Below are 144179 nucleotides of genomic sequence, written 5' to 3'. Positions count from 1 at the left end.
ATGATAAATACTACAAAGCAGTGTAAGTTGTATAACAAAATTAGAATTATTAAGAAAAGAAAAAAAAACTATATATACTTATGCTTCCTACGTCGTTACTGCTCTAGATAAATAAAAGTTAATGTGTATATATAGAAAGGTATGAAGTCAAAAACAAATTTCATTAATGTTAATATTAATCAATGTTAATGTTTCAAAAAGGAACATGAGAAACACACTGGTGATTGTACCTATAACATACATGTAATACATAAGGTATACCGTTTGTCAACTTGATATTAGAGGGCTTCAACTCTGATAAATGTGCTACACACACTTCGTGTTACTATTGCTTCCCCCGAAGAATTATATTATATTCTCCCACACCTGACAGATTTATCTCCCGTTTTGCCGGTGGTAGATTTATCTGTCTCCGCCCTAGGGTTGAGACGGGGGGATTCCCCTATTCATAACAATGGCATGACGTCACTTCAACAATACAATGACGTCACGTCAACAATCCATCAACAAATTGCCTGTATGTGTTTTGGGTCCATGTTTACCTTTATTTCACATTAAAATACTGTTAGATATGGACAAAAAATCTTAGTCCGAGGGTTGAGATTTCTCTATCTTACACAACCAGTAGCGATAGATTTTATTAGTAACATAATTCTTCGGTTGTAATTTTAAGTTGCGCCATGTCTATCTACCTAAAACACCAGATATAGAGAGAAGATTCGGGACCTGAACTTCACAGACAAATTTCAATCTAGGTTACCGTTCACTTGACTTTAAACTTTAGGCGATAGATAGATCAATTAACGTGTTACAACTATCAATCCTAGCATGGAAGAGGATTACCTGTGTGGATGGTCTAGTAATAGTATTTCTATTTCTACTTCAGGTGATGTAGACTATCCAGCTGTGCAGTTTAATACTCAGTCTGTTGCTATGTGCAATATATGTGGTGTAATATTAATATTATACTGACCTTCAACCTTAAGTGTCCCCAAACCATAACCTCCATCCCTCAATTCCAGATTGAGGGCGACTTCAATTCCACAAGTCCAGATTGAGGACGACCTCAATCCCACAAGTCCAGATTGAGGACGACCTCAATCCCCACAATGCCTCATAATACTTACTCTCGTATAAGCATGTGGAAAACGTCTTGTAAACATATATGGCTACGCTTTAGAATATTGAGCAAAAAACATGAAGAAATTGATTTGAATCGCTAGTATAGCCACTCACTAACGTACTCTCCCCTAAGCATATATGTAAATTAATAAACGGACTTTACTGAATGCTTGTAGGATGACGTGACTTACCTGTTAATGACATCATTAATAACTGGTGCTGTGACGTTGACTAATGTAATGTTCACACACTGGTCAGTAGGGGCGAACTGCAGGGCTGGATGGTACTTCACGTTGAAGGCACTGCCCATGTTTATCCAAAACATCAAACACCCGCTCACTACTCCTCCAAGCATCACACTCTGGAATTCCATATTTTGGATGTTTGAAAATAAGCACCAGACAGCCAGATATAAAGCACCCATCAGATTGGTATGACGCAGTATTATTAAAGTTATGACACTATAAACATCGTGCTGAAATTATTATGCAAGTTGCCCCGAGATATGTTTCCGTTAAAAATATTCTGAATCTTTGTAATGTTTTAACATTTTTGTACTATTATTTGTAACTTTTGTTGTTAGTTTGTCATGGATCCACGAGATCATTCATTACTGTTTACGAAATCACAACATGAAAATGAAAGTAATGAAGCAATTCATCTCGGATCGTGGACAACATACAAACAGCCAAGCAATGGGCAACACATTACAATTTAACCGCCCAGAGAACGAACCTGAGCAGAAGTTTGATTCTGCGCGAAATGTCCGAGGAGAGGATGATTTTATTACAGCAGAATTTTATATATCGGATATATAATAATTTAAAAATACTTTTCCTGGTATTAGATAGTGAACTAGACAAAGATATTCAGTATTTCTGTATGACCCATGTAATTTGCACATACATATTACGTTTTACAGTCGATCTAACCACGACTAAAAATTATCTGACCGTATACAAAATATCAGAGACTTGTGCTTGTTATGTACAAAGCGTGCCTTGTCACAAAAATAAATAAATAAATGAATGTCTAACAACATGTATGATAAATTCAACGAATTAAAGGCTTGCAAGCCAATCAATCCGAAAAAGAAACTGATTTTATTACGAAAACAATATTAACTGGGAAAATAGTATGTCACAATGTGCAGTGTTCAACGTGAGTTCTGTTTAGTGTTTACTTTGGCATGGTATTTTTGATTGACATACATAATGTCCTGAGATAATTGTATGGAGGTTTGTCAAGGGGATATAACTAGATTGTATAAAATGGAGTATGGTCACGGGATGATACCTTGATTGTATGGAATGGAGCATGATCAAGGGAAGACAACTTGATTGTATGAAATGGAGCATGGTCAAAGGGAGATAACTTGATTGTATGGAACGGAGTGTGGTCAAAGGGAGATAACTTGATTGCACCTATGGAATGGAGTGTGGTCAAGGGGAGATAACATAAACATTCTTTGACATATGTATATAGTAAGGTAACATGAATCTGATATTACTTACGAGTTGGGTCGCCGATGGGAAAAATATGGAAAACAGAAAAATGCCAGTAACGGGAACGCCGAAAACGGACATCAAACTGTTCGCTATCTGTTAAAGAATCAGAACTTATTGATTACAGGTGTTAAATACATTCGTGCTGGCAAATTTCCATTGATTCATTCACAATGCGATAGTGGTTGAATATTAGTTGTAACAATTTTGGTATATTTAGGGACGAGGTTACGATAGTTTATATTTTCAGTTTGATTGCGATGCTCTAAACAAACTGTTGATAGCCAATACCTGAATGGGGTTTTTTTCAATCAGAAACTGTTCGTTTGTAGAATACTCACCTTGTTCCCACAAAAAGGTTGATTCACACATTTGGTACAACAGTTTTGTTTAAGATGAGTCGTGGTTTAAAAACCACTCACAGAAAATAAAGCAGATAATTTTTAACCTAAATAAAAGGACTGGAAAGCAGTTCATAACATTTATGCACCACATACTCTCTAAGATTCACTGCTGCATATCCTGGAACATGTTTGTGAATCACTGGAAATCATAAAAAACTTTTTACATACAACAAGTATTAAAACGCTACTCGTCTTTATAAATATACTTCATGTATTTTTTTGTGTATTTTTTGCAAATCAATTTATAGTACTTATTAAACAACTTCATCAAAATTAGATCTTCGCATCGCTCCCGTTTACTGGCATGTGTGCCCACGCGATATATCAGTTAACAGGGTAGACGAAGACCTAATTATAACTAGATTGGTACTTATGTACATTATTTTCAATGTATATATATAAGTTCAATCCTGGGGAAAACGTGTGTATCGCTTAGTTATGGCCGACTAAAATTTAAAAAGGCTAACACAGTTAATTTTCATTAACGTTTTAAAACATTGTAACCAACAAAATATGACGTAGCGTAAACAATAATATAAGGTGAGGTAATAACGTTATCAAAATGTATTATTATTATATTATTGGTTAAATCACGTCATAAACAGTATATTTATAACTGTAAGTTTAACTGGAACATGATGAAAATGTATACACACATAACAACGGCAGTACACAAAATATCAATTGATATGCACTATATGTACATGTACATAAGCCATATACTTGCATACTTGAAGATTACGTGTAAATCAGAAGCATGCCGCGTTTAGTATATATATCCGTAAAGGAATTTGTTATTCTCATATAATACTTATAATATCAACAGTATCGTTCATGATTATTATTAATTTAATCACATATTTATGCCTGAATTTCAAATAATAAATAATGTTTGTAAAATGTATGTCAATGCCCGAAAATGCCCAGCATCATTTTCCCTGGTCATTATTTATTTAATTATATATATCTTATAACACCACGTACCGCAGACAGTGTAACGAACAACAGCATACAACTGACATAAAATATTGGTATTGTGTATAACATGATTATATAATTTAATCAGTAAAGTATGATATTACTGTATGGGAAATTATTTTGAATACCGTACCGGAGCTTAGCTTAAATACTCTATAGGAAGTCACATTGAATACTGTATAGGAACGTACCTTGAATACTGTATAGGAACTTACATTAAATACCATACAGAAACTTACCTTGAATACTGTATAGGAAGTCACATTAAATACCATACAGAAACTTACCTTGAATACTGTATAGGAAGTCACATTAAATACCATACAGAAACTTACCTTGAATACTGTATAGGAAGTCACATTAAATACCATACAGAAACTTACCTTGAATACTGTATAGGAAGTCACATTAAATACCATACAGAAACTTACCTTGAATACTGTATAGGAAGTCACATTAAATACCATACAGAAACTTACCTTGAATACTGTATAGGAAGTCACATTAAATACCATACAGAAACTTACCTTGAATACTGTATAGGAAGTCACATTAAATACCATACAGAAACTTACCTTGAATACTGTATAGGAAGTCACATTAAATACCATACAGAAACTTACCTTGAATACTGTATAGGAAGTCACATTAAATACCATACAGAAACTTACCTTGAATACTGTATAGGAAGTCACATTAAATACCATACAGAAACTTACCTTGAATACTGTATAGGAAGTCACATTAAATACCATACAGAAACTTACCTTGAATACTGTATAGGAAGTCACATTAAATACCATACAGAAACTTACCTTGAATACTGTATAGGAAGTCACATTAAATACCATACAGAAACTTACCTTGAATACTGTATAGGAAGTCACATTAAATACCATACAGAAACTTACCTTGAATACTGTATAGGAAGTCACATTAAATACCATACAGAAACTTACCTTGAATACTGTATAGGAAGTCACATTAAATACCATACAGAAACTTACCTTGAATACTGTATAGGAAGTCACATTAAATACCATACAGAAACTTACCTTGAATACTGTATAGGAAGTCACATTAAATACCATACAGAAACTTACCTTGAATACTGTATAGGAAGTCACATTAAATACCATACAGAAACTTACCTTGAATACTGTATAGGAAGTCACATTAAATACCATACAGAAACTTACCTTGAATACTGTATAGGAAGTCACATTAAATACCATACAGAAACTTACCTTGAATACTGTATAGGAAGTCACATTAAATACCATACAGAAACTTACCTTGAATACTGTATAGGAAGTCACATTAAATACCATACAGAAACTTACCTTGAATACTGTATAGGAAGTCACATTAAATACCATACAGAAACTTACCTTGAATACTGTATAGGAAGTCACATTAAATACCATACAGAAACTTACCTTGAATACTGTATAGGAAGTCACATTAAATACCATACAGAAACTTACCTTGAATACTGTATAGGAAGTCACATTAAATACCATACAGAAACTTACCTTGAATACTGTATAGGAAGTCACATTAAATACCATACAGAAACTTACCTTGAATACTGTATAGGAAGTCACATTAAATACCATACAGAAACTTACCTTGAATACTGTATAGGAAGTCACATTAAATACCATACAGAAACTTACCTTGAATACTGTATAGGAAGTCACATTAAATACCATACAGAAACTTACCTTGAATACTGTATAGGAAGTCACATTAAATACCATACAGAAACTTACCTTGAATACTGTATAGGAAGTCACATTAAATACCATACAGAAACTTACCTTGAATACTGTATAGGAAGTCACATTAAATACCATACAGAAACTTACCTTGAATACTGTATAGGAAGTCACATTAAATACCATACAGAAACTTACCTTGAATACTGTATAGGAAGTCACATTAAATACCATACAGAAACTTACCTTGAATACTGTATAGGAAGTCACATTAAATACCATACAGAAACTTACCTTGAATACTGTATAGGAAGTCACATTAAATACCATACAGAAACTTACCTTGAATACTGTATAGGAAGTCACATTAAATACCATACAGAAACTTACCTTGAATACTGTATAGGAAGTCACATTAAATACCATACAGAAACTTACCTTGAATACTGTACCGGAACTTAGCATAAATACAATACAGAAACTTACATTGAATAGTGTATAGAAACTTACCCTGTGAATATTGTATAGGGGCTTAGCTTAAATACTTGGTTTGTTAGTGTTTTACGTCCCATTAATAGCTAAGGGACATTTCAGGACGTGCCAGGTTTTGTTGGTGGAGAAAAACCAGAATTCCCGGATGAAAACCACCGACCTACGGACAGTACCTGGCGACTGCCCCACGTAGGCCTCAAACCCGCGACCCAGTGGTGGAGGGCTAATGGTAGCAGAATGTGAGACGCCTTAACCACTTGTCCACCGCGGCCCCAGCTTCAATTCTCTATAGGAACTTGCATTAAATACTGTATAGGAAGGTGCATGTCCATTGATTAACTAGAGGAACTTACATTATATACTGTATTGAAACTTACCTTGAAAACTGACCCTGGCAACTCTGCTGCCAGGAATGAAATTAGTATCCCAACTACGCCGTACAGTACAACTGTAGAGAAAATTGCAATATATTAAATTGTAAGTGTGAATGTTATTACTAAGAGTGATAGAAATAACTCAATGAAATCGGTTGGATTATGACATCGTCTGTATGACATCTAGCAACTGGTAACCGTAATAAAGATTAAACTGGATAATATCACAAACGCATGACAAGGTTAACCCCAATAGCTATAACATACGTGTGGTGTTAAACTTACGCCATTTTTTGTATTTGTTCAGGGTTTTATGTCTACCATGATGACACTCGGGTATTTTTTGGGATTCAACATTATTTTAGTTAGTTGTATATATCTTCGAAAGTTGATTTTGGTGTAATAAATAATAACTGTTTACAAACTCTGGGAATTGAGTGTAAACTTTTTCAATAGCAGTTTTATACAGTTCCTTATTTGAAAAGAGGGTTAACTTCTAGGTTATTTACTCTGACGTTGACGAGGGGATTTCTGAAGAACACCAGTCATATATGTACAGTAAGAACGTTAAATCCTGAAATGTTTCCCTCCCGTTTATACCCTCGATATCAATCAGAACCTTTATTAAACTGCTCCACTGCTTCAGCATTCTTACCTGAAATTCTTGACAGGCGGGTGACGGCTGCGTCCGACAAACGAGGGAAGTGAGGTTTGATGAAGTCCCCGTGCGTTGTGGAAGACATACTTGCTAAACTTGAGGAAACACTACTGCAAAACAAAACTCGATTAGTGAAAAACAAATGACAACGGTACAGAGAGACTAATCGCCATGAAAACAATAGGAACACTAAATGATCAGATACAACACAGCACCTGATTGACATAGAAACATCAGTTAATGTCATACAAGAGAAAAAGTCTTAGAACGCAGGTCAAGGGATCAAAACCAATATAGATTTATAATAATATAAAATGTAGCGACGTGATAAGCAGCCTGATCAACATACAAGCAAGGCAAATGCACTTGCAGCCTGACAGACACAGAAACATCACTATAAGACATACAGTTTGAATTTAATGGAATATAAGGGAATTTAGGATTTGGGACGAATTGAACGCATGTAAAAGTATTTTTCGTATATTTCGCCCGAGTCGATTAAAATCTATATAACTATTACCCGAGTCTAGTTTTGAAAACCTCAACGGTTAAGGTTGCCTTATTGTACTGGCATGTGGATTGGTTTATATAAAAAGCAGATTTAAGGTGAAAAGCAAAACAGATTTGGGTTGTAAAAATGATAAGTGTTTCCTTAATATATACACATGAAACTTTGTCCATTACGTAAATTTAGTGTTATTGACATGTACCATCCTGCAGGTTTTTTTAAGTTGTTTGATGCGTAAAGAAGATGTAAATTACTACCAATGTAAGAACTATAACGTTCATTTTATTTCAGCTATTTAAGGTAATGTAATGTTTATTTTCATTTTATGTACATGTATATTGATATATATGTGTATCACTATGTACGATACTTTAGCACTAACGACTGGTTGTATATAAATGTTGATGTAAGTAATAAATAGGATTCAGTATTTTGTATGATCAATAATTCAACACATATTCTGTGTCAGCTTGTATCTATCGTAAACAGATCTGTATACACTCTCCTACCAATACGGACTTTTGTTGGTTGACAACAGTGCTATTGGAGGATATACTATTAGTATATCTTATTTGCAATTACTATTATAATTACTATCACAACATAATATAATTACTATCACAACATAATGTAATTAGCATTACAAGCTAGTATAAACACTGTATTAAACTTAGTGTAACCACATTTTCACCCCAATATAATTATCATATAACAACAGAATATGTCATGGCACGAAAATTATATGATTATCTGAAGAGAGAAATAATGCACCAAATATAACAATTGTTTAATTGCTTTTGTCCAGTAGGCTTACCCGCACTGAGGTAACACATTTTGTTATAGATTCTCTCTTTGATTCATGATGAAAAACAGTTGTTGTAGGTCTGGTGGTATATATGCAGATCAACGTCCCAATACCTGGTTTGGAACGGGAGAGATGAAACGACAGTAATGAATACAAAATGGCGATATAACACTCCACATTAGCTACAAACCTTAAAGTGGCGGCTGTGACGGCGGCCAGAAACATCCCAGACATACCCGGATAATCTTTAAATATCTCCACCACCATGTAGGGTAGTAACTATAACGAAACAATAGGTTACACAATAACTGGGACCGCTAATAGTATCTATATTACTTACCGGAACATGTACATTTGTTAAACTATTATATTTCTCGTCCGTATAGTCTCTCGCGCTAATTTAATTAATGATAAACGCCGTTTAAGTAATTTAGCAACAACTTTATATCCTTTACATTTATAAATCACTTCTAGAATTCGAAATTGTAATTTTAGTTTTTCATACATTTGGCGTATTACATCGGTTATGTGAACGATATCATGTTCATGGTTTTCACTTTATGTGTGCTTTATGTAGCAATGAAACATGCGCGTGCAGTTATTCGTTTAGAAGTAATTACATGTGTGAGTGTACTATGCTGTACTATACTAAGAAGATGAAAAATGTTGGAGAAATGATCAACTACGGTCGCTTTGGCCTAAATGATTTTTTCTCGATATTTTTCGAGTCATAATATCACTACAATATACAAACATGAGTTGATTACATTTATTCTGCAAACCAGTGCCTATTTGACATAGATGATCCAGTAATTAGAATTAAGTTGGCCTGTGACGCATGCAAATATTTTTCACGTTAAACTTCATTTTCGTGTTACCAACAAGCAGCGCAAAACTGATATACTAATGGCTGAACACTGCAGCCTTCTGATGTATTAATGGCTGGACACTGCTGCAGCCGTCTGATATACTAATGGCTGGACACTGCAGCCTTCTGATATACTAATGGCTGAACACTGCTGCAGCCTTCTGATATACTAATGGCTGGACACTGCAGCCTTCTGATATACTAATGGCTGGACACTGCAGCCTTCTGATATACTAATGGCAAGACACTGCAGCCTTCTTTATAAGGGCGGGAACGATTAGATAATCACGTAAGCACATGCTCTAACTTGCGATATAGGAAAGAAGTGTGATGGAGCAGACAGGGTTTGATTGAAATTAAACATATCCAAGTCTACGAATTAATGTTCAATAATACATTGTTACCAACCAATGAAAATTGACGTTACATCGCCTACGTGGTGAGTTGTTCAATGAATCTTTGCGGCATTTCTAACTATTATCGGCTTACCTGGTTGGGGTTGGACAGCTGTTTGGACTGGAGTGGATCACAGCCCTTTGCTGTGAAGTAGGCGTACGCCACCAACCCTACGCCACATGCGAGACTAACCGACAGCAGGAAGCCGGGACCAGACACCAGGTACACGCTTGGAATACATGAGAAATGATGTTGAGGAAATCCAGTCAAATAATAATATAATTCAAATGAAATACATATTAAGGACATAAATGAAATAAGTAATTACTACAAATTAACCAACAACACATACTAAATATTTCTAGTCTATTCACAATTTAAAAATATGATAAATTCATTTTAATTTTTGATAAAGTCAAACCAAACGCTGATAGTTTGGCTGTAATGCGATAGCAGTAGGTATAACAACTTACATTGTCGCTTCTCGTTGTGTCTGACAGGAATTCATACGCTGAACTGCACTTTGCTTTATCGCATTGAAAAAGAATTTAAATGTTCCACCAATGACGAAGCTCCACAGGGTGTACTGGACAAGAGGGTCAGGGTCAAAGCTTTAATATAAAACATAAAGGTCAAGGTCGTGAAAAACAGGTCTTTCTGAAGTGTATAATGTCTAATAATGATGTACACAAGAGATATACTCACAACATCAGATAAACAATAATAGAATTATTACAAAATGTTACTTGACTGTTAAGTGGAGATACCTCCGACACAATTATATAGTTGTCAATAAGAAAGACGTAGATTCGGTTACGCCAAACGCGTATGCATTCTAAGTTACTATAAATGACCGAAACGACGATTAAATCGACAACTTGATTCGTATACACTTTGGGTAATACCTGGGCCTAAATGCGTGAGATTATATGAGCCCCCTCATCTCGATTAAGAGCTAGCACGCCGGGGCGTATCCAGATGGCTTCTTTTTATTTGCTGATTGAACATGCTCCCTGTCCAACACTGTGGCGATATCCCAGTCAATAATATGGTTTTGTTTTGTTGTGGTTGTTTTTGTGATTGCCGATTTATTGATTTGGGACTAGTACTCATTGCTTTTCCCCTTTGGTTCCCGTATCTTTCTGGTGTTTATCAACTCGTATCCCAAATCTCCTACCAGTTTCTCCGATATACGATGCGTCGCAGTTAATCGCATCCAATTTTGTTCACGCATTCTGCAACGTTTACATTCTTCAGGTACTTTATCCTGTAAGTGTGCAAGGATATTACGGAGCGTCTTGCTGGATTTCATTGCTGTTGCTGTACCATGGCCGCGATATATTCTCTGGATGATTTCAGATAAACCCTTCATGTAGGAGATGATCCCATTGCCTTTCATTTTGTTTTCCTTGCCAAATTGATGTGATTTTGCTCTTGTATATTGTTCTGCTTTTTCTGTAACATTTGGTGCATTTGATGTTCAGATATTGGTGTTAAACTAGGGCATCGTGGCGTTGAGTTCTTCTCCACATATGGATTTGATGCTGTATGTGGAATATACGTTGCTGGTATGAGTGGTCAAATGCTTCTATTATCCTTTCTTCATTGTCTCTAATATGTCGTCAACAAGACTCTAGAACTTCTAGGACCAGGTATTAAACGAAGCGTAGCCGAATCAATTTAATCAGTAAGATCGTAATTATATACCCACTGGGTGTACATGCGTTGTACCGGTCACTTGCCTGACAAAGGTGACACAGCACATTATTTCTAGTCAATCGAAAATTCACAAATAAGCATTTCCTGGTTGTGCTAGGCGATGAACCTTTGCACAATTGTTATTTTCCCAACCTGACGACAATGTTTAGAACCAATCTGTTTTTAGCTACTTATGACGGACGTTGTACTTACTTTAAGTTGTGCAGTTCGGATGAAGGACGTAATAGTTTTTATTTTGGAGATGTCCAGTCTGTAACTATATGTAACAGACGGTGTACTTACTTGAAGGTGTCCAGTCTTTGTGACGGACGTTGTACTTACTTGAAGATGTCCAGTCTGTGTGACGGTCGTTGTACTTACTTGAAGATGTCCAGTCTGTCTGAAGTTGTGTTGACCTCCCACACATAGGCTGACCCTCCAGCGTCTATCGTACCCTGTAAACGAAAAGGAAATACAAACTCTTATAACAATGACGAGAGTTCTAATGAATACTTTTCTTATACCAGCTCATTTTCAGATATTTTGCAATTTGTTTCATTTGGAATAATAAATACGTCTTGTCCTCAACTTTCTACAAATACATATTTTTCAGTCTACTTAAAGATGTACTTCTAAACCATTTTTATGGGTTTTTTTTACTGATGACTCAAAACTGTTTCCGAATTCACATTCGTTAGGAATTGCCTAAACAGCAGTATACAGTTTACCTGAACTCAAAGATCATACCGGACAGTCAGTAATGTGGTAACTGATTCGAAGTGTAGTCTCTGAATACAGGACCAGTTTAGACTGGGCCTGTATGTGAAACGTCTATCACGAGAAATATTACATTAAAGGAATATGGTATAAAATGATGGATTCCTATTTACTGCAAGTTAAGAAATAGGTAATATCTGATGATGAATACCTTTATTAAGACAGATATTAATCCGGCCACCATGATAACACTCTGGAACACGTCTGTCCATATCACCGCCTTAATTCCTCCCTGTAAAAGAAACGTGTTTTCTCGTAATCTGACAAATATTAACACCGCCTTCTATCCGAAATGAATCAAGACTGCACATTTCTTTATCAATCTCAGTATAAGTTGTTGCTCGCGTCAACACACGAGTCAATGTTGTCAACATCAACCATAACTAGTTAACACGTAAAATTCAACCATGATAAAAGTTAACACGGTATAATTCAACCATGATAAAAGTTAACACGGTAAAAATCAACCATGTTTAAAGTTAACACGGTAAAAATCAACCATGATCAAAGTAAACACGGTAAAAATCAACCATGATCAAAGTTAACACGGTAAAAATTAACCAAGATCAAAGTTAACACGGTAAAAATCAACCATGAGCAAAGTTAAAACGGTAAAAATCAACCATGATCAAAGTTAACACAGTAAAAATCAACCATGATCAAAGTAAACACGGTAAAAATCAACCATGATCAAAGTTAACACGGTAAAAATTAACCATGATCAAAGTAAACACGATCAAAATCAACCATGATCCAAGTTAACACGGTAAAAATCAACCATGATCAAAGTTAAAACGGAAAAAATCAACCATGTTTAAAAGACCTTGGTAAAATCAACCAAGATCAAAGTTAGCACGGTAAAAATCAACCATGATCAAAGTTGACACGGTAAAAACCAACCATGATCAAAGTCAACACGGTTAGAATCAACAATGATCAAAGTTAAAACGGTAAAATTCAACAATGTTTAAGTTAACATGGTGAAAATTACCCTTGATCAAAGTTTTAACACGGTTAAAATCACCCATGATCAAAGTAAGCACGGTAAAAATCAGCCATGATCAAAGTTAACACGGTTAAAATCAACAATGATCAAAGTTAAAACGGTAAAAATCAACCATGTTTTAAGTTAACATGGTAAAAATCAATCATGATCAACGTTAACACGTTAAAAAAAACATGATCAAAGTTAACACGGTAAAAATCAACCATTATGAAAGTTAACACGGTAAAAATCAATCATGACCGATGTTAACACGGTAAAAATCAACCATAATCAATGTTAACACGGTAAAAATCAACCATGATCAAAGTTAACATGGTAAAAATCAACCATTATGAAAGTTAACACAGTAAAAATCAATCATGATCAAAGTTTACAAGGTTAAAATCAACTATGATCAAAGTTAAAACGGTAAAAATCAACCATGATCAAAGTTAACACTGTTATTATTAACTATGACCGAAGTTAACACGGTAAAAATCAACCATGATCAAAGTTAACACGGTTAAAATCAACCATGTTTAAAGTTAACATGGAAAAATCAACCAAGATCAAAGTTAACACGGTAAAAATCAACCATGATAAAAGTTAACACGGTAAAAATCAACCATGATAAAAGTTAAAACGGTAAAAATCAACCATGTTTAAAGTTAACATGGAAAAATCAAACATGATCAAAGTTAACACGGTAAAAATCATCCATGATAAAAGTTAACACAGTTATTATTAACCATGATCAAAGTTAACACGGTAAAAATCAACCATGTTTAAAGTTAACATGGTAAAAATCAACCATGATAAAAGTTAAAACGGTAAAAATCAACCATGATAAAAGTTAAAACGGTAAAAATCATCCATGATAAAAGTTAACACAGTTATTATTAACCATTATCAAAGTTAACACGGTAAAAATCAGCCATGACAAAAGTTAAAACGGTAAAAATCAACCATGTTTAAAGTTAACACGGTAAAAAGCAACAAAGATCAAAGTTAACACGGTAAAAATCATCCATGATAAAAGTTAAAACGGTAAAAATCATCCATGATTAAAGTTAACACAGTTATTATTAACCATTATCAAAGTTAACACGGTAAAAATCAGCCATGACAAAAGTTAAAACGGTAAAAATCAACCATGATAAAAGTTAACACGGTAAAAATCAACCATGATCAAAGTTAACACGGTAAAAATCAACCATGACAAAAGTTAAAACGGTAAAAATCATCCATGATTAAAGTTAACACAGTTATTATTAACCATGTTTAAAGTTAACACGGTAAAAATCAACAAAGATCAAAGTTAACACGGTAAAAATCAACCATGACCGAAGTTAACACGGTTAAAGTCATCCATGATCAAAGTTAACACGGTAACAAGAGTCCCAGAGGGTCTGTATCGCTCACCTGTTTCTTTTGTTACATAAACTGACATATAGGTAACTTAAGACCAAATTTGGTGACTAGAACACAAGACATTTAACATCTCTTAAACGGTTTGGAAGAGACTGTTGTTTGAAATTTGAAATATTAAAGCTTTTAACCCAAATTGAAATTGACTTCAGACTTGCACTTAAAGTTGACCTTTGACCTCATTACTGTTTTGAGAAAAATATTCGCACTGCTGGTCTACATAACATACCAAAGTACCATGACTCTAGTCCAAATGGTTCTTAGGATATTGTTGTTTGAAATTTTTAACATATTTGACCCCTGTGACCTTGAAAGGCTGTCAAGGTCGTTTTAATGAGAACACTTTATAGCACTCCATCCCAGGTATCTACTGGCTAAATATCATGACCCTAGGTCTTCCAGTTCTTCAGAAGAGGTCGTTCAAAAGAAAATGTTGACGGACGGACGACGCGCGACGGACGCCGCAGTTCGGCATAAGCTCACATGACCCTTCAAGCCTCCAAAATTGCTTCCATGCAGCATTTTTTTTTTATTTATTTATGTGCATTTTCATTAAAAGTGTAAAAGTAAAGAAAGCATCTGTCTTTTTAGTCAAATGATAACACAAAAATATGTTATATAACTAGATTTGTGCTATGTATTTAATATAGATGCCTTGTAAACTGATTATATAACTTCAGGTGGTCATCTTGAATTAAGGATTTCTTTTTCGCATCTCGCATATCTTAACATGACCAGTGTACATCATGGATAATGTTCACGCAAATGGTAACACAAAAATATACCATCTAATTATTCAACTTCTGTCTAAATATTCAATATATAACCTCATATTTAGATTTTTTTAACTAATGGCGGCCATCTTGGATTTTACCGGAAGTAAGTATTTTTTCTGATGCCTCCATATCTTAAAATGACAAGTGTAAAATTAGGAAACCTATGTACGAAATTTCATGCTTTTATCATAAAGTGCAGTATTCTTCTAATTTTGGCTCTTATCCGCTGTACTATTCGGGCCAGGGTGAGCTAAAATCCAACCATGACCGAAGTTAACACTGTAAAAATCAACTATGATCAAAGTTGACAGAGTAAATATCACTAAAGTTCAAAGACGCGACCGTTTCACATGTGTGTCTCCCGTTCTGTTTTCTCGACTGATTGACATACTGCGTAGGAATTTATGCAAGATGAAGAGTTCTGTTATTTTATACGAAATTCGAACAGATATGTTATAAGTTAAACCCTTATTATATTTCTACATGGTCTCAAAATAATTCGACCCTGTTCTAATTTCGTGAAGCTAACGACTCGTAGAATTTGAACTGTAGGTAGTACTTTGCTTCACCATACTAATGTAGAAACACAAAGTGAGTGGGAACCAATCTTCAAACTTCAACAGGTCCCTAGTTCAGGACTTTTAACAACCAAAACGAGGGAATGTCTTGATCAACAAATCAATACCACTGTTTAACCAACATCTCTACTTTTTAAAGGGCATTCATAAAAACCCATGGTAAAATTATAGCTCTATAACGGTAGCATACTTACAATAGAAGTGTACAGGACGGCGGATGACGATACAGCTAGTATAGACGCCCACCTAGGGATACGGGTCACTGCAAAAACAACGTACGTACATAAATATCACCTTAAAATTACTGGACCTAAACATTGCCAATGGGTACCGTTATCGAGAGCACCAACAAACCGAATCACAAAAGCACCGAAATACACTGTTCACATTTGAAACCATCCGGACACCAACATCCGGGTTTGGATCGATGAATGTGGACTTACCTCCTTCCATGGCAACGGCTTGTGCCATCACGATTAAACCAATGTATATTTCCTGTAAAAAAGGGGAAAAGTCAATGACAATGACAAAAAATACCTTTGCTTATAAAGTGCAGAGCTACGTTATTATTTATTATTAATTTGTTGTTTTCTTTCTTTGTAGTTCATGTTACATATGTGGTTTGTGAAAAAATATATTCAGAGCCAATTCAACGGTTTGCGTGTTATTATTTAATTAAAAGCAGAAAGTTGAAACATGTTACACAAAAAGTATCTAGTGAAGCGTCTTACTTACGTTCAGAAGTATCATACACGTTGCTATAAATAACCTCACGGCCTTGCCCTTGTACCGCAACTGGTAATACTGACATAAAAAGTCAAGAAAAATATCAGTGAAATTCCAAAGAAAACAGAAACAGCATGTTTATTTGACACTAGGTAAACATTATGTACTATGTATAACTTTGACGCCTATAATGAAGAATGTAGAATTCAGCTATGACAACCCTTATGCCGAATTAAACTTTGGCAGCCATTATGTATAATTTAGCTTTGACATCCCTTATGTATAATTTAGCGTTGATGTGCATTATCTAAATTGAGATTTGACGCCCATTGTATAGAAATGAGCTCTGACATCAATTCTGAAGAATAAATATTTGACGTCAATTGTGTAGAAACTAGCTTTGATGCCCATTATTTAGAGGCTAGTTGTGACGCCCATTATGTAGAGTTTTACTTTGGCGCCAATTCTGTAGAATTAAGCTTTGACGCCAAGTTTGTAAAAAAAATCTTTGGTGTTCATTATGTAGAAATCAGCTTTGGCGCCCATTGTGTGCAATTTTAGCTTTGACGACCATTATCTAAATTGAGCTTCGATGCCCTTTGGATAGAATTTAGCTCTGACACCAATTCTGTAGAAATTAGCTTTGACGTCCATTATGTAGAATTTGACTTTGATGCCCCTTATGTAGAAGACTGTCCGCACACACTTACCTCGCTAACTGTGGTCAGTTTAAGCGGATAAAGCATTGGAACAACGATTCTTGCCCCGATCAGGTACGACAGACACAGTCCAAAGGACGAGAATAACATAACACCGCCATAGAGATAGGTCTCGGCGGGAATACCGAGCATCAAAATGGACGACTGGGTGGTGACCAGCATGGAGAGGATGAGAGGGAACGTCTTCATCTGTCGTTTCCCCAGATGGTACTCCAGGCCGGTATTCTCTTTTCTTCCGGCACATGCATGGAATACTCCGATCCCTATTGAAATAACGATAACACAGACAAACACTATGTAGTCCATAGCGACGAATCTGGCTGGAGCAGGCGACATGTTTGTTCACTTCTAGAGAGGAACGTCTCGTGCGGAAACATTTATTGTTTGGTTTGGTTTAGTATTTTTAACGTCCTATCAACAGCTGTGGTCCATTAGGGAGGGTCATTTATTGTATTTGGTATGTAAATATATGGGCGTTTACAGCAGAACGATTTCATACATTACATTGACGTAGCATTGACAAATTCCTATTTGAGAGAAGATCATGGAGGGATTTTATGAAAGGTATGAAGACACCGTGCATAGGTCTCAAATAGAGGTTGGGTTTTGAGCATTCATCCGGGTCGCTCTACTTGAAACAAATGGAAATGCTACATACCATCACACAACTTTCTGTCTGCTCCTAGTACACATAGCTCTCTCACTCTCACTGCTTTGGAGGATAAAAAGGGATTGGAAGGGGTTAGAAAATCCTCCCGAAAAGGCGTGGGCGAGCACAACTTCACCCATTTCAAGAGTATTTTCTGACATCAGGGTAAATCCTCTCAAAGGATGAGTACACACTCATCCATCCCTAGAGTATTATTTTTCTATCTATCCCCAGGGAGTTACCAGTCATGGTCACTAGACAACACCTACAAACGGATGTATAAGCAAACCACAGCCTATAACAAATTCGTTTTCGCCAGGCCTCGATGTCCTGAGAGTATATTTTATTTCTCCCACAACCACTGTTGGTTTCCTTACTCCCGATTCATTAAAGAGTTGGTAAACATTTGTGGTTACCCACTAGAATGTGTTGGGTAACACCCTGGACGTGATTTCATTGGTCATTTTTTTTTTAACTTATGACGTCACGTTACAGTGCTCTGCGACTTTCTTTATCTTTCATTGTGACGTGTGATTCACGTTATCAGGGACGTGTACTATTACGTTCGTCGGACTATGCATAACTCCCATAGGGCTTTATCCGTTGTACATTTTACCATCATTTCTTTTTTACATGCAGTATATACTCTGATCAAAGATTTCAAATGTTTAGAAATCTTCATAAATACTTACCTCTAAGCTTAGAGAAATTATTATATGGCCATGAAGATTATTCGAGTGACGAATCTTTTTTTTTTTTTTTTTTTTAAATGTCCAACACTATGTATCGAGTACTCGCAGGTTTTAATATGGTCACGTTCTTGTATCTCCTCTCCAGCAGTCCTCATTATCTTTCATATTCATTCCTTAGCTTGTGTCCGTATTACATGGCAAAAAGCGTGCACTTGTGTGTTCCATATTATTTTAGTAATCCTCTTACTGTTTAACTTTCTTTTAAGTGCACGAGAGTGTGAATGCAAGAAGTGTGCGTGTGCTTGAATGTATGCGAGTGAGTGTGGATATGTGCGTTACGTTCTTTCTGTAAATAGTTCCACTTACCGTTGTATATCATGTATGTAATATAGGCATGTGATGGGCCATTCTGTTACAGTCAGTGCGGTGGAAACACATTTTCGAGAAAGGGTGGAATGAAAAGGAGAAAGACACTAAGCACGGGACATGACGAACTGTTGAATAGCTGAAACAATGGAATAGTGCCAGGATATTACTGCGCTGGATGGTTCCATTTTCATGACAAATTTTAAAATCTACTTTAATTTGTACATAAAAGTAAGAGTGAATGTGTGTATTATATGTTGAATATTGAGGATGTACATATATAAACTGCAATGAATAAGTAATAGTCTCTCTCTCTCTCTCTCTCTCTCTCTCTCTCTCTCTCTCTCTCTCTCTCTCTCTCATAGATAAATGTAGTAATTCAAACTATGGAAGCCATCTTATGATGGGTATATACAATTATTTGTCTTATAAGGAAAGGGCGTTAATAATGTTCATGTAACTTGTGCCCAATCCTTTTGTATTTTTTGGCAATAAAATATGTTAAGCTAAACCTTTACCATTAAAAGTTTGTTCAAAGAGTTGTAGCTTACTGGACCATAGCAACTATATATCAACTGAAAAGTGAAGAAAAAAATATGGCCTGGTATTGCCTGGTGAAAATGAACTAGATTTATTCTGTTTCTAAACATACCGTGGCGAGCGGTGTAATTTCAAAATAAAGTTATATTGATATAAAGTACGCTTTTACTACGTTGGGAAATAGCTATTCCCAGAACAATCTAAGTGATACAACATTCAAAATTGAGTTTTGCCATAAACTTCTTAAACGAGAATTAAACTGCGACTACAGGAATATGCCAAGTTTTTCCAAGAAACACTTCCGCTAAAGAAATTCACAGGTAGAAAGTTAGTGATTGTCAATGATGTCTCCAAATAATGTAATTAATCGTTTGAGTTAAGAAAATCCCTCCTTGAAACAGACCATTTCTAAATGGCTACTAGTAGATACGCGCGGGACATCAAATAAGTCAGGGTATTATATAAAACGACACTCTATTTAACCAACTGCTCTTTTCCCTACGTAGTTAGTTTTTATCACAAACAATAAATGAAAACTTATTTTTGGAGCTTTCGAAAACGTCCGTAACCTTTGTCCAGTAAAGAATACAAAGACTCTAAACCACTGAAAACAACTCACTTAGCCATGTCTGCATAGGGAATGCCCTGATGTATAGTGGAGGGTAGGTAGATGGGATTGGCGTCAATCCATAGGATAAAGTTACTTGAATTTGCCTCGACGGTTTGTGTTTTATGATATAACAGAGTCTTAGTCTTATCAACGTGACATTGAACCACTTTATCATATCCCAAATAATGCGGACGGGATCAATACTCGTCGATGTCACCTCGTGTCAGATGTTGGAGACAGGAATTGTAACCGGGGGCATCGTGTCTGCTGTGGCTTGTGTGTTTTAACTTATGAATTAGTAGAGAATGAATTGAAAAGCCTCCGCAAAGTCTATTACCAAGATGTCGGTTTGAGGTCCTTCGTGAAGGTTTCTGGAGATATCATAAATGATTTCAATGGCCACTATATATTCCATTATTTTTGTTTTGTTTTATATTGTTTAACATCCCGTTAACAGCTAATGTCATTTAAGGACGTGCCTCCATGTGTGTTTAGTAATGAAATGCCATGCCGAAGGCACCCAGCACAGCACTCCGCCCGGTCACATTATACTGACAACGGGGGAACCCGTTGTTGCCATTACCCCAAATGCTGAACGTTAAGCAGGGAATAACAACTTCCATGTCTAAGACCTTTGGTATGTCCCAATCTGGAAACAGAACCCATTGCCTGTCTCACCAGGGCGAACTTCAACATTAAAGCCAAAAGTGAGGTGTTACCACGCAAGGCGCTTGGAAATGAAAGATGGTTAGAAGTAGAAAGAAATAGAAAGATACAAAATATTGCAATGGGTGCAGCAGATTTATTTTAGTCGCTTTTGTGTCCCCTAAATGAAAATCCCCAATTCGGCAGGGGTCCCCTCATTAGTCGCCTCTTACGATACATGCAATGAGTTACAGCAGATGTATTCTTTTCTCGATCTCCGACCTGCAGGGGTGCTCCATGATTTTACTACAGATACATATTAGAGATATTGGCGTATAGTTTTCTGGATTGGATTTTGAACCCGTTTATACACAGGTAACACATTGACAGATTTCCAGTCCAGAGGGACTTTACCTGTTGCCAATGACCGTTTGAGTATCACAGTTAAGATCGGGGCTATTTCTGTTGCAAGTTCTTTCATGACCCTAGGTTTGATGTCATCAGGGCCTGAGGCCTTGTATTTAGGCCTTGGGGAGTTTTAGGACACCTCTTTCATGGATAACAATTTCAGGCGTGGTAGAGTCAGTGGTCAGTGAAGATTTCAGAGGGAGTAAATGCATATTGGAATTGTGTGTTTAGTAATCTGGCCTTGCTGGTAGGGTCTTGAACTAGCTTACCGTCCCTTTTCAACGGAGATAATCCCACTATGGTCTGATCGTTTGGATTTTATATATGACCAGAACCGGTATTTTTTACTGGTAAATTGGTTTTCATTTATAGTGTTTTCTAGGGTGGTGAGGTGGTGACGGCTTCAATATGGTTCCAGTAAGATGTTCGGAGCTCTCTCTGAATGTGGTATGTCTCCAGATTTTTTTTATCGTTTGTACAATCTGTCTCTTCTCCTGATAAGTTTCTTTATATCTGGAGTTACCCAGGATAGACTGGGTTTTGTTTTGATTGTTTTGAGGTGGCACAATTTAGTTTTGAAATACCCCCACTGTTTGTTTACATCCCAGTCGCTATTTGCTGACATACATTATAATCTTTTTAAAATGATAAGCTGTTTTTATTGAATTCTAGTTTGAGTTCTTATATACTGGAATATTTCTTGCTTTTTTGTTGTTTTTTGGGGAGTAAGATCAAGTTCTGCAAAGGCGATATCATGATCAGAGAGACCAGGTATTATTTCTGTTCGAATTATTTGATTTGGGAGATATGTAATAAGGAGATTAGGGACATTGCCATTTTTGGTGGGTTGATCAATCACTTGGGTAAGTACAACATCATCTAGTATGTTTGCGAAATTGTAGTGCATTTTCACACGGTTTGTTTTTGGTTTACAACTTTATTTTTCCAGTCCCAGCCAGGGAGATTGAAGTCACCACCTATAATAAGGGCAGCATTAATTATTTTGGTGGCTGCTTAAGTATCTCATGCTATCCTCATCAGATGTTTTGGTATGGTAGAAGGAGCAGATATAGAGTGTTTTACTGCCAACTATATTCATGTTAGCTATATAATTTCACATGAAGTAGTCTACCAGTAAGGCAGTTGCATTGGCAGAAAGTCGATGTGGTAGAGACGGTACGCATTGGAAGGCATGCAGATGTACCAATATGTTAATGTATCCATTAGGAGGCAGCAAGCGTAAAGGAAATAGGATCGGACAGTTGAAGGAAGAAACTTGGAAAATGAAAGCAGTGGCGAGGGGAAGCCATCGGACATTATATTAGCTTGATGGAAAAAAGAGCAGATGTGTAGAGGTATATAAAATAGTAAAGTTCTGCACCATGTTCTTAGAGCTCAGTACGATTCATTACCATGGACTTAGATAGACTACTCTAATTCCGTGGTATTACCAACACCAATAAAATCCACAACAAAGGAGATGTAAGAGACCAAGAAGCCACGTCTTCCTGTTGAGTAGAGCTGTCTCGAGGACAGTATGTATGGAGACATGGCCACATGCTAACGGAAGCTATCTCAACTAGTGCATACTTGGCGAAAGAGAAAATGAGGGCACAATGGGTACATTAAAGGTTTGGAAGTCTTTAATTTTTCTGAGAGAGAATGACAACATCATCGAAAGCACCCGAGAATGACTGTCAGTGCGTCCATCAATTATCCTTTTAAATCCTTTAAAATGACAATCAGTGTACTGACTGGGTGATGGTTTCTAAAACGGTAAATGTAAAAAAAAAAGGTACTTTGTTGTTGCAGAATTATCTGCAGTGATTTTGTTTAAATCAAAGCATATTGATTGTCTGAAAATGTCGCAGGCATACAGAAAGAGTTTTGATACATAATCGTTCCGGAATTATGTCCCCGCTATACGGTCTATTTTCAATTATTTTAGTCACTCCCTATCAAAGCGACCTCTAGCGGTTAAAAAGGGTTTGGCAAAGCGGAAGCTGAGTTGAAAATGGGGCAGGGCTGACACAATTTAGCAATTTGGTTAATTTCTGATCTTTATTGACCAGGTTTGTAAATGTTTTCTGGTTACACGATTTGCATAGAAACCCATGCATTGATATTGTATTTAAATGCTTACACTAGGTACTTACAGCGTGTTTGTTTATGTCGACACTGATTGTACTTTGCAATTGTTATGATGACTCAGTCGTTGTTTTTATGCAGAAAAAACGGGACTAATGATAAAATTCCACAGATGAACGGATGTAATCCGAGTTTCCACTGGCCCTGATATTAGACTTACCAAGATCTATCTGTCAGAACTTATGTCTAAGTTTGTTGTCAGAGCCTGGGGAAAATATATCTGTCAAAATATCTGAGTCTAATATCAGGGCCAGAAAAAAACTCTGACTAGAACCGATGATAACCAACAATATGGGTTTGGGAGAAACGATATCAGTACTTGAAGAATCATACTACATTGTGTACGAGGTGTGGACCGGCTGATGTTGTGTTTACCTATAACCAGGATTAACATAGAGAGTCCTGTCATATATATGACAAATATAAACACCAGCCTAATGTCTTCCTGCTGAATTTATATTATTTCCTTTTTATTCATACAAGGCAATTGTAAGTTGCATGTGAATCCACTGCTTCATAATATCATAAAGAGGGTTTGTATCAAAATCCGAGACTCTTTGTGGCAGAGATCTAGATGGTTTGTTTAAAAAGAAATTATCATATTTAAATAGAATAGATTTTAATCGTATGTGTGATGTTTCAGGCACCATTGATATTCATCATGGCAGCAGGGGAGAAAATCACGTTGACAGACGCACTGCAAAATGTGGATGTGTTGGACGAGCTTCCCCTGCCAGACCAGCAGCCCTGTATTGAGGGAATGTCCTTGTCCATTCATTACCAGGCTAACTTTGACACTAACTTTGAGGACAGGAATGCCTATGTCACTGGGGTTGCTCGGTACATTGAGGAGGCTACAGTCCATGCAGAACTGGTAATATAATCAAACCTGCCTTAGTGACCACTTGCATTTAATAACCATTTTGACACAGTCCCAAGCATCTTACTACATAATTACACTGTATATATTCGGTATAAACATCTTTTGAGACTCGCTGCTGGGACATAAAAAGGAAAGAATGGAGATCTGTATATATATATTAATTTGAATAAATATTTTAATTCAATGACATTTACCGGGTAATGTGCACATGTCAATGCTATTTTCATTTTATAATTATTTTTCATGTATCAATGTTATAATTGGCTGGATGCTGTTTTTAATTCATGATTATTTTTCATATAATTTTGTTACCTTAGAACAAGTTGCTGGAGGAGGGACAGGAACATGCGGTGATGCTCTACACATGGAGGTGTTGTTCTCGTGCCCTACCTCAGGTATAGTTTGTAGCTATTAGCTGTTATCTTGTTTAAGTTCAATACATCAAGATTAGAAACTAGCAAGCTTTAGTTCTCGGATATGAACAGGAAAAATGTTAATTCTATACCTTTCTAAAAGAACTCAAAAATGAAGGAGATGATATTAAAAAATAAGTTAATCTACCAGTGTTGTATAAGTTAATGAAATGTGTTACTTGTACCTAGTCAGTTTCTAAGCAGTAAACACCAGTACTGTGCCACGACCTCCAGTAGTCAAGTACCCCAGGATAGGTGTTAAGTAGGAGATATGGTTGGAAACTGCCCTTCCCTTACTCTGTATATGTATATCAGTTTATTTTTCACCTAGATTTCAGCCAATATGACTCCAAACCATTGATTGACAATTACATGTCTCTCATTTCCTCATACATACATTTCCCCCTGGATGACGATAATACTGCTGGACCAACAAATTTTATAGCAATTTTTTTTTTTCAAGTCTTAAGTATTTCAAAGACTTCTCAAGTTAAGACCTTGCATCCAATTATTTTCAGATCTGGCAAAGTCTATCTTATTTGTCTCGTCCAAATACCCATATTTTAAGTTTGGATTTCTAGCTACTCAATTGAGTATTATGTATATATATCACCTACTGTATATGGTCATATTTTGTGAATTATGAACAAGATAAGCGTGAGAACACAAATTTGAACAAAGATGTGAACATATAATCACATAATTTAATAAAATATTTTGGAGGAAAAAAAGCAATGGAAAATTAATGGAATGAAGTCCAGTAAATGATAAATTATCCATGTTGTAATTCATAGTTATTTCTAGAATATGGTAATCAATTATGACCCTTTTAATGATATAGCATGTTGAGAAGGGGGAGCTTCATTAAGTAACAAAAAAGGCTTGATGTGTTTAGGCAGGGGTAAGGGGATCCTTTAGGCCTGTCGTAGATAATAATACATACATAGTGTACCATTAAACTGTCTTTAATTTCCAGTTTACCATAACAAGTTTAATTGAATTTTCATTTGTTTAACTTGGCTTTTCAAAATGAGTTTGTAGTACAATTGACATGATTGTGTAGCTTTACATTTTAAATGTTTATTTCATGATAGTAAATTCAGTAGTTTTACATGTTAGATTGTTCGACTATCTTCTGAATTTTCCTGAGAAATTTCATTTTTGTCTTTTAACTCATTTGATGTTTCTCAAAGAAGCTGTATATTTGTGAACAGAAAGGAATGACCTGACAGCTGTGTATTGGTGATTTGAAAGGATTTATGAGATTCTGATTTTGATTTTCAGTACAATTTTCTTCTGGGTGATTATACACCAGTGGGTATCTCTTTTAAGACTTAATTATCAACTTTGGGTTATGAATCCCTTATTGTAAATTGGGTTATTTTTTGTGCAAAATACATTTAAACTATGACACAAACTATAAATGTGTAGAAAGGTTTGAGAATGTGTAAATACTTTCTTAGGTATTATCAGTGGCAGACTGTAAGTTCTTGTTCAAGGAACAGCAAAGGCAATGTAAATTCCTACTAGATAAAACTCTTGTTTGAACAATGTTGCACGAATAAATATTTTTTTCTGTTTCGATAAAAAGTCCTAAATTGGAAAAACATAACACTTGAACATGTTTCAGTTTCCCTATGATGACTTAAATATAGTCATAGTTTAAATGTTTGCTTTAATGTCATTGCACTTCCTTTTCATGTCGTAACAAATACAATGTATTTTAAAAGCCACCAATGTTGTGTGCCAATATATATTTGTATTTGAAAACAAGAGTCAGAGTTTAAGTTATTTTAAATATTATGTTTTTACCCTGTTAAAGCAGCATGTACATTTCCTGTCTTGATAATATGGTTATAAATGTCATTTAGGTAGTTCATTTGTCATTGTCTTGGATTTGTTCCTTATATAATATTATTTTTATGACTAAGAATGACTTTCAATTTTTTGCATAAAGTTCAGCTTAATGATGGTATTTTACCAGCATCAAAATTGTCTTGTTTTACTTTTATGTTGCTTGAAACACCATAATATGATTTTAAGCTATGAAATCAATAACCTCACAGAAATAACCCAATTTATGATGTTATGATTTAGTGAAGATTCATTTTCAATGAATGATTCCAAAATCTTGTACTGTAAGTTAAAAATACTAGTAACGTATATTTAACTGTTCAATTTATATTGCAATTTTAGCGGTGAATTACATTCTGTACTTTGCTCTTTTGCTCGTTTCTAAACTTCTTGTAAAAGCAAAATGGCTATAGTAATACTAAGAAAGTCAATCAACACTTGACTGTTGTTGGCTTTAAGCCCACCATCATCAGATGGTGTACTGTTCAAATCGCCCTTCATTTGTGGTTCATGTGTTGTCTGTCGTAAAACAATTCTTGTTATCACTATTTCTCGAGGTCTACATGACAGATATTTCTATAATTTGATATGAAGGTTCCCCTTGGTCCTTAGTTGTGCATGGTACACTTTGAGAGTGACTTTGAAAAACAAGATAGCTATCAGGCAGCATCTTAGATTTTGACAGTTCACATTTGTGGGGTGTCTCAAAAAATACTGGAAAGAGAAATCTTTTATCAAATTTTATTTCTAGTTTCCCCTCCATCCATAGTTGAGCATGTTTCATTTTGAAACTGATAGGAAGAGCATGATGGCTGCCAGCACTAAATCTGCATCATATGGACAGTTCAAGTTTCTTATCACTTTTTCCAAGAAGGACATGTTCTTACCACTTCTTACCATGTAAATTTCATATGTAGGTTCCAATTAGGTTAGTTTTGTATGTTTCAATATCAGACCAATTGGAAGGACTGGCAGCCATCTTTGATTTTGATAATTCAAGTCATTATTGTGATTTCTCAAGTGACTTTTGACAGATAACTTTCAAAATTTCAAATGTAGGTCCCCCTTGTAACACATTAAGTCATTCAATACTCTGTATATAATAATAAAGAGGTTAAACAACAACCTCACTTAGGAAGAACAATGTGGAATACAACCGTATGATGTTTTGATCAGAAGTTACCACAAGAGTCATTCTGTTTACATGACTCAATCCAACAGACAAAAGAAAATGAGAGAAAGGATTACTCTTACATAGAACTAATGAAGATCTTATGATGGTGGGCACCAACAAGATCCCTCTGGAATCACTTGTTTTGATCTGCTAGCCATGGCTTCTTTCAAATCGCAAAATGCTGTTCATCAAGACTTTAAGATAACCCATCTGTCATTCATACATTTCAAACTAAACCTTAACACAGCGTTGAGGTCATGCTTTCCCTATCATCTTACATATCATATGAATGATTTACATGATCATTACTTATCAGCCAACCTCATGCTGTTATGTGCTTGTGTTCAATAAGAATGGATCAAATAACATAGTGTTATTGAATTGTTTTAATTACAACGTATTGTTTATGATAAATAGTTACAATTGTATATTTTAATACAATTTATACAGGTTTTAATTATAAGATATTGTTTATGATAAAAAATTACAAAGTATATTTTAATGCAATTTATATGTACACTTAATAACTAGATATTGTTTATATTGATTTGTTTATGATATATCAACAGACATTTCTCCACAGACCCATATTCTTCATTTGTGTTTGTGTTTTATTATACTGTATTTAGTTAGACCAGATTTGTTGTGATTTTACTACAGAAACTTGGTGATGGAAAACCTCATGTTACTGTAGTAAGATGAATTGTACTGTGTGTACAGATCACGGGCATTGTACAAGTCATAGTCCCTTTATACCCAGACAGGTTGTTCTTACACTGTTTTACAAGAACGAACATCACAATAAAAGAGATTTTTTACACAAATATTGATTTTTTAATTTTGTTAGCCGGAAATGAGAAAGAAAAAATATTGATACTTTTAACATTAACTTTGATATGTATGACATATATTTGTTTTTTGTAAAAACGTTTAATTTCTGAATATGACTGGTATGATCATATATTTTTTACTGCAGTTAATCAGGTTTGAATAAAACTTAATTCAAAAGAAAATAACTACATGATTTTATCAATATTCTTTTAAGGCAGTGATTTAACCTGTGTAAACATGGTGCTGTAGACTAGCAAGCCCTAAAGTAGTGTCGACTCCCATGTTACTTAGACAAGTGCATGAATACCAATATGTCCTGTGACCCAATGAAGCAAAGTGATCCCGATATTGAAGGTTTAATGTAGTGTATAAATATAAAATGTGGCATTTGTGGAGTGAGTTTTAGGTGGAATAAAATGGATTGATTTATTAAGGAGTTTAATCCCCTCACAACAAGCTTAAGGTCACAGATGGGATAGAGCATTTGTTTAAAAGTTAACGTATCAGGGTGTCAAGGTCAGTCATATTTTGTTATCACCATAGCAACATCATTCTCCCATAGATTTTGATCAAACTTCATATGTTGGTTATGTAGAAAACCTCAAATGAGTGTGTGTTTCAGGGTGCCAAGGTCATGGTCTTTCTGTTACTATTTATTGAATTTTTGTTTTTTCATTGTGGAAAATTATTATTAAGTAAAAGGACTATGTATTTTGGGCCTTTTTTGGCCCCCAAATCCATCAAAATTAAAAGTCTGCAATAGAACTTTGAAACGACTTTCTCTTTAATTTTGAATACTTCCCCAGTGCTATTATGTAAACATTTATTTGTGTTTTCAATTTTGGCTGTCATGGTAACTAGGTCATATTTGCATAAATTAATGAAATTTGATTATTCTGTCAATTTTGACAGGTTTTCACCTTGTTTTTCTCTAATCTACCATAGAGCGCACTCTTGAACAAAATTGATATTTCTCCTAAAGATGTATTACAGGTACACATTATCCTCTGATACTTAGTTTGTTCAAGCATGCACTCTATAGTTTCAAGGAGAAAAACTATGCAAATTTTTCTAATTTATACAAATTTGAACTTGTTACCATGGCAAAAATAATTAAAAATATAAATAAATATTTTCATAATAGTATTTGGGACGTATTCGAATTAAAGAAACAGTCATATCACAGTTCATTTAAAGATTTTGAATTTTGATGCATTTGGGGGACAAAACACGCCCAAACCATGCATAGTCCTTTAAAATTTCTTACCAGTAAATACAATTTAAATACTTGTATCATCATCTTAACCCCTGTTTCTCAATCTTGACATTGGAATACAAGTACCTTGGCAGTACTTATATAACTGTATGCAATTTTCCATGTCCAATAGTTCAGGTGTGACTTGTAATTCTTGTGTGACATTGCTGTTTCTTTTTTTTTAATGGAAAGAATTAATAGATAGAATTATGTTAATTATCAGGGGATGAAGTTACTAGTTTGAGAAGTAATAAGGCACTGTTAGACATATACTTTAAACCATAGAGGGTTTGTTTCATCTACAATACCTTGTTTATGATTCATTTCAAACATAAGTTACATTATGTTAATACTTGAAATCAAAATGTTCATAATATGTGAGAAATGTATGTTGTAAGTTTTAATACTTAAGCCAGCTTGCAAATTGGGAAATAATATTTAACTTGTATTTAGTAAATATGAATCACTGCATTTTTACAAGGATATGACATATTAGAAGTTACTTCACAACGGATATATAGGATCTTGCAATATTGTGATTTACTGTAAAATTTATCACACATTGCATAATTTTTTTCTTCACAATAATTCAATTTTTTAATTAGTTGTATTTCCCTTATCTACACCATTTAAGGATTATATTTGAATATAAAGTATGGGTTTTACATTTTTGGGTTAATATATGCGGGTATCGTGTAATGAATCACAATGTTCAGTGTAATTCTTACAGGTGAAGAGCAATGAACAGGCCAACAGGACAGAGATCTACCAGAAAACCGTGGAGGTACTCGACCCACAAGTCTCCAAGTTGATGGATCTCATGTACTTCACGGTAAGATGTTGACCAAATCCAACTTACAAAATTACTGATGTGTTCTTGGCTGAAAAACTCTTGCAACCTTCATAATTATGTTTAGTCCTTTATTCTAACATGTATGTATTTCTAGCATAACAAGCTATGTACTTAATAGTGATGTATCTATTGGTAAGTATTCCTGACTGATGTGTACTTCATATGAATGTAACTATTAGTAAATGTTTCAATCTTTGAAATCTGTGTATGCAAATGAAGCACTTGTGTAAGGTGATAAATATGACTTGTTAATAACAGTGAGTAATGTTATTAAACCTGCATCTTACAGAGACGAGCTATACTGAGGTTTGGAGGTGAGGTGAAGCGCCTGTCACACAATCAGAAGAGAAATGACTTTGTATCCGAGGCCTACCTTGTTACACTGGGAAAGTTTATTAACATGTTCGCTGAACTGGACGAGCTGAAGAACATGAAGGCTGGTATTAGGAATGATTACTCGGCTTATAGAAGGTAGGTCGGTTTGTAAGACGAATCTTATTCCGTCTTTGCGTATTGCAGAGTTATCTTCTCTTGAGAGCAGGTATTGATTGTTACGTCATTTGTTTGTAAGAATTTTTGAGAAAACAATGTAATTTTCTTACACAAACCAATGACGTAACAATCAATACCTGCTCTCAAGAGAAGATAACTCTGCAATACTCAAAGACGGAATACAGTTCCATTTGTAGCAGGTACAGAAATAGTTCCCTTTGACATGCACAGTTTCTGGTCCTATTTTATCAATTAATTAAAAAAAAAATGATCAGTATTTGTTTAACAAGATTTGCATTTCACCATGGTGTCAACATGTTGCTGGAATCCCATTTCATTTCCCTTTGCATATCCAGTTGAAGTAGTCACCCATGTAGAAGTAATCCATTAGCTGTTAGAGTTTCTGATATATGACATTAATAACGAAGGAAATCAATTTCCCCATTTACAGGTCAGCCATGTTCCTGAAGGTAATGGCCGACCCTCAGGCCCTGCAGGAGTCACAAAACTTGTCCATGTTCTTGGCCACCCAGAACAAGATACGTGAAATGTTGAAGGAGGCCCTAGTAGAAGCTGGCAATTGCGAGGAGCTCCTGGCTGACATCATCAACATCTGTGTGAATATGTATGAAAACCGTCTCTTCCTGGAGCCCAGTGAAAAGTACATGCTGGTCAAGGTAATTCATTTCTCGATATATTGGATACTAGGACATTTTTCGCTGCAGTTTTTTTTTTTGGGGGGGGGGGGGGGGGGGGGGGGGGGGGCTCAAATAAATGTTAACATGTGCTGTCACATTCACAGTGTAGCTGACAATATTAAGATGAAAACTATGATAACCCGAAAACCTTTCACCATGTTAAGTTTAAATACTGTTAAATGATTTACAGGTGATGGCCTTTGGAGTATATCTGCTGGATAAGCCAGATTGTAACATTTACAAGATGGACCAAAGGAAGAGGATTAATATCACAAAAATAGACAAGATTCTCAAGGTAAGTATCTTTATCAAAGGAATGCTTTTGGAGCATCAGAAGAAATCCTCATGGTTTGTACTGTTGCCTTCTAATAGTCCAGGTAAGTGTTTACAGTCGGTGTGATTGGTTCCTAGATTTGATAAGGTAAATTAACAGTTATCAACGAATAATGTTAAATTTATGTTCAAGGAAGTTCTAGTGATTTGTAGATTAGAAACAAGGTGTTATTTCCCTTTAATATGAGGAAAGAAATCAGTCAATCTATTAAGAAAGGTGTAGTAATGATTGATTGGTTGTGTTGTATTTAAAGTCCTACCAACAGCTAAGGTTGTTTAAGGGCGTATAACAAGGCAACACTTAACACACAAATTGTGCCCTGCTTTGACTGGTATCTAACTATTCATTTTCATTTTCCAACTTTTGTAGGCTGTTTTTTATGCAAAGTTTCTGTAAAATGATATTTCAACTTCCCATTTCAGCAACTGGAGATTGTTCCCCTATATGGAGATATGCAGATCAACCCTTACACATACATTAAGGGAAGCTGTAACTACGATGCCTCACGCTGGACCTTCTGTGAGTCAAGCCACACAAGTCCGCAGTCCAACATTCTAGCCAATCTGGAGGCAATCCGAGAAGACCATATGGCCTATATAAGTCAGCTCGCAAAACACAGCAATGAGGTATCTTTTTATAGAATACTTTGCTGTTTCATTCAGATTAAGAGGTGATATCCAGTTGAGTGTGCGTTAATCTTGATAGGAGACATCAATGAAAATGTTTTAAAATGTTTTTTCCAAAATTTATTCATAAAACTGTCTTTTGAATAGGCCATCACAACAACACGTGAGTCCCCACGACCTGATGCTGAGAACAAGGAGCTGAGTGACCTTGCCCTACGTGGTCTTCACCTCATGTCAGCCTGGACGCAGCAGGTCATGGAGCTGGTATGTCACTCCCCTGTTTAAATATCACACTCACAGCAGGACTGCTGTTGTTAATAGATATGCCTTTTTTACCCTTGTGATAAGGTCGTTTAGGGCATATGCAATGTTTGTACATACTTGCATTCACTTTTTGTCAACACTGTAGCAACTCAATTTCTTGATGAATTTTATACAAACTTACACTATAATTCAATATGAGAAAACATGTACAGGGTACATGTATTTTGAAAAAAAAAATCATTTTTCATGATGTTAGGACTCTGAACTAACTATTCTCCAGAAGAAACTTCAATATTTACTTGTGGATTTAAAAACGTACAGATACAATAAATTCAATATCAGAGAATAGAGTTGCTAGAGAGGCACTTACTGATGGAGTGTTGATAAATTATCAGATATTTCCTATCTAACAGATTGTTGTGCACACTGGGGGATTTGTATCCCTACTTAAACCTTCTTCTATTGTCTTATTGGAAAACTTTTGTTTGCTTTATCAGTTGTGAGTTTTAACCAACATACACCAAAAATGCAGATTTATGTTGACATAGTTTTTGTGTTAAATGTAGATGATATTGTAATCAATTTCTTAACTCATGCACCCCCTGGATGTTCACATTAGACTGTGTAATTCATTGATTTACGAAAGTCAAAGTGTGACTAGGGGTCAATGGGTAAATCCCAAAATAGTTCAACGCTTTCATCAGTTATAACATTGAGAGGTTTTGCAGTGATGATCCTTGTGTTTTAGTACTCCTGGAAGTTACTACATCCTACAGACAGTCATCAGAATCCTGACTGTCCACAGACCTCAGAGGAATACGAACGGGTAGGTCATTCAGTAGAAGATGTAGGAAAGGATGTAAAACATGAAACTGTAGTACTCTTTCTCACCGCAGTTATTTTTCCTTACACAAACGGTTGGAAGAATCAAGTGTAGGAATATAAATAGTAAGAACCCTAAAAGAATTATTGCTAAAACTCTCCCATAAACTTTCTATCGCACCAACTGAACATCACTACTTCTGAATTTAGCAATTGTGATTCATGTGATTCAACCTTACCTGTATGTTTAAATAAATAAAAAAGGACCCAAGTTTTAGAGCAATCCTGTCATGACACACTAAATGTCCATTTGCTGAGGTAATTAATGAACATGAACATTTCCTGTTGGTACAGTCAATCCGGTACAACTATAACAGTGAAGAGAAGTTTGCCATCATAGAGGTTATCGCGATGATCAAAGGGCTACAACTCCTGATGGCCCGTATGGAGACAGTGTTTATGGACGCTATTCGACGACACATTTATGCAGAACTACAGGTATGATACAAGCATATAAGTCATCAGATGTGATTAGCTTAAAATACGTCAGTAAAAACAATCCATGATTAAAGAATAAATGATAAAAGTGATGGGTCACAAAAGAATGACACAATTGTTGTTAATTTATTTCAATTAGTTGATTCTGAATGCAGGCATTTTCGCCTTTATATTCTGATCATAGTCCATTACAAAATAACCTTTATATGAACTGTATTTATGTGACTTAACATGAAGGTGAGAAACCAAACACTAAAGGCTGTGTTAATAATGGTTCTGTTCCGTCATAATATGAGGTTGGAAAAACGCAGGTTCACTTCTTCAAAGTATGAGAAATTTACTTCCAAATATGAATTCAGTTATGTCAATACGAACAACGTCAGAAACAATATGTATATATATAATTTATGTTGTCTTCAGGATTTTGTTCAGCTTATCTTGAGGGACCCACTACGCAAATCCATCAAGAAACGTAGCGACGTCATCAAAGTGTAAGTTTAGTATATACATAGAATGTACATTGTACTATTGTAATGGTGATTATTATGCATGTTGAATCCTTTACCTAATATTCACTTGGATTAATTAAAACAACATTGAATTCTACCCTACTTAAATTTAGGAAAAATTTAACTTTAACATCAAGATTAGTTACAACTAATCTGACTTGATATTGATATACAATAACAGATCTGGTATCAATAATTCATATTTTTACCAAGTTTGAATATAGAGCCCTGTGGAAAATTTTCCTTCTTCATGTATAATTACTTTACAGAATTTTAATTTAGAATAAATGTTAAAATTTACAAAAAATGACAAAATTCATGATGTTTGTACAGGATAATTATGGCAGTGCGAGATACATGTGTTGACTGGTTCAGGGGAACAGAGCCACAGGATGATCCCTCACTCAAGGGCAAGAAGGACCCAGAGGATGGTTTTATGATTAAGGTCCCAAGGAGAAATGTAGGACCCTCAACAACACAGGTAAAACAATATTGAGTTTACGAATAGACGTTGTACTTGTCCTTCACCTCATCCACACCCTCTGGCAACATCATTCTGTAGACAGCATCGAAAGAAAGAGTTCTAATGTACATGTAAATGTATGTAGATGTTATAAGTGCTTTCATTGGTCATTGAATCAAATCATTATTCAGATTTTAAATTATACTTCTGTCTTTAGTTGCTATATGGTATATTTGTCAGTAACTTTTTTCTCTCTGTGTTGACTGATCAACCCCCACGTCCACCGATAGAGTGTTAACACCCTACATATCCTACAAACTCTGCAGAATCTTACTGTGCTGTAGCATATGTTCATAAATAATGCCACCTTGTTTATAGATTGTGTACTGTGCCATTCCTTTAGCACTTATACTTTATTATTATTATTTTTGTGGAACGTTTTAGTTCTTTTCCTTAACTTATACTGACTTTTGACTTCTGTTATCATGTAAGACCTATTTACCCCTGTATGACCTGTGACCTTGTATGACCTTGTATGACCTCTATGTCACCCCAGCTGTACATGGTGAGGACCATGCTGGAGTCCCTGATTGCAGAGAAGAGTGGTGGTAAGAAGACCCTGAGAAAGGATATAGACTATCAGCACCTCCTGACCATCGACACCTTCCACAAAACCTCATTCTTCTGGAACTACCTCCTCAACTTCAATGGTCAGTAAAGATACAATTGTCCTGTCAACAAAAACACATAAGGACAAAAATTCATGTTGAAAGGCACAAAATGGCGAAATCCTGTTTTATGTGAAGAATTGCAGTATTTTGAATAGATTTATCAAAAGGTCACCATGGCTCAACTAACCTTTTGCTATTTGTCTTTGTCCGTTTTTCGTAACAATTGGCATTATCCACTTCTTAAGAACCATAAGGCCTAGGGTAAGGTTGTTTTACTTGTAGTTAGATTGTCAAATATATTCATTACTCTTTACCTTCATTCAACGTCACAGGAGTCAAATATGTTACATGACTTATTGTATAATATTTATAAAACTTCTCAAGATATAACCACAAAGTCTGTGATCATGATGTTTAACCATAGCTAGCTGGAATGGGGGGCTACTGTTGCTGCTGAATTTGTCTATTTTACTTAGGACAATTGTACTGAGGTGACCATTAAAGCCCATAATTTCAGCCAAATTTTAGGTTGAAATTAGTTTTATTTTGGAACAAAATTCACCTAAAAACTAAAATGCAAGTTATCTTATGTTCATATTGTGAAAGATCTGTCAAGTTCAGAGTTTGAAATTGTTTGTGAATGTATGAAGTTCTTTTGTACATAGCTGTACCTACACTGGAGCTTTATATTTACAGAGTCTCTCCAGAAATGTTGTGACTTATCCCAGCTGTGGTACCGAGAATTCTTCTTAGAGATGACCATGGGCAAACGGATACAGGTAAACACAGGGTTAACATAGAAATGACCATTAACAAGTGTATACAGGTAACATTTGGTTAAGGTCGATTGGGTGTTTTGATAAACGGAAATAGGAAGTACCTCCCTAGTTGAAAATCCAATGTAGGGAGACTGTATCACAATTTCCGCATATCCTAAAGAGTCTAGAGTTGTTTAGTCTTAAACTGATGAATATTGTATGTTTATTATTGACAGAACAGTGTGTTCCCTGAATATTAAAGTATTTCAAAGCAATCCAGGCATTAATTCACCTGGGTTTTTTTCAATGAGTCACATGTGTCCATTTTTCTATAGTTCAGGAAACCGGCTACCTATTTCACTAGTGTGAAGTTTTTCAAAAAAGATAACTCTTCATGCAATTACTATGTGTATATGGTTTTATTATAAAATGTAAATTTTTAATCGACAGTAATTTACATAAATGAAAATACATGAAGTGTAGAATGTTGGCATTGATTGTATCTTTGATGTTGTAGTTCCCTATAGAAATGTCATTGCCATGGGTGCTGACAGACCACATACTGGAGACCAAGGAACCTTCCATGATGGAGTAAGTTTTCTATTTTAACCTGCAGCGATCGAACAGTCACAGTTCTATATACTTTCAATTTATAAACCGAAAAGTGTGGGGCTGCGGTGGCCAAGTGGTTAAGGCGTCTGACATTCTGCTACCACTAGCCCTCCACCACTAGGTTGTGGGTTTGAGGCCTATGTGGGGCAGTCGCCAGGTACTGACCGTACGGCCAGTGGTTTTTCTCCAGGAACTCCGGCTTTCCTCCACCACCAAAACCTGGCACATCCTTTAATGACCATAGCTGTTAATAGGACGTAAAACACAAACAAACCAAAACCAAACAGAAAAGTGCAAATCAAGATTTAGACTATCCTTCAGTGGACATGCACAACTGTCAAATAGGTATTCATCACCAGGGACATTTTGTACTCCTTGGATTTGTACATTTGTGTAATATTATTTATTCACCTCTAGGTACATTTTGCCTCCCATGGATTTGTACATTTGTGTAATGTTATTTATTCACCTTTAGGTACATTATGTACTCTTTGGATTTGTACATTTGTGTAATGTTATTTATTCACCTTTAGGTACATTATGTACTCCTTGGATTTGTACATTTGTGTAATGTTATTCACCTCTAGGTACATTATGTACTCCTTGGACCTGTGCCTTTGTGTAATGTTTTGTTATTCCTCTCCAGGTACATTCTATACCCCTTGGATCTGTACAATGACAGTGCCCACTACGCCCTCACAAAGTTCCACAAACAGTTCCTCTATGATGAAGTGGAAGCTGAGGTACATATTCTACATTCAAGTCTTTACTGAAGCTCCTTAAACTTTATTAAAATTCAGAGGAATATTGTAATATTTAACTGAAATCACTTGTAAATGAAAAAGGAGATACTTTTTTTTTAAGAAAAAAATCACATTTTTTTTCCCCTTTTGCTCCTAGGTGAACCTCTGTTTTGATCAATTTGTGTACAAGTTGAGTGACCAGATATTTGCCTACTATAAACATCTGGCAGGAAGGTAAGATGGATTTCATTTCTTATATCTGTTATCGTATTTATTCAACATTTTTTTATAAAATATTTGAAAAAGAAGTTTCAAAATAAGTGTATCTTGAATTTTTATATGATACCAAATTATGGTTGTGTGATGGCATATAATGCTCCAAAAACACTGCACACAATCATGTATTAAATAATTGTTTGCCTGTTTGTGCGAACATTTTCACACAAATGTGAGACTTGGTATGGTTGGTCAATTGATATCGCAGAATAAACTAAACTATTGATAGCTGATTAGACACTTGATTATTGATCGACATTTATTAAAGCACAACTGGACTTTGTTAATTGTGTGTTCTAGCGCTCTTAACGACAGTAATATTCATGCTTGGAACAATATCATATTTGGTTGAATATATACCTTCTCCTACACTGTGTGACATAATATTTTCACACCTCTGCAAAAGGGATGACATTTCCACAACACAAATGAGGTGGCCAGGATTTACCTATAACAATCCTTAGCTTTACATGTCTCGATTTAAAAAATGCTTGCTTCTTTAAAGTTCCTATCATATGTGCAGACATGGTGCACATACTTCATTTCCTGTAATGTTAAGCAGCCCCAATACTGCAACACTGTATACTGGAAAACTTTCGTTAAGTCAAAAATTTGCCCTTTGGCTGATCAAATCCATGTTCCCCCAGTGTTAATTTCGCCCTTAATACTTTTAAACTACTATATATTGTATGTTGTGTACTACATGTAATATTACTGTCATGATAAGTTCGTCCTCATTAGGGACGACAAAAAAAGGCGAAAGATAAACTGCAGCGAAAATACCCCGATATTTTATAGTATGTATATGCTATGTTTTTGTTACAGTATTATGCTTGACAAGAGATTTCGATCAGAGTGTGCGAGCATGGGTGTCAAGGTCAATTACCCAGTTGCTAACAGATACCAAACTCTTCTGCGACAGAGACATGTGCAGGTAAGTACAAGACTGATCTTTAAATTCAGATGAAGAAATTTGGACCTCATTTAGCATGGAACATCCCTGGTTGTAGGTAATTCAGTGTTGTATGAATAAAGTTTTGATTCTTGTAATGTTGCAATTCGTTTAATATGTACATTGGTCTATATAAAGTAAAACTTTGATATTAAGTTGAAAAGAGTTTGATAAGATCAATATAACAACAGAACACTTTTCATTTGCAAATTTTGTGTTATGCAGATCCTTGGACGGCTTATTGATCTGAACAAGCTGATTGGCCAGCGAGTGAATGCTGCGCTACAGAAGGCCCTGGACGTGGCCATCGCCAGGTTTGAGGGCGGCGACATCACTGGTGTTGTGGTGAGTCAAGTTTACACATTAATTGTTATTAATTAAGGAACTAAATTATTTTTTGTCAACATTAGCGATTCATGGTAAATATGTCCAGAAGCAATGTTGAAAAAAACGATTTCGTTCCTTATGTTTACTTTTTTTTGAAGTGCTTTGAATTTTTCTGATGCAAGCATAAATAAAAAAAAAATTGAGTTACTTTTTCTATTTATACATTGGGGCAATGCAGTAGGGATAACAAAACAAACAAAGTATACTTCCATTTTCAAAATTTAGCAGAATTTATACAAGTCTTATACCTGTAACATTATCATAAACTTAACACACCTATTTTAGCTTTAAAATTAAGTTTATCATGTTTAATGTGAATTCAAAGTATCATAACAAAACTGCATCAAGGGCAGTCTCACGGCGGACGTGAACCAAGAAATGCCCTCAGCTACGTCATTGTAGTGTATCAATTCACAGTGATGAGGTCACCTGTGTTATGCAAAAATGAATGTCATTTTCGTCAATGGGTCCAAGCATACAAAATGTAAATATCAATAATTGAATAGCTATAATAACAATTTAAAAAAAGTACAAATTTAAAAGTTTTCACTGAGATACTGTACACATGTACTTTGTTTATCCTCTATCCAACTCTGCTTGTTTATCTTCTATCCAACTCTGCTTGTTTATCTTCTATCCAACTCTGCTTGTTTATCTTCTATCCAACTCTGCTAAATTTGTCGTTGTTTTCACCATCAGGAGCTAGAGGGGTTGATTGAGTGTAACCGACTCACCCATAAACTATTAGCAAAGTACCTGACGTTGAATGACTTTGATGCCATGCTGAGAGAAGCCAACCACAATGTGTCGGCACCTTATGGACGTACAACACTCCATGTGTTCTGGGAGGTCAACTATGACTTCCTCCCCAACTACTGCTACAATGCTGCCACCAACAGGTAAGGTCATGGCAAGGTCACTGTGATAGAACAGTCAGGTAGTGCTTTACTCACTCCCCATAGTGCTATAGTCCCCTGCTTACCCATTATATTATTAAGTTTAAAGCATGGCTGTCATAATCTTGCAGCAACTGATACAAAAGTATGCCATTTCTTGTCATGATTTTAAAAGAATAAAAATTTAAAAAACAGATCAAATAGAAATTATCAGGAAAAAAACAGAAGTGAAAGTACAAATAATAAAATATAGCCATTAAATAATGTTATTTATCACACTTTTGTCTCTCATACATTTTGCCCATGTGATACAAGTGTTGTTTGCTTTATCGTATCAGTGCCCAGGCTGATAAACAGTTTTTACACCAACCCGGGCCAATTACTAGATATCAGCCCAAGCTGATATCACTTCATCCCGTTTCTTTACTCCAGATTTCAGTTTTATGTTCAGACACTTCGGTTTCCGGCACAGACGATAACAAAAACAACAACAATTGTCAAATTAATTTCTTTTTGTTTTGTTTTTCGAAATGTATGATAAAAAGGTTATGATATGACTAATTTGATATCACACCCTTTATCAGCCCTTGACGAGGGCCGATATCGAGGTCTCAGGCTGATAAAGGGTGTGATATCAAAATACTCATATAATAACCTTCTAAATATATAATGATGTAAACCCGGTATTGATGGTTGTGTGGTATCGCTGTACGCAGGTTTGTGAAGACCAAACTGCCATTTGGCCCAGAGAGTCAGCGAGAGAAACCTCCCAATGCTTCACCACACTATATCTGGGGCACCAAGGTACAATACTTTATCATTATAACTAACTCTGTGGATTGTTTGTATAACTTTGTTTCAATTTTTTTTGTGCTATGTTGTACTTTCTTTTGTGCTTTGCTATGAACTTCTGTCTAAAGGTTCTATGCTATAGACTTTCTGTGTTCATATGGTTTGTATGGTTTTAGGTATGCTGTAGTTTAAGGCTACAAATGGTCTATAAATGTGTTACTTAGTTTATGCTAATCTGTGTGTACAATATAATTCTATGCTATGAATGGCTATTAAGTTCGACCCTTATGATTTCTTTTTGTGTATTCTACGCGCCTTGTTCTGAGTTAGAAATTTATGTGCAATAGAGTTCAATACTTTGAATTTACTATAGATTTTTATGTACAGTACATTTCTATGCTATCAATGTGCTATAGAGTTCCACCCTTCCAACTTTTTCTGCGTATCTTACAGGCCTTGACAACCTCCTACAGTGCTATCTACAACCTATACCAGGGCTTCGTTGGAGCTCCTCACTTTAGAGCCATCTGTCGTCTGATTGGCTATCAGGGCATTGCCGTGGTAATAGAGGAACTCCTTAAGATAGTCAAGGCCTTGGTAAGTGGACACAAGTGGATACTATGTATACTTTCATGTGAACGTTTTTATCATCAAACATATGCAACATCAACATACGCTACTCTTAACCAAGACGACTTCACTATCCCAAGATGTAGGACAGAACTTTTCAGAAAATTATTCAGACCTTCATCTATAACACAATGGAATTCCCTCAACTCCTGTATAAAGTGAACCCATTCTCTTGTTGCATTTAAAAACTGTTTAAAACATGATACTGTTTTTATTCCAAATTTTTAAACAGTAGGAGATAGAAAATTTACAATTTTACACACTAGACTTAGGAACCAATGCAGCAGTCTACAATATGACCTTTATAGAGTTAACCTCAGCGATACCACTTAATGTTTATGTGGGGCAGTAGAAAATGTACATCACTATTTCTATACATGTCCATATTACTCAACTGTAAGAAATCACCTGGTAAGAAATCTTCAGTAATCAAGATCTCACTTTTGAACAAAACAGTAAAACATTTGCCTATGTTTGTAAGTACATTAAGGATACAAACCATTTCTAGTAGTCTTAATTACAACAATTACATCATGTTCGAAGAACAATTTTTCTTTATCTGTGTGAAAACTTCGGTTAATTCTCTATGAGTAGTTCGGGGTACAGAGAAACAGTTGTCAACAACATAATTATTAAATTTTAAAAAGAAAATTAAAAGATTTGAAATGTACATGTTAAGACAGCTATGATGAAAGTGAATGTATTTAAGTTAGGAGAGGGCTTAATTAGGTTGTAAGAACTTGTGCCCAATCCTTTTTGTCATTTTCAAGGCAATACAAATATGTTTAAACCAAACATTTTTATCTTCCAATGTTCAAAAATGAATTTACATGTATATAAATTCTTAGCTGATTTTAAGAATTCAGTTCTTCTATATCATCACTGCAAATGATTTGTTTTATTACTTTGATGAATATTACTTTTGTATCTCCAATATTAACTTATTAAATTTTTTTTATGAGCTGTGAAATTTAAGATTTTAATATTGCTTGCAGCTGAAGGGGACCCTATTTGATTATGTGAAGACTTTGATGAAGGTGATGCCAAATGTTTGTCGTTTACTTCGCTACGACTATGGATCACCAGGTGGGTAGCACTCTTTCTTATTGGTTAATGTTTTGAAAGTTTTGATTTGATCTTTAACCAGTCCAGTCTATATATATAATCATTACCCTTTTTGGGATGAGAGAAGACAGACTTGGCCCGAGGGGAAAGATGTTAAGAAGAGGCTCATTTCTGTTTCACTTCCGAAATGGAGAATATTTATCTTTCACGCATTCCTGAAAGTGGGGGATAACCTTTTTTAAATCCTTAAAAAGTAAGGAATGAATATCTTTCTCTTACCCCTAAAAACAGCTGCAAAAATTGAATTCATGTAGTTGAATTGTGTTTTTTTTCAAAAGTTAGTAGCTTGTTGTTCAGTTCGGGTGAATATATTAACAGTATTTGAATCACTTTTGTGTTCATATGCTTCACTGGTCATTTGTCTGATGAACATTACTGGGTTCATATCGTACTAGTCATCGCAACGTTACACATAAAAATGACCTTTTAAAATGTTGCTGTGATCCTAATTTTGATGTGGTTGGATGCTACAGGTGTGATGGGGTACTATCAGGCCCAGCTCAACGACCTGATCCAGTACCCAGACCTGAGGACGGAAGTGTTCCAGAGTTTCCGGGAAGTTGGCAATGCAGTGCTCTTCTGTATGTTGATAGAACAGTGTCTGGTATGTGCTGATTTTAATAATTTGAACATCAATCCCTGAACTTTATCCTCAGAAATTTACATATCTATGAAAACAATACAAAACATCTTCAGAACGAATTCGTGTTTACTTTAATAGAGTTGTTTTCATTGTTTAAAAAATTACTTTCATTATTCAAACTTTTTACCTCTAACTTGGGCCAAATGATCAATTTGATATGAAAAAAACAATTAACAAATATAAATAAATCAAAAAAAAAATCTCAGTTTAATCTTCAACCCCCCTTATTGACATCTGTGTGATTTCCAGTGTTGTCATCCTTGATACTCCAGGGTTTACACTCACTTTCACTCTCTGCATCCCAAGGCTATGTCATAGCAAAATTGAAGGCACATGGCTAGTTATTTGATTGATCTTGGGGTTAAAAACCTGACCAATCGCTGGGCTGATACCTGTTCTGTAAAAATTACAGAGGAGCGACACTTGACATCAAAGTTAGTCAATTTCACCGTTACCCAACCAACAGATTCTTTTGATGTACATGTTCATCAAAGGATCAAACTAGTCTTTTCGTCTCAGCCACAAGGTGGCGCACACTGAGCCTTCGATTTTGCTATGACATATACCAGGGCCCATACTCATGAAACCGTTCTTATACTCAAGCATGGATTTTGTGCTCAAGCCTAATTTCTTGTTCCGGTTATAAATAAATAAACAAATCTTATTTTGTCAATGATTTGGAAAACAATTGAAGAGCTTAAAGCCTGTTACTTTTTTCAATGTTTACATTTGACTTTTTTGATTGTTTGACATGATTTAAGTGAGTTACAAGAAAGCTGGTTGAAGCACAAAATCCATGCATGAGCATGAGAATGGTTTCATCAATACAGGCCAAGGATTGCAGATGGCGAATGTTGCGCAACCCCTGGAGTATCAAGGATGTTGTGTTGTATAATGTGTAAGAGAGAGACTTTAAATATTTCAGACACAAGAAGAAGTTTGTGACCTGAAACATGCTGCTCCTTTCCAGAACATCATACCCAAACCATATATTCCTATCAAAGGTGAGCTTCATCTGGTCAGTTAAGCAGAAAATACTTGCCATTGGCTTCATCATCCATTCTTTACTTTCATTTCTATAATATAGAATACATATGCATGTTTGCTGTCATTGATGGCTATGCTACATTTTCTGTGGGAAATTACATGAAGATATTTATCGCTTGGTTATATGACTCATAAATGATCAAAATGGAATACAATACTGAATCCTGTATTTGTAAAATAACAAATATAACATTGACTCATAACTCATGGTTTTTAGAGGGGGACAACAGAAAGGAAAAGGAGCAGGAACTTAAAATGATGATGAAGAGACTGGAAGCCAAATATGCTGCTCTCCAAGTGGTACCAGTCATCTCAAAACTGGGAAATAGTCAGGTAAGTAACCTTATGATACTGGTGAGTTTGATGATGGGGAGTAGTCAGGTAAGTAACCCTATGATACTGGTGAGTTTGATGATGGGGAGTAGTCAGTTTGTCATCTTGATGCTGGGGAATACTACAGTCGGTGATCTCTGGAAAATAGCCTTTATGACTGAACCAAGCAACCAAGTATATCTTAGAATATTGAATCTAGCATGCTTTTTCAATTCAGTCCACTATTGCTTTAAAGGATATAGTGAGAGATCAGAGAGAACTTGAGAAGATATTTGAATTGTATGTTTGGCTATTTGAAGACAGTTAATTGTTTCTGTGAGGAGATATTTATGAATTTTGTCTACCATTATTTTGAATGACAGCAAAGTGAGATTGCGGCTGAAGGAGACCTGTTGACCCGAGAAAGGCTCTGCTGTGGACTGTCCATGTTTGAGATTGTGCTGACAAGGATCCGTACTTTCATAGAGGATCCACTTTGGGTCGGACAGCAACCAGCAAATGGTGTGATGAATATTGATGAATGTACCGAGTTCCACAGATTATGGAGTGCAGTCCAGTTTGTGTTCTGTATCCCAGTAGGGGACAATGAGTACACCATAGAGTGAGTAGTCAATTTAACCGTACACGACTTTACTGTATACCATTCAGAAAGGGAAAATGTACACAAAGATATTTGAAGTACCAGGGCTAGAAATTAATTTTCAAATCTACTAGTCAGTCGGGCTAGTAGTTTTCAATTTTACTAGTCCATGTGCAAATTCCTCAAGCCAAATATTATTCAACATGATGAGAAATATCAAATTTTGACATGTCAATCAGGCACTTAGAACCACTAGTCCATCAAGAGATTTCATTAGTCTCAGACTATCAGGCTACCCTTGTTTTCTACCTACCCCTGCAGTACCAAGGATCACTCCAATGTTTTGTAGATCACAACACCAATATCTACAAATTGATTAGGAAATGTTTGATAACCCCCTCTTGGGAGGGAGGGGGGTAATTAGTACAGGTATTTGATTTTTGTCTGTGAATCTCTGTGTGCATGCTTGTTTCCTTCAGGAGTAAAAAGCTTGTGGACAAGATATCTCAAGAACCACTGAACACATGTATTTCATATTTAATTCATAGTATGGCAATATCAAGTTCTAAACCTTATTGGATTTTGGTGGTCATCGGTTAAGGTTAAAAAGAGTCAAAGGTTCCAGTCAAATGTTACACTTACCACTTTTGAAGTAAAAAGCAGAAGCAGAAGATCATAATCTTTGTTAACATACTATGGTGTTATCAAAAAACACAAACCCTTCAACATATTTATTTTATATTTACACCATAGTATGTTAACAATGATTTTTTTATTTTTTTTGGAAAAAAACCACACCAAAAAACACCAAAAAACAATGAGTTCTACACCTGATTAGATTTCGGTGGTCATCTTTCATAGTTAAAGGACCAAAGATTATGATCATAAGCAATGCAAGTTTGGTTTGGGGGGGGGGATCATTGTGAGCCTCTGTTAACTTTGATTTATCGGGTGAAACATACCAGGCTTATGGGTCCTGTAACATAATAGCTGAAGAATAAGCTACAGGGTTGTGATCTGTCTAGGTGTCGATGACAATTGACACTTAGGTCATACTGTAGGTATCGGTGAAACGATTTCACAGAGAAACCTTTCTGTTACAGAGAGCTGTATGGCGAGGGTCTGAACTGGGCAGGATGTGCCCTCATCATTCTCCTCAACCAGCAGAGAAGGTTTGAGGCTCTCGACTTCAGCTACCATATCCTCAAGGTCAACAGGGTCGACATGAAGGATGAAAATGTCAAGGGTATTGTAAGTACATGTAGCTCACATCCTCCGAGATTCCTGCAAAAACAGAGTCCTGAGATTTGCCACTCAAATTTCTAGGAACATTTCGTGTGACCATATGAAATATATGTACTACATTTAAAAAGTTTTGTCAGTCATTCTGTAAATTGGAAATCAGAAAATTGATGGTTAAGATAATCTTAATTTTTTAATTTTTTAATACATATACTAAGCTGGATTCTAGTGAAATTAAAGAACTACAATATTCCTTTTTTTGACCTTTTATTTGATCCATTAGTACCTCGTTAACTCTTATATAAATGTTCAGGATATTATCATATATATATATATATCTTTGTGATCAACAGTAAGAAAATATGAATTTATATTTTTTCTTTTACAGCAATTAAAGAAGATGGTGGACAGAATTAGAAAATTCCAAATATTGAACAATCAAATATTTGCTGTGTTGAACAAATACTTAAAGACCAATGACTCAGACAGTATTCCTGTAGAGCATGTGAGATGTTTCCAACCTCCAATCCACCAGTCTCTAGCCACAACAATATAACAGGACAGCACCAGGACTGTTCACCAAAGCCTGGCACTTCACAGGATACAGTCAGAAGTGTACCAGCTGTTGTGTTATCATTGTGTATTGGTCCATCAGTCACACAGCATCACTGTTACAGATATAGATTTACTTATATCCCAGTGTCAAAGAATTATGTTCGGATGATGGACTTAGCATTCATTTAACCAAAGCTTTAAAAAAAGACTCGAGTAAAATGCTTAGAGACAATTGGATTGGATGCAAGTTGTGACTCTGGATTATCTTTGTATCTGTTGGAGAGTTTGTGTGACAGATCCGTGCTTGCAATCTCCAGTAGTATATATACCCAATGTAACTTTTATAAAGGGGTAACTTTGGTGTTAGGTTTATAACAGCAGGGCCACTTACAGATATCAGCATGTGAGATTGAATCCTGAGGCAAACCTATAACCACAGTGCATTTATAATATTAAAGTGCAGTGAATATAGTGGTGATACACATGTACATGTGTCGTGAAATAACTGGTTTTTACACTCTATTTTCAACGTTCAGCTGTCTTCCATACATACAATTAAAAGGTTTCCTGTATTACTGGGTACAGCACAACACAAATTGTTTGCCGCAGTTTAAGTATTGCTTTTTTTGCCATTTATAATATTAAAGGGTGAATATATCATGACAGGAAATAATAGTCCACGGAACACAATATATACAGCGGTAGTAACATGTGAAGGGCAGAACGTACACTGGTAGAATATGAATTATACAGGTGAAGGTCACAAGATTCCTGGTATACAGACAGCATGTACTGCTATGTTAAAATTGCATGATATGTGCTGGTCGGTACCTGTAGATTCTGGAAGCATTATTTCAACAATAAACAGGAATGTAATATTTCCAAGATAAATATATAACTTTAAGAACTGTTTGAGTCCTATGGCGTGTCTAACAAACAAGCATAGCTACCTGTGTACTGTATTAACATGGTTAAATTATAGTCTAGGATGTCTGGTTGTCGGTATTAAGAGATTTGTGTGTATTGTTTTATAAAGTTTTGCTTCAGTCACATATGACAGAATTTTATTTAAAGACAGAATTTTTTTCATGTAATTAGTTACATGTATTTAGTGATTTTAGCAAATGTTGACTTGCATCTGACAACAGTTTTATAGGATTGTTTCAAATATGTGAATCAACGGTAGGAGAACTGGAAGTGAAGAGATTTTGTTTGTCCCACTCCTGCCTGATACAACAAATAGTACTCAAACACATTAAACTTAGCTCTCATATACTTTGTTTGAAATGCTCATATAATGCAAACAGGGGCTGTTTTTCCAGCCCGTTAAATAAGCTCTAGGATTGATCTAGGAGGTGTAGTACTACACAGCTAAATATAATCTCTCGAACTGCATAATGTCATTCTTTTTAATCTCCACTTCCATTGTCTCCATAATTATTTCTAATCTCTTTCTACTGAGTATTTATTGAATCTCATCTGTAGAACATGAACATTTTTGATATCATATTACAATAATTTCTTTAAGATAATTATTATGCCAATATAAATGAGAATGTGACAGTATAACGAGACGTGCAGTGTTATCCTTAAGCCCTAGTTGTAATAATTTGTTATATCAGTTATATACACACGCTCTGCAGTGTAATAACATAATAATGAAATAACATGGTAATTTTGGTGACATCACAATGAACCTTATGATGACCTCACAAATTTATGGTAATAGCAAAACTCTAATGGTGCTTTTTTTTGTAAATTTTCCATTCTAAATAACCATATATGGGCATTTGACATGCATTGATTGAATAAATGATAAAAAATCTTTAACTCACTTCCATAACATTTCATTTTTATGCAACTCACTAAAGAGTGCTAAAGAAAACCATATACAATGTACATGTGTCAAGTATATATATATATATATATATCAATCTTCCATCTTCTTGAAAACACCAACAAATATTCATACATGTTATTATCCCTTTTGAATTCTATATCAGTATGATTAAATTTATTCTGAATACCCTGGACTGTAAGTTACATCTCATAAGATGTCAACTCGAGATTGGGATATGTGTTTTAAGCATAGAAGTCTCTTTAACCCTTTCAACCCTATGTAACTTTAATAGACTATACCATGCATTGATCCAGATGAGTCCATTATGATCTACAGTGGTGAAAGGGTTAAGAACATTTACCAGAGTCCGAGTTCTGAAGCTCTGAAACAAGTGAATCTGCCACCAGTGAACATGAAGTACTGTCAACAAACCAGACAAACGTTAGGTTTGAATTAAAGGGAAAGTGTTATTGATAGATGTGAAAAATACATCTAACATGTATGTTACTTGTTTACAGTAGGGTCCCTATGATTTACCTTTTACATTATATGTGTCAAAATGGGAAGAATGCTCTGAACAGAATTATCATCATATTTAAAGAATCATGTGTATCCGGAATTTCCTAATTCTTCAGAAACTTTTATTCAGTCAATCGTATGCAGTAATAATAATCTTAAATTCATTATCCTGGCTGTTTTATATAGTTCACCATTAAAGTAAGGCCTGATCGTTTGAGTGCTTTTTATATCACGAAAATGTCTGACAGATTCACATGTAAATATATTAAATGAAACAGACATTTTATGTATTGTGCAATACAAGTTCTACAAAGCTGGAGTGACATGTTACAAACTTTGTAAAATATTGATATAGAAGTAATTGTTTATTAATATGTAAACAAAACTCAATAAATTATAGATAAAAAATCTTGTAGCTTATTTGGGCTTTACGTCTTTGCAATAGCTAAGGTAAAATATATTTTTGGTTTGTTTGTATTTTACATCCTATTAACAGCTATGGTCATTTAAGGACGTGCCAGGTTATGGTGGTGGAGTAAAGCTGGAGCACCCGGAGAAATTAATCGACCTACAGCCAGTACCTGGTAACTGCCCCACGTAAGCCTAGAACCCGCCACCCAGTGGTGGAGGGCTAGTGGTAGCAGAATGTCAGATGCCTTAATATAACCACTCGACCACTGTGACCCCTTCATAAATGTCCACAGCGTCCACTGATAGAGGGGTCATTCATTGGATACTTTAAAGTGTTAACCACTAAAGGATGAAGTTTTAGATGTCCAATCTGCTGACAAAACGAGCCAGTTGATGGATGGTTGGTAGACAAAGTGGATAACGCACTCGCCTCACAGAAAGATGATCAGGGTTAGGTTCACGATCGTATGTGAACATGTATATGGTCACTTATATGTTTTCTTCAGGTACATTTAATTGATTTTTCTTCCACTTTAAGACCCTTTGCATGCTTCAATCTGTTGGTTAGTATAAGTTAATGAAACTTGTTTCCTAATTATTGTAAAATATATACAGTTGAATGCGGCATTCACACAGTGCCGATTATGGCTCCCGTTTGAGATCAGACAGCGCTACAACATGAAAAACGAAAAAGTCGCATTACTATCCTCAATGATCTAGAATGTCCTATCATTGTCTAAACGCAGTCGTATACGTTCGTAACAGAGTCCTACGGATCGGGAATGGTCCGGAGAGGTCGGTCAAGCACTCCAGACAGTTAGGTGCGTCCCGTAACATTCGGGAAACTCAGCCGATTTTATCTAGTCTGATTACAATCGTGACTATGTCGTGACAGAATCTACTGTATTGGATCAAAATCGTAACAATATCCTGTGTCGTCTGGACGGTGTCTTGATGGTGTCCAGTGGATCGGACGCTGTCGTGATGAACGGGCAAGTTTTGGAGACATTTTTCATTGCTGTTCTTGCCGATTAAGTCCAGATTGCGTCATGATCTTGCATAATGCGTCGGTTCACTGTCCGGTCACTGTCTGATCTCTGACAGATCGCGTTCGGCAGATTCGGGACGCTGTCTGGACACATTCGGTCGTTTTTTACCATGCGGAAGATACAAATTGGATAAGATTCGGATTGAGAACGGGAGAATCGGGACAAATTTGTCTGGAAACAGCTGAACTGGTACGCTCCCTGAACAATATCTGATTGTTGTCGTGATTAAATAAATGAATTCACAAATTTGTGATTTCCCACCAAGATTCAAAGGATCTTGATCAGACTTTTGACAAGTTTTAATCGGGAGTGGTCCTATCAAGGACCTCAGTAAAAATCCTGAATGTGTGACTGAGGCTTAAACATATAGGATGATGTATGTGACAGTAGTGCTACATTATCCAGAATGTCAAGCATTGAAAGTTTCCATCAAATATCTTTTATGTTGTCTGCTGTGTTCATGGGAATACCTGATCCATTACTAGGTTGAAAAGCAATTATTGATTAGATCATAAATCTGAGTGCAGTTACCTACAGTGCAGGGTGAAATTACTGCTTGATAATGCTGACAATTTGAACAGGTATATTGTATGGTCATGCTAGAGGTTTTTCTCGGTATTAGCTGAAAATAATTTGTGCACATTATGATGTTCATCAGTGTCATTGCAGCTGTCCCACACCGTGAAGCCTGCCAGCTGCTCATCATAGGATACTGTCTGTTGTACATGTAACCCATCTTAAAATGTTATAAAACTTTTATTTGTATCAGACAAGTGGGTATAAACTTGTCAGTTGTTGCCCTCAATAGTTTTATGTTGATGACTTGCTCCAACCTGTGGGATTTTGATGATGAAATACTTTCTCAGGAATTTCTTTTTCCTACCAGATCAATATGGAATTACTGTAATATATATTAGGTTTGAGCCTTGTTTGATTCTTATGTCTGACCCAGGTGTTGTATGATTCCTATGTCTGACCCAGGGGTTGTATGATTCTTATGTCTGACACAGGTGTTGTATGATTCCTATGTCTGACCCGGTTCTGTATGATTCTTATGTCTGCCCCAGGTGTTGTATGATTCTTATATCTGACCCAGGTGTTGTAAGATTCTTATGTCTGACCAAGGTGTTGTTTGATTCTTATGTCTGACACAGGTGTTGTATGATTCTTATATCTGACCCAGGTGTTGTATGACACTTATGTCTGACCCAGGCGTTGTATGATCCTTATGTCTGGCCCAGGTGTTGTAGGATTCTTATGTCTGACCCAGGTGTTGTATGATCCTTATGTCTGACCAGGTGTTGTATGATTCCTATGTCTGACCAGGTTCTGTATGATTCTTATGTCTGACCAGGTGTTGTAGGATCCTAATGTCTGACCCAGGTGTTGCCTGATCCTTATGTCTGACCCAGGTGTTGTATGATTCCTATGTCTGACCCAGGTGTTGTATGATTCCTATGTCTGACCCAGGTGTTGTATGATTCTTATGTCTGACCCAGGTGTTGTATGATTCTTATGTCTGACCCAGGTGTTGTATGATTCTTATGTCTGACCCAGGTGTTGTATGATCCTTATGTCTGACCCAGGTTCTGTATGATTCTTATGTCTGACCAGGTTCTGTATGATTCTTATGTCTGACCAGGTGTTGTAGGATCCTTATGTCTGACCCAGGTGTTGTATGATCCTTGTCTGACCCAGGTGTTGTATGATTCTTATGTCTGACCCAGGTGTTGTATGATTCCTATGTCTGACCCAGGTGTTGTATGATTCTTATGTCTGACCCAGGTGTTGTATGATTCTTATGTCTGACCCAGGTGTTGTATGATTCTTATGTCTGACCCAGGTGTTGTATGATTCTTATGTCTGACCCAGGTGTTGTATGATTCTTATGTCTGACCCAGGTGTTGTATGATTCTTATGTCTGACCCAGGTGTTGTATGATTCTTATGTCTGACCCAGGTGTTGTATGATTCTTATGTCTGACCCAGGTGTTGTATGATTCTTATGTCTGACCCAGGTGTTGTATGATTCTTATGTCTGACCCAGGTGTTGTATGATTCTTATGTCTGACCCAGGTGTTGTATGATTCTTATGTCTGACCCAGGTGTTGTATGATTCTTATGTCTGACCCAGGTGTTGTATGATTCTTATGTCTGACCCAGGTGTTGTATGATTCTTATGTCTGACCCAGGTGTTGTATGATTCTTATGTCTGACCCAGGTGTTGTATGATTCTTATGTCTGACCCAGGTGTTGTATGATTCTTATGTCTGACCCAGGTGTTGTATGATTCTTATGTCTGACCCAGGTGTTGTATGATTCTTATGTCTGACCCAGGTGTTGTATGATTCTTATGTCTGACCCAGGTGTTGTATGATTCTTATGTCTGACCCAGGTGTTGTATGATTCTTATGTCTGACCCAGGTGTTGTATGATTCTTATGTCTGACCCAGGTGTTGTATGATTCTTATGTCTGACCCAGGTGTTGTATGATTCTTATGTCTGACCCAGGTGTTGTATGATTCTTATGTCTGACCCAGGTGTTGTATGATTCTTATGTCTGACCCAGGTGTTGTATGATTCTTATGTCTGACCCAGGTGTTGTATGATTCTTATGTCTGACCCAGGTGTTGTATGATTCTTATGTCTGACCCAGGTGTTGTATGATTCTTATGTCTGACCCAGGTGTTGTATGATTCTTATGTCTGACCCAGGTGTTGTATGATTCTTATGTCTGACCCAGGTGTTGTATGATTCTTATGTCTGACCCAGGTGTTGTATGATTCTTATGTCTGACCCAGGTGTTGTATGATTCTTATGTCTGACCCAGGTGTTGTATGATTCTTATGTCTGACCCAGGTGTTGTATGATTCTTATGTCTGACCCAGGTGTTGTATGATTCTTATGTCTGACCCAGGTGTTGTATGATTCCTATGTCTGACCCAGGTGTTGTATGATTCTTATGTCTGACCCAGGTGTTGTATGATTCTTATGTCTGACCCAGGTGTTGTATGATTCTTATGTCTGACCCAGGTGTTGTATGATTCTTATGTCTGACCCAGGTGTTGTATGATTCTTATGTCTGACCCAGGTGTTGTATGATTCTTATGTCTGACCCAGGTGTTGTATGATTCTTATGTCTGACCCAGGTGTTGTATGATTCTTATGTCTGACCCAGGTGTTGTATGATTCTTATGTCTGACCCAGGTGTTGTATGATTCTTATGTCTGACCCAGGTGTTGTATGATTCTTATGTCTGACCCAGGTGTTGTATGATTCTTATGTCTGACCCAGGTGTTGTATGATTCTTATGTCTGACCCAGGTGTTGTATGATTCTTATGTCTGACCCAGGTGTTGTATGATTCTTATGTCTGACCCAGGTGTTGTATGATTCTTATGTCTGACCCAGGTGTTGTATGATCCTTATGTCTGACCCAGGTGTTGTATGATTCTTATGTCTGACCCAGGTGTTGTATGATTCCTATGTCTGACCCAGGTGTTGTATGATTCTTATGTCTGACCCAGGTGTTGTATGATTCTTATGTCTGACCCAGGTGTTGTATGATTCTTATGTCTGACCCAGGTGTTGTATGATTCTTATGTCTGACCCAGGTGTTGTATGATTCTTATGTCTGACCCAGGTGTTGTATGATTCTTATGTCTGACCCAGGTGTTGTATGATTCTTATGTCTGACCCAGGTGTTGTATGATTCTTATGTCTGACCCAGGTGTTGTATGATTCTTATGTCTGACCCAGGTGTTGTATGATTCTTATGTCTGACCCAGGTGTTGTATGATTCTTATGTCTGACCCAGGTGTTGTATGATTCTTATGTCTGACCCAGGTGTTGTATGATTCTTATGTCTGACCCAGGTGTTGTATGATTCTTATGTCTGACCCAGGTGTTGTATGATTCTTATGTCTGACCCAGGTGTTGTATGATTCTTATGTCTGACCCAGGTGTTGTATGATTCTTATGTCTGACCCAGGTGTTGTATGATTCTTATGTCTGACCCAGGTGTTGTATGATTCTTATGTCTGACCCAGGTGTTGTATGATTCTTATGTCTGACCCAGGTGTTGTATGATTCTTATGTCTGACCCAGGTGTTGTATGATTCTTATGTCTGACCCAGGTGTTGTATGATTCTTATGTCTGACCCAGGTGTTGTATGATTCTTATGTCTGACCCAGGTGTTGTATGATTCTTATGTCTTACCAAGGTGTTGTATGATTCTTATGTCTGACCCAGGTGTTGTATGATTCCTATGTCTGACCCAGGTATTGTATGATTCTTATGTCTGACCCAGGTGTTGTCTGATCCTTATGTCTGACCCAGGTGTTTTATGATCCTTATGTCTTACTCAGGTGTTGCCTGATCCTTATGTCTGACCCAGGTGTTGTATGAGTCTTATGTCTGATCCAGGTGTTGTATGATTCTTATGTCTAACCCAGGTGTTGAATGATTCTTATGTCTGACCTAGGTGTTGTATGATTCCTATGTCTGACCCAGGTGTTGTATCACTCTTATGTCTGACCCAGGTGTTGTATGATTATTATGTCTGACCCAGGTGTTGTATGATATTGTTGGTCAAAAACGGCCTTATTCCATATTTTGATAAAATTGTATTATTTTCATCCACGGTATGTGAATTTATTTTATTCAAAGTGTTATGTCGTTTCGTTGAACAGTTTTGAATTAATGATAATTTAAACACGCATGCAAAATTTACCATTTGTGTGACGTCGTTATTCTACGTCAGGGTATACATACATTGATATTAATAACGCTAGCAAATAATGACGATACAAATTATTTTCTTTCAATAATATACTTTAATATATTAACACAATTCCATTCATCGTGTGCTTCAGTGGTAAAATACACACACACACACAACACACACACACACACACACACACACACATAGAAATGTTAGCCCAGACTGGCAGTACACCTATCCCGAATGCATGTTTAGCCCCAGGTTTGATGACAGGACAAAATATGTAGATTATTTTTAACTCTGTAAATATTGTCACCTCATCAGAGAAATACTACAAAAAAATACAAAATATCTCAAAAAATAATTACCAAATATTGTTTATACGTGTCCAGTAAAAATTTCCGGGAACGGAATTATTAGAATAAATGGGAATATCAACAAATGGACACATGCATTTCTACCACAACGACATCAGCGTGTTAAAGTATAAGGGGAGAAGATATGGGAGTACCACAAGGTACAGTCGATTTATTTTTTATCTTTGAGTTCTGATCAGCGGCGACTTAAAATGGACTGCTCCCGACAAAATATGTAACAATGCACATTCGACTTTGGGATTCATAAGACGAAATTCCAATCACTGGTTAGATCGCCGGTTTTGGACTACTCTGCTATGGTATCCTTATCTTCAAAAGGTCAGTGACCGCTTAGAGGGAATACAGCGTCGAGCTGTCCAATGTGTCTTTAGCGATTGCAGATGAAGCCAAATTGGACACCCCTCGTCAACCGTAGGAAAGAACAAAGACTCATCCTCCTATTCAAAATTATAAATGACCTGGTAGTCATACCCTCCAATGAAGTCATCAAATCCAACAAAAGACCAAATGGACACTCAAACAACAAGCAAATAAAGATCTAAACAGCTAATTCAGATATTTTTAAAAACTCCCTTTTCCGAAAACCATCAAGGACTGGAACAACTTGATTCAAACTAACCATCAGTTCCGTGCCGCACGACTAAATCGTCATCAGCCCACATTACCCGAGTTAGGTTAGATTGTATTAAGGCAAATCTTCGTGGTTTTGAAAGGGATGGAGCGAAGCGTAGCAATGGCACAATATATCATGCCAAGGGATAGGTAGTCTTAACATATGGCAGGCTATCAGACAGTCGTTACTCGTGACAGTGCCTTCGGTGCGCACTTCCAAACTACTCTGGGGGCTTGTTTGACTCACTAGACACCTTGTCAGACACAACCATATACGAATCACTTCATCTAGACGAATCCATCTGTTCTCATATTAGTGATCACCCCAAAGCAACATCTTCCCCTCACAACAACTCTAAAACTAAACAACAGAAAACAATAAATTAAAGAAAAACCGAAAAGGTCTCGACGACTCGCCATAATTAACATCAACTGTCAGTAAATTAAAAATAAGGTCCCTGAGTTCCATCAAGTCGTAGACAAACAAAAGCCTGATATAATAGCAGGGACCGAGTCTTGGCTAAAACCTGAAATTAGAACCGTAGAAATATTTCCAACTGACAACTTCAGTATATATAGGAAAGGTCGACCTGATAAAAAAAAGGTGGTGGCGTATTCCTTGCAATTACTAAAGAGCTCAAATCAGAAGAACAACCAGAGCTAAAATGTGAAACAATTTGGGCCAAAATAAATCTATCCGGATTGAAGTCCATCTACCTGGCTGTCTACTATAAACCAAGTGAAATTGACTATGATAGCACTGCACAACTCGACCTGTCCCTCCAACGTGTCCCTTAAAATGCCCACACGTGGCTACTTGGTGACTTTAATCTCCCAAAGTATGACTGTCAACAACAATGCTATAAAAACAATTGCAATACTGCACCTTATTCTGACTTCCTTATCATCATAGAAAAATACCTACTCGTAAAGACAACACCCTTGATCTCTTCTTTCTCAATCAGCCATCTCTTGTCCACGAAACTAGGACACTACCAAGTCTTGGAACTGCTGATCACGACATAGTATTCATGAAGTCCTTGTCACTTTTGTCCGACAACGAAAACAACTACGCCAAATAAAGCTATACAACAAAGCTGACCGGGATGCCATTAGGACTAATTTCTTCCACTACTATATACCTGGCATCCACACAAAATTCAACAACAGAAGAAAAATGGTCAATCTTAAAAACTAAACTAGATAGTATTATCCAATTACATGTTCCAACAAAAATGACCAAATCAAAGGATAACTTGTCCTGGATAAATAAAGATATAAAAAGAACTATCAGAAAACGTGACAAACTTTATAAGAAAATTAGGAGCACTTCCTTGGCACATCAATCAAAACTACATCGGAAAATGAAACAAACACGGCAAAGTTGTTGGGCATATGTGGCACCGATTGTAATCAACGACTCTGAAAATATTGACAAGGTCAAAACAAGTAAACAATTCTGGTCCTTTGTTAAAAAACAAAAATCTGAAAATGTTGGGGCATCACCACTCAAGGTCGATGGCATAACATAATACGACCCAAAATCCCAAGCAGAAACACTAAACAGACAATTCTACTCCGTCTTTACCAACCCAGTCCCACTTAAATTATCTCATCTCTGTGAACTTGACCTCTATTCCTCACAAAAGCCTGCAAACTACATGTCAGACCTCAATATCACAATTTCTGGTGTTTCCAAACTTCTTAAAAACCACGACCCCAAGAAAGACACAGGCCCCGATAAAATTTCCCAAAATTTCCTTAAACAGGTCTATATCGAAATAGCTCCGATTATCACAGATCTCTTTAACTGTTTCCTCTCAAGCGGCGTAGTTCCCTAAGACTGGAAGAATGCCATTGTAAAAACAACCGCAAAATTACCGTCCTATCTATCTCTCTAACCTGCATCCTCAGAAAAATGATAGAACACATCCTTACCAGAAGTATCATGGCTCACGCCGACGAATATAGTCTTCTCAGCCCTCTCCAGCATGGTTTTCGCTCCAAACGTAGCTGTGAAACACAACTTCTTGCTTTTACCTCAGACATTTATAATAATCTAGCACTGGGTCATCAAACAGATGTAGCCGTTATGGACTTTTCAAAGGCTTTCGACAAAGTCGACCATGCCAGACTCATTCTAAAACTAACTCGTTTTGGCATTCACAGCAACATTTTTGCTTGGGTTCATAATTTTCTCCTTGACCGTACTCAGAAAGTTGCTGTAAGTAACACCAAATCTTTGTCCTGTCCTGTTCTCTCTGGAGTCCTCCAAGGCTCAGTCATGGGGCCCTGCCTTTTTCTAATCTATATTAGCCAAGTTAGACTTTTTGCAGACGACACTATTGTCTATGTAACTGATTCATCTGACTCGGACGCAGAAACACTACAAAAAGATTTAAATTTTCTAGAAAAGTGGGAACAAAACTGGCCAATGTCCTTCAACCCTGATAAATGTGAAATACTACACATCTCAAAGAAAAGACTGACACACAAATTTAACTACATTCTTCATGGACAATTTTTCAAGCAGGCAGATTCGGCTAAATACCTGGGCTGAACACTCACATCAATAACATTACCAACAAGGCCAATGCATCCCTCATCCGGAGAAACATCGAAACAACCAACGTAAAAACAAAAGAGTTAGCTTATAAAACGTATGTCCGCTCACACCTTGAGTAATGTAGCCCCATATCTGGGAACCATGGCAGGCAATTTTTTCCCATAATGTTGAAACGGTGCAGAGAATAGCTGTCAGGTACACTCTTGTGCGCTGATGCTCCAAACCCTGAACTGGCAACCCCTTGAACAACGCCGTAAAATGACCTCCATCATATTACTATATTAAATCATAAACGGCCTTGTGGCATATGATGGCAACCTCCAAATTCTCCAGCGAACCCGACAACACAAATTCCAGAATCCACACAGATCCACAAATCATCATGCAAATTCATTCTTTCCTAAAGTAACTCGTACCTGGAACAGCCTCCCAACCTTCATCGTCGACAGTGCTGACCTCTCCACACTGAAGGCAAATCTCCTCTCTCACACATGTTGTATATTGAACGTTTTTAGAGTGTCCTGTTGAAGTTGAATCTCGAGGATAAGAAAATACAAACCGTTTGTCCGCATCAAAAGGGAAAATGGACATAACGATACATACACGTGGCATTTTATTTGTGGCCGTTTTTAGTTGTGATCTGATGGCACGGTAGAACACATGGTTCCATTTGTTTTAGTGAAATAATGTTATCGTTCTCGTAAACAGTTGGAAACATCATATCGAATATCCCCCACCCCCTCTCCCTCCCCCATCCCCCTACCACCACCACCACCACCAAAAAAGAAATGTAAGTTTGTTTTGACGCATGCAGACAATTCTTTATAGATGTTTTCAGGATGCATGTTGATTATTCTAATATCTGAATGTGTTAGGATTACGAATGACACCACACATATGAAGAAAACAAGTTCACATAGAGTTTTCTGAAGATTCGGTGTACAATACATATGTTTTGATATATAATGCTATTCAGAGTTTACACGAGTATCCTAATTTGAACCGTTAATATAACATATCAGGTAAGGAGGACTAAGTAGGAGCACCAGAAAACTGTGAATAAAATAAAACAATATACTACAGCGTTAAAGATATGTACAACATCACTGTGTGTTAACGACACCGGATATTGCTATCAGGCAGGCGGTGATCACACGAAGTGGACTGCAGTTGAAGGTGAGATTTTTTTCTGTACTAGAGTATTTTCCTTAAAGGGGCTGGTTGGGGAAAAAAATACAAAATAAGTGGGTCTAAATGCGTCCTCTAGCCTTTCAAAAGTTATACCACGGTAATATGTTGGTCGAATTCTGCTTGCAATGTCCAATTTTGACCATTGAAATCTCGGTATGTCACGTGGTTGTTTCGAAAGTGAGGCAGTGAAGATAACAACAATAGCACGCCGTCATGTGCCATGTCGGACTCAACTTGCGGACAAGACAGCAATACTATACGTAAATAATTGTTTTCAAAGGTCATGTATGATGCGAGTGTAGTATTCCTACCTATATGTTGTTGTTATATATAACGGTATTGATACCTCGTGCCTGTCATGACTTTTGCATGCATCTTTTTCTTTCGCCGCGATGTTTACATTTGGCCTTGTTGATGACGCGCGTTCGGTAAAATTACATCACTGATCTGGGTCAATTGAGAATTTTAGACTGTCAGGTGACGATTTAGGATTTCTTTAATATAATTATAATTTTGGTTTCAGTCCCAGATTTTGACCTCTGTTAGGAGGGCTGTTGTGTATCTTGCTTCTGTCGGAATATACCAGGCGCTAATTACAAGCTCTTGGATAACTCAGATATCGATTTCCTTTTTAAACAGGAATAGGATAAAACCTAAAGGCGTTCCAAATTCCCCACGGGAATTACTTATAACCTAAAGATGTTCCGAGTATGAATCAGGCACCTTTGAGGTTCCCGAAGGGGTAATCTGTCGTATTATAAATTGCTATTGACCGATTTAGATATTTTAAGTCTGACCAACGACTACCGTTAATATTTGCGTATAGTGCGCACTTTTTGAGGGGAAAATGAAGTGTCAAGAAAGGGGTGTACACGATACTCAAGAACAATCCAAAACCAGTCCTTGGTCGCGACCATTTCTCGTAAATTTTCGAGGATTTTCGGAAATGTTTTGATATATGCTAACAGCAATACAACTGCTAAATTTCGTTGAGTATCCCTGATTGCATTGCCAATTTAACAATTACGAAAAGTTGCAAGTTTAAGTCATATAGGCCTAATACTATAGAATCGGATAAGTAAACTCGAGTAAAGTAGCTCAACTTTTCAGGACGTGATAAATACCACGTATCGGGAAACATAACGAAGAATTGCATCGGATTTATTACTCTGTGGTTAAAATGTCGTTCTTGGGTAAAATCTTGCTGAACTCTTTAATCTTGTCCGTAGGAATGTGTCAAAACGACACGGGTAAATTGGCGAAGTTAGCAAGTTTGTGTACTGCAAAGAGTCAAAGTTGCGTGATGCTATTAACCGGCAGGAATTTACAATGACATCCATGCGAATTGAACCGATAATGATAAAAGTATGAGTTTGAAAATTAAATATCAACGTGTTCAAAACAGCCAAATACATTCCGATCTTTTCTTTTCGAAGGAGAATTGTTGATATCACAATTGTTTGGTGTTCTTCATGTCTTGCGAATTCGGCTGTTGGCGGTCCTCGTCGGAGTGACCGCCTTTATACATTCTGCCGATATCGATGACCGATTCAGTTGGATTTGCAGACGATCAGAACTTGAAACTACTTGGAAAAGTGTATTTCATAACAAAACCTAGTAGAAGATTTATCCGTATATAAGATTGAATCTTTTCTGAAACTTATTGTTGTGAAAACAACATCGTTATATTCCAATTACCCGTTCTGCCCATGCCAGGTGACCGTGTCAGCGCGCATATCTCCCCGTATTCGAGGTGTCAGTCAACGCTAACGTTATATTTGCGACATGCTTTCCTATTAATTCCCTGTGCTGCCATGGCTACCTGAACAGTATGTATGTATTTACACCTGGTAATTGTTAACTATTTTGATTGACAGGTGGAAATATATCCGTTGTAGCTTGGTCAATGATTTATCGGAAAATGATCATACAGAATGATGGGGTGACTTTCATGTCATTCTGTCATATTTCTAGTTAACTCTTTTGGAGTGAATTTCAGCAAAATTTGAATCGGTATATGTCATAAGAAGGTATTTTAAACATGTGTATGCCATTTTAGCAAATATGACATTTTGTCCCCGACCAGCCCCTTTAACATTGGTATCGTTAACACACGTTATACCGTTTAGACAGCAGTGTTCACGTAAGTTGCCACCGGTTATTGCGACTAGCAAAGATGACAAAAAAACTTTGCCAATGCTAGTGTGACATATGGCTTACATTTCAGTCAGTGATATTTCATTTCCTTTATAGCATTATTGTAAATTACTTATATTAAGCATATTTACTTTATTTATTAAAATCTAGATTCAATGAGTACTTCAATGCACGAAAACGAAAGACCTATATTTGATTTTAAGACAGATCATTGACAAGATACCTGTCAGTTAAAGCCAGAATGAATATCTCGCGAAATATAAGTGATTTACAGTATACTTCATTCCTCAACAACGCTAAATCATCAGTCACTCTCGTCAACAACTTCCGGACTCTGACTAGCATCCGCAACGCATCTCTCCCAATCTCTGACTCCATTTGACAGGTTTTCACAGTGTTGAGCATATCCAAGTCAGGCGCGGATTTAGGGGGGGGGGGGGGGGGGGGGGCCACACCCGGCCCCGGCCCCCCCTTTTGGCGGCGGACTGACCTTTTCCGGGCCGGCCGTAATGGTCTGATCGGCCGGGAATGGGAATATATTAACATTTTAAAATGCATCAAATAATGCACGTAGCTTGTATAAAAAAAAATCTGGGGCTACGCCCCACACATCCCATACGGCATCCTAGCAAATATTGTGGGTTTCCGTTATCTGATATTTTTACCATATTTTCTTTATTAAAACAATATTTGTTGGCATCGCTACGCTCGTCTACTTTGTATCTTGACCCTGACGTGTGTTTTTTTTTATTTTACCACCTCCGCAAAACCCCAAGTTGCAACTTGCAACGCTCGCCGGAAATATACTAGCATAAGTTGCATAATTATATTATTGACCGCTCGTTATAGATGATCTGAAAATTAATACTTTTTATTGTAACCTTCCTAACCGCCCGGGCGATATTAATCATATCATTATACAAGAACGATAAAGTTTTTTTTCGGCTGACAATATTATGTATAATCGATTGAACATATCCATTCAATTATTTTGGTATTATATATATTATTCGAACTGTTTAACTATCTTGTATGTACAACATAATATCTCATTGTATGTACAACATAATATCTCATTGTGGTACTTATAGCTTACCATCGTGTACGTACAAGAAAGTATCTTCATACAGCATACTATTGTGTACGTAGTAATAAGTTGTACGTACCAGAATGAGATGATATGCTGTACTTACAAGTATGATAATTTTAAATTAAATTTAAAGGTGACGCGTATGTGCCTCGCCTCCTAAGTTGTACCATTTTAACCAGATAGCTTAGCAAATGTACCACCGTTGGTAATTATGCACGCCCTTAGATGAGTTAATCAGCGTAGACATTTCAGATATATCATTGTCTACACTAGTGAATTAGTCAACAATAATAAAACGCGAGACTATATCAGGGGCGGGTCCAGGTGAGGGGGTAATGGGCGTACGCCCCCACTCCCCTCTTTTTCAAAAGAAAAAGATTTTTTTTTATCGTAATCAGCTAATATTGTATTGAATATGGCAATTATCATATTCATTAATTAAAGACATACTCTGATAAAAAAAATGTCAAACCATGACACTTCAACTATAAAATATACATGAAAGGAACCGTTACATTAGTGCATTTCACAATTATTTTATGTTTTTTAGCAAAAAAAAAGGTTTAAAAAATGTTTCGCCTCGCTCCGCTCACCGACAGATTTTATTATACGCCCCTCTTTCAAATATCCCAGAAACGCCCCTGTATATAGCTAGTGGCCTTGGGTGTCGCACTGATTTGAACTTACCGTTTGTTTACCAACTTAGTGATGCCATGAGTAACTCATTAATTAAACAGCAACGATGTTATGGTGTTATTTGAAGACTAGATTTATATTTTGACGGTGGACCTCTCGTATCCCCCTTGCGGGCGGGACGCCAAATTAGGTAATAATGAACAAGTCCCCTGTGGATTCATACATTTGTCATCACCAGGTTGCCCCTATAATAATACCATCTGACTTCTAAAACACGCTGTTGGTAGAGAATTTGAACCGAAACTTTAATTTTCTTTCCAGTACACAAAAAAAGTCTTTGGGCCATACTTAAAATCTGTTTTTTTCTTCTTGTTAATTAAACATAAAAACAATCCTCAGAACACGGTAAATCGTTTCTGAGACGTTCTAGAAAACACATTTTTTGGGGGGGGAGATCCCCCAAACCCCCCTTACGGGGAGGGGGTCTGTACCCTCCCCCTCCTCGCGCTACGCGCTCGGGCTGCTGCCTTTCGCAGCACACCGTTGACTATTGAGAAAAATTTCTCGGCCCCCCCCTTTTAGGAAATCCTGGATCCGCCCCTGCAAGTTACCAAAGTATTGCCGCGATGTGCGCACATACTCCAAATACTCAAGACCCCGCTCGACATTTACAATACATGCCTCGATATTGGATATATGCCTTAGCTGCCACGTGCCTACTTAGGATTTTCACAAGGAGATGATTGCCTCTTCTTCGTGGAAGAGAATTTCACTGTTTCCATCTATGTGTTCCTGTATGTAACTTGTACTTAATTTCAGCTACGTGTACACGAACGTTAGGTTTCGAAGCTGTTCTTCGTCAAACATAGAAATACATACCCCAAAAACACTGCTTTTACACCCCCTTTGTCCACCTACCAAGGCCTATGTGCGTGTTTTCCCCCATTTCAAATCCTTCACTTCCTTTACTAAGCTTATCAGTCCTATAAATAAAGTTAAATAGCTCAGTGCATCAAAACCGGATCGTACCGGATCGTAACCCTTGGCTAGCGAAGATGTGCGCAGTGTTAGATCAGGACAGAAACGTATGTCCCTGATGAGATATAAATACTAAAATATATACGGTGTGATATTTAATTATTTTTATTTTTTAAATTCCACTGTTTAAATGACAACTTTCCATCTAATATGGTCAAAAGCAACATTTTGGAAGTATTAACTTTGGGCCAAGGGTAGAGGTAAACACAGGACTCTTAACATAGCACCAAAAAATACGAGCACACGGAAGCATTTAACTTAATTGTGACCTCAGTCCGTGCGTGAGTATTTTGTACACATGAAAATTATTCGTTTTCTGACAAATTCGTGAAATATGCACTGTGTATTTCGGGGGAAGTTTTAAATATTCTCTATATAGGCCTGTTCCGATGTCCCTTAGTCTTTTACTGAAAGTTGGGTTTATCCGGGCATTAGTACAACCCCTTCCTCAAAACAACCATGCACAATATGTGGTCTTCATGTAAAATGTTGGTTTTCAAAGAGCTTGTGGATGCATGCCAGGACGAATATTGTCATGAAATTTGGTTTCAGGCTTAGGTCATTAACCGCAGAGTACAAAACAATTTGAAAGAATCTGTTGACAGTTGGTGAAAGTAAGTATTAAGTATTGCCCATGGATCCTGTTTCACAGGAATTTGGCGTTATTTCAACTAAATTCAAGATAATATGTAACCGCATTCTAGACACAGTGGCACGCAACTACTAGTAGTTGCTTGACTGCTTGACCGGACTGTGCCAGGCGGCGGACATCTGGGATCACAGGGACTTGAGAATTTGTTGCAGCTATATTTGGACCTTAACCTGTTAACTACGGTGTTTAGAGTTATTTTACACGTTTGGCGAGTTTATATCAATTTTCGGTAAAAAAAAAAACAACCCACTAAAATGATGATAATATATGAGAAGGGCGGAAAGCTCTCAATGACACGCAACTAATATTAATATTGATCTTATATCCCAATCTTGTCGTACCCACCTAACTTTCTTGCATAACAATTTTAGGTCACCTGAGCTTTGCTTTCCGTCCGTCGTGCGTAAACGTTTTACATTTTCAACTTCTTCTCAAGAACCAGTGGATGGATTTTTTTCAAACTTTGTCAGAATCATCCTTGGAAGATGAAGCTACAAAATTGGGATTCCTACCCCAACCTCTGGGGCCAGGGCAGGGCCCCAAAGGGAAAATTAACCAGACTCAGAGGTACTACGTTCAATTTCAGTGCATAAAAAGAAAGATCATCAACGGTTTTATTTAAATTGTAAATTTCAGGACCCCCGAGCTATCCGTTCTCCCTTTGGGAGGGAGTTAAGTTTACTATAGTTTATATAGGGAAATAAACCTTTTGGGTATATTTTGACAACTTTCTGTAGGAAATTATTTTTACTTTGTGAGCATTATCCTTGAAGGAAGATGGTTTCAAATTGTAAAATTGAGATTCCTACCCCAACTCTAGGGGCCAGGGCGGGGCTCCAAAGGGAAAATTAACCAATATTTAAAAAATCTTCTTTTCCAGACTCAGAGGTTATACATTTAATTTCAGTGCATAAAAAGAAATATCATCAGGAGCTTTATTTAAATTGTTAATTTCGGGACCCCCGAGCTATCAGTTCTTCCTTCGGGAGGGTGTAAAGTTTACTATAGTTTTTATAGGGAAATAACACTTTTGGGTATATTTTATCCATTTTCAGCAGAAAATTATTCAAACTTTAAGTCAGAATCATCATTGGTGAATGAGGGTATTACATTGTAAAATTAGGATTAGGGCCCAAAAGGGAATATTTACCAATATTTTCAAATTCTTATCCTTTGATGACATGACAAGTATTGTATTTCACTAAGTTTACATGCCGATTCCACATCACATCTAAGCAATAAAATAAAGCTACCACTACCTATGATATAACTCAGGTGACCGCTAAGGCTCTTGGGCCTCTTGTTTACATATTCATGAGGTTGACATCAGAAACATGCTGAAACATTGGCTGGCTGAGGAATGGTTGTGCTTTTCTGAACATTTCGTGGTTTGCTCTCGATGCTATTTACACACAAGAGGATTCACAAAACGTCAACCTCCTGGGATTCATAGAATCGTCCACCCTCCTTGGGGTGAGATGGGGGAATCTCAAGCCAAGGCAGAAGATTCTTTACGTTATAGTTGCCAGCACGAAGCTTGCCCTGAGCATGGAACTTCCCTTAGGGGTTGAGGTTCCCCATTCACCTCAAGGGATTCTTTTTTCTTACCCTGTTGACCTTTCATATACAGTAAAACCCTGTTTACGCGAACTCGTAGGGTCAAGATCAATAGTTCGAGGAGTACATGGTATTCGACGAAACCAAGGTTCGACCAGCATTGTCATTTTTTATCAAGTTGGACAGCAGACAGTACAAGCACTGCAACTATTGCAGATAGTAAGAAGAAAAAAGAAGTTCAATAAAAATTACCGCATTTAATCAGATTTAAAATGGCTAAACTTTATCGGGATGAAAACAAATAGCCACCGGTATAAAGAAAGTTATAAAAGTAAAATGCTGCATGTGTAAAGTACTTATCATTTTGACATAGTCAGCCATACTGTAATCGGCTACAATAATTTTACAAAATATCAAAGCGAGAGGAACTCTTCTATCATTTTAAAATGAAGAAAATCTTCAATCCTTTTAACATCATAATGTCGATTGATAACGAGATTAACAATTACAACGGATTCAAGTTTTAATATCTTTAAAGTTGGTAGGATTCTGCTATGTGATTTCTGCTTAATATTGCCATGCTAAATTATGGTTTTACACACCCAAGTGATTAGCACTTCCACCAAATCATCGATGTGCAAACATTGTCTGGAAAAAATAAATATGCACACAGAAAGATAATGCAGCTTTCTACAACAGAGTAACGATAGTTACTTTATGATACTACCTTTAATCATCTAATTATCCGACGTCCAGCCGACACCTGTAAGTAAGCACAATGAGCATGGATTGCAGCCTGTGCGTTGAGACATGTCGACGGCAGTGCCGGTACCTGACTACCTGTGATACACTTTATACTTTACAAAGAATATGTAAGAACTTTTTCGGGACCAAACAAACTTCGACGAATGTCTGGGTTTTCGAGTAAACTGAGTTTGTTGACGTGACCTCATTCAATTGTTATGAATAAGGGAATCCCCACTCCTCAATCTTGGGGTGAGACTAATATATTCTCCCACCCTTCACAGGGTTGTCTCCCTTTAAAACAGAAATTATTAACTTGTCATCCGTTACAGTGGCTCAGGATTACTGCCGAATACAGGCTGTTACCCTCAGAAAAACCTCGGGTTAGACAATCAAGAATATCATCCCTCAGGGCTGGAGATTATTTTTCTCCCACAACAAGTGGTAATTTCCAGAAAAGGAAACATGTATTTGATAAATTTTTGTTGACGTTGTAGTGTAATCAGACACAGAACCAACACATGGAAATAGCGGGCACAGACTAACTTTATTACCAACAAGTAAAAAAGAGTTCCAGTCGTACATTGCAAGGGGGATAACTCGTTCGGTCATAGCATATAAACTATTACAGACGTGATGTCATTGCATCGTTGACATGACATCAATGCATTGTTGATGCGACGTCATGTAATTGTTATAATGGGAGTATCTCACATCTTTACTCAAGGGTAAAACAAAGATTTTCTTTCTCTTGCGGGAACAGTGGATATCTTTGTCTAAAAGGGGTGAAAAGGATAACTAGCACCTGGAAAAGTGTGGGTATACTTGTCCAGGGAAAGAGAAATCATAGCTCTGTATATCTTACCCACCAAGTGCTTGTCTTCCTTAATTGGGATACCCAGTTTTGTTCGGATATAAGCATTTTCAGTTAAAAAAGAACTTTGCAAAAAATATTAAACAATTGGAAATCTCACTAAGCAAGCTTGTTTCACTACTTAAATAATTACTAACCTGTTGAATAAGCATGACAATTTTGATTTTCTGATTGTTAACGTACCACTATCAGATTATAACCAAGTTTTAAGGTAATTTTAAAGGGGTTGGACCAATTGAGATTATAAGGGTTACTCTTTCAGACACAATGGCTTCATGATCAGTGCAGGTAAGGGGATTTTACAATTAGAATAAATGATTCCTGGGCCTAGTGGATTCAATATTACCCAAAAAATGGTGTATTCTTCCACAGGGCAGAGGGATGGAGCTGAATAGTGGAAATATGGATAATTAAATCTTTTTCAAAGAGTACTTCGGGTCATTTTCAATGTGCATGTTCACATTCAATTCTGTGTACAGACCCCAGATCTGGACTATTTATTGTTGAGCTTTACTTTTGTTTTCAAGGCAAAGGTTTTTTACACTTCTTTCATCTTTATTCAAATAATTTTTCATGTTTCCTGTGTCTGAACATACTAGGCAGAAGGATTTTGAAATAGTCGTAGACTAAGGTTCAAATTTCTGAAGTCAACGAAATAGACATTTCTCTTGAAATTAAGTCTTGTTTTGGTGAAAATATTCAATATTGAGTAATATTGACAATATGTACATCTATTTAAAATTATTTTTTGATAAATAAAGAGCGGAAAAGTAAAAAATTGAACTAAAATGAAACCTTTCTTGATGACACCCATGGCCAGATGAGTTATTCAGGCATATAGATCTGGGCATCTTATTCTATGTTTTTTTGCCACAATTCCAGAAAGCCTCGGTGATTATTATAGATTAGATGGGATATTATCAGAACCTCCAATGTGTATGGTAGTGATGGGCTGAGGGTCGATAATAATCGAAAATTGATCAGTTTGTCCTTCCTGATTCCGATTATTCCATTAACAATATAATCGGTTCAAAGTAAAAAATGTATTGAAAGTCATATATTTACCATATGATTGATAAAACTGCATAAAAATTGCTTGAAATCCATTCGTTATGAAAGATTGAAACCTAGTGTGTAGGTAACAACTCTGTCTATTGACATTATGTTGGAGTTCTCACTTTATTTGGGTATTCAGTCCCATAAAATAATGAACCAATTATGCAATTGATCATCGATCGGTTTACTACTTCTGATTACAAACCGAATATTGATTATGATTTTAAACTGATTGGCCATCACCAGTATATAATTAATTTACACCTTTGATTTTTTTTTTTGTGTATTTCAGATGATACTCCAGATGGCTTACAAACTTACTAGACTGTTGGGACCTGGATCTACCTGTAGAAGAAGCTTTTCATTGCTCTCTAATACCAGTCCTTACATTCCTCATTCAAGTTGGTCAACTATATTTCAGTCTGTCTTTAGAAGCCCAAAAGAAAGTGCTTGTTATGTTAAATCACCCTTACGTGGAATTCGATCTCTACATATAAGAAGCAGATGTGGAATAGGTAACAAAATGACAAGGCCATATCGTCAACCTCAGCTGCAAAACGGGCCATTTTCCCCTTCACGTTGCAGCTCAGAGGCGTGCAACAGAGAGTTGGATACCATCGAGGATGAGGTCACAGTGGATTGTCAAAAAGGGCAAGAAACATTGAAAGATTTTCTGATGTTGGCTGAATCTAGGGGCATGCGCGTGAGCACAGCAGAGTTGAAGAAAGTTATAGATGATGTTATTGCTGCTGTTTATTCCAATGGAAAATATCCTTTTATAGCTCTGTATGATATATTTCAAGATCAAAGTTCTACAGGAAAAATGGGATCAGCTGGAGAAACAGGTATTTTACAACTGTTCCGTGAGCAGCCTTTATTGAAAGACTTGGCTACCTGTCCCGAGATTGAACCCTTGTTAGCACTGATCAATGATAATTTGCCGGCTATGACTGCAAAGGACAAGGCTCACCTATACTTCTGCCTAAACTATTTGGGAATACATGAAGTACATGCCAACCACCCAGTGATGCACAAACTGTTCTATGTTTTAACTGAGCCGGCAGGAGGACTCGACTTTGAAGATATCTGCAAGTTTAAATTGGTTTTAGAAACTATTTCACATCAAGAGTTAGTGAGGAACCAACTTTTGCTCCCACATTATAGGCATCTAAATTCTGTGGGTATTCTGAATGGATTAGAAAAGCAACAGTTTGTGCGAGCGATGTCATACTCACCAAGGCTGTATAACAGGTTTGACAATACCTATTCTGTCCCTGTGAATTTCTCCCAGATTTGGCATGCTCTGGTTACAGATGAGGATATTATGAATAATCCTGAAAACATTGTGATTATTCTAAACCATTTTGGTTATCATGCACATCAAGAGATTATTCCATATATAGTTAAAACCGATATCTATGGTAGAATCGAAGGAGCCATTCTACGACAGTTGGAAAATATGGACATCAAAACTCTAGGCAAACTATCTGAAGCAAAGGGGTTCATGGAATTTACTGATACTTCCAGGGGATTGAAATCTGCATTGCCAGATCATTTGCAGAGAATATTGCACAGCACATCAAATATGAATACCGTTGATATGCTCAGTGTAATGAATTTCTATAGAATTAGTGATTTTCAGCTCCCACAGGATGCTCTTGCTATTCTTATTCAGCAAATAGAGAAAAACTTTCCTGAGTTAAAATTAATCCATTCTATCGCCTTTCTGAATATGTTGTGTATAATGATGAGGAAACACAAAAATGAAAGCCTCCCTCATTTTGACAGACTGATGACTTTAATGAACACAGATTCTAAGGCCGAAATGTTTGCATCAAAAATAGCTTTTGAAAGGTTAGTGATTAAGTGGAAGCTGCTCAGCCTAACTCCTGAGGCCTTCAAGACATACATACAGCAAAATTTGCTTCTCAACAAAGGATTTGGTACAAACAGAAGGTGGTTACCTGTTGTATTGCAAGTGATGGAAAAAAAGTTTGACGATTATGTTCTTAAAAAGGATTTGAAGGAAAGGATCTTTTCTGTTTGTGAAGGGGAAATGAGTGTGAACTCCCTTCTGTGTATGTGTTTCTCTATTCATCATGTGTCAACCATCTCATACAACCTTGATATTAACCATGAACAAATCGAGTTTTATAAAGAAATTCTACAATTGTTCAATAGAAAGTTGGCTGACACAACTGATCTAAAAGTAGTAGCAGAATGCTTTACAACTCGCCATGATATTAGGAAGCATCAAGGTTGTTCTGTAATGATGAAGGATGCCTTAGAAAACTTGATAGACAGGACATCAGCATTGATGCTACTTCCACATCAACAAACAGATGCTGTAAGCCTTGCTAAAATGATAAACCATCACTTCTACAGACTGTCCAAAGAGTTCTTTCACCTCACGACACCTGCTGTGGACCAACTGGTCACCAACCTGTTGGCTGAAGAACAAACCTGTGGTACTGACGATTTTGTTACCCTGACAAATCTGATAGCATCTGGTGTTATGAGCAAATCAAAGCGGCAACAGTTAGAACAGTTTGCAGATATGTTATTTGAGGAAAACATGGATTTCATGAATCTGGACGCCTTATTGCTTGGTCTTGACAACTTGTGTCTGGCAGGTGTATTTCCTCCCAAAACTCTTACAGCGGTCATGTCACCGGATTTTCTTACAGCTTTGGATCAATGCATCAGCGAAAAGTCACATCGAGGTGGGTTAATTGCTAGACTTTGTAGAATATTGAAGGAAAGTAATCAGCAGCAAAGTAAAGTAAACGCTTATAATTAAGGCCATCCTTAAAAATATTTGTAAATTTCGACTGACTAAAACTAGCACCTAATCTATTATTATTTTTAGCTCACCTGGCCCGAAGGGCAAAGTGAGCTTATGCCATACTGCGGCGTTCGGTGTCCGTCTGTCAAGTTTTTCTTTTGAACGACTTCTTCTGAAAAACTGTAGGACCTAGGGTCATGAAGGTACCTGGGATGGAGTGCTATAAAGTTTCCTCATTAAAATTACCTTGACCTACTTTCAAGGTCACAGCAGTCAAATATGTGAAACATTTCAAACAACAATATCCTAAGAACCATGTGAACTAGAGTCATGATACTGAGGTATGGTATGAAGACCAGCAGTGCAAATATTTTTCTCGATTACGGTAATGAGGTCAAAGGTCAACTTTAAATGCTAGTCGGGGGTCAAATTTCAACTTTGGTTAAAAGCTTTAACAATCTTCTTCTCAAGTTCCATAAGGCCCAGTGTCATATTTAGCCAGTAGGTACCTGGGATATAGTGCTAAAAAATTCCTCATTTAAGTGACCTTGACCTACTTTCAAGGTCACAGAGGTCAAATATGTTAAAAACTTCAAACAACAATATCCTAAGAACCATTTGGACTAGTCATGATACTGAGGTATTTTATGTAGATCAGCTGTGTGAATTTTTTTCTTCATTACAGTAATGAGGTCAAAGGTCAACTTAAAGGGCAAATCAGGATTCAAAGGTCAATATGGGTTAAAGCTTTAAAATTAAAATTTCAAGTTTCAAACAACAATATCTTCAGAACCGTTTAAGAGATGTTAAAATGTCTTGTGTTCTAGCTACCAAATTTGGTCTTAAGTAACCTATGTCAGTTGCATGTAACAAAAGGAACAGGTGAGCGCTACAGGCCCTCTGGGTCTCTTGTTCTCAGTTACAGTTATGAGGTCAAAGGTCAACTTTAAATGCTAGTCGGGGGTCAAATGTCAACTTTGGTTAAAAGCTTGAACAATCTTCTCCTCAAGTTCCATTAGGCCCAGGGTCATGATATTTTGCCAGTAGGTACCTGGGATGAAGTGCAATAAACTCTCCTCATTAAAATGACCTTGACCTACTTTCAAGGTCACAGGGGTCAAATATGTTAAAAACTTCAAACAACAATATCCTAAGAACCATTTGGACTAGAGCCATGATACTTGGGTATGTTATGTAGATCAGCTGTGTGAATTGTTTTCTTGTTTCAAACAACAATATCTTCAGAACCCTTTAAGAGATGTTAGAATGTCTTGTGTTCTTGTTACCAAATTTGGTCCTAAGCTACCTATATGTCAGTTGCATGTAACAAAAGAAACAGGTGAGCGATACAGGCCCTCTGGGCCTCTTGTTACTTTTCATAATGATATTCCTTGCTGAAAGATGATTGTTAGTAAGTCTTTCAATCATCCTTCAGCAAGGAATATTAATATGACATTTCAAGAAATAAACTGCTTACTGAAAAGATGTGTGTAGGGAAACGGCAATCAAACAATTTTGTAAGGATGGCCTTAGGATTGACTGATATCATCTTTCCTTGTGACACTATTTTCTGATACAGGGTACGGCATAAGTTCACTTTAGGACCAGACGAGCTAAAAAGCAGATATATTAATAGCAAAAGTTACACAATTCTTCAAAACAGGGCAAAACTAATAAATACACACCAGTACAGCAGTTAAAGGTACTTATTGAACATTTAAGAGAAGAATGTACCACAATTGTTGGTTTCAATTGTTGAATATGTTGAGAGTTGATGAGCTTATGCCGTACCATAATATCCATCTTCGTCTTTCCTTCCTCCATCCATCCAACTGTTCAACAGTTTTTTCAAACGACTTCTTCTGAATTGCTGATTGGAATTGAACCAAATTTGACTGATGGTACAAATGGTTGGGCTGAACTCTGAGGGGCTGAGGTAGAGGGCCAAAAAAAAGAATTCCAAATTGTGTGACTTATGAATTTGGAAAATTGAGTTCGTACTACAGTTTTAAGATAACACATAATTTTTGGGGGGAACACTGATTTACTTCATTATAGACAATAATTTGTTATGTGAAATTTGCAATATGATCATATAATTACATTGAAGTAATAATTAAAGGAAATAAGCTGGGGAATCATAATCAGTTTGCAATACCCAGGAAATCACAATAAGCATTTTTATACTTAAAGTGTTTTACTGTATATCCAGATGGAAGTTAAGTGCAGTAAAACAGTGATGATCTAAATGAGATGATTTATTTTCTGTGAATGATCTGCATTAGATTTTTTTTTCTTTCTTTTATTTTTCAGTTATTTCCAGAGAACATATTGAGTATCATCTGCTGCGGTTGAACCGCAGTGTTGTTTTTGAATGTCCTGCATTGCACATACCATGGTTCTGTGGGAAGTTTGCTGTTGTTCACAGGATGCCTCGATATGAATGTATGTATAATGTCAAAAATACTGGCTCAGTTTGTTACCGTAAGACAGTTGACTGGTCATATGATACACTGGTGTTTGTTACCCTACAACTGTTGACTGGTCATATGATACACTGGTGTCTGTTACCCTACAACAGTTGACTGGTCATGTGATACACTGGTGTTTGTTACCCTACAACTGTTAACTGGTCACATGATACACTGGTGTTTGTTACCCTACAACTGTTGACTGGTCATGTGACACACTGGTGTTTGTTACCCTACAACAGTTGACTGGTCATATGATACACTGGTGTTTGTTACCGTACAACAGTTAAATGGTCACATGATACACTGGTGTTTGTTACCGTACAACAGTTAAATGTTCATGTGACACACTGGTGTTTGTTACCCTACAACTGTTGACTGTTCATGTGATACACTGGTGTTTGTTACCCTACAACAGTTGACTGGTCACATGATACACTGGTGTTTGTTACCCTACAACTGTTCACTGGTCATATGATACACTGGTGTTTGTTTCCCTACAACTGTTGACTGGTCATGTGATACACTGGTGTTTGTTACCCTACAACTGTTGACTGTTCATGTGATACACTGGTGTTTGTTACCCTACAACAGTTGACTGGTCACATGATACACTGGTGTTTGTTACCCTACAACTGTTCACTGGTGATATGATACACTGGTGTTTGTTACCCTACAACTGTTCACTGGTCATATGATACACTGGTGTTTGTTTCCCTACAACTGTTCACTGGTCATATGATACACTGGTGTTTGTTACCCTAAAACTGTTCACTGGTCATATGATACACTGGTGTTTGTTTCCCTACAACTGTTCACTGGTCATATGATACACTGGTGTTTGTTTCCCTACAACTGTTGACTGGTCATGTGATACACTGGTGTTTGTTACCCTACAACTGTTGACTGGTCATGTGATACACTGGTGTTTGTTTCCCTACAACTGTTGACTGTAATATTATGTTAATATAAAGTCAGTCATTGTATGTTACTTTTCATGGCTTATGTCCAGTGTTGAAATAAGACATGGCACAAAAACATAACTTACACATGTAGATGCCTTTTACAATAAATACATGAAAGTTCCACTGTTGTGATGAATTAAATAATACTGGTTAAATAGTGTTAAAAAAAATTGCAAATGGGGCAATTTCAGGGGCAAATGAAATAGACAGCATTTCATTAGCTCACCGGGTCCAAAGGACCAAGGTGAGCTTATGCCATACCGTGGCGTCCGTCGTCCATCGTCCGTCAACAATTTCTTTAAACGACTTCTTCTTCTTAACCACTTGTTGGAATTTAACTAAATTTAACTGGAAGCATCCCTAGGTGGTGGGGATTCAAAATTGTACAAATGATGGGGCTGACCCCCCAGGGGGCTGAGGGGCGGGGCAATTAGGGGGCAATTTGGCTATATTGCTTTAAGCGACATCTTCTCTGGAACTATGGGATGGATATCAACCATATTTAATTGGAAGCATCCCTAGGTCGTGTGGATTCAAAATTGTACAAATGGTTGGGCTGACCCCCCAGGGGCCTGAGGGGCGGGGCCAAAAGGGGGCAATTGACTATATTGCTACAAATGACTTCTTCTGTAGAACTATGCACTGGATGTCAATCATATTTAATCAAAACGTTCATGGGAGGCAGGGATTCAAAAATGTACAAATGGTGGGGCTGACCCCTGTGGGGGCTGAGGGCTGGGCCAAAAGGGGGCAATTTGTCTATATTGCTCTAAACGACTTCTTCCGTAAAACTATACCATGGATATTGATCATATTTGGTGGGAAGCATTCATGGGAGGCAGGGATTCAAAATTGTACAAATAGTGGGGCTGACCCCCCGGGCTAAGGGGTGGGGCCAAAATTTTTTTTTTTTACTTGGAAATGGTTGAGATCCCCACCATATTACCATTTATACAATTGCTGAGTATAACGAGAGGAATGCACATTTGCTTCCAGGATGGCCCTAGGGTCTGGCCCCACCCTTGGAGACTTAACCCCTGGGTCATAACTTTGAAACCGTTAAGATCCCCACCCCAAAACTATATATACAATTGTTGGGCATAAAGAGACGAATGCAGTCATAATATTAGAATTGACCCAAGGGTCTGCCCCACCCTTGCAGACATAACCCCTGGGTCATAACTTTGAAACGGTTGAGATCCCCACCCCAAAACGATATACAAATGCTGGGCAAAAAGAGACAAATGCAGTCATGATATTAGAATTGATCCTGGGGTCTGGCCACAACCCTAGGGACCTAGTTTCTGAGTCACAGCTTGGAAACAGTTGAGATCCCCACCGCATAACCATACATAAAATTGCTGGGCATAAAAAAAATCAAATACAGATATGCTACAAGGATTGGCCTTGAGGTCTGGCATATTCCCTTGGATCTCATTTGGAGAATATTTTGCCATGATTGCTTAGATATCCAGGTGAGCGATACAGGCCCTCTGGGCCTCTTGTTATTTCATTGAGTCCTATTTGAGTAGAATTAAATTATTCTTCAATGGAAGATGACAGCTAGCATCTTCTTCTGATTTCATACTTTTCATCTTTACATTTTGTTTTCTTTTTGTACCAAGATCTCCAAAAGTTTTGTAAGAAGACTGAGAATGTACTGTTGGAAATTTTGGGTGGAGAGAAGTTCCTGAGCGTGAATTCAATAACCCGGTTCAAGCACTCAGTAGGTAAGAACGGAGTGTTACACTTGGGAAAGTACATGCAGTTGTAAGTGGAAGTGAAAAAAGAGCTCGAATGTATGTTAACCCATTAACTAAATATTTCCTGCAGCAATAATAATAATAATAATAATTTGAGGTTCTTATATATACCGCTTTATCACAACCTAGTTCGTAGGTCGTCTCAAAGCTGTTCACATATTATCTGTGGTTATAGGGCCTTTTGCAACCAGCCAATACCTTTCTCAACTCCCTGGGGAGCATACAGCCAGAGCTGCCATTTTGGTGCTAACAGCTAGCATTCAACAATTCTGCCAAACCACATACTCATTTACACAGACCTGCTTACCCCTGAATCTCCCAATGGGGGTCATGACCCCCATTGGGAAATTCTGTGGGGAGTGATAACGCGTGACAAAATAAATCACATCAGAATTAATCATTTAATTGTCGCGCCATCACGGCATAACATATGTTGTGTCTTCTGGTAGGATTTAGGACTTTTTAGGTCACCTGAGCTTTAGCTCAAGTGACCTATTGCTATCCGTTTTCGTCCGTCGTCGTCCGTCGTCCGTCGTCCGGTCTTCCGTTAACATTTTACATTTCAAACTTAAAGTCAAGTTCTGCTGGGCCGATTGAACTGAAAGTTGGTAGGAATGATCGCCTCATGGTCCTGACAAAGTGTTGTTATTTTTCGGGTCGATCAGAAATCCAATATGGCCGCCACGGCCGCCATTTTGAAAACCTATTTCAAACTTAAAGTCAAGTTCTGCTGGACCGATTGAACTTAAAGTTTGTAGGAATGATCGACTCATGGTCCTGACAAAGTGTTGTTATTTTTCAGGTCAATCATAAATCCAATATGGCCGCCACGGCCACCATTTTGAAAACATATTTCAAACTTAAAGTCAAGTTCTGCTAGGCCGATTGAACTGAAACTTTGTAGGAATGATTGACTCATGGTCCTGACAAAGTGTTGTTATTTTTCAGGTCGATCAGAAATCCAATATGGCCACCACAGCTGCCATTTTGGTAAACTATTTCAAACTTAAAGTAAAGATCTACTTGGCCGATTGAACTGAAACTTTGTAGGAATGATCGAATCATGGTCCTGACAAAGTGTTGTTATTTTTCGGGTCAATCAGAAATACAATTTGGCTGCCATGGCCGCTATTTTGCTACTAAGTTCTAATAGGCCGATCTCACTTAAAATTGGTCTAGGAATGATCAGCTCATGGTCCTGACAAAGTTAAGTTAACATTATACTATTTTTTACTCAAATTGGTACATATTTCAACAACAAAAATAAATACTATAGACTCAGGTGACCGTTAAGGCCCATGGGCCTCTTGTTTTTTTAAATAGATAAAACAAATCTTTTCACACATTTTGTTATTACATTCTCTTCTTTCAAAATACTTATTTCCCTGTACATACAGGTAGTTTGAGTTAATTGTAGAAAACTTTGCATCTTTCATCATTAACACATACTGGGAGCATGAACTCATCTTGAAGCTCCTCTATCTATTTCTCTCCCTCATCTTTATGTACTATATTGGGAATCTGACTGCCTGCAGGTTGGAAATTGGAAAAAAAAAAAAAAGTAAAATATGCATTTAATGTAAAAAACAGGTATTTATAATATTGGTTTGATAATAATATTTTGGTACACCAAAATTTGTACGACTGCAACAAATTTTAAAGCAATATCATGATCTGCCGTTGAGAAAGTAATATGCTCAGAATTTAAGCTACTAATTAACGACTTCGTGTTTATAACCTTGTCGTCACAGTTTGTGAAAATCGTTCAGGTATATCTGTTGATGTAATAAAGAGCACACGAACCTACCGAAAGAATTTAGGTAAACAGTAGAGTACAGTTTACAATATGAATGATCGATCGGGCTCAACATTTTTAGGTCACCTGAGCTTTAGCTCAAGTGACCTATTGCTATCCGTTTTCGTCCGTCGTCGTCCGTCGTCCGTTAACATTTTACATTTCAAACTTAAAGTCAAGTTCTGCTGGGCCGATTGAACTGAAAGTTGGTAGGAATGATCGCCTCATGGTCCTGACAAAGTGTTGTTATTTTTCGGGTCGATCAGAAATCCAATATGGCCGCCACGGCCGCCATTTTGAAAACCTATTTCAAACTTAAAGTCAAGTTCTGCTGGACCGATTGAACTGAAAGTTGGTAGGAATGATCGCCTCATGGTCCTGACAAAGTGTTGTTATTTTTCGGGTCGATCAGAAATCCAATATGGCCGCCACGGCCGCCATTTTGAAAACCTATTTCAAACTTAAAGTCAAGTTCTGCTGGACCGATTGAACTGAAAGTTGGTAGGAATGATCGCCTCATGGTCCTGACAAAGTGTTGTTATTTTTCGGGTCAATCAGAAATACAATTTGGCTGCCATAGCCGCTATTTTGCTACTAAGTTCTAATAGGCCGATCTCACTTAAAATTGGTCTAGGAATGATCAGCTCATGGTCCTGACAAAGTTAAGTTAACATTATACTATTTTTTACCCAAATTGGTACATGTTTCAACAACAAAAATAAATACTGTAGACTCAGGTGACCGTTAAGGCCCATGGGCCTCTTGTTTTTTATGAAGCCACTCTAAATCATTTTTCCACAAAGTATTGTTATAGCAGACATACCTATCGTTTTTTCTAACGTGTAACGCAGTCCGTTTAATGGAGCGCGGAGGTGGGTGATTCCGGGTCATGTGGACGGAATGCGGGAGATTTGTATGACCCGCGCGGGTCATAAGTTGGTCGCTGGTGTTAGGTTAATTTTGCGAGTCATTTAGCAGGTATGATTTACAGCTGAGTAGACTGGAACAAGCAGAGTAAAGTATCTTGCTCAAAGATACAACAAAGTGCCGTGCCGTGACCCGAACTCGCAACCCTTTCGGTCACAAGCTTGGTGTCCTACCACTAGACTCCCAGGCCTCCTAATACAACCTTTTCTCAAATCTGAAGGGTTCATGGCCTATATCAAGGCAACTCCTTGCTACGATAATTACCTAAATGATCCTTGACCCTTAATGATCCTCAAAATTCCAAGATTATTCTCACTCGACATGTTCTCTGCTCAACCGACACCCGGCTTCAAAGCTGGTCAATTTGACCTTATGCTGCCACATGATTCTTAAGTAACAAAGTGGTCTACCTACATCATCCACAGTATGATACATACAAAGCCTGTGATTTTGTTCTGGTATATTCCTCATTGTGCTGTTGTTAGATTTTCCATGCCTCATATCATTGACTGAACAGGAGCTATGTATGGATCTTATTTTGATTATCTTAAATCAATTCACGATTTCTTTGTCCATGATCATGACTATAAGACTCTTTCATGTTCAGGGGTGTAGGATAGGGAAATTCCATCCGAGGTATTTGTTTTGGTAAATTTGGTAAAACCCGAATGAATATCTCTATCCTTCACCCTTGGGCATGAAAGAGTATTTTTCTCTCAATACAACTACCAGAATAAGATCAAAACCATGAAAATGCGTTTGAACTGGCTACCATTTTGAAAATACCAATTTTCCCTGAGAGTTTTATTGACAAAAACGAATCTGTCAGCGAGATTTAGCATACCCCATATTTACACAGAAAAAATAATCTCATCTTTCTAACGTGTACAGTAAATATATTGTAAAAGGTTTTAATTTCATCACGTTGCCTTTTCCCCATTGCGGCATCAGTGTTTTCCAAATTTATGACGTCACACCATGTAAAATAGACTCAGCAGTCAGCAAGAATGGCTATCTTACATGGCCAGCGTTATCTTACATGACCGGATATGAGAGAAATTTCACTATTGATTATGATCTGTTGCATTGTAGATACTGGTTTTAGAAACTTGTTCACTGATGTATTATAAATGTCTCCGGTTTCAGATTTTCAGTGTTTTATAAGTCCACAAGGCTTTCCTGTTGCACTAGACAGAATCAACTTTGACTTGCCTGTATCTGCTGGTATTCAAAAGTAAGAAAACCTTATTGATTTCACACCCCAAATTTGTTTTAGTGTTAGTTTGTTTGAGCTATTTTGTAGATTTGCCTTGATATTCTATTTGATAATTTTTCCTTGTCTGAATGATAAAATGAGGTCACAGGACCTCTATTTGACCTTTGGGTTGACCTTCAGTTGATAAAGATACCATTAACTTGACCTATATCAGTAACCTGTCTAGTGATAGTAAGGTAAAGTGTATTACAACTTCCTGACGCATATCTTGGTTATTTTTCATGTATGGACTTCAGTATGAGGATACTTTATGGTAATAAAAATGAGTTCACTGCAGTCTCATTGACCTCAAGTTAATCCACGTCCATTGCCACATCTATGACACAAACTATTTCAGAAGATGTAGAGTTGTTCGTGAAGCTCACAAATATCAAACTTCAAAGTGGATCAGCCAATTTTAAGTCCAATTTGAATAAAATATCTTATTCTGTAACTTGCATTTTGAAAAAGCACAAACCATAAGTAAAACTTACCGCCAGCCACCTGCCTGCCCCCAGTTTGTAGAAGTTATAGGTATAAAAGCAGCCTATTCTTGTGTACCTTTTTGTCCAAGATTTTATCAAATGCTATAGAATTCTTGTAATAAGGTAATGTCACTACTGTAAAATTTTAAACTGCTATGTTCAAGGTCATATTTTCCAAATGACTGATTATTTCTGCTCCTTAACATTGCTTTTTAGCTCACCTGGCTATTTGAGCTTATGCCGTACTGCGGCGTTAGTCCGTCCGTCAACTTTTTCTTTTGAATGACTTCTTCTGAAGAACTGTAGGACCTAGGGTCATGATATTTGACCAGTAGGTACCTTGGATGCAGTACTATAAAGTTTCCTCATCAAAATTACCTTGACCTACTTTCAAGGTCACAGGGGTCAAATATGTTAAAAACTTCAAACAACAATATCCTAAGGACCATTTGAACTAGAGTCATGATATTTGGGTATGTTATGTAGACCAGCTGTGTGAATTGTTTTCTCAAAGGTCAACTTTAAGTGCAAGTCAATGTCGGTTAAAAGCTTTAAAATTAAAATTTCAAGTTTCAAACAACAATATCTTCAGAACCGTTTAAGAAATGTTAAAATGTCTTGTGTTCTAGTTACCAAATGTGGTCTTAAGTTACCTTTATGTCAGTTTCATGTAATAAAAGAAACAGTGATACAGGCCATTTGGGCCTCTTGCTCTAACCACATCTTTATCAGACTTCATGATGCTGTAGTGTATTAGACATCATTCCCCCAAAAGTCAAGGTTATCCAAAACCTATTGTTGATAGTCTCCACATCCTTACTTTACTATATATTCAGGAATCTTCATGAAATCGGACAATTTGGTTAGAGATAAATACCCAAGCCTGCTCAGGGTTGTTTAAATTCCTTTACAGGTATATAAGGTTTATAATTGGCTAATAGTTTCCACTCCATAACTTTGCTTATTTCTTTCTAATAATAAATTTCACCAAACTTACCCTTCAGGCTGATAGGTTCTGTTCTATAACAGTACTGTACTTTTAATCTGTAAAAATAAGACACAGCTACCTATAGTTTCTCTGGTCAGATCCCAGTCACTAAAGGATAAATGGTCCAATCTGACCGGCTAATGATTATGATTTCTGCTCTATAGGTTAACTTTATATCGAGTAGCAAGTGATAGGTGTTGCCTATCATATCACTTGAGGGTGAGGTTAAAGTGATCTCTATATATAGGTATTGCCATCCTTTGTTTAGGCCACATGTTTTTGAAAATGATCGTTACAATGGTGTAATTTCAGGATCACCTGAAGGCTTGCATGATAGAGTGAATTCAATGAATAGCCTCAGGGTTATTGCAGTTGATAGGCCTAGTTAGTTGGATATGTCATAAATTCTTCAATTATTAAAGACCTGACTAACAGCGTCGACTGTATCTTACGTCTCATAGCACTTCCGAATCAAATGTCATATACTGTATATTATGAAGTGGTAGTGGGCACTTTGCTTCATGGTTTGAAGCTATTTAAATCATTTCGTGGTAAAAACTTTCATGGATATCCCATAAAAACACAATAGTCTGTACATCAATTGAATTTGTTTTATTTAATTTCATGGTTTCATAGCAACCAAGGAAACCCCAAAAGTTTATATACAGCAAACATTTTATGTTATCAGTGTGTATGTTTGTAGTCTGTACAAATGTTTATTTACAGCAAACATTTTATGTTATGCAGTGTGTATATTTGTAGTCTGTACAAATGTTTATATCTGGTAGTCTTGACCTCAATCTTACTGATCCATCCTTCCTTCATTTTAGGATTGCTATAGACGTGATCCCTTCTAGCCTATGGGGCAATGAACTAGATGTCATGTACCAAGAAAAGAAAAGGCATTTGAAAAAGGAAGACTACAAATATATACAGGTTGAATTACGTTCATTTCTCTGGGGTCACATACTGTATACCTGGCAACTTTCGCCGCGTACACAGTTAATAAGTTCACTGAATTATTAGCTCCTCTAGTTCATAGAGGTTTCAAAATTGTATGAATGAAAGGGTCGACCAGGAGGGTACTTAATAAACTTTATTTTAATACGATTTTGAAACAAGTTATCTCAACTTATATTAATCATTCTTGTTGGCCCGGAAGTTCATGTCCCTTTTATTGGGGAATCATACCCCGCCCACCTTGGTGAAAGGCTGCAATGTCCTTTTCATTGGGGAATCATACCCCGCCCACCTTGGTGAAAGGCTGCGCTATCTACTGCGCCACACGGCCACCCTAGTGATGGACTGGTACACTGAGTCGACTGAAAAATAGGAATGTCTACTCATAGTTGAAAGCAGCAAGGCCAGGGAAACCTCGACTTAAGGATAATAATTAACACCACGCCAACTCTGGACTCCCTATGAAATTCTCCCCAAGTACTTATAGTTAACAAAATTCACCATTCATGAGTAGGTACCACCCACTGTACATAAGTAATGAGGCACATGCAGCAATTCAATCTAACTTCTAATCTAAATCCTATGCTTACTTTCCCCTTCTGAAACAACAATACAAGATGTACCCTATGGCAATGACAGTTACCCTGTCTGGTTTGGGGAGTTCACACTCTCGTTCCTATCTCCATGTCATCCATGACGGACCTGGTCATCACTAGATGGATAGCTCTATCTACAATGCAACAGTCCCCGTATATCAATTCACAGTGTTACCAAATGTACTTCTGACCAAAGCCCTGCTCTCTATTTATACCCACTATCTTACATGTTATAAGATGGTTCCATTCTTTCTAATTAATTACCTAATGTTCAGCCCATTTTGTTACAAAGGTCACGGGGGCCAAATATGTAAAAAATAAATTAAAAACTTAAACACCTTTTCCTGAAGAATAGAAAGACATAGAAAGACATAGAAACATGACATTTGGCAAGTAACATGCTTGCTTGGAATAGAAGAATAGAAATACATAGAAACATGATATTTGGCAAGTAACATGCTTGCTTGGAATACTACAAAGTTTGTGGAAAAAATAACCTGGACCTATATTCAAGGTCATAAGGGTCAAGTTTGCTCAAGAAACTTTAGCAACTTCTTCTAAAAAGAGAAAGGCCTAGAGTCATGATATTTGGCCAGTAACTTGCAGGCATTGAGTGCTATAAAGTTTGAGAAAGAAATGACATGGACTTGGGTCTGATTTGTCAAAATCCTCAAATTACTTCCTCTAAGGAACCAAAAGCCTTCGGATAATAATTTGCTAGTGCATCTAGCTTGTTGGCATGAAGTGCTAGAAAGTTTGAAAAGGAAGGCAACATTGATCTGGTTGGCATCTTCTAGCACCTTGGGCCTCTTGTTTAGGTCAAGTAAAAGATCACATTTTGGAAGGTCTACTATATATAAAATTCTGGCATGCATATTTATGTAAACTATTGAGAATACTCAATTCTGATTAATTTGTTTTCCCTACAATGACTGCTCTAAAAATGGTAGGTATGTAATGGGATGTCTCTGATCTTGATTGCCAATGTCATAGGTGCATATTAATGTCTAACTAATGAGGCTTTTTTAGGTCACCTGAGTTTTGCTTTCTATATAGGGAAGATCATCAGGGGCTTTACTTGAATTGTAAATTTCAGGACCCCCGAGCTATCCGTTCTCCCTTGGGGAGGGGGTAAAGTTTACTATAGTTTATATAGGGAAATAACGCTTTTGGGTATATTTTGGGCCAGGGCGGAGCCCCAAAGGGAAAATTAACCAATATTTCAAAAATCTTCTTCTCCAGACTCAGAGGTAGTACAGTCATTTTCTCTACATGGAAAGAAAGATCATCAGGGGCTTTACTTAAATTGTAAATTTCAGGACCTCCGAGCTATCCGTTCTCCCTTGGGGAGGGGGTAAAGTTTACTATAGTTTATATAGGGAAAATACACTTTTGGGTATATTTCGACAACTTTCTGTAGGAAATTATTTTTACTTGATGAGATTTATCTTTGGAGGAAGATGGTTTCAAATTGTAAAATTGAGATCCCTACCCCAACCCCTGGGGCCAGGGCAGGGCCCCAAAGGGAAAATTAACCAATATTTCAAAAATCTTCTTCTCCAGACTCAGAGGTACTACAGCCATTTTCTCTACAGGAAAAGAAAGATCATCAGGGGCTTTACTTAAATTGTAAATTTCAATATTTTCAAATTCTTATCCTTTGATGACATGACAAGTATTGTATTTCACTTAGTTCACATGCTGATTGCCACATCACATCTAAACAATAAAATAAAGCTACCAGTACCTATGATATAACTCAGGTGACCGCTAAGGCCCTTGGGCCTCTTGTAATTCTTATTTAATGGGATTGAAAAACTGTCGAAAATAATAAACAATATAAACATAATTCTTAAATGTGAAGAGAAAAATAAACTTTCCTGTGTATTGACAATAATTACAGTTCTTACCTTGCAGTACTTCCAGTCTATTTATTGATATTTTATTCTGTTATGGCTGTTGCAGGTGAAAAAGGACCACATGTGTGGACTGGCTTTGTCAGGAACGGAGCAACTCCGCGAATACTACACTGAACAAATCTTCGGTTAAGTAGGAATTGTCTGGAAGAACAATTATTCAAGATTTATTTTTTGTCTGTGATGAAAATCATGATTGATGATGGAATGTTGATAGAATCAAGGAAATAGCCATTACTGACCAAAAACTCCACTTCTTTGTAAAATTTGACAAGAAATCCAATGGTATATTTTTTTTACATTTGTTTGAAATTATTATAAATCAGGAGCCTTCTGCAGTGTAGGGTTGGGGAAAATTCTAAACAAATAATCTGCCCAAAGACCAAGTGAGGTTGTGCTCTGGTATGGCCTTCCTCTTTTATTCATTGTCGATCTGTCAGTTTTTCTTTTTAAACACTACCAGTCCAGAGCGACAAAAATTACTCTTTAACAAGTTTTTGTATGAAGCAACCCAGAGTCAACGTACATAGGTTGTGATCACATAGGTGGAGAGGTTTCATGGGCTCAATGAGGAAAATACTGTTAAATTATCTGGAGCTGCCATCCAAGTATGCCTAGAAAGATTTAAACTGAATCTGGTACGAAACATTCCTAAGTTCATGGGATTACATTTTGTATAAATGATGGATAGCAAACTTTGAAAAATGCTATTTTTATAATTATACAGCTAACGATATAAAACATCATCACATCAGTAGTTGTGTGCCAATTGACCTTTATCTTATTGTGAAAACTTTTTTTAATTGATTAATTTAAGTCAAAATTAAATTCAACTGTGATTAGTATCGTAAAATCTGCTGAATGACTTATATTTATTTGTAAATATCTGTGTCATAGATATAAATAATTGCAAAACTCTCTGATTGTTTTGCATAGTTTTGAGGTGTTGTTACATAGAGGATTTGAATACATACATGGTACATTTTTTAATCATTAGTGAATTACATTATGCAGTGACCCCATAAAAAATCTCTCCTTAAACTCCAACCTCCTTACTTCAAAATACAGGTCTGCCTACCTTGTGCTTTAAAGTCATCACATGTATGGCATTGATGTTACAGTGGAGATTTTTGTGGTGTATAAATGCTCATGTAGATTATAGATAATAGATATATAGAATTCATTACCATTGTCGTTGTGAACATTTCGACATCACAAAGAGTTTAAAGTGACAATGTGAGCATATGCACACTCAGAAGTTTCCACTTTACAGTAGCTATCTGTTCAGATTAAAACTGTTTGATCAAACATAAAATAGTTCAGATTAACCCTTTCACCACTGTAGACCAGTATGGACTCGTCCAGATCAATGCATGGTAGAGTCTATTAAAGTTACATAGGGCTGAAAGGGTTCAGTATACTTAGTGGAGTATGTCCTACTTCAGAGTCAGATTTCTTAATCCAGCACTGATTCAGATTATATGATCTGATAGCTGTATCTTGTTTAAATTCAGAATACATTAATTTTGTCGAGTAGCCATTAATTGAGATTGAGAATATTTGATTGTGGGTGAAATATTGATATTGATATTGTTCATTTTTGTACAGTCTTATTGCCCATCAACAATTCAGTCATAATGCCCAATATTCATTTACTGAAAATATTAATCCATGAAGATGTGTAATCAAAGGGCAGTATTTCAGATCAAATCATGATCATCAATCAAGCCACGATTAGTTGAAATCGGGATATGGTGAAGTTGAGTTAAGTCAGATGTGATGGATACGCCCATGTTATCCTAGCCTGGTTCTAGGTTTGATTGGTTTGTATTTGTGAGGTCGTTAAAGTGTGAGTAACATGAAATACCGTTGAGATGGTTTTTTAATGTGATTGGTATGACATCATAATGACAGATACAAAAGACCAGGATCTATTGCAAAAAAGGAAAATTTTGTGATGTGGAAATGCTTCTATTTTTCAGGTTGAGTAAATTCATGTGAAAATATCCATAAGCGATTATTATTTATAGATTACAAAGATTAAAGATGTATAGGATATACAGATTTCAGCACCCTGGACAACACAAAAATGTCCACACCAGAGACAACATCAAACATTTCCACATGCGAAATATTCCATTTTTGCAGGACTGGAGGGGTTTTTCAATAAAGCAATATCCCGAGAAAAATCGTAATGTGTTAGAATATTAAAGGATCTTGAAATTATTTCATAAACCATTTTTCAAACTGTGACAACATTTTTCAATTCACATTATATGTATATTTTCCTTTAAGAATAAGAAAACAACCTTCCAGGGTTTCAATAGGCAATGGTATTGTATACCAGTGCAGTTTCTTATTCTCAAATTGGCTGGATTATTTTTGGGGTTGTATGGTACATACCGAAAAAACTGCGTCCACTTTGCATAAATCCTTGTTATTTAACTATATGCTGTACGACCCCAAAAATAATCCTGCCAATTTGAGAACAAGAAACTTATAATTGAATTTGAAGTTACAGACAACATTTATTAGATAAACAGCGTTACTTTACACGGGGAACTGTTTATTTTCACATTATTTAATTTGCTACATATCTGAAACTAATGGTGATATAAGCCACTTATAAGCCCTGTTTTAATTTACCTCATATAAAAATTGTCATATATGAGGTTTATGTACATGTACATTTAAACAAAATGTAAATATATCTCAATAAAACAATACATTGTTTATTGTGTGAACAAGTGTTACTGTCTTGTCATACTTGTACTTACATGTTAGGTGAGACTTTATAAATGGGTTATGAAGTACTTGTTCATTATTAACATTATGCACAACAACTGAAACCACAGGGACCTGAGAATTTGTTACAGCTATAATTGGACCTAAACTAAGGTATTCAGAGTAATTTTACATGTTTTAGGGGTTTAGATTGACTTTTGTTAAAAATATGAACATTGGGGTGTCATTTTTGTGTCGCCTATGACGGATGTCGAAAGACACATAGGCGCTGCTTTTCCGATGGCGACGGCGGCGTCAACAATGTTAAGGTTTTGCGTTTAGCTCTGTTTCTGACAAAGCTACACCAACAAAACCTCGATCATAGATGTAGCATCGGTAGTGGAGCCTACTGCACTAAAAACATTTCATTGATTTCTGCATGTTTTTGGTAAAAACCAAAAAAAATCTGGACTTAGAAAAAACACAACGTTAAGGTTTTGTGTTTAAGAAAAAAAATCAACGTTAAGGTTTTGCATTTAGCTCTTACATATTAAGCTGTTTCTGACAAAGTATAAATGCTAGAGCAACCAAACTTGGGTCATACATGTATCATGGGTAGTAGAGCCTACTACTCTGAAAACATTTCATGGATTTCTGCACTTTTTCGGATAAAAACCTGAAATTTCTGGACTTTAAAAAAAGTCAATGTTATGATTTTGCGTTTAGGTCCGTTTCATGATGTACTAGGTCGAATGCTTATTATATTGACAAAGCGGGACATGCGACACACATAATTACGCGTAACTCTTGTTAACAAAAGTCGATCTAAACTCCTAAAACAGGTAAAATTACTCTGAACACCTTAGTTTAGGTCCAAATATAGCTGTAACAAGTTCTCGGGTCCCTGTGACTGAAACTAGAACTGTCGCCTATGGGCTAACTAATACCCTCCAGACTGGCTGCTTGTTGTCCATATTGGAGCTAACTAAACAAGGGGAAAATATATAGAAAGGTCAAGGGTCATGAAAAAGTATTGAACCTGGGATGTGGTACCTACAGACTGATGGAAAAGACAAACACCACTACTGTGACCTTTGACTCAATGACCTCGGAATTTGGTCACAATGTAGCTTGCATCAATGATACATATATACTGCAGAAACAGTAGGGAAGTTAGAAAGGAAAAGACGATCGGGAACCATCGGTACATTCCCGAATGAGGAAAAGTTTGCCTTGTTGCGATCGGGGTTACATTATTTTCATCTTCTGGTGGTTTTGTGATACCCTCTGCAGATAAAGTTCAATGTTGAAAAATGTTGGATGCGTATAATGCTGGCTAAAAATATCTGAAAAAAAATACATTGGGGTTTTAAGAGTCTTTGGAAGAGCTAAGGTCATATTGAAAAATATCCTAACCTAACATGCCAAAATCAACAAAACTGCATTAGACATCCTCCGAAAGAGGGAAAAAATCTCTTTTTTTGCCAAAAAAAAAATGGAAGTTGCGGTAACTTTGGATTTTTTGTTCTTGGATTAAAGTAAAGGGACTGAAAACGCGAAAGATGCATATCGACTTAATTTCACCTGATCTCAAGAAATATGGTGTTTTGTCTCCAGAAGAGGCTGAGAACGCTAAAGATGCATGTTGCGTCTTTCCTGTACCAAAAAATTCAAATATCAAAATGATTCAACTGAGATATAGCTCAGAATTTCGTGCACTAAATATCTTCTTTATTCCCAGAAGTAAGGATTTATCATCCAAATCAAGGAAACGGTCGGTGTTGACGTTCATTGTGTATAGCCAAAATGGATATTTGACGTCCCTAACGCGTATTATCAGACGTTTTAGCTAACTATACGCACCAAATATTTTCTGTAAGATTATACTACGTACCTCGTCGTGGTTATACAGAACTGTATGAAGAAGACTGATATAAGCATAAGCAATATCTGTTGTCTTGTTCTTTTTGTACATGTTTTATCTTAGAAATATCTTTTGAACTCACCAAAAAGTGATATGGCTCTTCAAGCCAGATGAGCGAAAACGCGGCGGAGTTTTATCCTATGTGTTTATAAGTCTGATATAACAATGGTTCAACGAGAAATAACGTGAATGGTGGTGTTAACAACTAGATCGTTACGAGATATGTTTTGCACAATGTATAAAAGTTTTTTCTTCTGCACTTCTACCATCCCACTCGAAGGCAGACCGACAAGAAAGTAACTACACGACCCCCAATGAGTATCAGCTAAGTATATTTTGGTGCCAGACTGCGTTGAAGTTTGGCATTTTTTTTCATAATTCAAAAAATTCTAAATGGCGACTACCTACACATGTATAGCTATGTGAACACGTCTAAATCTGTAGACTTGTGATATGTTACGTTTAATTGATGGTTCCAATTTGTGAACAATTTGGACGAGAACGTATTTTCTAAATGAAAAACGAAAATCCACAAATTGGTAGCAAATCCAAAGCATGAAATACAGGCCACAATACATACAGTATGCATTGTAGAAAATCATGTATCGCAACTGAACCAGTAAATGTTTATGTGTGACGTTTTGATGGTACGTACCCTGTCACCTTTATCAGACAAATGACCGGTGAATCGTATGTACGCAAAAGGTGTAAAATATGTTGAGTTGGCATCGATTCGGTTACGCTATAAATCAGCCTATGTACACTTAGTTGTTATGAATGTAAGAAATGACGAAATAAACCAACAATTCGATTCGGATACGCTTTGTTTAACACCTGGTCATATATATATATATGCGAGAGTATATGAGCCCCCTCGTCTCGGTTCAGAACTGGCCAACTGCGGTGTATCCAGATGGCTTCCTTGGATTTTACCCACGTCAATTACACGATTTTGCTGTATGGCATGGTCTGTGATTGCTGAGTTATTGATCCAGGACATCTGTGACCAGGGGTTAAACAAAGCGTATCTGAATCGAACTTTCGGTTTGATTCGTCATTTCGTACATACATAACAACTGAGTGAACATACGATTATAGCGTTTCCGAATCGACGTCGATTACATATCGCCAAAATGACAAACATCGTGACAATCATGTAGCATCGCAATTCCGGAACTCATCATTTCATTTCAGATTTTTAGTTTAATCCTGACGAACAATGAGGTGTAACATTTTCTACAAGCAAATATAGAAGCGCTCCACTCAATGGACCAATCGTATAGATCAAATCTCTGACACAACACACCATAGCCACATAGACAAAATCTCGGGGATTTCCCCACAGATGAAGAACCAGAAAAAGAGCAAAACCTTAGCTAAACAAATAGCGGAACTAAATAATGGTATCAGGCCACTAATTAAGAAAAAACCCAACTGTCAACACTCTTAAATAATAACTTTGACACGAGCTAGAGGTGGTTAATCCAAGAAAAGCACCCATATCAACCCTTAAATTGTACGAATATGACACTTATCCCGGAAATCTGAATCCAGAGACGTATAAAACCATGTAGTATATACAAATGCTCTAAACACGAATACAAAACACAAAACAAAACCAAAACTGTAAACTACAACTGTGATTGGAGAAAGTCTGTTCGACAAGAAACTTTGCAAATTATCAAGAAAGTTTGCCAGAAAGAAAAAATCCAAAAACATCTAACACCATCAACATGAATGAAACATCACAAGAATAACAAAGGCATGGAATAAGAGGAAATTCAATGGAAGTATTTTCACAACATTTCTTAATTAGATCCGCAAAATCGTTTTTGCTCTCCTAATTGTAAGAACATAGAGCAATCTTCCTCGTCTCGGTTCAGAACTGGCCCACTGCGGTGTATCCAGATGGCTTCCTTGGATTTGTCTGGGATTGCCGAGTTATTGAAACAAAGCGTAGTCGAATCTAACTTTCGGTTTGATTCGTCATTTCGTACATCTTATAGCGTATCCGAATCGACGTCAATAACATATCGCATGACGATAAATGGCCAAAGGGTGTATGGATGAACATATAATGAGAAAAAAGGACAGAAAAAGCATAGTCTATTGATGAACGAGAAATATTCCAAACCCAATTCTGACCTAGGAAATGGACAGAGAAAATAAAATTGAACACAGACACACAAGGCCCCAATAAATTCCATACACAAACTTTATAAGATACGAATTTCTAAGCCACTGTCTATAATCCTTACAAAATCCATAAACAAGGGATGTCTACCGTCAGCAAGAACACCAACATACCCTATCTCCGGCATACATGCACACTTACACAAAACACATGGAGGCACGTCCTTAAATGACCTTAGCTGTTAATAGGACGTTAAACAAAATAAAACCAAACCAAACCAAACCTACCTGGCAGGAATGCTTACATTAGACATGTCTTCGAAAAGGGCAGCAAACAATTCAACAAGTAGAATACTATTGACCAATCAACCAATCTCACCAGCACAGCGTTCAAAAGCATGGAGTCAATTTTGAGGAACCATATTGTGAAATATTTGGCAGAAAAGAGGATTCATATTAACCGTCACTACGAGTACAGCTATTAGACATACACCACTAAGTTCTTTTTCCAATAATCTGCATAGACACGAAGGAGAAACAGCAAATGTCATATATACCTAGATTTCCACAGGTGACTTGCAGTACCCACTAAAGTGCCCTTCCTGTAATACACGGAATTAGATTAGTTATCCAAGTCCGTGGTAATACTGACTGATTGCAGTCTCAATCAGTCATTATGACAGGAATGTCACTTTAGTGGGCACAGCAAGTCATTTACAATAGAAACAGTGTGTTATAAAAAAAAAGGTTCAAACAGTGGAGGCACCCAAGGTGGCGTCCTAGAACTGAACTTTTTTTGGTTATAGATATGTAAACGAAATGTCAAAGTCGCTTCTAGCTAGAGGGAATCACAATTGGCGAGAGCAAAAGAGCAAATACTTTGAAAATGGAGGAGAAGTGTAAAGGATCTGCATTAATATTGTAACGTTACAGACTTTTCAACGTTGCCTTACAAGCTTCAGCTAGCCACTAAAAGGGAAAATATATAACTAATAAATAATTGGAGAAATAAGATATTTCGGACTATCTAGCACAAGTGACTGTAGAAAGTACCAGATCCGGATAAGGGGGTGAAGAAGCAGTCAAGCTAAAAAGACCGATAAGAGGTAAAACGGCTATAACAACAGGTGCAACGTTCAACTTACGAAGCCTGCACGTGTAATACTATACGTTTACGTTACTGTATGTAGTTATAATAGGTCTTATACGCTCATTTCGTTTTGAAACTAAAACCAACGTTACTTTGCATAAATTGTTTTTAAACCACCAAAATAAAAACTATGCATCTGTATCACGGAATTAGATTGAATGCCAGAACGATCTCAAACGAATGGCAGGTCAAGATTTTACAGCATGCCTTTTAAAGGGTAGAACTCTTTAAATTGAAGGTAGAAAAATATTCCGCCATATTCAAAAATCTAAACTTGTTTCGGCATGCACAATAAATTTGTATCAATGGATATTTTGGCAAATTGGATTACAGAAGATATGGGAAGCATCTAGTTGCTCTCTATTCAGCCGCCATGAACTGAAGAGGGGATTATTTGGTTCTATTATATAAGGTAACACTATGCAGACGAGAATTTCGCGAAACATTGTTTACAAAATAAAGAAAAAATCATCCCGCGATAATGTCAACATGAAATGGTCCATTTCGAAAAGAAAAATGACGAATTTAACTGTTACCTCATAGACGGTCTATTTAAACGTGTATTTTCTATTAGACCGATTCGATTTCTAACACATGATTTTAATTTCTATTTTATTTGCTATGCCTATCGGGTCCAGTACACTCGGCGGGGGCCGTTTGAGCTATATAGCTATAAAGAGCTATATCCACCTATAAAGTATAGCTGTATTGAGCTATATTTTCTCAGATTTCAATTTTCATTAAATTAAAGCAAAGTCGCATAAATAAAAAGGTTATGGTAATGTTGACTAAAAAAAGCATACAGCTACATGTTTATTTTAATTTTTCATATTAAAGGGGCTGGTCGGGGAAAAAATTACAAAATAAATGGGTCGAAATGCGTTCTCTAGCCTTCCAAAAGTTATACCACGGCAATATGATGGTCGAGTTCTGCTTGCAATGTCCAGTTTTGACCACTGAAATCTCGGGGACCCCCGCGTAAATTTAGCGCAGATCTATTTATACATGTCACATGGTTGTTTCGAAAGTGAGGCAGTGAAGATAACAACAATAGCACGCCGTCATGTGCCATGTCGGACTGAACTAGCGGACAAGACAGCAATACTATACGTAAATAATTGTTTACAAAGGTCATGTATGATGCAAGTGTAGTATTCCTACCTATATGTTGTTATATATAACGGTATTGATGCCTCGTGCCTGTCATGACTTTTGCATGCATCTTTTTCTTTCGCCGCGATGATTACATTTGGCCTTGTTGATGACGCGCGTGCGGTAAAATTGATCTGGGTCAATTGAGAGTTTTAGACTGTCAGGTGACAATTTAGGATTTCTTTAATATCTTATAATTAGGGAGTGAATTTCAGCAAAATTTGAATCGGTATACGTATATTTCATAAGAAGGTATTTTAAACATGTGTATGCCATTTTAGCAAATATGACATTTTTTCCCCGACCAGCCCCTTTAAAATGTAAAATTTTCGATTTTTTTACATCATTATTTTTCTAAAATAGAATACTTATATTTAATGTCTTTTGTTATCAACCTCATGATACAATCTTCTTTTAAAAGCGCCTTTGTTTCGTTTTCCTTAAAAAAGAAAATCACTTGAAATAGGCAGGTTGGGGAAAACCACAACTTGCATATAATACGCAAACTCGCCTATTATACGCCAGTTGGAGGATGGATTTGTTACTAAAAATAAGACAAAACGCTTTAACAGTAACTTTTGCAAGATATTATTAAGAATCGCTTTAATTTACGACAAGGTAAATAATATTTTGCTAAAAGATGTTTACTGAAAGCATTGGCTACTTAGAAACTTGATGTAACTTTACCGGAAGTATTGTATCTATTTTTGGTACTTTCCCACATGCAAATAAAGTTTATTTTTGCATTTGTATTATGTTTCATGACTGAATAAATGCGACTTGGACAAACAATTTGAAAAAGTTAAGATTAAAGTGGTTTTGGCTATTTTTAGTAACAAATCCATACCCCTATTGACCTATAATAGACGAGTTTGCGTATTATACGCAAGTTAGTGGTTTTCCCCTACCTGATAGGTCAATAGAGCTTTTATAGGTCTTTACAGCTATATAGCTCAATCGGCAGAGTGTACTGGACCTAGGCCTATTGCACAATGAAGCTTTGAACTTGTCAAGTTAACCTGGTTTAACAGGTTGCTAATTTGCATACAATCGGGTATACATGCAGTCTATATACATGTTAGAGATGATTAATGTTAGTAAAGTTATAGTTACATTGTCTACAGATCTTTACTTGAGGACCCAACATCTGGACACTAAGTGTAGCTTTAGACGCTCAGAAGGAAAGATATTGACCCCCTTCTTCACTAGTTTATTGAAATAACATAATACCATTACCCTTTACTTTTGGCTCAATTGGAGTATATATATAGAAGTAGCTATATATATAGTTCCGTTGAAAAAAGGTACTCTTACACAGTCTAATATCAACTATAAAGTTACAAACTTCAGAAGTTTTTGTAAAACCGGTTTCAATTTGGGTAAAACAACTGGTACATGAATATGTTTACAAAATGTATATGTATGAACATAAACACGATAAGTTAAGCATGTTATATTTATAAATGACAAATAAGTTTACAATTTGTGCTTTATTATCTTTCATTTAATTTTTCTGCCCTTTTTTTTTCAAATTAAAGGTAGGAAGTGAAAAAATGGCAGACAACACAACAAAACAGGCCCAGCAGAAGTTTACAAATCTACGTAAACGTCTGGACCAACTTGGGTACCGACAAACGCTAGGATTAGAATCTCTGCCATTGGCGGAAAAGCTTTTTTCAGACCTGGTCCACACAACGGAGAGTCTGAAACATGCCAAACTTGAACTTGGAAAACAGGACACTGAACACAAGGACTTTGACACAGCAGTCGAACCATACAAAAGTGACAATGCCAAACTGGTTAAGGAAAATAATGACCTACATCAACAGTTAATCAAACATAAGGAAGACTCAGATGCAGTTATTAGAGGTATGAGGGCGAAGAACTAACAGAAATATTAGACTGTCACTTTGATTTGTCACAGTTATTACTTTCAGGTGATAGCCTTAGGTAACTGCAAATTTCCGTTTGCTCCCAGTGCTCCCAAGCTTTATTTCTGTACCAAATTTGATTCGGTATGAAAAGTATATGTGATACACAACATTGCTGTGTATGATGATTTAGAAACTCATGCACTACTATATATAGCTAGTGTTTGATAATAGTTTGTAGCTCCAGTAATTAAAATACTAGGTCTAGTGGTAGGATGAGGTATCAGAAATTATGCCAGGGAAGCTGTTACTCTGCTTATTGTATGTGCTCATCTATTCACATACATTTTAGCATAACAGGGATAAATATATCTGTTGTACTGAATTTGAAAAAAAAATCACCAAATTGAAGGAAAAGAGGACATTTTTAACTGATTACACTTCAAAATGCCTGTTGATCTTGAAAGGCCCTATTTTTTCAGTTAATACATTTCCAGCTGATGTTAATGGTGGGAATTTTAAAGAGATTTTATTTGTTTTCATTTGTAGAACTGAAGGCCTCGCTACGCAAACTAGAGCATGAGAATGCTGACCTCAAGTTTCTCAGTAACCAGTACGTTCACAAGGTCCGTCAGCTAGAGAAGGAGTCAAAGGCCAAGTCTGAGCGTATCCTCCACCTACAGGAGAAAAACTTCCATGCTGTTGTACAAACACCAGGTAACAGTCATCTGTCGGAAAATTAGATATATATGCTGGAGAGAAATTCTCCATTTTTAGAATTATTTGAGTTCATGATCTAGATTTTAATTTCTTTTGTGTAATTTCTTTTGCCCTATATATATATTTACTGTTCAGTATTATTTTATATTGGATCACATTATGACCCTGGCCTGTTATGTACTGTAGTGAATACACAAACTGTCATAACTTTGTGTAACCTTGTGTAATATGTATCACTAACTGTGTCAATGTCAGAATTGAGACACTAGACGGTCGGTCAGACATGAGGTCATAACATAAATTGTGATGTCTCAAATAAGCCAATAGACAAGACATCAAGATGGCATTGTTGAGGATGCAATGATGGTTGGAGACAACATTGTTTGCCCGATATTTGCATAAATTTTTGGAAATTCAACAAAAATGATGTTGAATATATATAAGAATTTGGATTACATTCTTCAGATTTGTTTTGGCTCAATTTTGCAAAAGCTACTGCACAAAAATGAATTGATATTTGTAAAGCATTTTTTTCATGATTGACCTCCAATACTTTTATCAAATTATTTTGTTTTTGTGGTACATATACGAGCATTTTGTCATTGTCTTGAAAATTATCTCTATTTTTGTTTTAATTCTGTTTAATATTTGCAATCAAGCTCTGATGCATGTTTTCGGAAGCTGTTTAGCCCCGCTCCTATTTGCCCCTAAGCTACTTGCCTGTTACAGTGTTAGTTCCTTAAAGCTATCTGTTCACCCACCTGCAGTGCCTGTTCACCACACGCTCTAGTGGCTGTGCCTTTTTACTCCATCTATCTGTTAAATTGAATCACAAAGAAAGTTTTTTTTTATTCTGTATGCTATTATTTAATTGATTCAAATAGGTCAAAAGAAGCTAAGGGAGATAACTCTACTTCATTTAGAAGTGATTTCAGAAGAGGCTTTATCATTTTGTCTTGCGTTTGATTATACTGGAGGTATTCAGGGTTAACATATGTTTTGTTCAGTCTGATCCAACAACTGTTTGTTTACAGCCATGTCTCCCATTGGAATGAGGGTAGGTCTAGACTCATTGATGCTGTATTTTTTAAAGCACTAAATATATTTTGAAAATTGAAGAGAAGCTGCATCATCATCAGATGTGCATTGCACTGCAATTAGGTTGCCATGACCTTCACCTCTAGATTAAACGTCAAATCAGTGCAAAATCTTGTTGAGGCTGTATATGTCACTATGAAATTTTACTGCACCTGCATCAACTACAGAAAGTGTACAGGGTGATATGAGACCACCATCACCTTTATTTCTAGATCAATTTACAAGTTAACAGGTTAGAAGGGGCCAACAGGTTGTAACTAGCAGAAATCTGAGTTAAATTTAATACATTCCAATGTACATTGTACTTGTATATGGCTAATTGATATTGATATGACTTCAATTATTTGTTATTTGAATATATGTGTTATACAACTGTGTAATGCTGGCTGTCACTGTACTTTTTGTGCTGTAGGAGGTAAAAAGAAGAACATTCCCTTTAGGAGACAGCGTATGGAGATTGACACAGCTGTTCCCGAGTTTGATGGCCCCAGTAGGCCACTCACATTGCCCACTGATGATCCCTATGTAGCCGATCTTCTCCAGGTGGCAGATACACGGATATTAGAACTTGAGCGACAACTCTCCATCTTCAGAGACGAAAAGGAGGTGATTGACAGGAAACTGAAGAACTTCAGACAGCAGGTAAGGTCATAGAAACATTCTCCCAATATTTACAGGGGAGACATACAATGGCATTATTTTCTGTAATGATGCTCAAACTTTTACATGAATCTACTTTTAGTCAAGGCCTTAACAATATTGTTAGAGGTTACCATTTCCATATCCTACACTGTTTAAGCCTGAGACTCCCATGCCACTGTTTCATTCATTGTTCGATGATTGAGGTGTGATTTTTCTGAAAATTGTTGAACCTGAAGTTAAACAGATGTGGTGCATGCTGGGTGGATGTGGGTTGGTCCGGGATATGGCCTAGGCACAGCTAACTGTGTCACTCATGTATTACGACCAAAATCATGGACAAGTATAATAATGTTTCTATCCCATTCCAAAAATAAATAAATAAGATAAGCAGATAGGGATATACCTGGTATCTTAAAATTATATATAAGTTACACAGAACAAGAATCTTTAATAGTGCTCATCTAAATTTGCTCAAAAACTTCTAAGTAGGTTGTCAAAAAATAGGGTTGGTAGGTGTAGCTAGGGAACTAGAAACACTATAATTTAGATGGGAATTTACATTTCAGGGGAGGTAACTCTTCTAGTATATTTCCAAATGCTATGCATTTTTCTGCTTCCATACTAATTAATTCAATTAAATATTATTTGTTGATTTGATGACAGATGTATGCAAACCGTAACATTATCATGAAATATTGTCCGCTTTATTATGATGGTAATGGAACATGTTACATTTCCTTTGTACAGTTTGTAAATAAATTCGCTGATTTAAAATGTTTTTGTGAAGTCGTAACAAACAGAAATATTACACATGACTGTTTTTGTTTTGGATACTGTTTTGGTTATTTTAATCATACTGCAAGTGTGATCTTTGACTGATCATGTGATATCAAATTAAAACTTATATTGAAATTCCTGAATGGCTTCCAATTGATGATTGGTACTTGACAGAAATGGTAACCCGTTGAAAATAAGAGTTTGTTCCACTATTTGGTAATATTATTTGTTTAAATTACATAATGTACCAAACCAGTCAAAAAGATGAATTAGAATTTCCTTTTTAACTTTTAAAATAATATGTAGAATAGTAAGATTCAAGCATATCTCTCTGATGCATCATAGTAATGAGAGGTGTCACAATACAGGTTTGTTCTACCCAATATACTGCATCCTTGCCAACTTTTTGAAATTTCCATAGGGGAGATTCCGCGTGCTTAGAATTATAAGCTTTAATTTAATGTATGCATGTACAAGCTAGGGGGAAAATAACACTTTCAAATGGTGTCTTTTAAGCTGTTCTTTCAAATGAAATCATCAGATCTTAAAAAATAGGAATAGTTGAAGAAATTCACAGGTAGAAAATGCTCAATTTAAGGGTCCAAAATCGGAAGTCTCCCACCTAAATAGTGAGAGTTGGCAAGTATGATATTGTTATAGCATGATTGTATATGCTTTTGTATTGCGATACATTTTGTGGTAGTTTTCAAACACAAATGCTCAAGTGACCTTTTACTGTTTATCCGATTTTGTCATTCATAGCCTTTCATCCAATGAAAATTGACATTTCATTTACATCTCTATAAAAGTCATAAGTAAGGCCTAGGGTCATGTTATTTGACCAGTAGGTGGTTGGGATGGACAGCAATCAAAATTGTTAAGGTAAATATAACCGTCATATTTATTAGGGTTGATCGTTCAGTTGGCGGTAACTCCTGTAACCTTTGAAATTTTCAAATTATCTGTATACTGGTACTTTTCTTTCCAAATCAAATGGTATCAAAATTTGAGGGGAAAATCATAGGGATCTGCCTGTACGTTTGTTTGTTTGTATGTATGTAGTTACATACATGTTCAATGTAGTGTTAGACTTCATTTCTTTTCTGATTGTCATGATCATGAAACTTCAAACATATGTTAACGAAAATCATCTCTTTTCACCTTTCAACCTCTGAGTTTAAAACTAGGTCACTATTAGTATAAATAGAATTATATATTATATTTGTCTCTGCAGACTTCATTTATTTTCCTATCATCACAAAATTTCACACTCATGTAAACAAACATCACCTCTTGCATGAGTTCACATTTCGACCTGATGCAGTGAAAAACTAGGTCACTGTTACTATAAATAGAGAATGATAGAAATTGCTCTACAGTCTTCATTTGTTTTCTGATCATTGTACACTTTACAGATATGTTCACTTTTTGACCCATCTGTTGTCAAAAACTTGGCATTTCTTATGACTTCGAAGTGTGAGGGTATTTGTATCATCTGTGATGACTTGTTATTCTTGCTTACTCTTGTATACTGATCATTAGAGATGTAAACAAATCAAGCGTGACGCCTATTGACCTTTTATGATGTACAAAAAAATGTACATACCAAAAGGTACTAATGTAACATAGTTTGCGTTGTATTCAAAGTCTTTTTTTAACTAAACCTGTTGAATGAATCAATCCAAAAGAAGTTAAGCATTTAGTCTGTACTGTGTGTGTCGGATAAAGCGATGAATCCCCAAAGAACTTAAATGACTCTGCTTCATGCAAGGGTGAATTTCCTTTATATTAATTGTGCTCACACTAGGCTTAACATCCTTTCAGCATTAGTTGCTAAAAAACCTTTTTAGCAAATATGGATTAAATCTAACAACTTTTTTCTGAGCAGTATGTAGTAATTTAGAGCCCCAATTTCAATGACATTATGTGAATATGTACTGCAGCAATTTATTTGACATTCATTTACATTGATCGTCAGATACGTTGAACCGATCCAAACTGATCCCGTTCTACTTTAAGTTAATTAGGTCATTATGCATGTTTTATTTTCTATTTTCAGCATTTTTAAAGAAATGAAACAAATACCTAAACTGAACATCGTTAAGAAACTGAAGAGCAATCATTGTTATTTGTTAGACTAGCCTTTACATTCTGGAACTGTAACCTACTGCTGTTATCTAATTAAATAGAAATAAAATATTGACAATTTAAATCCTTTGGGGCAAATACAATTAAGAACAATTCTTCTTTTACAGACATTTATAATTAATAGTTTGTCCTTGGAAAAAGATCAGAGGCTTTTAATTAATCACTATTATCCTAGGTACAAATTTTAGTTTTTTGCTTTTGGTTTATTGTTAGTTATAATTGACCATTGATTGTTCTCTACTTCGGTAAGATATTAATGGATGAATGTAAATCTGTTTCTTATAATATGAAACAATTAAATCATAACAACTTGCATCGATTTATAACATTAAGAAATGAATAATATAAAATATAGAGTACCAGTTATGATGCTTTAATATCCTGCCCAACAACAAAGGCATACAAGTCAAAACTAAAGAAAAATAAACTAAATTACATGTATATATAACTAGTGGTTATGAGCCAACATGTTCAGGTGTTGATTTACTCTTTAAAGGATTTGACAGCTAATATCTAGACATGATGAGGAATTAAATAATGAAAAGTCAAATTAATTATGCATGGTTAAATTTTATGTATTTACGAAGTCCCATTCAAATTCCATGTATTTACATATAAAAACCAGGGTAAACTGAATGTTGACGTCAGGAGTAAATTATTGATTTTATTTTTATGGGAAAAAAAGATGAAATTCAAATAATGTGTTGGAAATGTGACAGTAGCATGATATGTGTTGTATCCTGTCGTGACCTGCACACACAACTATTTTGTGAACCTCTGATGATTATAGAGTCATCTTGCTTCTTGAACTATATATTGCCACAAACACATACTTTACATGTTCAAGTTCCTACATAAAATGTTATATATTGATAAGGAGGGGGTTTAGATAAGATAAGATAAGTTTCATTGAGTTTGAACTGTCCTTGATTCTTTTGATGAAATCTCACTGCATGATCAATTTAATTTCGTCTGAATCGTATTTATCTAGACTTGACATACATGTAATGGCAAATTTGAAGGAAATTTGAAAACTAAGGTAGGGTTATTTTAATAAGGTTACAACCAGAGTTGTTATAAATATAATATCACTACTTTTAATAGCAACTTCAATGTAGCTCAGTAACTTATCCATTATATAGCGACCTATAGTGCCTGCTGACACTAGCAAGTCTTGTCAACTGGACTAAAATAAAATAAACTTATCAATATATATGTTGCTAACTTGTAAGGTGATGGAAATTTAATAAAAAAAACCTACCATTTCCATTTCCGAATGACTTTTATGACATGTAATGGTCAGTGAAAGGGTTTTGGGATGAATATTTTACTGAAATCATCTACTTTCATTTTTGACTTGCTTCATCAATCTAGATCACATAGACGTTTGCATCGGATACGGTTCAAACGTTTGAGTTGTGACACCAATGTCCTGCTGATGCTGAATTCAATACAGACGAAAAATCTTGCAAGAATGTAGCGAAATTGGTATATTTTCTTTTCCCAAATAAGGATCTAATTTCTTCAATAACAAAGTGAATGACTAGCGAAGCACAGCTAAAGCTCAAGTCATAGGACGTAGTGTGATAGGTATTAATTGTACATGTGATCATGGTTGCCTTCTATCTTTACGCTAGAGGGAATTTCTCTTTAATTTACTCAGTAGTGTGGCAGACTGGGAAGATGGGGGTCTCTAGTTGGATCCTAGGTGGAAGCATGTTACTCTCTTTCTGTTACACAATCTGAAACATGATTTAGTACTTACAATTGTTTAAAGTCCTGTAAAACCTTGATTGGTTTAATGTATTAGTATAAATGAAAGAATGTAAACCCGGCTGAATTGTCCATCATTAGATTGAAAAATACCCCAGTGAAATGATTTGAGTGCCTAGCTACTTAAATTTATGTAAAACCTATATACAGTTGATATCAAATGATTATGTACACTGTACTGTGTATAACATTGCATGAATTCCCGCCGCGAACCCCAGTCAATGATAGTTGCCAAGTTAGCAGATTGTCTGATTAATGCTTACATGTGTATTGATATAGGAGGTCACAGTGGTGTGCTTGACTAATCAATCACAGTAAATAGTGTCATAGGGGAGGGGAATACATGAAAGGGGCAGGGTGGACACAGTAAATACTGGCATAGGGGAGGGGAGTATATGTAAGGGGCAGCATGGACACAGTAAATGGTGTCATAGGGGAGGGGAATACATGTAAGGGTCAGGGTGGACACAGTAAATGGTGTCATAGGGGACGGGAGTACATGTAAGGGTCAGGGTGGACACAGTTAATAGTGTTATAGGGGAGGGGAGTACATGTAAGGGGCAGGGTGGACACAGTAAACGGTGTCATAGGGGAGGGAAGTATATGTAAGGGGCAGGGTGGACACAGTAAATGGTGTCATAGGGGAGGGGAGTACATGTAAGGGGCAGGGTGGACACAGTTAATAGTGTCATAGGGGAGGGGAGTACATTTAAGGGGCAGGGCGAACACAGTAAATGGTGTCATAGGGGAGGGGAGTACATGTAAGGGCCAGGGTGGACACAGTAAATGGTGTCATAGGGGAGGGGGGGACATGTAAGGGGCAGGGGGGACACAGTAAATGGTGTCATAGGGGAGGGGACTACATGTAAGGGGCAAGGTGGACACAGTAAATGGTGTCAGGGGGGAGGGGAGTACATGTAAGGGGCAGGGTGAACACAGTAAATGGTGTCATAGGGGAGGGGGGGACATGTAAGGGGCAGGGGGGACACAGTAAATGGTGTCGTAGGGGAGGGGAGTATATGTAAGGGGCAGGGTGGACACAGTAAATAATGTCATAGTGGAGGGGAGTACATGTAAGGGTCAGGGTGGACACAGTAAATAATGTCATAGGGGAGGGGAGTACATGTAAGGGACAGGGTGGACACAGTAAATGGTGTCATAGGGGAGGGGAGTACATGAAAGGGGCAAGGTGGACACAGTAAATGGTGTCAGGGGGGAGGGGAGTACATGTAAGGGGCAGGGTGGGCATAGTAAATGGTGTCATAGGGGAGGGGAGTGAAGTACATGTAAGGGGCAGGGCGGACACAGTAAATGGTGTCATAGAGGAGGAGAGTATATGTAAGGGGCAGGAAGGACACAGTAAATGGTGTCATCGGGGAGGGGAGTGAAGTACATGTAAGGGGCAGTGTGGGCACAGTAAATGGTGTCATAGGGGAGGGGAGTGAAGGACATGTAAGGGGCAGGGAGGACACAGTAAATGGTGTCATAGGGGAGGGGGGTGAAGGACATGTAAGGGGCAGGGGGGACACAGTAAATGGTGTCATAGGGGAGGGGGGTGAAGGACATGTAAGGGGCAGGGGGGACACAGTAAATGGTGTCATAGGGGAGGGGGGTGAAGGACATGTAAGGGGCAGGGGGGACACAGTAAATGGTGTCATAGGGGAGGGGAGCGAAGTACATGTAAGGGGCAGGGTGGACACAGTAAATGGTGTCATAGGGGAGGGGAGTATATGTAAGGGGCAGGAAGGACACAGTAAATGGTGTCATAGGGGAGGGGAGTGAAGTACATGTAAGGGGCAGTGTGGGCACAGTAAATGGTGTCATAGGGGAGGGGAGTACATGTAAGGGGCTGGAAGGACACAGTAAATGGTGTCATAGTGGAGGGTAGTACATGTAAGGGGCAGGGTGGACACAGAAAATGGTGACATAGGGGAGGGGAGTATATGTAAGGGGCAGGGTGGACACAGTAAATGGTGTCATAAGGGAGGGGAGTATATGTAAGGGTCAGGGTGGACACAGTAAATGGTGTCATAGGGGAGGGGAGTACATGTAAGGGGCAGGAAGGACACAGTAAATGGTGTCATAGTGGAGGGGAGTACATGTAAGGGGCAGGGTGGACACAGAAAATGGTGTCATAGGGGAGGGGAGTATATGTAAGGGGCAGGGGGGACACAGAAAATGGTGTCATAGGGGAGGGGAGTACATGGAAGGGTCAGGGTGGACACAGTAAATGGGGTCGTAGGGGAGGGGAGTATATGTAAGGGTCAGGGAGGACACAGTAAAGGGTCAGGGTGGACACAGTAAATGGTGTCGTAGGTGAGGAGAGTATATGTAAGGGGCAGGGTGGAAACAGTAAATGGTGTCATACTGGAGGGGAGTATATGTAAGTGGACACAGTAAATGGTGTCATAGGGGAGAGGAGTATATGTAAGGGGCAGGGTGGACAGAGTAAATGGTGTCGTAGGGGAGGGGAGTATATGTAAGGGGCCGGGTGGACACAGTAAATGGTGTCATAAGGGAGGGGAGTATATGTAAGGGTCAGGGAGGACACAGTAAAGGGTCAGGGTGGACACAGTAAATGGTGCCGTAGGGGAGGAGAGTATATGTAAGGGTTAGGGTGGACACAGTAAATGGGGTCGTAGGGGAGGGGAGTATATGTAAGGGTCAGGGTGGACAGAGTAAATGGTGTCGTAGGGGAGGGGAGGATATGTAAGGGGCAGGGTGGACACACTAAATAGGGTCATAGGGGAGGGGAGTACATGTAAGGGGTATATTGTATCAAAGAGGTAGTGACAGGGAAGAGGGGTAACCAAAGGGGGCAGGGTGGACACAGTAAATGGTGTCAGAGGGGAGGGGAGTACATGTAAGGGGCAGCATGGACACAGTAAATGGTGTCATAGGGGAGCGGAGTACATGTAAGGGTCAGGGTGGACACAGTAAATAATGTCATAGGGGAGGGGAGTACATGTAAGGGGCTGGAAGGACACAGTAAATGGTGTCATAGGGGAGTAGAGTATATGTAAGGGTTAGTGTGGACACAGTAAATGGTGTCGTAGGGGAGGAGAATAGGGGAGGGGGGTATATGTAAGGGGCAGGGTGGACACACTAAATAGTGTCATAGGGGAGGGGGGTACATGTAAGGGGCAGGGTGGACACAGAAAATGGTGTCGTAGGGGAGGGGAGTATATGTAAGGGGCAGGCTGGACACACTAAATAGTGTCATAGGGGAGGGGAGTACATGTAAGGGTCAGCGTGGACACAGTAAATGGTGTCGTAGGGGAGGGGAGGATATGTAAGGGGCAGGGTGGACACAGTAAAGGGTGTCATAGGGGCGGGGAGTCCATGTAAGGGTCAGGGTGGACACAGTAAATGGGGTCGTAGGGGAGGGGAGTATATGTAAGGGGCAGGGTGGGTGTCATAGGGGACGGGAGTACATGTAAGGGTCAGGGTGGACACAGGAAATGGTGTCATAGGGGACGGGAGTACATGTAAGGGTCAGGGTGGACAGAGTAAATGGTGTCGTAGGGGAGGGGAGGATATGTAAGGGGCAGGGTGGACACACTAAATAGGGTCATAGGGGAGGGGAGTACATGTAAGGGGTATATTGTATCAAAGAGGTAGTGACAGGGAAGAGGGGTAACCAAAGGGGTAGGGACAGCAAAGAGGGGTAACCAAATTGGTAGGGACACATAGGGGAGGGGAGTATATGTAAGGGGCCGGGTGGACACAGTAAATGGTGTCATAAGGGAGGGGAGGATATGTAAGGGGCAGGGTGGACACACTAAATAGGGTCATAGGGGAGGGGAGTACATGTAAGGGTCAGCGTGGACACAGTAAATGGTGTCGTAGGGGAGGGGAGGATATGTAAGGGGCAGGGTGGACACAGTAAATAATGTCATAGGGGAGGGGAGTACATGTAAGGGGAAGGATGGACACAGTAAATGGTGTCATAGGGGGGGGGAGTACATGTAAGGGTCAGGGTGGACACAGGAAATGGTGTCATAGGGGACGGGAGTACATGTAAGGGTCAGGGTGGACACAGTAAATAATGTCATAGGGGAGGGGAGTACATGTAAGGGGAAGGATGGACACAGTAAATGGTGTCATAGGGGAGAGGAGTATATGTAAGGGGCAGGGTGGACTCAGTAAATGGTGTCGTAGGGGAGGAGAGAATATGTAAGGGGCAGGGTGGACGCAGTAAATGGTGTCATAGGGGAGGGGAGGACATGTAAGGGGTATATTGTATCAAAGAGGTAGTGACAGGGAAGAGGGGTAACCAAAGGGGGCAGGGTGGATCCAGTAAATGGTGTCATAGGGGAGGGGATAGGGGAGGGGAGTACATGTAAGGGGCAGGGTGAATACAGTAAATGGTGTCATAGGGGAGGGGGGTACATGTAAGGGGAATATTGTATCAAAGAGGTAGTGACAGGGAAGAGGGGTAACCAAAGGGGTACCAGTATGGACACAGTAAATGGTGTCATAGTGGGGGGGAGTATATGTAAGGGTCCGGGTGGACACAGTAAATGGTGTCGTAGGGGAGGAGGGTATATGTAAGGGGCAGGGTGGACACATTAAATGGTGTCATACTGGAGGGGAGTACATGTAAGGGGCAAGGTGGATACAGTAAATGGTGTCATAAGGGAGGGGAGTATATGTAAGGGGCAGGGTGGACACACTAAATAGTGTCATAGGGGAGGGGAGTACATGTAAGGGGTATATTGTATCAAAGAGGTAGTGACAGGGAAGAGGGGTAACCAAAGGGGTAGGGACAGTAAAGAGGGGTAACCAAATTGGTAGGGACAGGGAAGAGGGGTAACCAAAGGGGTACCAGTAGGGACAGGAAAGTGGGGTAACAAAAGGGGTAGGGACAGTGAAGACTGGTAACCAAAGGGGTAGGGACAGGGAAGAGGGGTAACCGAAGGGGTAGGGACAGGGAAGAGGGGTAATCAAGGGGTTGGTTGAAGTAGAGTCGGCAGACCTGTCCTATAAATTAAGTAGTGTCAAAGGGCTGGGGATACATGTAGGGGAGGGGTTGAAGAAGGCACCCAAAAGAGGTAAAATGTGGCTTGATGACTATGTCTGGTAGATTATAGGGGGGAACATACACATTGGTCAGGTTGGAAGGGTACCATGTTGGACATAGGGACTGAACATTCAAAATGTACCTTTTGTAATTTTGTTAGGGTACAGGGTACCAGTGGGGACTAGAAATGTAATCAGAAGGTGTAATATGTTATTACAGCCCTATTACTACAATGTTGACCGTGACTTAGTGTATAATAGGTTTAACTCCTTAAATGTGTTGGTATTAGTGTTTAGTTTAAGGGGCATGCCAAAGGGACGTGTCAGTCATAAATCCTGTCGGTCAGAAGCATTCATTGAATACAACAAAAATATTCGACAAGCTTGCATGTTGTGTTTTTAAGACAAATTGTTGTGTTTATTTTTGTTTTATTTATGTGTCTGCAGTATTTTCATGTAAGTGTAAAGAGACAGTTGATATGTGTTCGTGTTTTTAAAATGTTATTGATTTTAACTATATCATCCTGTACATGAGTCTAAGGAACCTTTTCATGATATCATCTTAAAAAGTATCAAATTCCTTTGCCTAGAGTGGTCTCTAAAACATTTGGTTCAGTATTATGCAAGTCATGTGTATACATGTACATTTGAATTGAAACAGTTGAAAATATATTGCCCTTTTTGTTTCAAAGTGGTTCAATCGGCCACCACTTTCATGTCAAATTTTAAATACAATTAACATAACTTACACCATTGTAAAGGGTATAAAACTATACCTTTCCTAAACGGGTCTCAGAATAAAAACCCATCATCAGTATCCAGGGAGATATGATCTGATAGATACAAAATAAAATCACTTAAAATCTCATCACGCCCTATTTGCTTTCGGGGTATTGTCCTCACCCCATAAGATCAGTCCATCAGTCAGGATGTGTATCACTTTGTCCAGGGCTAAAGTGGCTGTTCTTAATTTCATTTCCATAAGTAAAAAGTTTTAAGTCGTTTAACTCTATTTTCAGTTCCACTGATATTAAATCTTAGCATGTTGTTAGTTTCAGTCCCATCTTTTTAAATTTTTGTGTTTTCAGTTTTCTGTGAAGTTGAAATAAAAGTTTTAGTGTTTTCAGTGATGTTGACATAAATGTTTTAGTGTTGTCAGTTTTAATTTCTCAGATTCCAATCATATTAATTTTTTGGTGTATTTTTAGTTTTATTTCTATTAAAAGTTTTAATGTGGTCACAGTTTCATTAATGCTGATACAATACATTTTTAGTGTATTTAATTATTAACTTACTGATATATATAAGATAAAGTTTAGTTTTAGTTTTTATTTCACTTGTATAAATGTTTTGGTGTGTTTTTAGTTTTAATTCCACTGATATAAAAGTTTTAGTGCATTTTCAGTTTTAGTAACACAGACAATAAGTGTATGTCAGTTTTAGTTCCACAAATGTTGAAGTTTTAGTCTGTTTGCAGTTTTTTCCTATAAAAATCTCTTCTGTTAATGTAAGATATAAAAAATGTTTTCATGTCACAAAAGAAAGTTATGATTTTGAATTACGATATTTTAGTTCTACTGATGTAAATATTTATAACCTTAGGCCTCTAAATAAATTGAGAGCTAGCTATTAAATGTCCAAGTAAAATATTTGCTAACCATAATGTTGGATGTTATGTTTCTGTGATAAAACCTGTTGACGTAAAAGCTGATCTGATGACAAATTTTATATCCAAGGTGTTTAAATAGATTTCCTTTCTGCTGTAAACTTTTACCTAGCTTCAGCTATCTCAAGTTGTTTGGGCCTATTATGTACACATACATACATATTCCTTTTACATCTCCGGAAAGGCAATCACTCAATACAGTTCAATAACGCTATCATTTGAGGCCAGTTGAGGCATGTCGTGATGATATGTTTAATCTAAATTTCATTTCATTTATTAAAAACAAAGCAATATAGAGAACTTCTATAAAAAAAGACTATTATATAAATGTTAGTCACAATGGAGGTATTTTGTATTGACACTAATTAGATTTTTACCTGAGATTTTACTGAATAGAACTATTGATTAGTTCCCCATTTGGGCCCCATGGCTGGCTGATAATACTGAATGAGGCATGCTACAACATGCTTCTCTTGTAGTAAATATAGTAAAATGTGCCTAGAGCGGGAACACACATTCCCTACTGCCTCTGTAATCTGCTAGGGGACAGGATTGTAAACTCGCCGCCACCTTCTATCATTTTGGTCATTTGGAGTTGAGGTTGTGCTTTTGGACATTGAAACCTGACCATCTTTCTATATTGGTAAGTATAGAAATATTGTGTTAAAGCTCATTAGACAATAGGTTTACACCTGTCACAGGTGAGACTGTAAACAAACGGGTGAGTGGTCGGTACTCACCAAGCCTTGATTAAGGCTGGTATAATAGGTGCCACACGGATAGGTATCCTCAAAGGACACTTAACACTTGTACCTAGATAGTGGATCCCAAGTCTCAGTACTTACTGATGTCTGAATATAACATAATTTGTACATGTCGCCCAACAACAGTGTGTGTATACCATTGTAGTATTATTGATCCTGTGATTGTATACCTGCAGCCTTAAGTTGAGCAATCCTGTTCAGGATCAATTAGCTGGTGAATTAATTGTTAATGAATAGTGCAGGTGTCTTGTCACAAGGTCTCCATCTGTCGAATAGTTAACCCCTCCCCTCTGCCTCGAAATCGGTAAATCATAGTCGGTCCAAGTCGTTACTAGTTTGATGAACAGTGGAATTAGTTATTAACCGTACATGTATTTCTATGTCTGATAAGGTAAATTGTATTTCTATTGTCAGCATAAAGATCCACTGTATTTCTATCTCTGGTAAGAGATATACTGCCTCCTCTCGCGATTTAACCTGAGACTTATGGTTTATAAGTTTGACGTTCTACTGAATGAGTTTTTTTGAGAAATTCTTACCCCAGTTGAGACGATAGAAAGTGGTTAGTATTTTACTAGGGAGACATATAAATGTCTAGTAAAATACAACGTACTGTATGGACATCTTTCACACACTCTATCAAGATACATTCTATCTATACTGTTCATTTCTATATAATGTACTGTTTTTTACGTGTACACTTTTTGATTTTGAGAAGTGTTCTTTGCAAATTATTGTGAAAAAAATAAATAAGTCATGCAGTTTTGAATTTTCAATTTTGAGACGGTTAGGTACATATATGTATGTAAGTATTTCTTTGCTACAGAAATGCCACTTTTCGTCTTTAATTCATTTTTTCTATATTATCGGTAAGAGTTATTAAAAAAAGCATGGACAATTAATGGCTATCTAATGTGACTGGCTGTAGTAAGACCATGATGTGTTATGGTGGACGTGTGTAGAATGTAACCATCAATACTATATATATAAGCACAATTATTGTCGACACCTTACATTGACAGGTAATGCTGACTTAAGGGCACCTAGCTGTACCATTAGTGGGTTGAGCTTTGATCCATCATAGATCAAGCATACTGAAATATGATTTTAATGTTCACATTGACATTATCCAGCAGTAGAATAGAAAAGACTCCTTGAAATAATAATCAGATCTTCAGTTCTGGGGTGCAGATGATATTTAATAAACCTGAACAATTTTACTGACTGAAATTATATGCCTGAGGTAACATGAATGACTTGTAAGAAGCTGTCAACAATACCGTAATTTAATATGACTGGAAAATGTCATGTAATTTAGGTTTGAATTGATGACTGAATGTTGGAGGTTTAATGGGTTGTTTATTTTCAATTATTAAGTGAGAATTATTGACAGTAATTTTGACTCGATAACAGATTAAATGTCTGTGTGCTCCAGCCAAAGTCTTGGATAGATCCCAAAACCATGTCATTATATCTCCTCAAAGTTTGGTAATATAGAAAAGTTTTGAATAAGAAAGGCATTCCGATTACCAGTAGTTTATATGGCATTAAGTTATCTTTACAACATTTAGATTACCTTATGTTCAATCTGTAGATAAGAATTTTGGTTGATGAGTCATCATTTCCAATATCAGAATGAAATGAAGAGGCGATATATTATATATAGTAGTATTTTCTGAGAATAAGTCAATATTGAAATCCCCCGATGGAAGCATTTCTTGTACATGTATTAGTAATATTTTCATAACAGCACATTTTCGAAACTAAAAACTAAATCAAGGCTCCAAATATTGCTTAAACTGTAAAATTTCTGGATTGATGTAAATATGGTATAAAATGTTGTAAATAGAATCTTAATTATAATCAGTTATGGCAGTTGAATTTTCTTATGTATTATGTGTCCATAAATGATAGGTGAGGTGTCTTGACCAAGACTGGCTAATTGGTATCTACTAACGAGATACTGTACCTGTATAGTTCATTGTTTTAGATACACCTGGTTGATGTATTAACCCATACTGTTTGTTAATTGATGACAGGTTAAACAATACCTGATTTAGTGGTATGTGTACATTGTAGTTATTGTACTGTGTGTAGTAAAGTACCCCACTTAAATGTCTAATGTTAAACAGTGTGACAGAGACTGTCATAGGTATAGCACCACTGACACTAACTAAAGCTAAAAGGACTGTTGATCTTTGTACTTACTTATGGCCAGTAGACGGTCTAAAGTCCCCCATTATAAAGATTTGTTTGCTTCCAAACTGAATTAAATTAAATCTTCACATTTTCCCTTGAAGTGATCAAACATTTTATTGTTGTTACACCCTTGTCGATGTAACAATTGATTTGATGGTGTTATTACACTGAAAAAATAGCTATGTCATAAAGGGTTATCCAAAAAATGACAAGAGAACACCAAAGTATAACCAAAATAATGAATCAAACTCAAAATAGATAAAACTATGGTCTAATATGAACAAAGGAAAAATTTACATGTAGACTTTGAAAAAGTACAAGGAGAAAAAGTCCAGATGTTTTGGAAGGGTAAACGTCTTCTGCTTCGTTGACGACACACACACCATGCATGTAAATATAGGTCAAGTAATGTCACATCCTCACATTGAGAAGTTGGGTATAGGGACAACAAAACCACAGGGCACACTAATATAAAACAGTGACCTTCATATCACACAATGAAATAGCATATTACCCAATGAGATCAGGATGGCGACCATGAAATCTGGTTACATAGTCTACATCAACTTGCATCTTTGGAAACCCTGCGATGTCAGTTTGTCCGCCAGCAGTCAACATCTCTCACAGAAGTCCTGATATTCGGTGCAGAATACCAAATTTTGAATACCAAATCAAAAGGAACATGTTAACACCATAGGTAGGGGAAGCAGGGTTGTTACTATCAAGAAACTGAAAGTTCATGGTCAGAAAGTCAAAATCGTTCTGCTTATCATACAGCTTATAAGTAAGCCATCTTTGTTTGTCATTTTGTAAGTGACTGTGGAAAGCAGCTGCAGTAGAAGTGTCAATTGTATCCTTGATTTGAAGTTCAGAATTGTATATATACCATCAATGTGGTCAATATATTTATTGTTAATTCTTTGAAAGGATACTTGTAAAAAACTATTTGTCTCGCTATTAAATAATGAATCTGCTTTGCAAGATTTCATAATTGAACTTCAACTATGTATACACTGAACTTGTTATTGCTCATAGATTTTCTTCTCCTGTTCAACATTAGTCTAAATAAAAATGATTAAAAATTTGCTATTTTAAAAGTACAAAATGTAGGTTAGTTTTGGTTGTCTGGGAGGTCTTGACCTATCTAGTACAACTTTTGTATAATCACTTTATACCACAAGTGACAACTAAACTTGTACCAATTGTAGCAACTTTCTCAAGAAGACATTATTTCTACAATAAAACATTCAGTCCGTAGTCATGAGACATACATGTATAATAGTGGATATCTTGTTTCCGAACAGTGTACACCATGTTTAAATAATATGACCCCACTTTCAATATCTAACTGGGCTTTTATTTCTCCTCGATAAGTCTTGTTTATGACTTTAGAGTTTAAATATTTGTCCAACATATATGCCCACAAAAACATTATCCACTCTTAGGAATTCCTATATTTCGGAGAGACGGTCATAAACTGGAATTTAAACAAGAATTATGTATACAGCACCTCAAAGTCCTAGTATAGCTCGGAGAGAAGACCTAAGTCTAGTTTTAGTACGTATAGTGACGCTGCGTCAGACATACTTCTGGTCAGGGAATCCACTGTCCATTGTTAGGTGCAATGTTTAAAGTTTAGTCAGATTTATTGAATGTGCATTGTACATGTACTGAATACAGTCATGCTATTGTAAACCATACCCAGCCTAGAAATATTGAATGATTTAACAATGAGTGTTCCAACCTTAACTGTGTTCAGCTAATGTACATTGCAATCAGACTTGAATGATCTGTTACTCTGTATTACTGGTGGTAATAAACCTACACATTTTACAAGAGATGGTCGTAACTTGGGAGAAGTAGTTTCTGATAGGGTTTGAATTATGGGTATAGTCTTTCTCATAGGGTTTGATAAATAGGAATTACACTTTACGAGGAGGGTTTCAGGGGTTTATCAAGTGTTTGGGGAAACGGACCATGGGATGAAATTTTGAGGAAAAAAATCATCATCATAGAAACCTTTTTTGGAAAACTTTGATGACCATTATAGCAACAAATACTATCTCATGCATGCAGTGTTTTGTAGAAGATTTGGCATCTTTGTTGAGACTTGAGTAGAAAATATGCCACACTTTTAGTTATGTGTATGTATGACCTTTCTGATGAATGTTTATACATATACCGTAATCATGAACATTTTAAGGCCAATATGATGGTAGCCTACAAATTACATCAGTAAATGTACTGAGCTACTCTACAAACAGGGCATGATCCCCTCACCTATGTAGTTGTCAATAAACAGGCTAGGAACAGATTTTATTTAGAATTCAAATGAGGCCAGTTTGTGGAAGTATCTGAATGTGTTATTCATATAATCAGAATGCATAAATTTGAATGTAACTGTATTGCTAAGACATTCCTGTCCTGTACCAGTATTGGTAGATGGTGTGTAGAGTCATTACTAAGGCTACAGGTGTTTGGAGACGATGGTTTCAGTCCATGTTTACTGTCCCTAGTATCATCAAACATTGTTACCTAATATTATATTAAAGTGTCTCAACTGCCATTTTTATCCAGACATGTGTTTCACTGACATTGACTCTCAGAAATAAGAAGTCGTTAGGGCAGATGATGGAAGGGAAGCTGTATTAAAAAAAGGCTACAAAGCACAAGTTCAGACAGCAAATAAAACTGCTGACAAGCGTTTAAGGATTACCCAGCTGAAAAAAAAGTTACAAATTTTAAGGAATTCAATACATTTCTGTAGTGCAAGGTTGTCATTTTTCACTTCTGACAAAATGGTCCCCAATGCAATAATTTAGTTGTATAATGGGTCAGTAAGATTTATAGGAGAAAATATGCTGGTACCAGGTTTGGGTGAACTTACAGGTTAAGTTGATCAGTTTGTCTATTAGCCACAGTCCTGTGTACACGTTTACTTGTGCTATAATCTCTTTACCTGTTGATTGGGGAGTTATCAGGTAAGACCTGCCACAAATTCCAATGCCAGTGTGTGACATACAGACTGCTTCATTAATTTATTAAAGTTCTCCACAATGAGTCGGTAAAGAGATTCGATAAAAATGGTGCTTGATCAAGCCTGAGTCCCTTTAAAGTTCCAGACCAGGTATAACACAGGTATATAGGGTGCATGATAAAACTGCCGCGTATTCAGCTGAGTTAGTTTTAAAGCTCCAGGGACTGTATTGGGTGTGTGGAATATATATAAGGCATGTCCCACCTTGTCCAGGCACGTCCGGGGACTCTAGGATCCGGCCTTTCCCCACTCTCTGTACATTATACTTTATACTGATTAGTATACGTACCTAAAGTACACCTAGGTTGTATATGCTGGCCTGAAAAGTGAACGTCTCCATGGAGCACCTCAGGTAATATCATTTCATTTGGATATCGTTTAAACAAAAAATATTCAAAAAGCAATTTTTGATTGATATGGAAGGTTTATGTTAAGAAAGAAAATATGTTGTAGAAGTGCTTAGATTGTGTCATGACAGAGATGCATAGCAGCGATATTGTCTTCGTGACGTCATTATAGATTTGTTCATGTCATGGGTTCATGGCCATGAAATAGTCTTAATAGAATTATGTCAGGGGTTCATAGTGTTAATATTTATCTTCATGATGACATATTCCAGGCAACTAACTGGAAATATATACTGAAGCATGACGTTTTGATGAACATAACATGCTGGTTTTATATTTGAATTCAACTGACAACAAATCTACTTAAAATTACATTTTATGATTGATCATAGAAATGCCATTAAGCATTACTGTTAGCACTTGATTTTGTATCCATATACTTTGTGCGTGTGTGTGGGGGTACCCTGGTATTTAACACTGGTTTTCCACCTGGCTGATTTAGCCCTGTGCTGTTTACTGTATAGAAGAGAAGGCTGCCTGTACAATAGGCCATTGTCTTCTTTATGCAGTTGTCAGAATGATTTCGAAACCATACATATTTTATCAGTTATGTTTCACAATATGGCTACTGAGCCAGAAAACCCCCAGGTACTCATTGTAGGACTGATGGAACTAACTACATTTCCTATGGCTATCTAGTTATATGACTCAAAAATCAATACACAAACATCATTTGACACTTTGTTACAAACTTGTAGTGGTTCAACTCGACACTATTTCATGAAACATGCCGATACATTTATAAGGATAAGTTTCAAGTTTTACCTTTGAATTATCCCCTTAAACCCACAATAGACTCCCTCGAGGCAGTTGAAGGGGTATACATATTCTATATTAATGTGGTCTACTGTAGGAGAGGAAATGATTTTGTTTACCATACAGTTCATGTATGAGTTACATAGGTGTGTCGTTTTACAACAAAACGATTGTTCGATCGTCACTGCAATTTAAGCTAGAAAGGAAACTTATTAGTTTTCAACATAATAACTTTTTTAAGCTATCGTTTTACACACTAATTGTGTACCTTTAAATGTTATAAGTTTAACACCACATAATACACAGTTTGTGTACACTGGCACATGTGTCAACTCAATACTTACTAGGTAAACTTTGAAAGTGATTGGGCAAAAAACACCAGAAGAACGTTTAAAATTTCTACTGCTAGTTATCAATGTTCACTAGTACTTTTGTGGACTGTATATGGGGAAATGTTTTCGCAAACAAGATATGAATTACTACATTTGAAGGGCGAAATTAACTCTTGATGGGTATAGATTTTACTGATGAATTAAGAATATTTAACTGGGCTGAAGTTTCCTAGTATGTATGGATGCTTAGATTTCATGCCTGTGTTTTACGGATGTTTTTATTCATTATAATCAAGAAAAAGATATTTGAAGTTTAACTTCGCATTTGTTACAATTGTGATAGTAATTATTTCAAACTGTATTGAATAGTATAACAGTGATGTGAAAGTCTGATCGAAATATTCCTGAAGCAAAATTGCACAAATATTACTATGACACTGGGTGATTGTATAAATGTAGCTAGGACACCCTCAAGTCATTTATAGGACTCTTACTGCTGGTCATTAGCACACTCGTAAAGAATCCAGAACCCCGGTGACGCACCAGTACATGAACATCTTTGTAGACCTTCCTCTTGAGATTGAAGTATTATGAATTCTGAGTCAATCCTGGTCTAACATACAGGTGTATGGCAGATTTACAGTGTAATACACCCTTGCACACGTCCAAATCTTCATTTGCATACCACACATTTTCAAAGAATTGACAAAGTACAAGTTAGTGTCCCTGGACCTGGTCCTGGTTCTGTCATAGACATACTGTTGACTGATAGGGTACAAAAAGCTAGTAGCTGATTGGTTCAATGTATTCTATTTACTTGAACCTATAGGATGAGGCACAAGATATTTCTGTTTATTAACGCTGTCTCCCATCAATATATTACACAAAAATCAATGATGGCAAATAAATAGAGTGTATATGTAAATAATGTTGATGTTTAACTCGTCCACCCCTGAAGACACATTTGAACTCTTCCAATTCAAAGGTTGGAATAGCTCATTATGAAATTTCAGGGGTGAATGAGTTAAATACTTGTATTTGAATATCTAATAATTAGAAGATATTAACATTGGTGTTCAGGAGATGACTATAGATACAGATGACTAGGATTCTGTATCACATCTCTGTAGATGCTGGACACACACAATTCCACTGTGCCTGAGTTGACCTTAACCCCCTAACTCCTTGGACTATTTCAGGAGTTGTTTCATGTCATACAAAGTATTATCCAAATAGAACATGTATTTTCGATTTTTATAACACAGGGATTGGTGAAGATCATCAGAAAAGTGCTTTCTTATATATATTCCTTGTTTTGTGATTTGTAGGTTGAAGGTCGTGACGATGAGATAGAGCGCCTCACCAAAATGTTAGACGGAGGCCGACCCTCGGACGTGGTGGCCCTGGAGGCCAGGAACCGCGCCAATGAGAGGATGATCTCTCACCTCAACATACAGGTATATATCACACCTGGACTCACAGGTTATATCTTTTACCTCTGCATACAAGTAATAACCCTTATCTCAGCATACAGGTAATAATTCACCTCAACATACAGGTATATATCACACCTGGACGCACAGGTGATATCTTTTACCTCTACATACAAGTAATAAGCCTTACCTCAGCATACAGGTAATAATTCACCTCAACATACATATCTTTTATTTATACCTTAATTTACATTTGATATCTTCTATATCTACATATAAGTAATAACCTTAACCCTTACCTCAACATACAGGTAATCAATCACCTGAACATACATGTAGCCTGTCATACAGATTCTTCTTCTTTGTACATGCAGGTAATTTCTCACCTGAGCTTACAGGTAGTCTCTCACCTATACATATGCATAGTATCTCATATGTAAGCACCTTGACTGTGTAAAGGTCATATATTTCATATTGCTTACCTCATTCAGAATCATTAGAGGTCTATTTCTGTTGTCAGATTGACTTCCTCCAGCAGAAGACGAGGGAGATGGAGAGGAAGCTACAAGACAGCAACAATGAGCGTGACAACTGTGACTCACAACTGTCTAAATTCCAACTGAAAAACCGCGAACTGGAATCACGTAACCGAGAATTGGAGTATGACCTCAAGGATGTTGACCTGATGGCCAAACGTCTTCAAGTAGACAAAGAGGATGTTGTCAAAACAGCAGATCGTGAAATGGGCGAGGCAAAGGTAAGAGAATGTGCAGTGAAAAAATGAATGTATAAACTTTTATTGTTGCGGTCAATAGTTATAGATTAAATACAGTGTCTAAATAAGGTACATTGTATTAGTACAAATTTAATTCGGTCATTTGGAAAAGACTTATGTGCAGTATAATTGTTTAATATCACAGGGCTGATATTTTGTGTTTATAGCCAAATCTATTTATAGGAAACAAAATCCATTAAACCTACCAGTCACTATCATGTCATGTTATTTCCTCAATCCATGACATCATTTTCACTGGGTATTGATACTAAATTGTTTGAGAGGACTTTGAAATGTCTGCCACAGTTTTTCACTTTTTGTTTTTGCTTCCCTGTAATGAGAATAAGTTTATCGTGAGGAAGTACATCAGTCGATTAGTATCTGTGAAGGATGAAATACTGTGATAACACTGGGATTTTACCAGTGAAGGGCAAAGATTTGACCGGGCTGCCAACATTTTCCAGTATACAACATATTTTTGGTCAATAATCGAAATATCAAAAACTTTATTCTTTTGTAACCTAACCAATCTAACTCCAAGTGGTTTGGTTTTAAATGTGAAACATAACGTCTTTTGATTTCCTTTGGCAGGATGAACTAGAAAAGTCGAGACATGAACTAGAAGACCTAGACCTGAACTTGGCTCAGTACAAGGCAGTAAGTAGACACATGTCAAATAATAAAGAATAGCATGTAAAAAGTGTCAGGGCATTCTTCTAACTCTGATTTTAAACAAGCATATATATTTCAGAAATATTGATTTTCACAAGGTATCTAACCTAATGTAATAAACAGTGTGCCTAGCCATAGAAATCATCACAGTGTTCAAAGCTTGTGACTGGAAGTGTAATTAGAACTAATCGGAATTTTATGTCATGGTGTCTAGATATTTTTTAGACATTATTTTTCATTAGCAAAACATAAATACAAAACACTTTAAGATTATTTACATTAATGAAGGTACAATGTTAAAGATCATAATTCAGATTCAGGGATTTTGTTAGAAAGAAAAAAACATATATACACAAATATAAGAACAAGACTTTGAAATGAAAAGAGAGAAAAGGCAACTGACTATTTTTAATTTTTATTTTGAATACAAGATTAAACTGCAATACTTTTACAAAATCCACTGTGAGCCCTGTTCAGAAACCACCTGTGTACATGAACAAGCCAGTGCTTAACTCACGACTCAGTGTCAGTTACACAGCATGTTATACACAACTGTTGCTTTAGCTTCATTAGTTTTTGAATATTAGTAACCATGGTGATTGATTTATAGGAGGCCCAACGAATTACCAAGGACTTCAATGATACCAAGGCACAACTTGCCATAAAGAATGGTGACCTGCTGCGCCTGGAGGAATTGCTAGATCGTGTCTCTGAAGACAAGAAGCGACTGAGCCACCGTGTTAATAAACTTATGTCAAATGGTAAGTAGAACACTTACACATCCGGGAGACAGGCAAGAAGTGTTTATTTAGTGTAATGGGAACACCGTCTATTGTCAAAAAACACAACACTAAGATATTGAGGGTGAAGATGAGGAAGGCGTCTGAATCTGTTGAAACACAACTCTAAGATATTGAGGGTGAAGATGAGGGAGGCGTCTGAATCTGTTAAAACACAACACTAAGATATTGAGGGTGAAGATGAGGGAGGCATCTGAATCTGTAAAAACAAATCCAGAAGAAGAGATGACCAGACAACATCAAATGGGGAGTCCTGGAAAATTTAGTCCAGTTTACAGGTTTCAATCCACAAGGTTGGCCATCATCAGAGCATTGTACAGTTTCTGTTACTCTCATGGCCAGACTAGTGATAACTCTCATGGCCAGACTAGTGAATTCCATTAGGAATCCATCAACTGGGTACACAGAACTTCACTAGAGGGCGTTGAAACTCATTTTCCTTTTCATATGTTAAAACAAAGTAAGGAAACATTTATAGCTTCAAACGGTCCACTAACTATTGCACTGTAAGCCAAGAGATGCAGAAAGGTGTATGTTTGTATGTTTGTTAGGTGTTACTTGTAATAAGTTAAAATGTACTCTCTATTGACCTTGTACAGAGAAGGAATTAGTACTGGAAATCGAAAAACTCAAGAGGAAGAATGGTCCTGGTGTTGGAGGCAAGAAGACCAAGACACCCAGCAAACTGGATGCGTTCATACGCAGCATTGAGGAAGAGAGGAACTATTACCGGGATCAATCAGACGCGCTCCAGAAAATGTTACGCGGCGAGATTCCATCACGAGGACGTAGCCCATCCCATTCTCGCACCTCTTCCCGTTCTGCCAGCCCTGTCAGAGAGGTCTCATCCAAGTCTGGCAAACAGGTAAAATTTCACACTTTCAGGGTGTATTTGATGTTTACAGAAGTTTTTACTGATAATGTATATACCGTAAAGGGAAAAGAAAGTAATGTGATGTTTTCAAAATTGTGTAGTAAATGTATTTATTAAGGAATGTAAAATTGTGTAGAATTTAAGAAAATTTAAAAAAAAAATGGATTTTTATAATTTGTCCAGTATTATGAATATGTCAGTTCTTCATTTCAGAAACATAGAAATGATTTTCTTTTATCTTGCATGATTAGTTAATGCTTTTATGTACATTTAAATCTGAATGCACATTTGAGTACCATATGTTATGTTGGTTGTTACAGACAGTGGCTCAGTATGAGACGATCCTCCGGGTCCTGGAGGAGGAAAAGGACTACTACAAGAAAGAATATGAGGTCCTCAAGGCACTCAAAAAGTCTTCCTCCTCGGCCAGAGCCACACCCACAAAGGTAGGTAGACACCCCCCAACACCCTACCAACTCACAACTTAGAGATCTACTGACTCAACATGCAATTATAGACTAGCCAATAATGTTCCTTATAGCTTATTGTTTAGAAGTGACCAGTATTGTTTCTTGTTACCTAATGCATTAACTATATCAATGGCATTTCCTGAATGTTGTTGCGGGTAAACCAAACACACAATGCAAAAATATAAAGCATACTTTAAGCCCCTTCCAAAAGTTAACAGAGTAGAAGTTCTGTCCCTATTATGAACAATAGTGCTTCTGCTCTTCTTTTTGTGTAAAGTGACCCATGAAATTACTAGTTACTTACTGTTTAAACTGACCAATGCTTGTTACTGTGTTACAGGGATTGTCAGATGACCTTGAAGTATCCAAGTTGGTGCGCGAGAGAGATGAGATGCGGGCATTATTAGATAAATTTGAACGTCACATGGCAGAGGTAAATATCAATACTTTTTGAAAGAAAATTAGGAAAAAAGTCTTTAAAATATATCGAAATTTAATCAGTGACAACATAGTATGAGTATTGTTAGAATTAGGCAACTGCCATGCATTGCATTCAATAATAAAAAAATGACTCAAGATTCTAAAAATCTTCTCACTGATTTACATATTTATCTGTTAATTTAAAATGTAAGGTAAACAAAGGTTAGTGTATTTTGATGCTGTTATAGTTTATTTGACAGATTTCTTGTCCAGTACATTCTTGACCTTGTTTTTACATGTTATTTTGTAGATCCAGGCCAATGTGAAGGTATTGACCGCTGAACGGGACAAGCTCAACACTATGTATGAAGAAGTTAGTATCATTTTGGGTGTTCGCAGTCAAACATTCAATTTATATAGGTTTTGAAATAATATTTTTCCTGTGAAATGACGAGGAAACTGGCTAGAAACAAACATCCCTTGTACTTAAACGTCTAACTGTCATATCTTATTATGTTTTCAGTCTAAAGATGAGCTCCACAGGGTGAGGAGGGAAATGGTGCGCTCACCAAAATCTCCAAAAACATCTCTAGCAGCACAGGCAGTACTAAGACGCGTGGAATGTGAGCGTGACGACGCAGTCTCTGACCTCAGGCGCATGACAACAGAAAGAGACAGTCTGAGGGAAAGGCTAAAGGTGAGAGGTTAGAGGTCAGGGGTGGAGGTCAGTGGGTTATAACCTGTAAACCTGACAGGTACAGATACACAAGGGAATAAAAGTGTAAGATGTCAAGCTTAAGTATACAGTCAAACGTTCATCTGGACACTTTGATCCCCAGAAAAAAAAATCAGGATAGAAGAATTTTTGAATAGAAGATGTATATGTTACCAAGGTTTCTTATATTTCCAAGTGCCTCTGCTATAAGGAATGTGACCATCTGTTCCTGTTAAAACTCTTCCAAATCTAGAATGGGAATTTCTAGATTAACTTGTATACTATGAATTGTGGAAATCTCTTTCGACGATGAGTGAGTCTGCATTGTGGATTATATTGATCAACATAGCCCAGATAAATTAGTTTTGACTGTGTACAAGACTTTACCAATTATACTGTGTCCAAGTTAACTCCCTTTGCCACAAAATGTCCTTCAATCTGTTAATTCTATCACATTTGTGGTCAAGTCTTTTGTATTTATTGCGGTTTCTAAAAGTCTGATAGAGGGAAGTGTATGTGTTGAGTGATGCTAGAACAGGGATGCTTGTTCAGTGGGATTATCTCAAGGTTACAACACAAATACATATCTCAGACTTTTTAACCCTGTTATGGAGTGAATGTCCGATCAGGATTTTGTCCATTCTAAACAAAAAATAAGGAGTTTCCCTCTAAAAACAGGGAATTTGATTAAGGTATCATGACATCCTTGAATTTATTCAAGTTTTAAGGATAATACCGGGTAAATGTTGTTTTCAAGGGTATTTTCTGTTTTCTGTTTTTATGTAAAAATTAATCCCTTTCATTACAATTTACAATGAAACTGTTTCAGATTGCCACAGAGACGTCGCTTTCTGATCGAGCCAAGCTTGAGCAGAGGATTGAAGATCTAGAGTCTACCATCTCCACTGTAAGTACTCCTTGCTGAGGAAATGTGCTTAATAGATCATTTTACCTTTGTGATATAGACATAAATCTTCACTCAAGGTTAACATTTTTGTAGTTCAGAATTTGTGTCACAGGGAGATACTCCCAAACTAAACACAGTGATAGTAAGTTCTATTCTGTCATTTACCTAAATGTACTGGGTATGTGAGCTTTATTTCCAGTAATACAGTATACTGTAAAATATTTGCCCCTGTTTTATTGTCTCCCTTGAATCAATGAAAGGACACAGGTGAAAATAATATTTAGGCAGCATTACTAAAAAACGTATGATGGCTATAAAACTCATGCATGATGAATTTTGTTTATAAAGAACAGGGGGTGAAAATTTTCACTGACTGAATACAGTCACAATGATCGACCATTGTACAGAAAAACACTATACTGCCATCATTTGGCAGTAACATCTTATCATACTGGCACCTTTAAGCATTAAAACCTCTTTTAGGCATTATGCCAGGGAGGCACTATTATTATTATCATGTAGCTGATTGGGTCTGAAATGATTGCTAGAATGTATAGTCAAGGCTGGGGATGGAAAAAGTAAATTGTGGATGGTGGAGTTACACAAACAACTTTGTATGAAGCTGTAGTCTAAATTATAGGGTAATGATATTTGCTTAGACTACCAATACTTGCAGGACTGCATTCTGATAAAAATGGAAAATGTGTAAATTTAGAAAAAGGTTAGTGTTGTGGAATACTGACAGAAAGTTGACTACTTATCAGGTGGATGTTGAGAAAAGGGAGTTTATTCTGCGGATATCCACCATAAAGGAGGACCTAAGGAGCTACGAAGAACAGGTGCGAGACCAGGCCATTCGACTGACGCAGGCCCAGGATGACGCTTCACAGTCACGTGCCACTGCGGCACAGATGAAGTAAGTCCTGTCACTGTAATGCTTGTCTACAATTGTTATGCTATTGTCTCATGTACCCTTGACACAATGTAAAGGTCAAAGGTCTGTGTCTGATATTTATAACATATCAGTAACAACATGTTCATCTAAGGGCACTTGTCAGATTGTTTTGATCTATTCTGCAGAGACAGAAAATTAAATATGCAAAAATATGTAGCATTAATTAAAAATTGACTCAGTTTAATTTTTCCTTTACTTTAAACACATTTTTCTTTTTAAACTCTAGGGTATTGCTATATTTGTTTTCTTATATTTGAACTCTAGGATGTTGTTGTATTTATTAAATTACAACTGTTTGTTTCCACATCAGGATGTTGGCAGAGGAAACTGAAAAGTCACTAGAGGAGACACAAAAACGCCTCAACAACAACGAAAAGAATCTCCACTTACAGGGGAACCGTAATGCCGAAGTCGAGGATCGCAACTCAGAGTTGTCCCGCTCAAACCAGCTATCACGTGAGGAAATTGCCCAACTGAGAACCACCATCAGTGCACTGGACCGCGAGAAGGATTCGCTTCAGCATGCAGTGGATGACAAGACGGAACGGATGGCCAGACTCACGGACGACATCTTACACAAGGTACAGCTCTGTCACACACGGTTTTAGTTGGAAGGTTAAAATTAGCTGTTACAGGAAGTTGTTAATCTTATCTGAAATAGGTAAAAATTGAATATACTAAGGATGTGGAAGAATGAATAACTAATTTATTTATGATAATTGTGTTTAAGTCATGAATGAAGTGTGTTATAAGTAATCCTATATTTGTTTTACAGGAGAAATTGATAGGTGATCTGAAGATACGGGTCAGTGAGCTTGAGGCTCAGAGAGAGTGAGTATAAACTATGTATACTTTCACCGATATGTATTGATGAATAAACATAGATACACACTAATATAGCTACTGGTTAACCTTCTACAGATCAGTACTGACCAACTTCAACAATTTGAAGATTAATGTCGATACTTAGTTGAAGTTGTGAGCTATTTTTATTTTCTTGAAGTTCATAATTTTTCTCTAGATTAGAGTTTTCTATTGCAGTACTACTGAACTGTTTACATGTAACATTTTCTCCCCAGACATGCCAATGAGAGCCACAATATGAAGGATCGTGAGTTGAAGAGCATGCGTCGCCAGCTGGACTGTACAGGAGAGGACTTAAGTGAGTCAAGTCGTAGCAAGGACATTGCGCTTCGTGAGAATAGGCGTCTGCAGGATGATCTTGCCATCATGACGAGAGAAAACCAGGTCAGTTCAGGCCAAGCCATGATGTTGATCAGTTGATAAATTGATTTGAATAAGAATGATTGTCCAGTAAAATTTGGCAAGTAGGAGTTAGCTAATGTTCTTCCCTTCTTTTTACAGAAATTAAACCAAGAGTTACAGGACACCCTGGATGAGAAGGAGTCTCTGAAGGGTCAGGCTCAGGATTACATGCTGGAGGTCAAACGTACAGAGGAACACCTTTCCAACAAAGTAGTTATTCGTTCTTCTGACTCGTATTAGGCTCTGCTTGTAGAGGGTGTAGTGTCATCATGTATAGTAAAACCTTGATATTTGTAACAGGATTTAATCTGAACCTAAAAGTGACAGCTGACACATGAGACACCAAAACCATAATATACTGTACTGGCTTCTGTGTTGCTTGCAAAGCAAAAGTAACATCAAGAGGATCACACAATCGGCATCAGTGGGTGTTGTCCTCACAAATGGTTTCCATATGATAGCTCTTGAAGGAATATGTTTGATTTTCATGAAACTTTCTACACATATCTATGATGTCAATTACCTGTTTAAGTTAGATTTGACCCAAGTCTGAAAATCAATATGCCCACCAGTGGCAATCCTTTATTTCATGAAAAATCACATAGTTTCCATGCTGCTGTGATGTGATTAATAATACATCAGTAAATATATGTGTACATTCCATTCCTTCATCATGGGTTAAGTGTGTTCAGTCATCATTTCACCTAAGCCGAGGCAGGCGACACATTTAGTTCTTGTACTGCTAAATGGTAAACTTTAAGTTTTGCCCCAAAAAGGTGAAAAATATGTATATAAATGCTTATCTTGGCTATCAATAAGAGCATTTGAAGCACTATGTGTGAAACTGGAGCATGCCATTTCTTAGATAAAAAACAAAATTAAAAACAAATATAAGAAAAAATATCAAAGTTAATTGTATTTGATAACCAAATTACAGGAAATATGGTTTCAACACTGGGGCATAGTGTTATATAACACCAACGTGGTGTTAGTAATATGGTTTTGATAGAATTCCTCTTATGACATAATGACTGAAATTGTCAGAAATGACATGAGTTGCAATGCTGCTTGCATTACTCTATGGCAGCAGATGTGCTTTAAATATTTAATTTCACTTTTAAAACATGCAGCCTCCATCATTATAGTAAAAGTCTGCTGGACAAACGTTTGAAGTATGACAAGGCACTATATCGTCCTGTATTGTTTGTCTGTGCAGGAACAAGAGCGGACTGACCTCCTTGACCAGTACCGGGCTCTATCTGTGGAGGCAGAGCAGTACCAGACATCCACCCACCAGCTAGAGAGCGAGGGCTCTAACCTTCGACTGGAGATCATGACAAAGGACTCTGAACTAAGACGTGTCAGGGACAGGCTGGATAATATAGAACGTGAAATTCAAGAGGTAAACATAATTTTGTGAAAGAATGTTTTTGTCAGTTTGAGGATACTCCATCAATTAAAGAAAAGTTGAAATAAAGTTGAATCATCTCAATTATTAATTCTTTTTGTATTTATCGTATAAACGTTATGTGCAAAACCAAGCAAGAATTTCTCCTGATTTAGTTTAAACCATTTTTTATTCGTGTCAATTAACATGTACAATAACAAAATATCTTTCATTGTGATGATTGGTCATTCTCATATCCTGATTTCATAAACAGAATTGTGCGATACCTTCTCCTTGTGAAAAATTTATATACCTACACTAGAGTTTGTTATATTATCATAATCTCAGATCTGGGGGGTTGTAAGCTTGATTGTAATATGTTTAATATATTATATATATAAGATTTTTCTCACTACATTCGTTGAGATTTTTAGAATAAATTCACTTGACCTCACATATTCAAGATGAATTATTTACTATAATTAGCCTTCGGTTACAAGCTAACCGAGGGGATATGCAATTACAATAGCATATTTTATATAAGTAACTTCTGTTTGTTTATGCATTTTGTATTGTATTATTGTCTCATGGTGACTGTTTTTCTCTGTTTTATGTTGTGAAATGTAAATGTTCATTTTCCTGTCTTGATAAACGGGCAGAGTGGCCTGAAAATTTGACAAATTTCTTTGTCTGCACTGTCATTATTACTTCTTTGCCCATATATTATATATACAGTATATAATTGATGCCAGTATATGTATTATCAACGTCTATGTTCCAGCACTTGAACGCCCAGCAGGCATATGAGTTGCAGATTTCCAGCCTCACAAGATCCGTGGCAAACCTGGAGGAAAACCTGCGTCATGCAGAAGAGGATAAACAGAACCTTCTGGTTGATTTGGCTGCTGTCAGGGAGCTGTGTGCCAAACTTGAGTCTACAAAAGACTCCCTCCAACGCCAGCTTACCTCCGCCAGTCTGGACAAAGAGCAGGTAGGGATCCCGTCAGTGTGGTTAGCAGGTAGGGATCCCGTCAGTGTGGTTAGCACCATGGGACTTTGGAGGCTGTATCCAGCGGTCTGTCTCCATCACGGTTAAACATGTTAAACACAACCACTAACATTTCATTTGTAAGAACATGTACGGTTGATACATGTAATAATGATATATTACAGAAATTAAGGTTGATATTACAAAAAAAACACCATTAGGAAATGTTGTAAGTGACATGTGGGATCCTATACAGTAATTAAGGCTGACACCTGAATTGTGTGTTTATTAAATAAAACCAAAAATGCCTTCTGTTATAGTTAATTTAGATACGGCTATCTGATAAACCTTTTCCACTTGTAGCTACAGACAATTATGGAGGACATGCGTCAAGAGACCGAGCTGCTGAAGAGCCAGATGACATCAGAGAGGACGTCGGTGAAGAGTCTGGAGGGAATTCTACAGTCCAACAGGGAGAAGGAGTTCCAGTCACAGCTGGCCACTCAGGAGAAATGTGCCGAGATACAGATGCTGAGGGACAGGCTCTCTCTCAATGAGAGCAAGATGTAAGTATATGGAAAGGTAGAGTGACATGGTAAGGGTTATTCATGTATGAAGTATATGTGAAAGGTGAGCAATCTCATTGTCCATCAAATTGATAAAGATGTTATGTCGTTGATCAGCTTACCACCCATACTGTTCTAATTAAATTCTCTTCCATTCTGCAAGAATATTTTTTTTCACTGAAATAAAACTGTTCAATAATGCAATAACTATTCACATTTAGAAATAGCAACTTAAAACAGCTGGTTTAGAAATCTTTACAAACTTACAATTTCTATATTCAAGTTGTTGCAAAAAGAACATGAACACACAAAAGCCACTACCTTTTTTCCTTGTCTGAAATATGCGCTCATGCTTGTATTCTTTGTTCCAGTCAAAGCTCAGGTCGTGAGATTGCCAGTCTCCGAACCAGGAATGTGGAGCTGGAAGGAGATGTAGAGCGCCTTAGGAGGTCGCTTACCAGTGAGAAGTTTGAACGGTACTTACAATGTTAATCCTATGGTCTTATAATGGATACTACCCTGGGATTATACATCGGGTAGCCTTACTTACTATAACCGATTTCCCTCACACTAAGGCATTATATAGAGCCATATTTACCCAAATAACCTACCCTCACACTAAGGCATTATAAAGAGCCATATTTACCCAAATAACCTACCCTCACACTAACTGTGATTTTGATTTTTGCACAGTATGAAGGTTCCTAGTTATTTCTTGTAAGGTGGATATATTGGACATGCTTTAGTGAAAGTAATAGAATTAATTTCATAGCACTCTTTACTTTAAAAAATAAATAAATATAACCCTGTAACAACTTTAAAGGATGATGCATGCTTAATGTAATAACATTTTTCATTTCTAAAAAAAAAAAAAAATGAATGCTGGCACACATGATAACTTAGGATTCTAAGAGAGCAGCAGTCAACTGGTACAGTGATAGAAGAGACATGCTAGCTCAATGTCAACCTATTTGGTTTCCCAGTTTTATTTGGAGTATCAAACAGACGTTGCCTTGTTAATTTGTACTCAATGAATTTTCCCAGGAAAATACAGGCAAATCTAAGAAAAATAACATTTGGAAAAAACCTTGTCTACAACTGAACAAAATCTTTCATTGAGGTTTGTTTGGTACAAGTGGTAAAGTAAGAAATATTTCAATATTTCATTTAAATTAAAATTTACTTAAAAATTGTCCTTTTTAATGACTTTCTAAAATATTTTGTTTGTTTTGAAAATTGGTTGAAAGTTTTGTTTTTATTTTCAAAAATTTAGAAACCAAATTGTGAATATACATTGGAAAAAAAGTTGTCTAAAGGTGAAGTCAAGATATAATGTTGTGCTAAGTACTAACTTAACGGAGTGAACGCGACTAATTGTTTGCTATCTTGATTTACAGAGAGAGAGCCATACAGGAGCTGAGGAGACACGGCCTGACACCCCCAATACCTACAATGGAATACTCAGCTTCCTATTCTTATTCAAAAACCACAACCCTTAATAGTCTGACATCTTCAAGGTCAAGGTCAAGGTCAAGGTCTCCCAGCCCTAGAAGGTCATTATCCTATAGTGTGTGTGGTTAATAATGTGTAATCATGAGCTGACAACTTCTAATAGAACTGATAGTAGTTAGTGATATTAACAGCTTGCTACCAGTTCTACACTCAAATTATTTCAATTTTTTGAAATGCTGAACCAGCACTAAAACAAGTTTTTAAATTGTGGAAATTATTTTTGTTATTTTTTTTTCAATCTTTTTTACAAATTGTTATTTTGTATTATCATATATTTAATCTTGTGTAGATCAACCAGAAAATCAACTATCATATTAATTAATTTATTTATGAGTTAATACATATTTTCTTTAATGACAAAATAGGAATTTCTATTTGAAACTGCGTTCCTAATTCCTTTAGTGTTCTGATATGATTGTATGTGGTTATTCTTCTGACAGGAGCCAGAGTCCTGAATCGTTCCGCAATTCGACGGGAAGGCGCAATCTCACACCTGAGCGTCCTAGCTACCTAGATGATCCATTAGAAACTTCACTTAAAGGCCTTGGGCAGGACTATTCCTGATCCTAGATGGACGCTAAGTGGCTAATTGATGCTGTGATGACTGGATCACTTTAATGATATGTAATGATGGTAATACATTGTATCAACATCAACACCGACAAAGAATGGGAAAATTAGCCAGACGTCATAGATACAAATATCACAAAAGCATAGTAATTTTAAGGTTTTTTTCTCTTTCGTTATATCAAATATTTTGTATAAGAAAAGTAATGATTAAGAAACTTAATTGGTTGTAGTATAATAGTACACAGAATGTCTGCGGCCTGTACACCCTGTGAGAAACATTGTCATTCTTTTTCATATTTTGTACAATCTTCAGCCAGTAAATAATTAATGGTGTGGTATGTTCTGTAGTGGAATTGATTGAAAATGAAGGTTGTGCTCTACGTTGAGTACATATGTAAGTTAGATATTCCCCTCCTTTCTGTATGACTCCAAATTATAATATTACAAAATGAAAGTGCAGCAAAAACTATAGCAAAGTGATACAAATATTCCAGTCTGTCCAACTCCAGTTAGATTGACTTTCCAGTTACAAACTATCAATTTTCAATCATTGATGTTAGATTTATGGAGGTTAAATGAAGTTTGGGTGTGATTATAAAGTAGACCTGATGCCGTTAATTGTTTACATCCTCATGCATTTTCACAATCCACTGCGGAAAGATCGACATAACCAAATGAGATCCATTTTAGATGATATCTGTGATATTGAGACCTGATCTTAGTCATATAAGTGCTTGCAAATCACATGCTAGCCATGGCATGAAGAGAATCTGGAGCTTTGAAATGTTTTGTGTGGAGTTGTATGTGAGACTCCTGGTGGAGGGGACCAATGATGATGTGTTATATGTTGGTTTATGGCCGTCTACAACACACTACCACAATGGTGTTGGGTCATGTTAGCGACACATTTATAAGCTGTGTGTAGCAAATGTCTACCGAAGATGTGGCTTCCTCCCATACAGACACACAATGATCCAATAAAATGGACCACATCACTGTAGTGTGATAGTAGTGGAGAATAAGGTACGTAAGTTTATTTGAAATGAAAGTGTCATCCCTAAAATCTTGCAGTGGACTTGCCCTTTTTGTCAATATGAGCTCAACCTTATAGCATATGTGTGTGTGTGAAGAGCAGACCTGTTGGTGAACATTATGATTTAGTTTGTTAATGATATTGATCTGACCAGGTGATGTACTCATCGGGACTGTGTGAGTTACCTCCCCTTGTCTACTGAATTCTATCTTCCATCAACCAGCATTATATGATACAGATTTTTATAAGCAACTGTGATAGATCTGAATATAAGTTACATATGTTATAATTTTTTTAATCTTTTAAAGTTTCTAATTTTCAAAAATATATGTACTTAGCATACATGTCCGTATATCTAGGTAGCAAGTTCAGTGTTATTGAGATATATGCTACCTTACATATTATACCTGAGATTTTTGAAGTCATTTTTCTTATTAATACTGTAATGAGCATTATTTAAGAAGTCAGAACTGCTTGAAGTTTGTCAGTTGCTGCAATTGATGCATTCTTAGATACCTTTTAAGTGTGTCATCAGTAAATGACCATCCAGAACAATATTGTACAGGTGAATTAGAGTGGAACTCTTCAATTGTTTAAATAAGGTAGCATGTGTCTTTAAAAAGATCACAATGATAAGTTGGATTTTTCTTTTTCAGCAAGTTGAATTACCTCATCATTTGATACAAACATAGTATAATGTTATTCCTGTTAAGTGTACTCAAAATTCCTTGCGTTGGTTTGCAGTCATCATTATCAGATCTGATACTGGTAGTTTTATTGCAAAGTGTTTAATTTGATTTTGATGAATTGTATGTTATGAAGGTTCAGTAATGAATTGTTGACTGAACTATTTGACTTGGGACTGTGTCAAAAAAACTAACAAAACGTCATACACTGTCAAAATCTGTTTAGTTGCTTGTAGGTATAAGATTATTTATATTTCATGAATTTTATAAGCATTCAACATGAGCCTTGAGGCTAATGGGGCCTTAGATATTGTTGTATTGGCAAGAAATATTCGACAGAATGAACATGTCTTATTCATTGGATATTGTCACTAAATAGTCCTAGATTTGTAATATAAATAAATTCCGTCCATTCCATATAATTTATTACTTTCTGTACTCTGTCTATTTATGTATACACCATTATCTTGAATGTATTTTTTTTTCTTCTGATTTTAATGCCTTTTTGATCTGTAATCCTAGTATGTAAGTGTCACTTGATTTTCTCTGATCTAAGTTATGCACACTTTGATATCTATTAACTATAGAATAATTTCAACGTCCATTGTTCATGTACTGGTTAAACACTGGGAATTTTAGGCAAGATTTGCGTTGTGATTTTCCCAGTTTAGAAGTAGTTAGTTTGGTATATATTTTTATATATATGTATGCTGAAAGTAATACCAGTTCTTTGATGAACTTTACATAAAACCATATAAAATCATGACATTGAAGAAATATTTGATCTACAGAAAAATTTACATGTACTGTTTGTTGATGACAGAAGTGTTTTAAAATAATTTAGAAGTACCAAGAGAAATTATATACCATACATTCTCAAATTTTTGTCCCGTTTCTTTTCTTTATAATCTTCATGAAGTGAACCATTTCCAGGTATATGTAATGCTGTGGAGTGTGTCGTGGATGTGCTAACGTTTCGCCTCCATGAACAGTATTATCAGATCCAAAACTAGTTTTGAAATGTTCTTAACAACTATGTTGTCATATTGGATATCAAATTCATTTTGCAACATAACATATATGCTTTCATGGACCTCTGAATTTTAAAGAAAGCTTTCATATTAGGGAATATTCCAACAGCCCCAATTAATGTAATGGATGTTTTAAGTTATTCTACAGGCACAAGTACTGTAACAGTTTCTATGTATAAATTAGGTCTGAGCCATAGTCAATAAAATGTGCATAGCCAGGAGATTTGTGTTGTGTTGTTTGTGTATTACTGCAGATAAAGACACTACAGTGGTCACTGCTAATTGGAAAAGTCAAAACAGAGATAGTGTGAGCATAAACACTGTTATTGAGGCATGCACCCACACCCATGGTTATTTATGTATTTACACTGAAAGAACCGAGATATTTACCTCTGATCTACATTCTAAAATTAAGATGCTAAGTACTGATTTTTTCAATTCTTTGGTATATAACAATCGGGTTGTACTATTGTTTCAGTATTATACCATCATGACCATTTAATAGCAACACCTTTTGTATTGTACATTATTACATTAAGACAACAGTCCTTTCAATTTTTACCAATCCATGATACAAAAAGTTCAGGTATATATGTCGACCAGAAGCTCCTGATATTTACAACCTATTTCCCTTGAACCACGATCTTGTTGTCTCCCTTCCCATCACAGATTTGTCTCCCATTAGATCAGCTTGTTGCTTCTACAGGGGTATAGCTTTATGCAGAAATGGTACATGCTAAATTGTGACATCATAAAAAGGGAATGGAGGTTCTAGATACCAGGTTCGCTGCAGTTGAATTTTTAGCTTTTTTGCCCTCCTTGATGAGGGTGAATTTATCACTACAGCGACCATTTGTAAACAACATAATATCCATAGTAATTAATTGTGAAAGGCAATTTTATTATTGGGCTAAAATGGATTTAACTATTGAAGGGCAAACATTTTTTCATTGTACAATATTTATGTGCCAAACGTGAGTGTTTTTTTTTTTTTACAAATTTGCTGGATTATTGTTTATGAAAGTATGACTGAAATAATGCTGGAGAAAAATGTTCATCCTCTCAGTCACACCTTCAAGGTAGGGAAAGATTATCTTAGCATGATGTCTGTTTTCTGACGAAAAGAAACTATATGCAGTGAAACTTGATTATTATACCTCTACTTTATTTACTCAATATAAAAGTAATTAGTTAAATTGAATATATCCCCACTTTTGCCCGACTGTTTTAGTCCTGTGTGTTAGTCTGGGAACTAAAACACACCTACACTTGGGTGCTTCTGCCAAGCAAATCAGGCGAGAGGTGGGCGGAGCTTGTTACCGAACTCAGAAGCAACGCGCAAGGTGGGCAGAGCTTGCTACCGAACTCGGAAGCATTTGGCTCCATTGCCATCAAAAGGGTAGTTGGGACGTGAAGCTATACAGCTTATGGTTTACAAATATTTTCTAGTTAAAACTATCTCTCCAGTGTGTATCGGTATAATAAAAAGGTTAAAGTATGGGGTTGAGGGATAAAGCACGTTTCTGGTGTCCCTTGACCATGCCTATTTCCCTCAACTTCGTCTCGGGAAATAGACCTGGTCTCGGGACACTTGAAACTTGCTATATCCATCAACCCCATACTTTACTGTATACTACTCTGATCTCTGTAGATTTTATTTTTGAATTCTCTGCATTCCTGGAATACAAAATTGTCACGGCAAAATTGATGTCTGATCTGCATGGGCCACGGGATGAAACAAGTTTCACTAGTTTGATCCTTTGATGTACATTACAATAATTGAAATGTTCAAAGGACAGGTTATCAGTCTAGCAATTGGTTAAAGTTTTTATACCTGAAACCTATCAAAAAGCTAACCTTGTGTACATGGATTTAGACATGTTCATTCAACATTATAAATGCTGTTATCCCATTTCTAAAGAAAATTCCTTATAAGACCTGTATACCGTACTAACATCCTGTCAAAGCATTGTCCCGATAAAGGTAAGCAACTTTTCCACTGCTTTCAGAAAATACAGGTAGATTTTAAGAGCTGTGTAGGAATAAAATTGAGAATATTCATAACAAGAAGTGTTTTAGAAAAGATAAACGACAGGAAATGAATATAGTGCTGCACCAAAAGAGCAAACACATTTCAGGGATAAATCTACACATGAGTCCTGTACCTATCCAATTTTGATTTGACCCATAGAATTTCTGAAAATACTGAAATTCAACATGGTGGGACCCATGTCTTTTAACCATGATACAGTGGAAAAAGACCCATACAAACTAATTGTAGATTGATCACTGACATTTTCCGATTTTCTAGGTGAAAACCATGTTGAAGGGAGGTAGCTCGCAAACACAGTACGTGTTTTACAAGTTTCTGGTATATGTATTTTTGTGTCGTTTCTTATAGAGCTGAATACTATTTAGTGTTATTTTTGTGTCTTCTAGATTCAAGCATAAACAGCTTTGGTAGAAAAACGGAAGGAAAATAGTTGAAAAATGCTTAATCTTGAAAGTTGCAAGTTCCTTAAGTTCAAATCATCTCCCTTTAGTGTTAAATCCAAATTGATAGCAGGGATGTATTGACAACGTTTGTAGATGCAGTGTAGTAGTATTTTTAGGTCACCTGGGCTTTAGCTCAAGTGACCTATTGCTATCCGTCTTCGTCCGTCGTTGTGCGTCGTCCGTCGTGCGTCGTGCGTCGTCCGTTAACATTTAACATTTCAAACTTAAAGTCAAGTTCTGCTGGGCCATTTGAACTGAAACTTGGTAGGAATGATCGACTCATGGTCCTGACAAAGTGTTGTTATTTTTCGGGTCGATCAGATATCCAATATGGCCGCCACGGCCGCCATTTTGAAAAACTATTTCAAACTTAAAAGTCAAGTTCTGCTAGGCCGATTGAACTGAAACTTGGTAGGAATAATCGACTCATGGGCCTGACAAAGTGTTGTTATTTTGCGGGTCGATCAGAAATCCAATATGGCCGCTACGGCCGCCATTTTGAAAAACTATTTCAAACTTAAAAGTCAAGTTCTGCTAGGCCGATTGAACTGAAACTTTGTAGGAATGATCGACTCATGGGCCTGACAAAGTGTTGTTATTTTNGGCCGCCATTTTGAAAAACTGTTTCAAACTTAAAGTCAAGTTCTGCTAGGCCTATTGAACTGAAACATTGTAGGAATGATCGACTCATGGTTCTGACAAAGTTTTGTTATTTTTCGGGTCGATCAGAAATACAATTTGGCTGCCATGGCCACTATTTTGAAAATACCTATTTCATACTTAAAAACAAGTTCTAATAGGCCGATCTAACTGAAAATCGGTCTAGGAAAGATCAGCTCATGGTCCTGACAAACTTAAGTTAACGTTATACTTAACAATTTTTTACTCAAATTAGTACATATTTCAACAACAAAAATAAATACTGTCGGACTCAGGTGACCGTTAAGGCCCATGGGCCTCTTGTTATGATAAAAGTGAATTGTGTCAAAAGTCCGCTTAATTTCTGGAGATGAACAAAAGAAGATAATTGTATCAAAAATGATTAATAAAATATTTAACATTAGTGAAGCACAATTTACCGAAAAAAACACCTAAAGACCCAAAGAACACACAAAAACATTAAATATACATAGATATTTATATTTCTGCTACATGACAGTATGTAACATAATGATAATTAATTGGATAGTTATAGTGACGCAAGTAATATTAACTATACATATTTGAGTTACCTCAGTTTACCGCTTGCCTATTCACAGAAGATCAATATTTGTTATATAAAATGGTATTTTTCTCACTCTTTGAGTTCCACATTATTTGACATAGGTAGCCTTGTTTGTTCTAAAGAGGATATTGTTTGATGTGTTAAATTCGTTCTTGTTTTTTTAAGGTTCTGATTATTTCAATCTATTTTGCGGTTGTAGAAAATTAGGTTACTACATTATGATATTAACTGAATATTATGTAAGTGTCGTCTGTGTTTTTTTGTGGTCTGATCTGGATGTTTTTTGGTGATTTGGGTGTTTTTCAGGTCTTTTGGGTAAATCGTGCCACCCTTCGTGAACTATTACTTATCTTTGGCTGATATTGTTTTCCTGTTATGTTTAGACGAGAACTAGCAAGGTTTCAATCTGATAAGCTTTGATTCATTGTCAGTCCTACAGTTTTACTGCAGACAGTCCATATTTTACAGCTTGCCTTGTATGATCCCTTCTACTTTTCACTGCATACTGTGAATGACATTATTTATGTAAGATGTCGTTGTTATTTCAGATATATTTCATGTAAATGATATATTTTAAAACTACTTTAATATTTCTTAATTGCGTAGACTGTTTACTTATAATATTATGCCTAATAAATTAGTGAAGTCATTCGGGTAACTTTGCTTTTACCATAGCTCTGCGACTCTCTATCGTTCAACGCATATAAATTACCGCTATTCGCTCAAAATATTGGTTGTACAATTAACATACAATAATTACGACTAACCTATCAGGGTTATTAGAGGGTTCCGAACGAAAATAAATCGTCAGCTGGTACTTCCGGAAAGAGGGCGGTTTGATGTCGACTGAAAATATTATGTCTGTAATGTTATAACTGAAGATTAAAGTTGACACCAAGAGTTTACACAACGAACACATCATGGACTTGATAAAGACGCCGAAGGTAAGTTGAACTGTCTGGCAGACACGGTGATTGTTTGGGAAAAAAATCAGTTTTGTCTGATGGTCACTGTCGATTCGATTTCGTCTATTATCATTTGTCTCACTAGTAGACAACCGGTACCTTCAACTTCAATGGAGTACTCGACAAAAACCGTAGACAGTCATCACGCCGAGGAGTATGTGGCAAAAAATGTCACCGGTACCTGCAGGCTGTCTAGTTACCTTTGTTGATATGAATTAAAATTACAACTAACGAGGACAGCATTATATTCATAGGTGTTTGAAATTCTGACTGTAAATTGAGATAAAAATCATATAAAAAAATAAGGGTATTACTATTTTTTATATAGTAATACCCATATTTTTATCTCATTTTACAGTCAGAATTTCAAACACCTATGCATTATTATCAAATAAAACGAACAAGTGTTTTTTTCAAGAGTTCCTGGGTACGAATCATTTGGTCTGCGCTTTTGGTTTATTAGACTTGTAATTTGAGTTTGGCGTAAGTGTTGCTCTGATTATTAATCGGTCATTTATAGCAGAAGGCGCTGGTTTCTCAAATATTCCATAGCCTCATATTATGGATATACTCGCCGTGATGTGGGTTTTGCCTGGTTGATACCACAGAATTAGATTAGATCCATTTAAATCTGTAGTGACACTGCTTATTCATAACAGGAACAAGAAATTTGGCTTGAGCATAAAATCCATGCTTGAGCATGAGATTGGTTACATGAATACACTTAAGCTTCTGGCCCTGTTTTCGGTTGGAATACACATGCACACGGTTATCTGACTGACATTATTTCTAACTGTTGCAACCCTAGACACAATCATTCATATCACTTTCAATTTCACACATTCGATCCAACACTTAGTCATTGTTGTTTTCGTAGTCGTCAATCCATCTTACAAGTTATTTTATAATAAAAATCATTAATGCCATGGTTTTCCCCAGATCATTAAGCAGATAAAGAGTTATTTCTGCATCAGGCAGAAGTCTTCTCTACAAGATCAGCATGCTAAGCTTAACTGGCTCGTATCACCTTAGACTATGAGATGTATCACCTTGTTGTATTTACTGAATGGGTCTTGAAATTGATTAAATCACAAGGCATGTGCCACAGGAGGTCTGTAATTAGTGGGGAAGAGGGACTGGAGGACAATTTTAGTCAACAAGTGTCTGACAAGCGAGCCTTTAGCAATCATTTTAAGTTCAAGTTAAATATTACTTAAAGCTTTACATCTCATCAGTATGCAATACCGTAAAAACCATGTTCAGTCCAAACAAGACATATATATTATGAGGCAAAATTCAGTATTGGGCCAATTGACGCTACCTCTGCTTTTTGGATTTTGCCACTTATTCTGAATAAACTTGTAGAATTGTTAGTTCACCTGCCCGAAGGGCAAGTGATCATGAGCTTATGTCACGGTGCAGCGACCGTCGTACGGTGTCGTCCGGTGTCATCCGTCAACTTTTCCTGTAGACAACTTCTTCTGAAGAACGAACAGGCCTAGAGCCAGGATATTTGTCTGTTGGCAGGAGGCTGACAAAGTTTGAGAATGAAAATGACCTTTACCTACTTTCAAGGTCACAGGGGTCAAATATGTCAAACACTTCAAATGACTTTCTCTGAAAAACTAAAAGGTATAGAATCTTCATATTTGGCTGGTGGCTCCCTGGGATAGAGCTAGACAAAGTTTGAGAATGAAAATGACCTTGACCTACTTTCAAGGTCTCGGGGATCAAATGTGTCAAACACTTCAAATGACTTCTCTGGAAGAACTGAAAGGTATAGAGTCTTCATATTTGGCTGGTGGCTTCCTGTGATAGAGCCTGACAAATTGTAAAAAAGAATATGACCTTGACCTACTTACAAGGTCACAGGGGTAAAATGTGTCAAACAATTAAACGACTTCTTCTGAATAATCTAAGAGCATAGTTTATAATATTTAGCTGGTAGCTTCCTGGGATGGCGCCTGACAAAGTTCTTAAGAAGAACCAAAAAGCATAATATCATATAATAATATTTGGCTGTTAGTTTCAACAGATGGAGCCGACAAAGTTTGCGAGTGAAATATTTGTAGTACAGGATAATACACTGTATTTAATAAAAATATTTTGCTATGACTGCTTTAATATTCAGGTGAGCAATATAGGCCCTGTAGGCGGGCCTCTTGTTTTAAGTATGTTTCAAAGAGTAATGTTTTATTAAGTTCCAAAAGCAGAGAAATCCCATACAAAGTTTCGCCAAAATCAGCATGTTTTTTCACTCCAAATTGGTGACATTGAAGCAAGGTTTTGAAAACAATCCCTTTTATTAGGTCACCTGAGCTTTAGCTCAAGTGACCTATTGCTATCCGTTTTCG

At 36.7% G+C, this 144179-nt stretch overlaps 5 protein-coding genes and 1 long non-coding RNA gene across 8 annotated transcripts in view; 4 read left to right on the top strand and 2 right to left on the bottom strand.

Moving 5' to 3' along the window:
* Positions 1-193: 193 nt before the first annotated feature.
* LOC110447106 (sodium-coupled monocarboxylate transporter 1-like) lies at positions 194-17846 on the bottom strand. The gene is made up of 14 exons (XM_021492558.1): positions 17510-17846; positions 16809-16877; positions 16517-16568; positions 16268-16335; positions 12458-12538; positions 11911-11984; positions 10305-10442; positions 9925-10060; positions 8758-8846; positions 7252-7364; positions 6600-6670; positions 2637-2723; positions 1314-1483; positions 194-230 (listed from the first exon to the last, which is right to left on the bottom strand). Exons 1-14 carry the CDS (start codon positions 17822-17824, stop codon positions 194-196), a joined length of 1500 nt encoding a protein of 499 aa, XP_021348233.1. The 5' UTR covers positions 17825-17846.
* A 5549-nt stretch (positions 17847-23395) lies between these two features.
* Positions 23396-48388, top strand: LOC110447126 (cytoplasmic FMR1-interacting protein 1-like). The gene is made up of 30 exons (XM_021492594.1): positions 23396-23500; positions 24220-24450; positions 24777-24854; positions 30717-30818; positions 31129-31310; positions 31783-32008; positions 32220-32324; positions 32786-32989; positions 33137-33253; positions 34002-34079; positions 34430-34573; positions 34994-35064; positions 35416-35563; positions 36102-36255; positions 36913-36995; positions 37492-37565; positions 38233-38329; positions 38487-38563; positions 39431-39539; positions 39783-39902; positions 40644-40843; positions 41557-41644; positions 42086-42229; positions 43258-43348; positions 43861-43991; positions 44956-45034; positions 45295-45410; positions 45773-46011; positions 47094-47241; positions 47621-48388. Exons 2-30 carry the CDS (start codon positions 24238-24240, stop codon positions 47786-47788), a joined length of 3786 nt encoding a protein of 1261 aa, XP_021348269.1. The 5' UTR covers positions 23396-23500; positions 24220-24237; the 3' UTR covers positions 47789-48388.
* Positions 48072-50581, bottom strand: LOC110447127. Its single transcript, XR_002462560.1, has 2 exons — positions 48619-50581; positions 48072-48558 (listed from the first exon to the last, which is right to left on the bottom strand). It is a non-coding gene; the product is annotated as an uncharacterized LOC110447127 (long non-coding RNA).
* A 15863-nt stretch (positions 50582-66444) lies between these two features.
* Positions 66445-90532, top strand: LOC110447125. Its single transcript, XM_021492593.1, has 7 exons — positions 66445-66609; positions 71171-73601; positions 75977-76108; positions 78725-78829; positions 82731-82818; positions 85143-85248; positions 87834-90532. The coding sequence occupies exons 2-7, from the start codon at positions 71171-71173 to the stop codon at positions 87915-87917; spliced, it is 2946 nt and encodes a 981-aa protein (XP_021348268.1). The 5' UTR covers positions 66445-66609; the 3' UTR covers positions 87918-90532.
* A 5430-nt stretch (positions 90533-95962) lies between these two features.
* On the top strand, positions 95963-137360 carry LOC110447124 (centrosomal protein of 135 kDa-like). 3 transcript variants are annotated; one of them, XM_021492590.1, is made up of 25 exons: positions 95963-96127; positions 98406-98736; positions 99288-99455; positions 100969-101198; positions 121408-121536; positions 122033-122269; positions 122879-122944; positions 123570-123720; positions 124359-124624; positions 124954-125079; positions 125444-125536; positions 125834-125896; positions 126047-126220; positions 127068-127145; positions 127910-128061; positions 128411-128681; positions 128876-128931; positions 129180-129348; positions 129466-129576; positions 130583-130768; positions 131535-131744; positions 132105-132307; positions 132679-132783; positions 133705-133860; positions 134260-137360. In XM_021492590.1, the coding sequence occupies exons 2-25, from the start codon at positions 98421-98423 to the stop codon at positions 134381-134383; spliced, it is 3840 nt and encodes a 1279-aa protein (XP_021348265.1). In that variant the 5' UTR covers positions 95963-96127; positions 98406-98420; the 3' UTR covers positions 134384-137360. The 3 variants fall into 3 exon arrangements, with proteins under 3 accessions (XP_021348265.1, XP_021348266.1, XP_021348267.1); XM_021492591.1 differs by lacking the exons at positions 95963-96127; positions 98406-98736; positions 99288-99455; positions 100969-101198 and adding an exon at positions 113071-113227; XM_021492592.1 differs by lacking the exons at positions 95963-96127; positions 98406-98736; positions 99288-99455; positions 100969-101198 and adding an exon at positions 118743-118936.
* Positions 137361-141660: 4300 nt separating this feature from the next.
* The window catches only part of LOC110447123 (myotubularin-related protein 8-like), a 75793-nt gene continuing 73274 nt past the window's right edge, over positions 141661-144179 (top strand). Inside the window, exon 1 of the mRNA XM_021492587.1 lies at positions 141661-141804. Coding sequence (XP_021348262.1) covers positions 141781-141804 — 24 coding nt within the window. The 5' untranslated portion in view covers positions 141661-141780. The remainder of the gene's footprint in view (positions 141805-144179) is intronic.

Source organism: Mizuhopecten yessoensis, unplaced genomic scaffold, assembly GCF_002113885.1.
Source record: "Mizuhopecten yessoensis strain PY_sf001 unplaced genomic scaffold, ASM211388v2 scaffold3229, whole genome shotgun sequence".
In the NCBI taxonomy this organism is placed as follows: domain Eukaryota; kingdom Metazoa; phylum Mollusca; class Bivalvia; order Pectinida; family Pectinidae; genus Mizuhopecten; species Mizuhopecten yessoensis.
The sequence above is the reverse complement of the archived record's forward strand: the minus strand, read 5'-3'. Positions and strand labels throughout refer to the sequence as shown.

Bases quoted from the DNA above. Each gene is read 5' to 3' on its own strand.
- LOC110447106 (XM_021492558.1), bottom strand. From the start codon at position 17,824: ATGGACTACATAGTGTTTGTCTGTGTTATCGTTATTTCAATAGGGATC. The intron at 16,569-16,808 runs GTAAGTAAGACG...CCTTTTTTACAG, and splicing joins CGTGTATGATACTTCTGAAC to GAAATATACATTGGTTTAAT. The intron at 8,847-9,924 runs GTAAGCCGATAA...GTTTCGTTATAG, and splicing joins AGCTGTCCAACCCCAACCAG to TTACTACCCTACATGGTGGT.
- LOC110447124 (XM_021492590.1), top strand. From the start codon at position 98,421: ATGGCAGACAACACAACAAAACAGGCCCAGCAGAAGTTTACAAATCTA. The intron at 99,456-100,968 runs GTAACAGTCATC...TTTGTGCTGTAG, and splicing joins TGCTGTTGTACAAACACCAG to GAGGTAAAAAGAAGAACATT. The intron at 132,308-132,678 runs GTAAGTATATGG...TCTTTGTTCCAG, and splicing joins TCTCTCAATGAGAGCAAGAT to TCAAAGCTCAGGTCGTGAGA.
- LOC110447125 (XM_021492593.1), top strand. From the start codon at position 71,171: ATGATACTCCAGATGGCTTACAAACTTACTAGACTGTTGGGACCTGGA. The intron at 73,602-75,976 runs GTGGGTTAATTG...TTTATTTTTCAG, and splicing joins CAGCGAAAAGTCACATCGAG to TTATTTCCAGAGAACATATT. The intron at 82,819-85,142 runs GTAAGAAAACCT...CCTTCATTTTAG, and splicing joins GTATCTGCTGGTATTCAAAA to GATTGCTATAGACGTGATCC.
- LOC110447126 (XM_021492594.1), top strand. From the start codon at position 24,238: ATGGCAGCAGGGGAGAAAATCACGTTGACAGACGCACTGCAAAATGTG. The intron at 46,012-47,093 runs GTGAGTAGTCAA...TTTCTGTTACAG, and splicing joins GACAATGAGTACACCATAGA to AGAGCTGTATGGCGAGGGTC. The intron at 47,242-47,620 runs GTAAGTACATGT...TTTCTTTTACAG, and splicing joins ATGAAAATGTCAAGGGTATT to CAATTAAAGAAGATGGTGGA.